This window comes from Sus scrofa, chromosome 14 (assembly GCF_054392235.1).
Source record: "Sus scrofa isolate SSC_HxYL_T2T_F1_AM1 chromosome 14, Sscrofa_HxYL_maternal_Yorkshire_Landrace_v2.0, whole genome shotgun sequence".
Classification (NCBI taxonomy): Eukaryota; Metazoa; Chordata; class Mammalia; order Artiodactyla; family Suidae; genus Sus; species Sus scrofa.
Window position 1 is genome coordinate 147135681 of NC_139396.1, and position 129320 is coordinate 147265000.

The window sequence follows — 129320 nt, forward strand, 5'->3', positions numbered from 1 at the left end:
ACTCCAATGAGATTCACGTCCTTATAAGAAAAGGATATTAGGACACAGAAAGAGAACGCGTATGAGGACGCCCTGTGTGCCTGCTCAGAAAGATGACCGTGTAAAGACATAAGACATAAGAAGGTGACCTGATGAGCAAGCCAGGGAGAGAGACCTCAGGGGAAAAACAAACAAACAAACAAACAAACAAACAAAAAAAACCCTACCAACACCTTGATTTTGGCATCTAGCCTCTGAGGCTGGGAGGGAAAAAAAAAAAAAAAATCTGTTAAGCCACCCTGTCCGTGGTGTTTTGTCACAGCCGCCCTAACTGACTAGCAAAGGCTCAAAGCCATTAAGGGAGAGAATGAACTTCAGTCCACATGCCTCATTTGAAAATTCTTTATCAAATAAAACAATTTACTTAGGGGGGAAAAAAAAAAAAACCCTGCTTCCTGGCTGTTAGTGTGTAATGGGTCTCTGATTTACTTACTGTTTTCTGCGCTGTTTAATTGCCCGAGGGGTTATACACACACAGACACAAATTCCAGTGTTTCTTGCATTTCAGGTGACTTGGAGTTCAATTCGTATTTAGAGCAAAATGTTCGTTTGATCCTAGGCAGCACTGGAAAAGAAGTCAGGGTCCCCACCCTCTATGCCCCCCACAGGAAAGCTAAAACACCCCTCTTTATCTGCCCTGATTTCTCCACTATTCCTATTTAAGCAACACACAGAGAAAGATTCTGAGAAAAATTCAACATCTGCAGGTAGATCTCATTCCAGTTAAAACAGCCCTTGGATCCTGTCTCCTCTGGAGAAAACCCAAGAGCACTGATTGCTCCCTTACTCACACCAAAAGTGACTGGTCACTTGAGGGGACCAACGTTTTAGTTTTTTGCTGTTTTTTCTTTTCTTTTCTTTTTTTTGGCTGCCCTGCCTATGGAGCTCCCGGGCCAGGGATCTGATCCCAGTCACAGTCACAACCTAAACTGCAGCTCCAGCAATGCCAGATCCTTAACCCACCATGCCAGGCCAGGGATTGAACCTGTATCCCAACACTTCCAAGATTCCGCCAATCCCATGCGCCACAGAGGGAGCTCCCAAGGTTTTATTTCTGTCTTAAGGTTTTCTCTGCCTCCAGTTTACTCCTTGGGAGGTTAGAGTAGGGCTTATTTACGTTCGGAAACAAAACCAAAGCTTAGGCGTAAGCAATATTTTGCATTTTACCCCTTTGCTCCCTGCCCCCCAAAGGACGCTCACCAAGTCCCAAGTGGGCCTGAGTTCTCAGGTCTGCCTTCTTGGAGCTGAGAGAAGACGGCCCCTCAGTCCTGAGGACAGCTTTGGAACAGGTGGCCCAGGAGCCAAGCTCTATCCTGGGCAGAGCATGCCCCCTGCTGAAAGGGCGAGAAACACCCTTGTTACCACTGGGAAGTCAGAGGGTTGGGAGGAAGGACCAGCTGCCTTCCCAGCTGGCAGAGATCAGGCATGACCTGGTTAAAAGAGTGACTGCTCCAAGTGACAGCGACATAATCCATGCATGGAGCCACTGCCAGGACGGTCACAATCTGGGTCCTCCGGCCATGCTCAGGCTGAGGACCACCCTGGCTGATTGAGTGCCCTGCCCAAACCTAAATGTTTTGAGAATTTGCATCCCTGCTCGCTAATGTAAGAACTCTCCATTAGAACAGACTTGTGGTTGCCAAGGGGGAGAGGGAAGGCGTGGGAGGGACTGGGAATTTGAGGTTAATAGATGCAAACTATTGTGTCTGGAATGGATAAGCAATGAGATCCTGCTGTATAGCGCTGGGACCTATATCTAGTCATTTATGATGGAGCAGGATAATGTGAGAAAATAATGCATGCATGTATGTGTGACTGGGTCATCTTGCTGTGCAGCAGAAAAATGGACAGAACACTGTAAATCAGCTGTAATGGAAAAAATAAAAATCATTATAAGACAAACAAATGTTTTTAATTTAAAAAATTAAAATTAAAAAATCTCTCCATTAACTAGATTCCTCAACCATATGCCACTGCATTTTCATTATCATCAGCTTTTATGCTTTTTAGGAAGATTATTAGAGTTTTATCAATTTATGCACAACTGGCAAAGACACTAATCATCCCAATAAAGGCCAATCTCGGAGTTCCCGTCGTGGCGCAGTGGTTAACGAATCTGACTAGGAACCATGAGGTTGCAGGTTCGATCCCTGGCCTCGCTCAGTGGGCTAAGCATCCGGCGTTGCTGTGAGCTGTGGTGTAGGTTGCAGATGCCACTTGGATCCTGCGTTGCTGTGACTCTGGCATAGGCCGGCAGCTGAAGCTCCGATTAGACCCATGGCCTGGGAACCTCCATATGCTGCAGAAGTGGCCTTAGAAAAGGCAAAAGATAAAATAAAATAAATAAAATTAAAATTAAAAAATTTTTTAAAAATTTAAAAGGCCAATCTCAATGTCTGTGATCTTCTCACCAAGTGGAAAAGTTGGCATCCCATCCAGACTGTGACATGGGAGTGACATGGGGGCCTGGGAGATGTGACTCTCAGACACATTAGGCTGGAAGTAAGGCAGCTCTTCCCTCTCTCTAGTGGCTTTTGAAATAAAGGCAAATTTAAGCCTGCTGATCCCCAGGCTTCATAAAAGGACGTGCAGGGACCCCGGGACTGTGGGCGATTGTCCCTCTAAATAGCCACCATGAACTAGCAGGATGCACTACTAGTTCCCAAAGCAGCACAACAGGGCCCTTTATTACAGACCTTGTGAAGGAAAACCATATTTTCCCACTCCCCATTCCAGCGAATCTGTAAACTTCTAAATACATCTCAGTATTATCATTACCAGACCTCCAGAAATGTACCCAGCTACTAAAGCAAATATTATCCTACACAAATGGAAATGCCTCCCTGAGAAAAATTCCCTGCATGTCTAGCCTGAAACAATCTAGAACGGGAGGCAGAAATGAAGGCAGTTTTGCCTTCTAGAGAGAAAACCCTTCAAAATGTTCCCAGCGGCAGGGAAGCCTGATCAGCCTCCTCGGGGGCCGCGAGGGACATCAAAGGATGAAAGGGGGCTCTGCACACAGGGACGTGGGGCGATGGCAGGGGCGCTGATGGGGGAGAGGCTGGGGTGCAAGCCGTGGGAAATCCTCAAGCGATGATCTGGGAAGTGAGAGGGGACTGACAGCTGCGGGCAAAGCAAAGTGGCTGGAAGCTCCTAGTGGGAGTGGTTCCCCAGCTCGACCTTCATTCCCAGGGCACATTTCAAAGCCCAGCCTAGACCCCTGGACAAAGAGATGAGATGAGACGGCTCAGAGATGTGGCTCCTCCCCTGTCTTAGGTCTCCAAAGCTTTCCTCTCCACCTCTGTGCTGCCCCTGACTCTGGGCAGGCAGGCTCTGCTCACTGGCCTTCCTTTGGTTCATGGAGGGCTATGATTCCAAGAACCCTTTATAGGAAGCAAGAGGAGCTGAACCTCCTCCTCCCAGCTCGTGTGGGCCTTTAAAGGGGTTCTTTAAAGAAGGAACTGATTGTGTTAACTTAATTTGGAAGCACACCAAATGTCATGTGCCCTTAATTTGAAAGCTGGATTTTCTCTCCCACTTTCTTCCCAAAGCCAAGAGGCAGATCCTTTGCTGGGAAGCTCCACCCCCAGAGGGAGCATATGGCCACTATGGCAATCGCTTGCACAAGTGAGGGCTGGGTGGGTGGGAAATGGGTGGAAAATGCTCTGGCAGCATCTCTGCTCACACCAAAGGCTAGCAGCTCCTCAGCAAGAGAGTACTGCCTATGTCAGAGATGGAGGCTCTGAAGGGATCCCGGACACACAGAGGGCTTTGACTGAGGGTGGCTTAGGGCTCGGTAGGAGGAACTGTACCAGAGGACACACTTTCAGTTGCCACCTCTGAATCCGCCTCCCTGTCACCTTTTCAGACTGTAGAGTCCTTATCCTGTCTCTTAATATGAATCGCACGCCCTGCTATCTTTTCAGCTGTCTGTGTTCTAATCTTCAATCAGCATCCATCGCGTAGAAATCGAGGAGAAATTGATTCTTAAACCACAGACCTTAATTAGCTACCTTTGGTTTTTCCCCAGAAAATGGAGCAATTAATTGGATGGTTTTATATGACAGAGCAAAAGTTTTGTTATTTTTAGAATCTACATTGAATGTAATACAATTTGAAGTCATAAAGCAGAACCTGCTTTATGACTGAAGAACCTGCTTTATGAACCTGCTTTATGAACCTGAAGATTCCTTCTTCACGCGGCAGTGACATGATATTAAAGCAGCTCTTTTTGCAGGAGGGCATTTCTTTTCTGCTTACAATGCTGCTTGATCAATCCCATCCTGAACCCTCTCCAGATAGGATATAGCTGAGCCAGAGCTCAGAAATAAAAAGAGTGATTTCCAGATCAGACTCCAAACCTCATCTGAGAGAGAGAGAAGAAAGAAAGAAAGAAGAACCGCTGATTCACTCAGGTTTAATCCAAATTAACCTCCCAAACTTCACAGTGTTAGAAACTAGGATCAATATCCAAAAGGAATGATTTCTGAGATTAAGAAGTTAAAGACTTAGATAGCAGTGGGGTTGTTTCCCCCTCCTGGGTATAAGCAGGTTGAGAAAAGGATCCACCCACCTGGTGTTCAGAGGAAAGACTGCACGGCACACATTGAGCTCATTCTCTCTAAGAAATGCCTGCAAAGTACCTGCAGGAATGTTGCTTTTCTTCCAAATGTCCAGTTCTAGGAGACCTGAAAATAAAATTTTCAAAGGTTGGGAAGTTTTTGATATTTTCTGCTTAGGGATTTGGGCAACAGTAGAATCACACACTAGGTTAGGCTAGTACCAGCCATCCAAGGTCATGGACTCCTCTGGGGGCTGAGTGTGTGTGGAAAGACAAAGACTAAAAGCCCACATTGCAGGCAAGTTTCCTCTGGATCCTTCAGACAGGGCTCCCACCAGATGATGCACCCTTAACTAGTCTGTGATGATTGGCTGGTTCCATAACATTCCTCTGCCATCTAGTGGCATTTTGAGAGCCTTCTAGGAGTTCCTATGTCAGGGAGGACCAGCTGCAAAACTTTCATGCATTATCTTTATGTTTTACTCAAACGCATTTCAAAACATCCCTCCCGAGGCTCGTGAGAGTTAAGATCAATGGGACCTGACTTCGGGTTTCTGCGGGTGTTTGGGGCAATGACCCAAAACCCCTTCACCATGGACACTTTGCCTGAGAACTTGTAGCAGGTGGCAACTTTTTCCTTCACGATAGTGTTATCCATAGCACAAAAACTAACACACACACACACACACACACAATCCTTGTTCGGGAAAATTCCACCAGGGAGAATTCCACCGTACCTCCCTGCCTCTATTGTTTGTACTGAACTGAGGATTCTTTTATAAGGATAAACCCAAGTCTTTAAGTTGTGCCATTTGCATAGCTGTAGTCTTTTGCCTGGTGCCTGTGTGTGACCTCGCGCTATTCTAAGCCTGGAAGAGCGGTGTTCAAGGCTGGTGTTCCGAACTCTGTACCATGACAACAGCTGACCTTTAGTCGCTGCTCAGCACACAGTGTGGCTCATCATCTCATGTGAATGGTGCCTGTGTGGAAACTGAAACACAAAAAGGTCCAGCGGCTTGATCAAGCGATCAAACTCGGGTGGTCGGACTCCAGAATGTACACTCTTATTTTGCTACAGCTTCCTTCAAGTTCATATCACATCCCTGCTGTTGGACTTTTTGATGACATGACAACTGGACAATCTTTCAAGCTGAACAAATTGCTCATTACTGCACACAAATACAAGGTCTCTCAGCATAAAAGAACCTCAGCCTTAAAACAAAAAACAAACAAACAAAAACAAACACCAAAAAAAAAGAGTTCTCTTGTGGTGCAGTGGGTTAAGGATCCGGCATTGTCACTGCTGTGGCACCGGCCAGGGCTGTGGCAGCGGTTCAGTCCCTCGCCTTGGAATTTCCACATGCCCCGGGGAGGGCCAAAAAAACAAACAGACTCATTAACAACAACAACAACAGCAAATAACCCTCAGCCTTATTCCAGGAGGGGGTGTCATATTGGCATCACATGTCACGTCCTATCAAGGACTTTTTAGCACAAGAGCAGCGGCCTGGAAGTGAATCACACATGAGAAAGACTTGCAGTATACTTCAGACCAACAAATCTCCGTGAAGATTTCGCAGAACCACTCCAGAGAAAGAACTTGTAGATGGTGGAGAGTGAAATGAGCCCAGACCCAAAGTCAGACTCTGAGCCCCTTGCATCCTCTCAAATGAACTTAATTTTAATTGCCAAAAATCGTTCTTTTGACAAAGCTAAGATATAAAACAAATATTGAAATTTACAGTCTTATGCAAAATATGACAGCCTAAAAATAATACTTCAATTTACACGTTTTCAGACAAACATTAGAATGGTATTTCAATGATCTGACATGAACGAAATCATTCTGTTTTGTGCTTTTCAATTCCTAAAGCCACTTGAGGTTTTAAGGCTAGGTGTTGCTATTTCTGTTAAATGTTCTTGTCACCTCACGGTGCTCCTTTAAATCATTCAAATTAGTTTTCATGGAATTCCCATTGTGGCTCAGTGGTAACGAACCTGACCAGTATCCATGAGGATGCAGGTTCAATCCCTGGCCTCGCTCAGTGGGTTGAGAATCCAGCATTGCTGTGAGCTGTGTTATAGCTTGCAGACAAAGCTCAGATCCTGCATTGCTATGGCTGTGGCATAAGCTGGCAGCTGCAGCTCCGATTTTTCCCCAAGCATGGGAGCTTCCATATGCCGCAAGTGTGGCCCCCCAAAGCAAACAAACAAAACAAAACAAAACATAGAATTTGCATCCAGGCCAGATGACTATAGAGCTTATGTTCCCAGTAAGAAAGCCACATTCCCAACCATCAGAATCCTCAGCCCTAGCACAGTCCAACACCTGCACAATCCCCACTTATCAAATAAGTGAACGAATTATAAGTTATTCAAAGTTCCATTAACTGCTATTTAGCTAAGCAGTTGTAAGACCAAATTATACAATGTCAAAGAAAAATTAACACAGGCATATAAACAATAATATCACAATAGACCTCTGCAAGGGTCATTTTCCAGATTAATTTGTGCAGCTCAAGGTACAATTTGCTCTGCAGGTCATTGAAAAAAATATACCATTCTTGGATTATTATAATATACAAAAATGGCACGTATTGCTTGCCAGTGTGGTAGAGTCTTAGGAAAGATTTTTGTTCTCTGCCAGTTTTTTCGCTAGTGGGATATTGGAGAAGACATCAATTTCAGCAAAGACAAAGAACTGTCCAGGCAGTGACTGCCCTTTGGTATCTTGCCATATTTTAGCTGAAAGGAAGCAGAGCTTTCACTGCATTTTTTTTTTTCTTTTTTGGGCGCCAACAGTATATAGAGTTTCTAGGCCAGGGATCAGATCTGAGCCACAGCTGTGTGGAATATACTGCAGCTGCAGCGACACCAGATCCTTAACCCACAGTGCCGGGCTGGGGATCACACCAGGGTCCCAGCGCTGCAGAGACACAGCAAATCCCATTATGCCACAGCAGGAACTTCTTTGTCATTGCATTTTAATTAGTAGAAAACAAAATTGTTTTAGGACCACTTCAAATTATATTTTTTAAAGTCTTATACCTATAAATTTTTATATTTTAAAAATATTTGTTTTCTAGACTGAAAATTTCCCTTGGCAGAAATTTTGCTTTTTTTTTTTTTTTTTTTTTGCATTAACTGCATTGGTTGATTTATCTGCCAACAACCAAGGTAAAAGATCTTTGAGTGTCAACATTTATTAGAGAAGAAAGGGTTAAAACATGTAAAATTCCATCACACATTGTAAAAGATATCTCCCAGATAGACCCAAGATTTCAAGGCCAACTACAGTTAGTTGCCAGTTGCTGACTTATTGACATTTCTTCCCTTTTTTTTTTTTTTTTCTGCTTTTTTTAGAGCTACACCTGAAGCATGGAAGTTCCCAGGCTAGCAGCCTACATCACAGCCACATCAAAAGAGGATCCAAACCATGGCTGTGATATATACCATAGCTCACAGCAATGCATAATCCGTAACCCACTAAGCAAACTCAGGGATTGAACCTGTGTACTCATGGATACTAGTTGGGTTCATTACTGCTGAGCCACAAGGGGAACTCCACTATTTCTTATTCTAATACAACTAATTAGCATGAATCAAATGTCGTTGTAAAGATCAGAGAAGACAGAAGGACTTAAGTAGAGATCTATAGAATTAATCAGATGAGTGTAATCAATTTGAGATTTTCACATAATTATTAAAAAGGAAAGTTGAAAAAAAAAACTTTCAACAATCTCAAATGACATAAGTTTTTCTGGAGTATGATTCTTTAAAATTATTGATTTTGACCATTCTCATTACTCTATCCCCAGCAGAGTATGCTTTCTCTAGATGAAAACAACTTTTTTTTTTCTTTTTAGAGCCGCACCTGCAGCATATGGACATTCCCAGGCTAGGGGTCCAATTGGAGCTGTGGCTGCCATCCACACCACAGTCACAGCAACACCAGACCCAATCTTCCACCTGCACCACAGCTTATGGCAACACCAAATCCTTAACCCACTGAGCCCAGGGATCAAACCTGCATTCTCATGGATACCAGTCAGGTTCATTACCACTGAGCCACAGCGGGCATTCCTACATCCATCTTCTTTAATAGATTATTGGTCTTTTTGTTTAAATATGACTTTAACCCATGCACTGAAGCATTAGAAATTTGGACTTTGGAGAGGCAGTGGAGGAGAGTGAAAGGCACCCCAAACTGGGTTTCAATTCCAGTTCAAATCCCAGCTCTAGCAAAAAGATCCTCCTAATTACTGCACGCCTGTTTCCTACCTCCTATGGTTGTCTGAGCTTCACTCAAAGCACTAATTAGCATTTGTTCCCTGTCCCTGCTGTGATATGTTTGTCCTTTAAATTTAACTGTGCTCCTTATCATTTCAAAGGGAAAACAAGCATTCTTAAAATATAAAAGCAACACAGTACCTTGTATTTATTTCTGACCAGGCAGAATAGGTCCTAAATGCTGCTGTGCTAATACAGCCTGGGGTAACTTCTTAAAACACGAAGGAGCACCTCAAAGGACAAATCATGTCCGTATATGCAGGCACTTTTCTTAGGCTGACAATGTGTCCAGAACCAATCAGAGGGTCTTTTAACGTCACTGTGGTTGGACCATGTGGCCAGCTGTATGAGAAAGTGAGAACCATGGCCCTCTGGCCATGACTGCAGACTTTGCCTTTATTTGAACTTGGCCCTTACCCCACTAAGCGCCCACCCCTCAAACCTGATAAGGTCTCTGCCTCTCATTTCCACAGCCTGCAACACTCGATGCCGCATATTCATGTTAATGAGCATCTAGGGCAGAGGGTTAATCTAGAAAAACATTTCAATATACCCTGAGTAACTTTCCTAGGATTGAATGGCTTATTTTGTTTTTTGTTTCGAAACTTTAATAGAAGTCATCTTTAATTTACATAGTACAGGAGTTCCCAGTGTGGCTCAGTGGGTTATGAACCTAACTAGTATCCATGAGGATGCAGGTTCAATCCCTGGCCTTGCTCAGTGGGTTAAGGATCAGCAGTGCCATGAGCTGTGGTGTAGATTGCAGATGTGGCTTGGGCTCTGGTGTGGCCGTTGCTGTGGTTTAGGCTGGTGGCTGCAGCTCCAATTCAACCCCTAGCCTGGCATCCCCCATGTACCACAGGAGCAGTCCTAAAAAGACAAAAACAAATAACATAGTACATAATATACTCTTTTAAAAACTGAGATGTTTAAACTCCACACAACTCCCTGCTCTCCAACCCCATCCCTCCCCCGACTCGCACAAAGTAACTTCCACTAGGACTTTAGTGTTTAGTTCTCCAAAATCCCCGCCTTTTAAACAAAATAGATACACATGTTAGGCTGGCACATCTCTAGTTAAACTTATAATTACAAAAATGTACAAAGTGACATCAGGAGTCACCAAGGAAGGTCCTCTATAAACAGCCACCTCCCATCAGTCCTGCCTCCTGTGGCAGAGGAGCGTCCATGGCACAGGCCAGCCCATCGGGGATGGACCACTGCCACCATCAAAATAGGAAGTTGACAAGGGATTGGATGTGACAGGGAATCTTGTTGAAGGTTCTTTTCCCTTTCTTCTTTTCCTCACTTGATTGACTTGGTAAATAAAAGCCCATCCAAGCGGGATGTTGAAGGAATCGATAAAGGTTGGAAATGCAGAGACAGCCAAACCAGCTCTGGCGGTTGTTTGGGGTGGGTATATGCTGTGTGTGTGTGTGGTGGCGGGGGGTGGGGGAGAGGCAAAAGGAAAGATTCTCTTCTGCTTTATCCCAAAGTGGGGCTAAAATGGAACTGCACCTTGCCTGTAGGCAAAATGCAACCTTTAAAAACCACCAGCAACATTTGTGCTTCAGAGTATGAGCTTTGCAAACAAGTGATGAGGATTGGCTGCTTAAACCTCAGAACACCTTGACTGTGAAACTGGATCATCCATTTTCTCAGAAGGGCCCTGGGGCCTGAGCCTGTGCAACATCATTCTGCCATGAAGCTATGCTTCCAAGCCACTGCTTGAACTTTTTTTGAAAGTTGGTGCCTTGGAGTTTAGAAGGAATTAAACACATAGAGGTAAAGAAAAAAGGTAATAAATTATAGGCAAGCACATAAAGCCTTTTCAACCCATACATTTTGACTAGACTTAAGGAGTCACTGTTTCAAAATAAGATTTCTGAGAGACTCCGACTAGGAAGCCAGAAACAGACTCTTCTTGGCCTGCTAGTCCCAGGAGGGTCTCCGTCCAATCACTCCAGGATTGCCCCAAACTAACACAAAACTGAAACACAAAATCCAGGAAGCAGTTCAGACCCCAAAGCAACAGCCTCTTTTAGCCTGGACTCCTGAAGACCTGGTTTTCTGGGGGGAGATGGGAATCTATGGGGCTCTGGTTGGGAACAGAGCTCAAAGTGTTCCTCTCACGCAGGTGGGCAAACCTAGATCAAGGGCAGTGGGGGCAGTGGGCATTTGGGGGTGTCTTCCTCGGTTAGAGCTGATAAAGAAGAACCTAAGAAACAAAAGATACTGTGGCAGGTTTAACTGCTGTTTCTTGGGACAAGCAAAGCATAAGGATGCTGAAAGTACAAACACCCAGTTTCTTGCCCCTGGGCCTTTTAATAGTTATCAAAACTACACAGTGAAATGGAAAGCCATTCTAGTACTTAACATAGTTCCCAAGTTTATGTAACCAGAAGTTGATTATCAACCAAAAGTTTATTCCAGTGAATCCTAAACTTTCAACAGAACCCTTCTCGCACTAGATTAAATGGAAGAGATTCTTCTCTTTCTCAGATATATAATTCTCATCCTCTTCTTGGAGTACAATTAGGAGCAGATTTTCTGGCAAGAAGCACCATCTTTGGACAATTAAAAATAAAAGGGCTGAAAATTCCCTTCCACAGAAATACTACTTAAGTGGATGCTTCTTTTAAAAATCAAGTCTCTTAAATGTAACTTAGGAATTAATGGCACATCTCTACAGGGGCAGGAATATCAAGTCTGGTCACACGGTTCTCAGAAAGAATTATTAAAGCATTAGTGCTGGTTACCCAGAGGCATCCTTGCAAGTTGCTGGTCCTGGAGGAGTATGTACTCGTCCCGCCCTCACTGACTGATTGAGGCAGACTTTATTAAGAAAAAGACTTGGATTCAAGTTTGCTGGAGTGTCTTTCATGGCTGTGGGTCACACTGACAGTTAAGGACCATAAAGCAGTATCTCTTTCACTAACGCACCTTTTTTTTATGTATTCCTTTGCCTTGTAAACAAATGTACAAGCTGCCAAAAGCAGATTAGTAAGGATGTCAGGAAGCTTCCTCTATGTATTAATTCTACCCTTATTCCAAGGATCCTGATTTCAGAGGATTCTTTCCAAGAGTGAATTCTTTAAGAAATGTGGCACAATCTGCATATGTGTAACTAAACTGTTAAGAGAAATGGAAAACACATTATGATGTGAAATACCTATCATACATGTTACCTTCGTGAAATTAATGATTTTAATCTTTGTATTGAACTTATTAGATCTTTATTATCAAAGCTAGATAATTAAGTTGCATGCTTTTGTGGAAAATCTGATTACTGGCTTAAATTCAGCGAGAAATTTTCACATAGGCATGTGTAAAAGGCCTCTTAAAAAGGCCAAATTTTGTTATCAATAATTTAAACAAAAATTTAAAATACAGTGTGGTATTCAATTTACTCTGCTTACTACTGTTCACTGACTTTTCATGATAATTGGTAGAATGAAGATAAACATGCATGGAAAACAAAAGTTAAAAAATTCAAGCAATTTGAATCAGCCTTGCCAAGTCTAGAGAATCATTCTGTAAACAAGTGGTGTGTTTAAATAAATAATCAAAAATGCCAGTAGGAGTTCCCATTCTGGCTCAGTGGGTTAAGAATCAGACTAGTATCCACGAGGATGCAGGTTCGACCCCTGGTCCTGATCCGTGGGTTAAGGATCCAGTGTTGCTACAAGCTGTGGTGTAGGTCACAGACACAGCTTGGATCTGGCGTTGCTGTGGTTGCAGCATAGCATGGCAGCTGTAGCTCTGATTCGACCCCTAGCCTGGGAACTTCCAAATGGTGCAGGTGTGGCCCTAAAAAGAAAGAAAAATGCTAGTAAAATACAATTTGGTAAACAGGCATTACCTATTTAATAAGTACAATATATACATAAAATTATCTCAAAAAGCTTCATTTTATACAGAAACATATTTACAAAATGAACAGTGTAATCAAACTAAAGATTATCTGTACAGTGCATACACACACACACACATATATATATATGAACTTTGGAAGATAACAAGTTTCATATAGTCAAAATGGAAAGCCATATGCATTTTAAAAAAGAACTTCATTCCAGAAGAAAAAATACATCTTTAATATACAATTATATTTCTCATTTATTTTACTGAAAATTCTGTTTTGATTCTTTTTTTGATTATCTTCTCCTGTTCAGCCTTGAAAACCTTCACATTTCTAGTGCCACCTACTGGTGTTAAAAATGAACAATCTCAGTGTCCAAAAAGAATTGTTTTAAAAAGGTATTGGAAGATAAACTACTAGAACTAACATTTATAAGGCAAATTAACAATACTGAATAACATGATTGATAAAAATATTTTCACCAAGGTAGCATATATAACATTTACAATATTAATGGTTTCTAATGCTTTTTTCCTTCTACTGGTAAATCTTGGTCTAAAATTCCAGGTAAAAATCTTTAGAAAATAATATACTACAAAACAAAATTTGGAAATATACATGACAAGTTGATTAGATTCATCTTATAGGAGCATCAAGTAGACAATAATAATTTACTAAAATGGCAAAAATCGAATGCCATTTTACGGTCTTTGGATTTTTTCCTTCTTCTTAAAAAACAAACATCAAACTGTGAAAAAAAGTTAGGAACTGTAAAGAACCAGCATGAAAATGGCAATCTGCTCTCAGCCTACCTCAGCAAGGATTCATTTCCCAAAGCTTTAGGCCAGAGTAAGACTTCTGGGTGAACTGCTTCCACGAGTGAACTTTCTTCTGACAGGGTCTGGCAGTGAGCTGCAGAGGCTTAAAGAGCCTCTGCTTCCACTTCCTCTCGGCTGTTTTCACTAGACCATAAGCTCCATGAGGACAGGAACTGCCCTGTCTGGTCTGTCCACAGTATAATGATGATACCTAACTTGTGTGGTACCTGGCAATTACAGGTTTTCAAAAAAAATGTGTTCATTACATGAGTAAGTAAGATGTTGGTAGCCTGATAAAATTTAATTTCAAGATAAATTGCTTTAAATGGTTATGAAGAGTAAGTTTAAAAATAAAACACTGAAGTTTAAATTCATTCTGCCCAAGCCCACCATTTTCAACCCTTAAAACTTAGGCTAAAGTTTGAAGTGGTGTGGGAAAAAGAGTCACAGTAAGTATTCACTTTGAAATTAAAATCTAGTTAGGTGTACACACAAATATATACACACAGAAAAAAAGATTTCCTGCTCAAAGAAACCAAAATAGTGCTGACTAACCAAAAGAGCCTTTGAGGTGTTCAATTAATAATGAACACGTAAAACAAAATTTCCCCCAGACCTCAAGTTTAGCCAGACCATTTTCCTTTTCTAGACACCCCATTTTTCTCTCCATATATTCAATATAGTAATGGGCACTCTAAAAGCTTATATCAGAATCTGCTTGTGAGTCAGTTTAGGGATCTGATAAATTCATATTTTTGTACACACTTTGCTTAGTCCTGATCTATGTACAAAAGGATATAGTAGAAACTAAAGCACAATAGGAAAATAAAGCATTTTCTTCAAGTTTTCTATAGTTCCTTACGTTTATGGGGGGGGTAACAATAAATCAAAGATAGTTTATAACAGCTTTCTTCTAAAATTGTTTTACCAGTAAACTTCTCTAAATGAATGCTGGCACAGATGTTAATATTGAAATGTTTCATTTTCATATATAATATACATATATGAAAAACGTGTGTGTGCACATAGTTTTTTTTTTTAAGTGTATACACACAGAACACTATGGATCTGACCACTATTTGATCTCCATCAATACATTTTGTGTCTTGGAGGAAAAAACAAATATTGTAGTGTATGAATCTAAATCACATAAGAAGCTGTAAAAATTTAGTTATGTTGGCTACTCTAATCTCTGGAAGTATCAACAGTATTGTCAAAAACAACTGGGAAAATATTTCAGATGTGATTGAACTTACCGTATTTCATTTTGATACATTATTACTGATAACAAGATACATTACGGTAAGACTAAAACTTTTTACAGCTATTTTAAGTATGTTTTTGAACTTATATTTCCATTTTGAAGTGAAAAGATTTTGGCCTGGGATGACAACATATCACTCAGTATACAGAAAAATAAGATGTTACATTGAATCATCTAATCCTTAGTAAATGATCTTTTAAAACAACATTGATATTTTAAAAAATGTTAAAACACGTTACAGGGGCATTGCCACTATAAACCCAGCCCAACTTTTAGAACCATACAATTCTTTAAAGGGTTTTAATCCATCATCCCAAAGCTCACTTCTCCTAAGGGGACAAAGAAGGATGCAAAAATCCAAAACAATAATGAGGCTTGCTGCAACATCTGCATAGTGCCAAGGTATCTATAGAAGGTATAGAAATGATCTGAATATACAGAAATGTGAAAAACCACACACAAATTGTAATAGGTGAGAAATTTTAAGAGATGAGAAAAAAATTCAATGATATAGAAATACTGATATTATGACTGGCAAATTTAAGTGCACATCTTAAATAAATATAGTAAAAATCTAACAGTATACATAAATTTGGCTCTGGAATTCCTTTGGTTACAGAGATTTAATTATTTCGTGTTTTAAATAAATATACTGAAACACATTACATCTAGGAACTGTAAGATCACTCCACTATAACACATAATTATACCAACAGTAATGAACGGTGGTGCACAGATGAAATGGTTAACAGTGCCATATGCTGGATTCTCTTGGGAACTGGTTCTTCATAAATGCATTAAATTGATCTTTATATACTTGATATTAGTAAAACTAATGTCTTTCAGTTTCAAAGAATTCATTATTAATCTCTCTGTACTAATGACTAATCCATTTCACATTTTAAAATATAACTCAAGTCCAGAGAAATTTTCTAAATGAGATTATTTAAAATCATATTTTACACAACTGAAGATGTTTAAAAACTCAACTATTAACTCAATCAGAATCTGAAAAAAAAAGTAACTAGCACAAATAAGGAAACCTGACAGAGGCATACAACACCTGATCATTGCTATTTACCGAAAGCTAGCTTTCCTATTAGCTTCCATCAAAACCAAAAGATTTAAGAATTCATTGGGATCCCTAACACACAAGCAAGTGTCATGTCAGAATGTCAAAACAAAAGTTTTTATCACTTTCTTAGTTTTGTGTTGGAGAAATAGCATATTACTGAATGATCAACACCTGTCCTTTCATGCATAATTTTAGAAAGCAAAATCATTTTTGACATTATATATTTTAAAGGGAAGAAATATGGAGAAGGGGTTTTCAAAAGCCCTTGGAGTAAGGTTCAGCACTTCATATGATTATTAGCAAATTAAGTTGTTCTGACTTAAAAACAGGCTGTCACCACACAAAAACAAGTTTCGTCAAAGCTTACACTTTTACAGTATACACAGCAATGCATTTATATTGTAAAAGGTACTTTTTTATACAGAGGAAGCAAAACAGATTTTTTACTGGTTAATACACAAAGCAGGGAAAAGCTTCCAATGATACTAGGCAGTGGCACCTGCTCCTTGTGTGGCTTTCGTCTGTTTTCTGAACAAGAGCTTTGTGTCAGTTCTTCTTTGTCCTCTGCTCCAGTTCATGCTGGTGTTTAACAAGACGTTCTATTTCTGTTCCAAGGGTCTGCAGATTTTCCTTTAAAAATTGGAAAAAGAAGGAAAAGAAACAGAACTACTAAGTATAATAAGTAAAAAGATTCAGTTTGAACTATTTTTGCCTACATTTTCAACTGAAAAGAGTGACGAATATTCTTAAATGCCTTGTGAGATGATCGGGCACACAGCTGTTTTCAGTAAAGTAATCCTGTACATTTCAGTCATATTTAATCATTTTACTGAGGGTACAGCAAATTTTAATGCATAAGATAACAACCAGATTAATAAAATTTTTTAAATCCACTACTAACCATCAAGGCCCAAACAGCACAACTAGAATACTAGGTCAGATAATGGCTACAAAAAATAAAATAAAGCTTTAAAATACACTAGAAAATAAATGTCTCAATCTTAAAAAGAAAGTTTCATAATCAACCAAAATAAATTGTAATATAAAGCCCAGATACCTATGGTCAATTAATCTTCAACAAAGGAGGCAAGAATATAAAATAGGAAAAAGACAGTCTTTTTAGCAAGTGGTGCTGGGAAACCTGGACAGCAGCATGTAAATCAATGAAACTGGAACACACTCTCACACCATGCACAAAAATAAACTCAAAAGGGCTCAAAGCCTTAAATGTAAGACAAGACACCTTCAAGCTCCTAGAAGAGAACACAGGCAAAAATACTCTCTGATATCAACCTTATAAATGTCTCCTCAGGTCAGTCTCCCAAAGCAACAAAAATAAAAGCAAAAATAAACCAATGGGACCTAATCAAATTGACAAGCTTTTGCATAGCAAAGGAAACCTTAAAAAAAAAAAAAAAAAAAAAAAAGACAACTTACAGAATGGGAGAAAAAAGTTTCAAACGATGCAACTGACAAGGGTTTAATCTCTAAAATATACAAACAACTTAAACAACTCAATAGCAAAAAAAGCCAACAACCCAATGGAAAAATGGGCAAAAGACCTGAATAGACATTTCTCCAAAGAAGACATACAGATGGCCAACAAGCACATGAAAAAATGCTCAACATCACTGATTATTAGAGAAACGCAAATCAAAACTATGAGATACCACCTCACACCAGTCAGAATGGCGACAATTAATAGGTCCACAAATAACAAGTGCTGGAGGGGGTGTGGAGAAAAAGGAACCCTCCTACACTGTTGGTGGGAATGTAAGCTGGTACCACCACTATGGAGATACCTTAGAAATCTATACATAGAACTACCATGTGACCCAGCAATCCCACTCTTGAGCACATATCTGGACAAAACTTTCCTTGAAAAAGACACATGCACCCACATGTCCACTGCAGCACTATTCACGATAGCCGAGACAGGGAAACAAACCAAATGTCCATGACAGATGACTGGATTAGGAAGATGTGGTATATATACACAATGGAATACGACTCAGCCATAAATAAGAACAAAATAATGCCGTTTGAAGCAACATGGATGGAACTAGAGACTCTCACACTGAATGAAGTAAGTCAGAAAGGGAAACACAAATACCATATATCACTTATATCTGGAATCTAATATATGGCACAAATGAACCTTTCCATAGAAAAGAAAATCATGGACATGGAGAACAGACTTGTGGTTGCCAAGGGAAAGGGGGAGGGAGTGGGATGGATTCGGAATCTTGGGTTAATAGAGGGAAACTATTGCCTTTGGAATGGATAAGCAATGAGATCCTGCTGTATAGAACTGGGAACTATGTCTAGTCACTTATGATAGAGCATGATAATGTGAGAAAAAAGTATGTATACACTGTATGTGTGACTGGGTCACCTTGCTGTACAGCAGGAAATTGACAGAACACTATAATGGAAAAAATAAAAATTATTTAAAAAACTGTAATATAGGTCAAAGGCAACCCACTGCCAAGTAAACTCATCTTAGCCAATCGGTAAACTGATTTTCTTTGTTATTCCCTTCTTTCCTTGCTAATTTAAAAAACTACTTAGCAAGAACAGAAAAACAAAATTTTATCTATGGGAAAAATGGCTACCTTGCATTACAGAAATAGTCCATCTATGTGCTATATCGAACTATGAAAAAGATACCATTTTTGCCATGTTTATCGGTTGGTAAGTGAATGAGAACTACAAATACCTTCAAAGTAATATTTTTCAGTAATGTATCCTCCAAAACAGCCTGTAACTTTCTGTTGATCTCTAAAGAGAGTTCCAATGTTAATCCACTATCAGCTGGATGGGATGTGTATAAAGAGGCCATGATACCACCTCGTCTACTTAAATGGACTTTATTAAAATCAGATGCTTCTGAAGAAAGTGTGCCTGATTCTTCTCGTAAAATGTAACTCTGAATGATTCTGCAAAATAAAACATTATCAGTTACATACCTACAAAATTAAAAACATTATAATTTGTAAGAGTCAAATAATCAATCATAAGTGAAAAGATGACTAGAATAAAATTATTCCCTATTAGGTTAGTAACAGAATTATAAAAGAAAATAAAGAAATTTTTCTTATACAGATGGTTTCTTTTTTACCCTTTTTTTTTTTAATGCACAGCATATGGAAGTTCCTGGGCCAGGGATCGAGTCCAAGCCATAAATAACTGTAACCTATGCTACTGCTGTGACAATGCCAGATCCTTTAACCCACTGCACTGGGCTGGGGATCAACTCTGTGCCTCTGCAGCAACCTGAACTGCTGCATTTGGATTCTAAATCCACTGTGCCACAGCAGGAACTCCTCGGATGGTTTCGTAAATTATCTCCCCACCCTTTTTGGTCTTTTTAGGGCTATATCTGTGGCATACGGAAGTTCCTGGGCTGGGGTCGAACTGGAGCTGTAGCTGCTGGCCTACTCCATAGCCATAGCAACACCAGATCTGAGCCATGTCTGCAACCTACACCACAGCTCACAGCAACGCTGGATCCTTAACCCACTGACCGGGGCCAGGGGTCGAACCCACATCCCCATGGATGCTAGCTGGGTTTGTTACTGCTGAGCCACAACAGAACTCCAACAATCCCATTTTTGTTCTAACATGGTATTTAGATTAACGATAATATAAACATTGCTTTTCTATTTTTTTCTTTATAACTTTAAATAAAAATATGTGAGCAAAGAGTTGCAGTAGTGGCTCAGCACCAACGAACCTGACTAATGAGGACACAGGTTTGATTCCTGTCCCTTCTCAGTGGATTAAGGATCCAGTATTGTCGTGGCCTTGGTGTAGGTTGCAAACTTTGGATCCTGTGTTGCTGTGGCTGTCTGTAGGCCGGCAGCTACAGCTCCAATTCAACCCCTGGCCTGGGAACTTCCATATGCCATGTCTGCAGCCGTAAAAAGACCAAAAAAAAAAAAAAGTGAGCAATTCCTTTACTGTTCCAGTTTCAGTTTATATTTTCTATCTTCCTGTCATTAAACTTAAAACTGTGTTTTACTCTTTTTCTTTTAAAACTCATGGGCAGATTTTTCTCTAACTCTAAAACTACTTCAAAATAATTTGACCTGAGCCCCAGTAACTAACCTGCCAAATTAGAGAACTCATTCCTTCCCTGAGCAGTTGTAGGACATCAAAACAATGTGAAGTCACAGGCACAGTGGGTTATATTTAGTAAGTACCCACTAACACCTCACCATATCCTACCCAACAGGAGTGATAATACACAATCCCACTATCTCTAAGAACCACTGTCTGGAAATACAGCTAAGTAGAGCTCCATCTATTTTAAGTCCAAAGTGATTTTTATTACCTTAAAAATATTAATATATATTGAACTCTATCACCTTAAAGGAAAGACCTGTATTTTCTTTCATCTCTATATTTGCAAACACTATTAATAAGTGATCAATAAAAGACTGGAAATTGAATGACTATAATTTTAAGAACTATTTTTTGAAAGATAGGCTCCTGATATGATTAATTTTGAACACAGCAACTTTACCATATGTATTTTGAACACAGATTACATTACCACAATAATACATACTTTGTTTTTTTCCTGATTTCTTCCACCAATTGTTTGATGTGATCCTCCATAAATTCTATCTTTTCATTTTTCCGAGCATGTGCCTTTTGCAGCCTCACTATTCTCTCAATCAACATGGCCTTGTCTACTTCTGGAAAGTTATCCACAGCTACTGACGACCCAGTGTTTTCTGGAGATCGATCTTCTGCACTACTTCGAGCATTAAGGGACCCTGAAGACCAAAAACAAAAAAACAAAAAAACAAAAAACAAAAACGTGTTGTACTTAGTCTGGAGTCATCTCTGATCTCATATATTATTTCTATTATCATTTTCAAATACTCAATATGACAGAGCCGGGCACAGAACACAGTCATATCTGACCTGAGTTCTGGTTTCTGAATGCACTGGTGACAGGCACCAGAAGGGTCTACTAAGTCTCTCCAACAGTATGAGGAAGTGGTGGTAATGAGGAAGACAAAGGAGACACTCAAATCAGAAGAACAGGAATGAAGTGAGACTAAAATTAGACTGAGACGGACAGCCAGACAGACAAAAGGAGAGAAGACAGAATAAAGGCAGAGGGTTAAGCTCTCGAGCCAGTCTTCCTACATTCGAATCCTACTGCTCTACTTTCTAGCTATGAGACTTTGGACAAGTTATTTAACTCTCTTGCATCGCAGTCACTTCATCTTATAACGGGCATCACAATATGACTTGCCTCAAAGAAGGAGTATCCTCATTTAAATGAGTTAATACATCTGAAGTGCTTAGAACAGCATATATTATAAGCACTAAGTAAATGCTGGCTATTATTTTTTCCTATCAACAATGGAGGAGAATTTCTAATCCTTTTTACCCGACATGAACACATCTTTTTCCAGTCCCATTTTGTATATTTAAGACAATATATCTTACCCAGGATCGTGCACTAATAAATGGCAGAGCTGGGATCTGATAAATACCTCTGTGTAATCTCAAACCCATGTTCTTGCTACTACCCAGCTCTCCCACTACTGTAGCAGTTGTCGATGTTGTTCCCTTCACACGCGACTCCTGGGAGGCAGCATAATGCAGGGGCATGCAGACTCTAAGGCCTGAGAGGTCTGTCACTGTGGATGTGGGCAAAGTCATGGCTCCACTCTGAGTCTTAAGTCTCTCCAGCTGTAAAACTGGAATTACAGCGCTAACCTCATACAACTGTTCTGTGAGTAAATGATATGTTTAAACCATTTAGCACAGTTCCTGGCATTCCAAAAATGATAAATATGCTGATATTTTGCTAATTATCATTTTTACAATGCTACCATAACTTTATAGGTTATTAATTTTTGCTTTAGGCTACAGGCATATTTACCATGAGAAAAGCAAAAAGATTTAAAAATGCATATATACATATAAAACCTGATATATAATGATGACTATTTCATTAGCTCTGAAGTGTTAATAGTAACGCAAAAGATGGAGCTCCCATTGTGACTCACCAGAAATGAATATGATTAGCATCCATAAGGATGCAGGTTCGATCCCTGGCCTTGCTCAGTGGGTTAAGGATCTGGCATTGCCATGAACTGTAGTGTAGGCTGCAGACATGGCTCAGATTTGGCATTGCTGCGGCTGTGGTGTAGGCTAGCAGCTACAGCTCTGATTCGACCCCTAGCCTGGGAACCTCCATGTACCTCGGGTAAGGCCCTAAAAAGACAAAAAAAAAAAAAAGTACAATAAAAAGACCATAATATACCAAATCCCTCCATACAGGTGGATACAAATCTGAGTTTAAAAAGGGAAGAGGAAATCATTGTACAGGTAAGGAAGAAGGAGAGGGAGAAGATGACAGAGAAACCCATGACAAACTTGAAAACCTGTGTAATGATCAGAACTTGAATATGTGGGGGTCCCGGTCACGGCTCAGCAGAAACGAACCCAACTAGGTTCCATGAGGACACAGTGTCGATCCCTGGCCTCACTCAGTGGATTAAGGATCCGGCGTTACCATGAGCCATGGTGTAAGTAGCAGACGAGACCTGGACCCCAGGTTGCTGTGGCTGTGGTGTAGCTGCAGCTGCAGCTCTGATTCGACCCCTAGCCTGGGAATTTCCATATGCCACAGAATCCCTAAAAAGACAAAAACAAACAAAAAAACATTTAACTGGAAGTATTTTTTACAGTATAATTATGTAACCTACTGCGTTTTATAATCCAAAATTAAAGAAAAGCATGTCAGTACTTTTTAAAACAAAAAAATGCTATTTCCTTTAATAACCAATCACTAAGAAACAACTATACAACACCTTCGTTTTTTTACCTGATGAACTGGAACGACTTCCCATGCTGCTGACTTCTTTGTCATAATTTCCATTCTCAACTTGATCTAACTTTCTTCTTGCTATAGGAAAAAGAAATGGACTGCTTGTGACAATTATCACAACCATCTGCCTCCCTCTCTCATTAACTCTGATTTTAATCACTAAAATCATTTAGGGCAAAATGGCATAAGCAACAAGAGAAATTTCCTAAATAACATCTTCAACAGTAAGACCGTAGGCATCATCCCTGTAAAATGTCTAGACATGTACAGGTCAAACACAAAACATACAGAAATAACGTGACGATAACTGATAGTGGCATCACCTAGGAACAGAGGACTTAACTTCTGGAGTCGTGAAAGATTTAGAAAAGCTCTACAGTACCAGAAATTTCTCTCAAATTTCCCTTCAATTATATCTATTAAAAGAATATTAGAACTTCTATTTGTACTTAAATTTAATATGATGTTTAAATTTGTATTTTTCCTGTTTTTCTAACATGCATAGAGTGACACATTTTACGTTTACAAATAAACAGAAACAATCTGGACAACATCAGTTCCCACGGTGGCTCAGTGGAACGATGTGACTCTTATTCATGAGGATGCAGGTTCAATCCCTGGCCTTGCTCAGTGGGTTAAGGATCTGGCATTGTCATGAGCTGTGGTGTAGGTCACAGAAGCATCTTGGATCTGACATTGCTGTTGCTGTGGCTGTGGTCTAGGCCAGGAGCTACAGCTCCAATTCGACCCCTAGCCTGAGAACCCCCAAATGCCACAAGGGCAGCCCTGAAGGACAAAAAAGAAGACAAACTGGACAGCAAATGCTTATAAATACTTTTTATTGACTGCAGTATGTGATCAACAAAGTCGAGACACTACTGCCACGATAAGGTGTTTTCCCAATTCTTTCATCTTGTGGTACTGTGAATAAATGTCTTTGGCCTAGAACATGCTATAAACTATTCATGGAACTACAAGATGTTCAGCCATTTGGTTTATGAACACTGATACCATTGAAGTAACATACAGGAGTTCCCGCTGGGGTGCAACAGTATCAGTGGCAGTTCTGCAGCCAATGGCAGCACCAGGACACAGGTTCAATCCCTGGTCCGGCACAGTGGATTAAAGGATCTGGCACTGCCACAGCATAGGTCACAACTGAGCCTCAGATCTGACCCCTGGCCCAGGAACCCATATGTTGTGGGGTGGCCAAAAAAAGAACATACATCTCTAATCAATATGGGAGAAACTGATGTTAAAATATTTTTTCTACAAATCCTAAATGATGAAAAGAAACAAAAACATTCAAAGTCTTAACTGTAGAAGAACTGTATACCTTGCTGAAGTTGTTTGGTAAGATCCTTGACACTAGAGGCATGTTTACGTCTTTGAGTTACTAATTCATCTTTTAATTCTTCAACCTGAGTATTCAATGCTTTAACTTCAGTTTGTCTGCAGGTGAGTTCAGCTTGCAGGGTCTGGACTTCCTCTTTTCGCAGATCTTCCTCTTTTAACAATCTACTTTCCTAAATATTAAATAAAACAAAAAATAACAATTTAAATATCTAGTTCCATTACTGCTCACAGTTTGAAACTGTAAAAACATAAGGTCTTTGGTGGCAAATTCTTCTACCAGCACTCCTTACCAGGTTTTGCCTACTGAGCTCCTACAGTTCCTTACAGAGTAATGCAGGAGGAACACTGGCACATCTGCCATTCTACACATGCAAAACAACATGTGATACAGGTCTCTGAAACTTGTGGCCTAGTCTCAAATTATTTTTATGAGTAACTTGACACTCATAACTTAGGATTAAACCATTTTTAAAATATAAAAATATAGACATTTAAAGTCCTTTAAGAAATATATAGTAATTCCACTTAGGAATGACAAAAACCCTGGTTTTCTTACTTCCAAAAGTGAAGCCTTTCTTCATACTGATGTTAGGGAGACATTTCATTATAAATTACATAAGTTGAAAGGAAAAAATGACATTTCTCATAAGCATTTGAAATTGTCAGAAAGTCAGTGCCAACTGAAAAAAAAAAAGAGCTTACTACCACTAGGTTTATGCTTTTAGGGAAGTTTAATTTGTGCTTCCTGCTATGTTGCTTTAAAAGTTCAATGTACATTTACACTTATACTTACCAAATTACTATTGATCTGTTTCATGTGTTCACATTGGCTTTGTAACTGACTTTCACTATAGGAAAGTTTATCAAACTGTGACTGCAAAGAATTGGATTCAGACTGAAGCTGTGCATTCTTACTAGTGAGCTTTTCTGTAAATAGCAGTAGCTCAGATTCTCTTTTTCTACTGCCTTCGATGTCTTTTTGTAGGTCATTAATCAAAGAATTAAGACTTTCCACTTCTTCCTTCAAATTTTCAATTTCTTGTTTACCTCTAAAAAACAAAGTTTATATTTAAGAGAAAAAATAAACTATTAAAAGACATTACAGGAATGGTTTGAGAATTTTCATCAAATGAAATGCTTTATAAAGGTATTTTTATTCATTCATCCAAATATTTATGTGGATTATTATGAATGCCTAATAGCTGCTAAGAACTAAAAGAGCTGGGAATATACATAAGCAAGACTAATATGGCCCCTACTTTCAAAGAGCTCTTAGTCAAGTGGTGTGATGAAACATTTTTGATGATGAAAGCACAGAGTAGGTCAGCTAAGCTAGAGTAAATGACGATGAAACTAGTATTTAAAGGGTTAGCAAACTTGTCCTATGACAGGCTCAGAGAGTCAACAATGTAGGCTTCTGGGCCATCTAGGCTTTGCTGCAGCCGTTAAATTTTGCCACAGAGGTATGGGGGCAGCCATAAACAATATGTAAAGGAATGAGAGAGGCTGTATTCCAAAAAAAAGTTGACTGAAAAAGAGGCAGTGGGCTAGACTGGGCTCCTGGGTCATAATTTGCTAATTCCTGAGCTAAAGGAAAAGTAAGAGTGAGTGGGAGAACAAAATATATTCCAGGCAAAGGAAAGGCTGTGTGCAAAGCTGGGGCGGGAACAGGAGAATGACTTCTTATTGGTGCTACCAAGCAGACGTTCAGTACTGGTGAGGGTACGGACTGTACTATAAATCCTAGCACTTAACACAGGGCTCAGCACACAGGATTCAATCAACATCTGTTAACCAACTATTGCTGAAACAGTGAGAAAGAAGGCAGAGGGAGAAGAGAGGTTACTAATGATCTCCCAAGCCATGTTAAGGCGTCTGAACTCACCAGGCCATCCTTGAGGCAATGGGAAATCATTTAAAGGTCTGAAATTCCCTTTCTAAAAAAGATCATGCTAACCACAGTGTAGGAATGGACTAAAAGAGGATATAAACAAGACAAAACAAAACCCCCAAATCAAAAACAAAACAAAAAAACAGTTTAGAAACTGTGGTACTTTTCCAAATGAGAGCTGATAACAGCTTAGACAATGGCAGCAACAGTGGGGATGTAAAAAGCAAATGAACTTGAAAGATATTAAAACAGCATCAATGATGTTTGTGACTGGTTGGCTGCGTGAGGGAAGGACAGAAGAGCCAAGGATAACACCAGGTTCCCGGGGTGGAAAATCATGTGGCTGTCACACTCAGCACTTCTCTCAGAACATCAGAGAAGCAGATGAGCAAGTACAATCGATGAATCCGTTCTGGACATAAGTTTGAGGTGTCTTTGACACTTGTGCATCTGGAGCTTGGCAAAAAGGGTTGACGATCATAACCTGAAGGTCCTGCAGCATACATACTACAGGAAGAGTTAGGATCACCCAGGGGTATAATAAAGTAAGAACAAAAGACAGCTTTATGACAGAAAGAGAAAGCTGTCAAGGAAACTGAGAAAGAGACTGGCTAAAAAGTGGGGAGAAACACTAGCGGAGCACAATGAAATGAAGCTAAAGGAATGGAGCATGTCCAGAAAGCGGGTTCATACTGAAATTCAAGCAAGGCTTAATCTGGGGAGTATCTATTATATTTAAGGATGCATTAGCAGTTTGTAAAGGAATGGTGGGGAAGCTAGAATAAAATGGAGAGGAACACAAAAACAATGGATAGGATGAGTATAAATGATTCTATACAGATGTCTGGTGGTGAAGGAAAGGAGAAAGGAGATCATAGAAGTTTCAATACTTTTAAGATATAATAATACTCAAATGGAGAAAAAAAAAAACCTACGTAAAAAGAGAGGAGATAAAAGATAAAGGAATAATCAAGGAAGACTCTGAGAAGGCAGAAGAGCATGTGATCCACAGTAGAAGTAAGGACCACAATTTAACTTATAAATAAGAACATTTCTTTCATAGCAACAGAAGGGAAAGAAAAGTGACTGCAGATGCAGGTTAAGTTCATAGGATGGACAGCAATTGAGAGAACTGTCACCTGACAGCTCCAACTTTTTCTGTAAAGTAAGAGGTAACTGCCTGCCAGAGTAAATAGCAAGGTGAGAAAGAAAATCAGAAGTGTGAAGAAAGGTAAGGTTCGGAAGAGATGCTAAGAAGATGGGGAGAAGGCTCTAAGGACATATGGTAGGATCGAAGGTGCATCAGTATTTCCACTTGAGGCTGCTAACCATGAATTTATAGCTGCAACAACTTGATGGCGAGGGTTTCTTTAGCAACGCTCAGTAGCCTGGGTGTTGCCAGGGTAAGAAAAAAGAAGACACTTGGATCCAACATGAACCCAGGCTCAGTCAGGTAATGTCGTTAAGTAGCATTTAGCTAAATGGTTTTATAAAAGCCAAGGAATAATGTCACCTCATGACCTCAAGTTATATAGATACAAAGATATAGACATAGATACCTATCTACATTTTAGAAGGAAAAGTAAACATTGTGTCTAAGTTACGGAATTTGAAAACTAAGGAACAGATAAAAAAAAAAAAAAACTATAATCTATTCTTTCTTACAAATTACCACCGCCAATTTTAAGGAATATAAACTTTGATTTTTAGAAGCCATGACGGGAATGTCAAAAATAACCCAAAATAGTTCAAATGAAGACAGGAATTAAAAATTTTTTATCTAGAAATGTAAAATTATTCAATGCAATAATTGCACTTAAAAAAACAGAAACCTGAGATAGAATCAAAAAGCCTGCTGATTTGCACAAACAGAAGTTGCTCAGTTTATACCTTTGATGCTGCTCCTGTATCTGATCTGCAATTTTCACTTTGTCCAATAAATTCTGAATTTCAGCTTTTTGGCGATTAATAATTTCTTTATATTTCGATAATTCATCCTCTGTTCTTAATCGTTCATCTTCTAGACATTTTACCTATCAAATAAGCATAACCAAGTTAAACTACAAATATTTTGTTCTTTATTAGCTATTTCAGATAATGGTTATATATTAAATAATCTTAGCTGAATTCCAAAGCAGTATGAATTAATGTGAAGAAAATATAACGGGAAGTTAATAGTCCTAAGTTTCAGTCTCAGATTTCTCATGATTTAGTCATGGGAGTTTCAGCATGTCACTTCATTTTTGCCAAATCTCCATTTCCTCACATGAAAAGAGGGTGTACCTTCATTATCCACCCCAAAGAACTGGCATAAAGAACAGACAGAATACATGAAAGACACTTTGAAAATACAGGGATATTATTCTTATAATAAGGAATATAATAAAGGTGTAACACTGGAGAAGATTTGAGAGTGTTAAAAATTAAAACTTAAAAGGACTAGGAAATATACCCAGAAGAAAAGTAAAGTCTTTCTACTGTTTTCTGAAACTCACAGTTCTAAAGTCATATATCTCCCCAATTAATTTGCTAACAAGACTGCTTTCAGATCAGAGGCTCAAGGGTAAGTTACAGATACAGCAAACATGCTATGAAACAAGAATGTCTGGCAAATACTTTAGAAAGAGACTGAATGGGGAGTTCCTATTGTGGCGAAGTGGTTAGTGAATCTGACTAGGAACCATGAGGTTGCGGGTTCGGTCCCTGCCCTTGCTCAGTGGGTTAACAATCCGGCGTTGCCATGAGCTGTGCTGTAGGTCGCAGATGTGGCTCGGATCCCGCGTTGCTGTGGCTCTGGCATAGGCTGGCAGCTACAGCACCGATTAGACCCCTAGCCTGGGAACCTCCCATATGCCGCAGGAGCGGCCCAAGAAATGGCAGAAAAACAAAAAAAAAAAAAAAAAAAAAAAAGAGAGAGACTGAATGGAAGATGTTTTTATTTCTGTAAGAGTCGATTTTGTTACTAGGGAATTGATATGCTACTCCACAAAGTTCTTTGATTTTGGAATATTTTTATATAAATATCCTTTCCCCTTTCCCCAACATTTAAAAATCAGAATGAGTCCAAAATAAAAGATATTTACCCTTTCTGTGGAGTCATGACTAATGACTGAATTACCTTTGTTCTCAGTGTTCGTAGCTCATCCATGCCCTCCTTAAATGTCCTCTTCAGATCTTCTAGTTCCTTTATTTTGGCATGGTGCATCTTTTAAAAAGTGGAAAGAAAAGAAATCATTACATGCTAAGCCAGACCCAAAATTTGTTGCCTGCTCCTTCCAAAAGGTCTCAAGGGTAGATGGGAGTAAGTGCTTGTCCTTTCTCTCCTTCTGTATTACACTACGGTACACAAAACAGAGCTACTCACTTCAAGCTGGTCAGATTTTTCTTGCATTTGTTTTTCAAGTTCTCCTTTTGTGACTCGAAGCTTGGCATCAAGCTCATTTGATTTAATTTCTTCTGACTCCTAATGACAAGGAAATGACAAAAGTATAACAATTTTTAATTTTACACTTTGAAATGTGAAGAAAGCTTTTGCAATTAAGTTTACTAATCATGAAATACATGTCTCATAGGTCTAAAATTGATGACTGAAAGATTGAAATATTTTAAAGATTTTAAATATGTCATTGAAAGCTTGAAAGATTTTAAATATGTCAATTTTGAACCAACTGAAGAGCATACTTTATATAACAAATATAGTTTTTTTTTTTAAAGTTGTACATTTTCTTGTACTCCTCATTCTTTTGAAATTTTGTAGTGTTTTTATTTAGTTAAAAACTTCTCTAATAAGATCTCTATCTAAGCAGCAAGTACTTTAACACAGGAAATAACTGGCATTTAATTTACCTGCCCTACCAAAATTATTACACATTTCAAATATTATAGATACAAAAATTTAATGAAATAAGAGTATTGATATTTAGCATAATTTGCTACTAATTTATTACAAAATCTGGAGTTCCCGTCATGGCTTAGTGGTTAATGAACCTGACTAGCAATCAATGAGGACGTGGGTTTGACCCCTGGCCTCACTCATTGGGTTGAGGATCCAACATTGCTGTGAGTTGTGGTGTAGGTTGCAGACATGGCTCAGGTCACATGTTGCTGTGGTAGGCTGGCAGCTACAGTTCCGATTGGGCCCCTAGCCTGGGAACCTCCATATGCCGCAGGTGAGGCCCTAAAAAAAAAAAAAAAAAGAGAGAGAGAGAGAGAGACAAAGAAAAAATTTAAGCATACCTGATAGGTTTTTATCATATCCTGACAATTTTTCCGAATCTGATCTGCTTCTTCCTTTGCTTGAGTTAATTTTGTTGTTGTCTCTTTGAGTTTATCTTTGGTTTCCTACATTGATAAAAAGGTAATATGAGATAATAGAGAATATAACTTGGTCTCTGCCCCCCATTCCTGGGACAGAGCTCCCAAAACCCTTGTAAAACTTTTCAAGTGATTAAAAAAACACTAGGAGCATCTCCTGTTCTAATACTGTCTTTAACCTCTGTTCTTGACAACAGAGCTCCTGAAACCTACATAACTTCCCAGGTGACAGGAGTATCTTTTGTTCTAATGAAGTGACTCTAGCTGGACTCCTGGATGAGGGCTGGTCTCCAAAAAGATCAAATCATAAAAACAAGCTTGGGATTTTCAACCCTGCCCCTATCCTCTTGAGAGGGAGAAGAGCTAAAAATGGAGTTAATGGTCAATCATGCCTACATGGCAAAGCCTCCACAAAAAACCACAAGTATGAAGTTGAGAGAGCTTCCAGAATGGTGAACACATCCATACCAAGAAGGTAAAACATCCTAACTCCACAGAGACAAAGGAACCCCACCCCCAGACCTCACCCTATGAATCCCTTCATCTAGCTGTTCATCTGATCCTTTATCATAATTATTTAATAAACTGGTGAAGGTGTTTCCCTGAGTTCTGTGTGCCACTGCAGCAAATTTCCAAACCCAAGAAGGGGGGTGTTATCATCTCCAATCTATGGCCAGTTGGTCAGACGTACAGGTGATAACCTGGGCTTGTGACTGGCACCTGAGGTAGGGATGGGGGAGTCTTGCAGGACCACGCCTTTAACCTGTGGGACCTGACAAGATCTCTGGAGGGACTGAGTCAGAATTTAATTGTAGGAGTTCCTGTCATGGCACAGTGGTTAACGAATCTGACTGGGAACCATGAGGGTGCGGGTTTGGTCCCTGGCCTTGCTCAGTGGGTTAAGGATCCGGCATTGCTGTGAGCTGTGGTGTAGGTCTCAGACGCGGCTCGGATCCCCGTTGCTGGGGCTGTGGCGTAGGTCAGCGGCTACAGCTCTGATTAGACCTCTAGCCTGGGAACCTCCATGTGCCATGGGAGCGGCCCTAAAAAAGGCAAAGAATTAAATTGTAGGTCACCCAGCTGGTGTCACAGAGAATTGCTGTCTGTGAGGAAAAGCCTCCACGTATTGATAACCAGAAGTGTCATCAGAAGTGAAGTGCTCTGTGTAAAAGTAAAGGAGATGCACAGGGAAAAGACCCAGAGTAGGGGAGAACTGGATTTTGCCCACACCAGAGGAAAACCGAGTTTTTCATTTATAGGCAGCAACAAGGCTGGCACAGTGATGTGATGAATGGTGAGAACGATGACCAGAGAGCAGGGAAAGTTCTTGTCTTAGCACTGCCACTGGAATTAGATACTATACTAGTAATAACATTTTATGCTTCTCACAAAAGCTAATGTGGCCTGCACAGTTAAAGTTAAATTTGATAGTTGTCAGAAAATCAATAGAAGTTATTAACGTGGTAAGACAAAAGAGTAGAGTGTTTAAGCAGTCCTTTTGTAGACACACATTAAAGAGTTCTCTGGTTTATGGCCATAGTATCTAGTCAAAACTTTTTTACAGATTCATACTTCAATTTGGTTTCTGTTCCTAACCACTCTCCTAAAATAGTAATTCCAGGGACTATTTTCTCATCAATCCAATTGCTTTTTTTCATTTTTTATTCTTGACTTACCTGCTCCAGTTCTCATCACTCCTGATTCTTTGAATAGCCTTCTTCTGTTTCCATTACAAGAAAACATACTTCTGTTTTTTTTCCCCACTTCATCACTGCCTTCTGTCTCCTTGACTGCCTGTGGTGACTGTACAGCCCTGCCCTGGGCTCTTTCTCCAACATTCTCCTTTGGAGTACCCATCCAGCCCCATGATTTGGGCTATCACCTGGATTTCAAATGAGTTTAGGGAAGTTCCTGTCGTGGCATAGTGGAAATGAATCCAAGTAGGAACCATGAGGTTGCAGGTTCGATCCCTGGCCTCTCTCAGTGGGTTAAGGATCTGGCATCACTGTGAGCTGTGGTATAGGTCACAGATGCAGCTCGGATCCCCTGTTGCTGTGGTTGTGGTGTAGGCCGATTAGACCCCTAGCATGGGAACCTCCATATACCCTAAGTGCGGCCGTCAAAAGCAAAAAAAAAAAAAAAAAGTCAAATGAGAGTTTAGGTATCATCTTCTCCTAGTAGCTTCCCTCCAGAGAAGCTGCCATTCCGCCTTCTCACAGACAGAATCCAGGGCATCCCTAGATGATAACAATCCATAGACTGTACCACTCTACCGTAGCTTACATGTTTCCCTCACTGAGGATACAGCTTCTGGATAACACCTGGCTCAGTACGTGCCATATATTAATTTTCTTGTAATATCTGTTGAATTAATGAAGGAACACTGAACATAAACCTTGTGTTCTAGTTAGGTTGCTTTTCCCAAACATCAAATACTCATCTCCCTTTGCTCTTGTTCTTACTCCACTTGGAATGCCTTTCCCTTCATCTCTTGAATTATCTAAACTGTATCTACACCCTGCTTCTTATATGTCATTTTATTTCTGGATAAATCTACTGTACAATTAAGTACCTAGTTATATAGTTTCAGTCGCAGGTCTTTTAATAATACTTTGACATATTAAAACTGTATCACTTTTAAAGTGTAAACATTTGAAGGCTTTTTCAAATATTGGGTTTTTTTTAATACTAGAAAATTCACTCAACAAGAGGAGAGAGAGAGAGAGGAACTTTTTCTGTTTTTCTTTTTCCCCTCCACTTCTATATCATTAACAACAGCCTGGCACATAGTAGATATACTTCATTCATTAAAACAAAGTAACTGAGAGATTCTTATGTGTCAAATACAATTTTAAATAGTTTGTAGCCCTGTGTGAGCTCTAATAATTGTTGCTCCTACTCCATTCTGGCAGTTCTTTCTCTGCCCGTAGTTTCCCTAGACTCATTTGCTGATCAGTAATTAGCTCAGAACTGAGGGAAGCTCACCATTCTCTTACCTTTTTTTGACTACTGTCAACAGACACCTCTCCCTACTCCTTTTGCTGATAATATTACATATGAACATCCAAGAGTTAGCAGTTCTTTCGCCTTAGACTCAGAGGTAACAATGATTATGGTTTTAAACAATATCATTAAGCCTATTTTTGAAAATTTGGAAACTATTATAAATAACATTCCTCTTTTGTTTAAATCGCATTTCAAAGTTTTTTTTTTTTTAATTTCACATTCTATCATCTTCAGATTTTTATTACTGCTTACACCAGCTCAGTTAGTACTTAAAATTATGGTATCAGGTACCAGTCTTTATAGTCACTTATTAATTTTTTAATGATATTCATTATGCACAATAACCATGGAATTATATTCATAATAAACAGGTAAGAAAGCTTTTTATTACATTTATATTTCAATAAGAATTTATATTTCTTGATTATAAGAATTTTATCATCACTAATTTTTTTTTTTTTTTTTACAGCTGCACCTACAGCATATAGAAGTTCCTGGGCTAAGGGCTGAATCAAAGCTGCAGCTTTGTGTACACCACAGCTGCAACAACACCGGATCTGAGCTACATCTATAAGCTATGCCACAGCTTGTGGCAATGCCAGCTCTTTAATCTACTGAGCAAGGCCTGGAATCAAACCTGCAGTCTCACAAAGATGTCAGGTCCTCAACCTGCTGAGCCATAACAGAAACTCATCACCAATTTTTTAAGAAATGTCCAGAGTTTACTTTCAATTTTGATAACCTACATATTCTTCCATTCTCCTTGAACTTCTGACAATGTTTGATACAAAATACAGCTTACCAAAAATGCTTAAAGAAAAGTCAATTTGGGGGTTATAAACAATGAATGATAAAACAACATTCTATCCAATTTAATATGTAAATCATGAAAAGAAATGTTTTTTCACAATCACCAAATATTCAGGCCCAAGCTATTCTACAGGAGTCATTAAAATAAGCTTAATGCCTCATTAATAACTATAACTACACTGCTCTTAAAACTGATTCTAATAATTTTTCTGCTACATTTCAGCACTCACCTTGTGTAAATCCATTTCTGCTTTTAATTTATTTTGTGCCCATTTTACTTTAATGATTTGAGAGTTGATGTCTTCCTTTAATTTGTCTATTTCTCTGATGAGTCTAGTAGTTTCACCTTCCTAAAATAATATCACAAGGTCATATTTTTCATTTAAACAACCAACCAATCATTTGTGCATCTTTTGTATTTTAAGATAATCAATGCAATAACATTAAAATTCAGGGGCTAGCACATTATGGCCTACAAGCCACAAAACTGATTTAAATTTCAAGTCATAAGAAGATAGTAAAATCATAAATCCAATTTAATAGACATAAGACGATGAACATTTACATTTTAATCAACCATTATGTTGTAATAAGCATACCTTTCTGATTCTTCTCAAGTGGCTGACGCTAAGGTGAAATATGAATTAAACTGGTTTTTTTCAGAATTCCTGACAACAATGACAACATTCCTGAACTAAAATTTAAATTGATAATCAACTAGACACAAGACCATGCTATAAGGCTGCTAGTTAACAGCAAGAATAGCTCAGTAATTAAACAGCTCAGTAATTAAATCTCCTTGGAAAGCATTGAAGAACATGTTTTTCTATAAGAAAAATATAAATTCTATTCTATGATGAGTAATGTACACTAAGATTCTGGTGATATCATACTTCTGACTCAAAAACTACTCACATTTTTGACACCATCATGTGTATCTTTTACTAAAATAAAACGTTCCTTTGAAGCACAAAGTCATTTCTTCAACATATAGATTTTTAAGGAAAGTTTTTAAAAAAGAGCTAATAAACAACATGTGTCAGTTTCTCATCTTTCACAGCAAATATTTTTTGCAGGTAGGTAATGGCACTGGAATTACTAAGGCATTCACATTCTTTGAAAGTAAGCTAATAATAACATCTTTATGTTTAACAGTGATTTAACCATGTTATGATTATTTGATTAAATAAAGCAAAGGGGGGGAAGAGAATAAGTTTCAAATAAGATATCAAAAGTTATACCTTTGTTTCATATAGCTGGTGCAACCGTCCTTTCTCCTGAGAAAGCTGCCTAATTTTGTTAGTGTTTTTCTCATTTTCTTTATTTGCATCTCTAAGTTTTTTTTCAAGTATCTCTTTTTCCTTTCGAAGGTCTAAAGATTCCTTCTCGCCTCTTACATACTTCATTACCATTGCTTCTTTTTCCTGGCGTGCCTCTTCACATTTCTTGCTGGCCTTTGAAAAAATATCCAGCATTAATAAAACACACTTTTTACTGGAGTTCCTGCTGTGGCACAACGGGATTGGTAGCATCTCTGCAGCACTAGGACACAGGTTCCATCTCGGTCTGGTACAGTGGGTTAAAAGATCTGGCGTTGATGTAACTGTGGCATAAGCTGCAACTGCCACTTAGATCTAATCCCTGGCCCAGAAACTCCGTATGATGCAGGGTGGTAAAAAACAACAACAAAAAAAAAGCCTATACCTTTTCAAATAAAAAAGAAAAAAATTAAATATTTGCCTATAATATCACCAATGTACATTTTGGTTTTCTCACATCTTCAGGAACTGTGTCATAATATTTTAAAATAGAGAAATAATACAATAAACAAATCAATACCACTAATATTTGCTTCTTCCCTTCCCTATTCCTCTTCCTTTAGCTAACATGGTTGCTATTTTCTGTTTATCCTTTCAAATTCGCTTGTCCACTCCTTCCTAGTCCACTCTGTACTCCAGGAAAATGTCCACCAGGGACCATACCAACAAGTTTCTTTGCCCCATACTTCCAGTTGGATTTGGACAACTGGAAGTGCTAAGCAGAAAATCAAGAGGGTAGGCAGAGAATGAGATGTGGCTCCTCTAGATTCACCACAGGTTGGCTGTTCCTGTTAGGTGCCCTCTCTATACAACTACCTCCTCTGAGTTAGACTAACCTGCACTCTCTCCTTATTCCTTTAGCCCAAATTGTAATAATGGCTCCTCGAGGAGCCCCAGGATCATGCAGGTTCCCTTGTTGGGCTCCCTAAATCTCGCCCATAACTCATTAAGAGTCCTTTTATGAAAGTCTCCCAAATTACCAGTTTCTGTTTTCTGCCAAGACCCTGAGTGTATGGCTGACAATTTCTAATATCTGTAATTTTAGCTTCCTTGCAAAAATGATATTCTAATTAGTGTCACTGATTTCCTGTATATGAAAAGCTTTCTAAAGTACTTTGCATTTTAATAAGAAATACCTAATTGGATTAAGTATGACATCTATATACTCATTTAAAATTCTCTGTAGGCATAAGCTCCGTAGGCAATTTCCACATTCTGAAATTTCATACATGAAAACTTGAAGGATAGCCCTTCATTTAAGTAAGTTTGCAAATAGGATGAAGCACATATTTTATAGAAAATGGATCCATTTTTACACTGGCACTCTTGCTTTTTAAAAAATGAACTACAGTTGATTTACAATATTGTATTAATTTCTGCTATACAGTGATTCAGCTTATATATATATATATATATATGCATTATACATATATATACACACATACATATTTTTTCATATTCTTTTCCATTATGATTTATCACAGAATGCTGAACATAGTTCCATGTACTATACAGCAAGATCATGTGTTTCTTCATTTTATATACATAGCCCTCATCTGCGGAGACCAAACACCCAATCCTTCCCTCCCTCTTGGTAACCACAAGCCTGTTCTCTTATCTGTGAGTCTGTTTTGTAGATACGTCCATTTGCGTCATATTTTAGATCCCACATCTAAGTGACATCATACAGCATTTGTCTCTTTCTGACTCACTTCATTCAGTAACCTAGATAATCTCTAGGTCCATCCATGTTGCTGCAAATTTCATTCTTTTTATGACTGAGTAATATTCCCCTCTGTGTGGTGTGGTGTGTGTGTACACCACATCTTTCACCACTCATCTGCTGATGGTTATTTCAGTTTCCATGTCTTGGCTATTGTGAACAGTGCTGCTATAAACACAAGAGTGCATGTATCTTTCCAAATTATAGTTCTGTCTAGATATATGTGCAAGAGTGGGATTGCTGCATCATATGGTAACTATTTTTATTTTTGAGGAACTCTGGTACTGTTGTGGCTGCACCAATTTACATTCCCACTGCATGTGTAGGAGAGTTCCCTTTCCCCTACACCCCTCCAATATTTGTTCTTTGTAGATTTAATGCTGGCCATTCTGACTGGTGTGAGGTGGTACCTACCTCACTGCAGTTTTGATCTGCATTTCTCTAGTAATTTGCGATTATGAGCAACAGATGAACATTTAAACTTTAAGGATTTTTTTTTTAAGGAATTTATTTTTTTGTTGTTGTCTTTTTATCTTTTTAGGGCCACACCCACAGCATATGGAGGATCCAGCTAGGGGTCCAATCAGAGCTGTAGCCGTCAGCCTATGCCAGAGCCACAGCAATGCAGGATCTGAGCTGTGTCTGCAATCTACACCACGGCTCACAGCAACGCTGGATCCTTAACCCACTGAGCAAGGCCAGGGATTGAACTCATGTCCTCATGGATGCTAGTTGGGTTTGTTAACCGCTGAGCCACAACAGGAGCTCCAAACTTTAAGAATTTTCAATGGCATCTAGTGGTAAACTCCAACTAATAGTATAACAATACAAGTACATACAGTGTTAGGAGAATGTGGAAAAACCTACACTCTGATGAAAAGTGACTGACAAAGTCTCATGAAGTCCTGGTACAGCTGATAAGCACAACTAGTAACCACTCAAAATACTATACATATACATATAAGTACTTTTAAAATCATCCCACTGGGGTTTTTTTCCCCCATTAGTTTTCAAGAAAAATTAAAGAAAACACTGGAATAGAGATGACAGAGATTTCTGAGGACTAAATGTGCTCACAGACTGACAAAACTATAGTGGAACTAAGAAAATTAGCTAGATTTTTAGATAAATGAATAATTCTACTTAGACAAGGTCAACTAATGATAATGTCAACTTAAAAAGAAATCTGGTTTTATGACAACTTTATGCTTATTAGCTTTTAGGAATACAAAAATAAGTCATAGTTCCTACTTTGGAAGAATAACATACAAGTAATATAATACAATATAATTTCTAGTGGATGAATGCACAAGTTCTTTGAAAATACAACAATACTAACACATCCTGGAAAGGGTTGGCATGAAGGGTAAAAGATGCTATCTACACGTGAACTAGGTGCTATACTTGAGGTAGACACTGAAGGTTAAGTAGGATTCAGTAGAATATGAGGAATTAGTCAAGGAGAGGAATTCAAAGTAGAGTGGTTATTATGTCCAAATGCCTAAAGTAGAAGATAGCATGATATATTTGGAGGATACTAAATTACTTCTTAGGGTTTAAATTTGATGTGTTGGTTACAGTGAGGAGGAAATAGTTATAAAAGAGAACAGGTGGCGCTCCCTTGTGGCTCAGTGGGTTATGGATCCAGTGTTGTCACTGCTGCAGCTCAGGCTGCTATTGTGGTATGGGTTCCCTTCCTGGCCCATGAGCTTCCACATGCCTCAGGAACAGCACAAAAAAGGAAAAAAAAAAAAAAAAAAAAAAAAAACACCACACCAAAAAAAGAAAAAAGCAAAACAGGAGGTAGAGAAGATCCTGAAAGAAACAATGATCTGAGATTTTATCCTACAGGAAATAGGAAGCCAAAGGAGGACTTATAAATCAGAATCTTTTATTAAATTGTGTTTTAATAAGATAAGTGGTTCAGCATGGAAACTTCATTAAAGTTGAGAGATAAGAAGCAGAAAAAAGAAAAAAAAAAACAGAAAAAAGATAATTGCAGTAGATAACATAAGTTTCTTGACTATAGCATGGAAGGTGCACCAGAATGTCCTGTGACTCTGTCATCCCTGAATCAGCTGCAAAAGATAACCCAGATGCCAAAAGTTCACATTTCTATATCCCGCTCCAGATAATGGTAGCACCTACTTCACGGAACTATTGGAAGTATTAAATGAGAAAATACAGCAATTTATTTAAGAGTCTATTGAAAATCAGTCCATTCCATCACAGATAAAGGAAGGGGGGCCAGTGAAAGTTTCTGGAATCAGTTTAAGATGATTACCATTGACTCGCATAAAGATAAAGCATGACTTAATCAAGAGGATTCAATAGCCAGCTAAAATTAAGATGAAATGTATAGAAAATTCTACTCCAGGAGTTCCCGTCGTGGCGCAGTGGCGCAGTGGTTAACGAATCCGACTAGGAACCATGAGGTTGCGGGTTCGGTCCCTGCCCTTGCTCAGTGGGTTAACGATCCGGCGTTGCCGTGAGCTGTGGTGTAGGTTGCAGACGCAGCTCGGATCCCGCGTTGCTGTGGCTCTGGCGTAGGTCGGTGGCTACAGCTCCGATTCGACCCCTAGCCTGGGAACCTCCATATGCCGCGGGAGCGGCCCAAGAAATAGCAACAACAACAACAACAACAACAACAAAAAGACAAAAGACAAAAAAAAAAGAAAATTCTACTCCAAATGTGGCAGATAAACCCTCCCTATTCTAAACACCAGAAATTTCACATGAAATATAACAATGACATATATATATATATATTTTTTTAATGCACAACTGAATTCCCAAGAAAGTATAAGAAATCCCCAGGGCCAAAAAAAAAAAAAAAAAAAATCTAAGAGGAAGCAGGAATCCAGAATGCTTTGCTAGGGCTGAAACCTTCACTGACCAATAACAGGTCATGTGGGGATGAGGGAAACTAAATCCCTGAGAATTTATAACTAACTCTACCCTCCTGTAAATTTGAGGTTCAGATTCATTCTACATATCTGTTCTGAGAAATGGAGAAACCTCAAGCTGGAACATTAAACTGAGGAGTAAACACTTATGTGTGCACGAATGTATGCTAGGAAACTATTTCTAAATTAAACTCACCAGGTTTGGTGACTCTAGGTGAAGGCTAGACAAATGTTCACTTTACTATTCTTTTACCTTTTCTACAGGCTTAAAAATTCTCAAATCAAAAAGTTGAGAAGAGGGAGTTCCTGTCGTGGCTCAGTGGTAACAAACTCAACTAGTATCCATGAGGATGGGGGTTCAATCCATCTCGCTCAGTGGGTAAAGTATCTGGCATTGCTATGAGCTGTGGTATAGGTCACAGATGCAGCTTAGATCCTGCACTGCTGTGGCATAGACCTGTAGCTGTGGCTCTGGTTTGACTCCTTCGCCTGGGAATTTTCAAAAGCCATGGGTGTGGCCCTAAAATGCAAAAATAAATAAATAAATAAATAAATTTTCAGAAAAAAAGTTAGGAGAAAAAAGGAATGAGGCCAATCTGTAAATCATTAAATAGAATAATCTCCATAATCCCCATAATATTACCCACCTCCTAGGATTATCATGAATATTAAATAAGTTATTACTTATAAAGCATTTTGTCCAAGGGATGGCATGCAGCTAAAACTTAAAATATCAGCTACTATAATTAATCCCACCTACACTCCTCATCATCAGAGAGGAAACAGACACACAGTAGTAGATGTAGTGTGCTGCCGTTTGTTTAAAAAAGAGGGAGGATGGTAGGAAGAAAAGAAATATATACATGCTTGTTTCACGCAACAAACATTTTGGGAAGGATACACCGGAAACTGGCATCAATGGCTGCCTCTGGGAAGGGAGTGGGGAAATGAGAAAAAAGGTTTGGAAGACATCTTTTAATGTTTGAACTGTTATTGTGCATATTTTACTACCTTTTTAAATTTTTTATTTATTTATTCTTTTGTCCTTCAGGGCCACACCCGCGGCACAGGGAGGTTCCCAAGCTAGGGGTCAAATCGGAGCTGCAGCTGCCAGGTTACACTACAGCCATAGCAATGTGGGATCCAAACCACATCTACGACCTACACCACAGCTCACGGCAACGCCAGATCCTTAACCCACTGGAAGAGGTCAGGGATTGAACCTGTGTTCTTATGGGTGCTAGGCAGATTCATTCCCGCTAAGCCATGATGGGAACTTCTCATTTTTTTTTTTTTTTTTTTAATCTCCAAAGAACACATTCTTTAAAAAGCTCACTAGGTTATTTTAATGAAGTTATTTTATGTTTGGGTCCACTAAAACCAACAACTTCTTAACATCTTATCCTCTATATTTCCCTTCAGTAAGTATGACATGTTTAAGAACTGACATATGTTTCTAATGTTCATCAGGGTAGCATACTGTAAAGAATTAGAGAAATAAAGGTTGAAGTTTTTTTGTAGTTAGCATGCATTTATATACACTGCTTTACCGTTTTTTTAAAAAGGTTAATTTTTATGCAAATAAAATGTCCTATTTCTAATGCACCACTAATGTCCAAAACTGTCCAAAACCGTCTAATAGGATTAGTTTATTTTAATAAACAAAGAATCATCAGAAAGTTAATAATGACTTAAAAAATACCTGCTCCATCCGATGGGCCATCTCTTTGTGCAATTGCTGAATTGCATTTTTAGCTGCAATGTCTTGAGTTACTACTTTATCTTTGGAAGCTTGAACTTCTTTATTAAGTTCCTCTATTCTTAACTCTAACTGTAAAGAAAATTATTCCCAGATTACTTTTATAGCTATAACAAACCACCAATACTTCAAATAAATATAAACAATGTAATAAGCATAAAAGAATGCAATGAATACACTTCAACCATAGAAATTAAAAGTAAATGTTAGCAATGTTCTACTATATCACTAGAATTAAGTCAATACAAATCTGAAGCAGATTCTGGAAAGATGGATGGCAAGCTCTAGAATAATTACCTATGTAATAACTCAAAAAAATAGTGAAAATATAATGAAAAAAACATAAATGTTATATATTCACTTAATGCAAAAAAAGCAGTATATGAGAAATAGGGAAACAAAATAGAAACAAAAGATATACAGAAATACAGACATAGAAAATTTTCAAATGACAGACATAAATCTAACTGTCAATAGTAACATTTAATGAGAGAAGATTAAATAATCATATCAAAAGGCAGAGACCGTCACACTAGAATAAAAACATTATCCAGATTGGAATAAAAACCAAAATGCTATTTACAAAGATACTTTAGATTCACTTCAAAATGACAAAAGGGTCAGAAAGATAGGACAATTATTAATATACATGCACTTAATAACATGGCACCAAAATGCATGAAGCAAAAACTGAGAAATGAAGAAGGAAATGGACAATTCAACAATAATACTTGGAGACTTCAATACCTCACTTTTAATTATGAACACATATAGACAGAAGATTACAAGGAAATAGGAGATTTGAACAAAACTATAAAACAACCTAAATTTAACACATCTATACAGCATTCCACTCAGCAACAGCAAATATACATTCTCATCAAGTGCACATGTAATATTCTTCAGGACAGAATACATGCCAGTCATAAGGCAAATCTTAATGAATTTAAAACACTGCAATCATACAATGTCCATCTTCTTCAACAACCATTAAGGAATGAAATTAGAACTCAATAACACAGAGAGAAATTTAAGACTTCACAAATACATAAAAATTAAACCTCTATATATCCAAGAGAGAAATCACAAGAGAAATTAGAAAATACTAGGTAACAAAAATAAAGATACAACATACTTAAAGGATGTATCTAAAGCAGCGTTTAGAGGGAAATTTGTAGCTATAAACATGAATACTGAAAAATAAGAAAGGTCTCAAATCAGGGAACTAAACTTTTATCCAAAGACATTGGAACTATAACAGCAAATTAAATCTAAAGCCAGCATGAAGAAAGAATCAAGATTAGAGAGGAGATTAAATAGAAAGCAGCAGAGAAAAATCAACAAAACAAAAAATGGTTCTTCAAAATGATCAACAAAATTGACAAGCCTTTAGCTAGACTGACCACAAGAATCAAAATGAAAGAGGGACATACTGACCTTACAGAAATAAAAAGAATTATGAATGAATACCATGAATAATTTAACTTGGATGAAATGCACAATTCCAGAAAGACATGAACTACCAAAAACGGCTCAAGAAGAAATAGAAAATCTGTATAGACCTATACAGGCATACCTCAGAGATATTGCGGGTTCAGTCCAGACCACTGCAATAAAGCAAATATTACAATAAAGCAAGTCACACAAATTTTTTGGTTTTCCAGTGCATATTAAAGTTAGGTATACATTATATTATAGTCTATTAAGTGTGTAATGGCATTATGTCTAAAAGAAGTGTACATACCTTAATTTAAAAATACTTTATTGCTAAAAAATGCTAACCATCATCTGACAACACAGGTTGCCACAAACCTTCAATTTGTAAAAACCGCAATATCTGTGAAGTGCAAGAATATGAAGCACAATTTTTTAAAAAAGGCATGCCTGTAATGAGTAAAGAGATTAAATCAATAAGAGAAAATTTAAAACTACCCACAAAGAAAAATTCAGGTCTAAATAACTACTCAGGTATATTCTACAAAACATTCAAAGATTTAGCACCAATTCTTCACAAATTCTTCCCCCTGTCCCCAGAAAAAGAACACTTTCTAGCTCATTCTATGAGGTCAGTACAACCAGGCACCAAAACCAGACAAAGATCTTAACAAGAAAAGAAGGCTACAAGAGCAACTATCTCTTATGAATATAGACAGAAAAATTCTCAACAAAACACCAGCAAATCAATTCTGAAATATGTAAAAAGAATTATACACCATAACCATCTTCTCTGGTTTAATATCCAGAAATTACTGTAAGATACCATTATCAACAAAACAAAAAACACATGATCATCTCAACAGATGCAAAAAAAAAAAAAAAGCATTAGGTAATATTTCATACTTTTTCATGATTTAAAGAAACTAAACAAATTAGGAATAAAAAGGAATTTCTTCAACCTGACAGCATCTGTGAAAAAACCCATAGCTAATGGTGAAAGGCAAGGCTTCAGAAATCCAAGAAGGATATCCACTCTTGCCACTTCTTCAATAATACTCAGTATTTCAATACTACGCAACATTGTATTGTCCAGCTGGGACAATCAAGCAAGAAATGAAATAAAAGGCACTCAGATGAGAAAGGAAGAAGTAAAACTATTTCCACATGACATGATCTTATAAATGGAAAATCCTAAGAAATTCACCAAAAAATTTTAGAATAACAAGTTCAGCAAAGTTATAGAATATAAGAAAAATCTCTTTATACACTTATAATTAACATACTGAAAATGAAATTAAGACAACAACTCCATTCACAATAGCATTAAAAGAATAAACTTAGGAATAATTTTAATGAAGGAATCACAAAATTTATTCTGAAAACTAGAGAACACTTTAAAGAAAGATCTAAATAAACTGAAAGACATTCCATGTTTGTGAACTGAAAAACTTACTATTGTTAAGATGGCAATATACTCTCCAAATTGAATCTACAGATTCAGTGCAATCCTTAACAAACCCCATTGGTTTCACTGCAGAATAAGTTGATGGTAATATTCAAAAAACTGAGAACGGCCTGACCATCTTGGAAAAGAAGAACAAAATTCAAGAACTCACACTTCCCAACATCAAAACTTACTGCAAAACAACAGAAATCAGAACAGCTTAATGAAAGACAAGTTGATCAATGAAACAGAATTGAGACTCTAGAAATAATTCACATATAAATTGGTCTTCAACAAGAATGTCCTGACTATTCGATAGAGGAAGAACAGTCTTTTCAATAAATAGTTCTGGGACAACTGGACAGCCACAGACAAAAGAATGACTTTGGACCCTTTACATCATACCATATACAAAAATTAATTCGAAATGAATCAAGACCTAAATATAAAAGCCTAAATTATAAAACTCTTGGAGAAAACATAGGGGTAGATCTTCATGATCTTCAATTTGCAATCAGTCTTGCATATGACACCAACTGCACAAGCAACAAAAGAAAAAATAGATAAAACTGGACATTAACAAAATTTAAAACATTTCTTCTTCTAAGCACACCGTCAAGAAAGTGAAAACAAACCCACAGAATGGGAGAAATGCAAATCACATATCTGATAATACAGATATAAAAAGAACTATCACAGAGTTCCTGTTGTGGCTCAGCAAGTTGAAGACCTGATGTTATCTCCCTTAGGATGTGGGTTCAATCCCTGGCCTCACCCAGTAGGTTAAGGATCTCCGTTGCCACATGCTGTGCCATAAGTGGCAGATGTTTCTGTGGCTGTGGCATAGGCCTCAGCTGCATCTCTGATTCAAAACCTACTCCAAGAATTTCCATATGCCACAGGTGTGACCATAAAAAGAAAAAAAAATTAAAAAAACAAAGAAGAACAACTGTCACAACTCAACAATTTAAAAAATTTTTAGGGAGTTCCCATCGTGGCGCAGTGGTTGACGAATCCGACTAGGAACCATGAGGTTGCGGGTTCGGTCCCTGCCCTTGCTCAGTGGGTTGGCGATCCAGCGTTGCCGTGAGCTGTGGTGTAAGTTGCAGACGCGGCTCGGATCCCGCGTTGCTGTGGCTCTGGCGTAGGCCGGTGGCTACAGCTCCAATTCAACCCCTGGCCTGGGAACCTCCATATGCCGCGGGAGCGGCCCAAGAAATAGCAACAACAACAACAACAACAACAAAAGACAAAAAAAAAAAAAAAAAAAGACAAAAAAAAAAATTTTAAACGGGCAAAGGACTTCCCCAGAAATATCTATTAAGATACATAAATGGCCAACAAGCACAGGAAAAGATGTTTAATTTCACTGGTCATTAAGGAAATGCATATCAAAACTACAAGATACTTTATATCCATGAAGATGGCTATAATAAAGAAGTTCAATAATAACAAGTGTTGGCAAGAATATGGAGAAACCGAAACCTTCCAACACTGCCGGAAGGGATATAAAATGGGCAGCCACTTTGGAAAACAGTCTGCCAGCCCCTCAAAAAATTATAATCATTTTGACCCAACAATTCCACTTCTAGGTATACACCCAAAAGAAATGAAAGCATATCTCCACACAAAAACTTGCACATGAATGTTCAAAGCAGCATTATTAATTAATAACAGCCAAACAGTAGAAACAACCCAAATATCCATTAGATGATGAAAGAATAAACAAAATGTTGTATATCTATATAATGGACTCTTACTTGGCCATTAAATTAAGTACTAATATAAGCTACAACTTGACTGAAACCCTGAAAACATTACACCAAGTGAAAGAAGCCAGATATTATATGATTCCATTTACATGAAGGGGAAGGACACATACTATGTAATTCCATCTACATGAAATGTTCAGAATTGGTAAATATATAAACACAGAAAGTAGGTCAGTTGTTCCACAGACTGGGGAGAAATAGATGAGAGGGGCTGGAGGGAAATAATAACCACTAATGAATTCACAGGGATTTTTTGTAATAAAAATTTCCAAAATTGTGATAAACACTGCACAAAAACCACTGAACTATATACTGAAACGAGTGAACTACATGGTATGTGAATTATATCTCAATAAAGCTGCTATAAAAAAACCCTAAATGTTAGCTTATATATATATAGTACTTGTGTACTGATTTCCCTCATGAGATTATCTAGAGCAACACTGTCCAATAGAAATACAAGTCACAATTTTTTAGTAATCAAATTTTAGAAAGCAAAAAGAAATGGGTGAAGCAATGTTTCATTAAACCCTATATATATATGTGTGTGAGTGTGTTTGTATATATATATATATATATATATATACATGAAAAACTGAGCCATCTTACCTTTTTTGTACAGTCTTTGAAATTATGTGTATTTCACATAGCACCTCTCAATTTCAACTGACCACCTTTCATGCGCTCAATAGCTCTATATGGCTAGTGGCTGCCATATAGATCCAGAGATAAAATTAAGAAAGAAATCCCTACTATACTGGAAAGCAAAAGAAAGGTGTATCTAATACACCTTTTAAAAAGGCACAGCCACTAACACAGCTCTGGTTTTGCCTCCATCTAGTCAGTGTGAAGTTTCTGGCCATCAGCAGTGATCTGCCTACCAAAATAAGAATTCGGCCTATTATTGAAGGTCCTTAACACTTTAAAATTTTAAGTTTGATCTACATGTGGTAGCCTTAGACCACAAAAATTTTACAAATACAGTCACCTTCCAACTATGTAAAGGTTCATTAAGTAAACGAAGGTGTAAGTGAAACTTGTTTTAAATTTTATTATTATCAGCTGTTTGCTTTTAAGTTCATGGTATAGTCTTCCGTGAAAGGTGAGACAAAAGGAAAGACTTTCGGAGTTCCTGTCGTAGCTCAGCAGTTAAAGAACCTGACTAGCATCCATGAGGATGAGAGTTCTATCCCTAGCCTCGCTCAATGGGTTAAGGATCCAGCGTTGCTGTGAGGGGCAGCGTAGGCCGCAGATGTGGCTTGGATCCCGCATTGCTGTGGCTGTGGTGTAGGTTCTGATTCAACCTCTAGCCTGGGAACCTCCACATGCCCTGGTTGTGGCCCTAAAAGAGACAAAAAGAAAAAAAAAGAAAGACTCTTTTAAGGCTACACTGTTTCTAATTCTTTCCACAGAAGAAAAGGCAACTCAGCTTTGGTACCAGTCTTGAATATGCACTTTGTTGATTCAAGTATCACAGTACATTTTTTTAAGAAAAAGGAGGGAAGGAAGGGGGGAGAGAGAGGGAGGGAAGAAGGAAGGAAAGAAGGGGGGGACAAAGAAATGAAAAGGTAAAGGAAAGGAATGGCTGGGGAGGCTAGCTAGTCAGATAAAATCTAAAGTAAGACACCAGTCTTCAGGATAGTTTACAAATACTGAAAATGGAACCATATTAAACTACATGCTTAATAACACTGTAATGCCAGATGTAAACTTTTACATATATACTGCTTCTGTTAACTGGTAAAAACAATCTATTTGACTGCCAAACAAATCATCTCTTCTTCTCAGATTTCGATTATATATAGTAGAATACAGTCATACGTATCATATAAAAATACAAATTTACAAAAAACAAAAAAATCAGGCTCTGACTCCTAGTTCATCAAAGAGAACACTTCACATACCAAGCAATCTTATGTATTTAAAGTATGATTTAACTCACAGAACTTCAATTTATATACAAATTTTCAGGAATGTACTTATTTTCTAAGTTGAACAGACTTTAAAGATTTTTGTCTTTTTACCTGTTTAATTGTGTTCATATGCTGCTTCTCTGTTTCTGTTCTTTTTTTTAGTTCTTCTCTTAAATTATCTTTTTCTGAACAAATGTCTAAGATGAGTTCCTGATGCTTCTTATTTTCTTTAATTAACCTAAATATAAAAAGGGCAGTATAAGTGAAACATAATTAAAAATGGCAATGAGATATAATCTGCTTCCAGACTGGGATGCATATACTTAAACAACTCATAAATGAACATTTCTATGCAATCCTTTTGTAATGATATGTTATACTTTACAAAACATTCTCTGGCCAGTCAGGCCACTAATTTTTTCCTAGAAACTGATATATTTCAAATAAAGTGAAATATAATCAGATAAAGAAAACCACACTCTTTTAAGTTTGCATCTTTATTTTCTGGCTGCACCCATGTTGTGTGGAAGTTTCCAGGCCAGGGACTCAACCACTGCTGCAGTTGTGACCTAAACCACAGATGCGGCAATACAGGATCCTTGACCCATTGCACCACAAGGGAACTTCCAAGTTTATGTCTTTAGGCATCTGAATTATGTACTTCATTCCTTCAGCACTGGCATCCTTTCGAATCAATCAGTGTCAACCAGGGGCAATTTTTCCCATTCAGGCCTTTGTCTGGAGATATTTTTGGAAGCCCCTACAATGGTGAGAGTTAGGGTTAGCTACTGGCTTCTCATGGGTAGAGGCAGGGATGCTGCTAAACATGCAGCAACGCATGGAAGAGCTCCACCAACAACAAAGAATGATCTGCCGCCATGTGTCAATAGAGGTTGAGCGATCTTGCTTTAGATTTCAAGAATATTTTAATAATATTCCAATAGTTATAGAAGAGTTAATAACAACGTTTAAGCAGAAATTCTGTTTTGTGTTCCCTACAAAAACATAAATAAAACCTTAAAAATTTCCTGCACAAGTACTCAGCATTATAAAGTATCTAAGAGTTAACAACTAATATTTAAGGATTCTTATAGCAGCAGCTATTACTTAACATTTGATTATACAACTACTATTTACTAAACTTATCTTTAAGTGCATTATTTAATATTCAGATCTATAAATTAATAAGTCTATGAAATTATTATTATTACGTTTTACGAATTTGAAAAAGAAACCAAAACTGAAGCCTAGAACTTATTCCAGGTCACAAAGCTACTAAGTGGGTGAACTAAGATTTGGACCCAGGTCTAATTCTTTGCCATCTTCTACTCTGAAGTTCCCTCATTCATGCAACAAATTCTTATTTACTGTGTACCAATGCTAGTCTGTATGTTGGGGGTACATCAGCAAACTCTCCCTGCTCTACTGATGCTACATTCTAAGAGGGAAATTAAAATGAACATTACGTAGCTATATAATGAAATGCCCAGCTGTGATTAAATTCTATTAAGAAAACTACAGGAGGGCAAGAGGACAGGGAGAGGGATGTGAGCTGTGACTGTACACAAGGTAGGCAGGACAGACCTCTCTGAGGAGCACAGCAACGCAATGAGGAGGAAAGTAATGAAAACGTCTGAGAAAGAGAAAAACATGAAGCATGCAAGTTTCTTCAAGCCTTTTATGGCACAGTGGTTTAACATAGGTTCTTTATGATTAAGGCGTACCCTCGATTTGTTGCCAAAATGACTTGCAACACAAGAATCTTGACTATAGTTCATTAAGCAAATGATTTAGGGAGGGAGAAGTGAAGAGCAGCAAGCCCTGAAATTGTTACTCCTATATGCCAAATGTACATCCTACACAAAAATAACTGTCTTTGGAGTTCCCTGGTAGCCTAGCAGGTTAAGGACCTGGCATTGTCACTGCTGTGGCACAAGTTCAATCCCTGGCCCAGGAACTTTTGTATGCCACAGGAGCAGCCCCCCCCCAAAAAAACCCAAAAAGCCAGAACAAACAAAAAAAACAAATTATTGTCTTTAAGAATTCTGGTTGGGACCTTGGACAATAACAGTGATGTTAGAAAACAGGTAAGAATTCCATTGTGGGTCAGCGGAAATGAATCCTACTAGTATCCACGAGGACGTGAGTTCAATCCATGGACTTGCTCAGTGGGTTAAGATATGGCGTTGCTGTGAGCTGTGGTGTAGGCCACAGACTTGGCTCAGATCTCAAGATGCTGTGGCTGTGGTGTAGGCCAGCAGCTGTAGCTCCAATTCGACCTTTAGCCTGGGAACTTCCATATGCCGCACATGCAGCCCTAAAAAGCTTAAAAAGAAAAAGAAAAAAAAAAAAAATATATATATATATATAGGGAAAGGAGTATATAAACAAAGACATTTGGAAAAAGATGCATTCTTGAAAAATTTAAGCCAAAAAGAACCTGAAAGGTGGTTCTCTTTACAGAAAATTAAATGACAAAAAAAAAAGTTGTTTTAGAGTCACAAAGCATTTTATTTGAAATTTAAAATATTTCATGTATAACAAAAAATTAACTTAGATTTAAAATGATATATTTGGGAGTTCCCATGTGGCTCAACGGGTTAAGAATCCGACTAGCACCAATGAAGATGCAAGTTAGATTCCTGGCTTTGCTCAGTGGGTTAAGGATCTGGCATTGCTGGTGAGCTGTGGTGTAAGTCACAAATGCAGCTTGGATCTGGCGTTGCTGTGGTGTAGTCCTGCAGCTGCCTCTCCGATTCGACCTCCAGCCTAGAAACTTCCATAGGCCACTGGTATAGCCCTAAAAAGCAAAATAATAATAATATTTGACATTTTTATACTGCTTTAATGTCCTCAAAACGATCCCATCAGATAAGTACCATCCCCCTCATAAAGACGAAAAATCTTTGTCTCCGAGAGGTTGATTTAACCAAGGGAACAGCTTGCAAGTGGCACCAGGAATCGTCCAAATCCAGGCTTCTGACCACAACTGCTTACTCCAGTCTATCACACTGCCACTATTCTGACAGGATGGAGTAAAAAGGAGGAATTAATTTTCTACTGTGTTCCTAATACTTCTAGATAAATTTAACAACATGTAACCACATTAAAAGAAAAAAAAATTCAACTGTGGCACAGCGGGTTAAGAATCGGACCATAGCAGCTCTGGTCTCTGGGGGGGGAGCAAGTTTGTTTCCAGCCCGACACAATGGGTTAAAGGATCCGTCACTGCTGCAGCTAAGACTTGGATTCAATCCCTGGCCCAAAAACGTCTAAATGCCACAGCTACAGCCATTCAAAGTAAAAAAAAAAAAAAAAAAGAAGAAAAAATACACTGAAGCCAGACTAATTGCGTTCAGATTTAACTTTTCCATTTACTAGCATGTCATCTTCAGCAAATTAATCTCTCTGTGCTTCGGGTACCTCATCCATAAAGTGAGAATAATAATAGTTCAAGCATACCACACAGGGTTGTTGTGAAAGTTCCATGAATGTGCCAGGCACTTAATTAATAGCATCAAAATGTTCCTGCTATTATTTATTAAATCTATGACATCTTATAATTTACAAGAGAGGCATGACAGTGGTAAGACTCCAAATCCAAGGTAAGCAGGAAGAGGCACCAGGGAAAGTCGAAAAGGTAGGTACAGACAGTAAGAAAATGAAGTAATCCTAAAAAGCAAGAGTGGCGGAAATGCTGATGGCTCACATATGAAATCCTAAGTTTTTTAATAATAGCAGCATCCTGGTAAAGTTCTGGGTAGCAATAGCTGCCATTAGCTTTAAGGCAGTATTAAGAAAGGCCCTGGAGCCTCAAGAGATATTTGTATGCTCATGTTCATAATATTATCCACCATAAGTAAAAGGTAGAAGCAAACCAAATGTCCACTGATGGATGAATGGATAAACAAAATGTGGTATATACTTCCAATGGAACATTATTCAATCCTAACAAGGAAACTGACAACATAATACGACATGAATAAACCTTGAGGACATATGCTAAGTGGAATAAGGCAGTCACGAAAAGGCAAATACCATACAATTTCATTTATATGAAGTATCAAGAGCAGTCTAACACTCAGAAACAAAGTAGAATGTGGTTACCAGGGGCTGGGGCAGGGAGTTGTTTATTGGGAATAGAGCTTCCGATTCGTTAAAATCAAAAAGTTATGGAGACTGGCTGCACAACAATGTGAACATTATACTCAACACTATCAAATTGCACATTTAAAACTGTTAAGATGGTAAATTTTATGTTATATGTATTTTATCAAAATTTAAAGTAAAAGTTAAAAATAGAAAAAAAAGAAGGGCTCTGGATTCTGACATTAAAAATCACCAAATTAAAAAAAAAAAAAAAAAATCACCGAATAAACCAATGAAGAGTCAGTGAGCTGTTTGGGGAAGACTGATCCACTGATAATCTGGAACAGTAGAGACCAGAAAAGCAAGATTCATTAAAAGTCAATCGCATACCAGCACTATTCAGATTACGGTACATTTTCTTTGCCATCCTCCTCTATGTAGATTTCCTCCTCCCCTTCCTCTACCCACACACCTCCCATTCCAGAAAAATTTAAGTATCATTTTTTTTAAAGTCAATCAGTCTGTATTTTAGTGGAAACTAGCAAGTTTTATTTTCCTTGCTTAAAAGTTATGAGTACCTAAACATATGCATCATTTAATATATAAATCTAAAATAAAAACACAGGGTTATATAATACTTTTAGGAAAAGACAAAGTTAAACTGTCATTAATATAGAAATTAACTCTACAAATCCAAGAGAAGTCTAAAAATAACATGTTCTTCTTTACTGAATAATAATAAACCAATTATCCTGGTCTCTAAATTTTAATATTTTAAACCAATGAATTTACAATGGGGATTTTAGGAAAATTTTTCAAATTTTATGACTTATTCTTTTTGAATTTATCTTAGTTCTGACAATATTACGCTCTACATTCTTTCAAAACTGAGAAATCTGAGTTGTATATAAATATTTCTAGATCTTTAATGAACATAAAATATTTCATAAAACATTCTTTTTTCTTTGGCCACACCCACAGCATGTGGAAGTTCCTGGACCAGGGATTGAACCCATGCCGCAGCAGCAACCCAAGCTGCTGCAATGACAACACGGGATCCTTAACCCACTGTGGCACAAGGGAAACTCCAAAACATTCATTCTTTTAAACTTATATATTAAGACTATACATAAAATAGGAATTTTGAATCATATTCAAACCAGACACCTCATATATAGATAACATAGATCTTTACTAATTTCTAAAATAATGAGAATACTACATTCTAAAAAAAATTATAAACTACTAGGCAAACTTGACATTTTTCAATTACTCAACTACTATGTGCATGGCTCTACTGTGGAAGTAAAAGTAGATAAAATGATACCTTCCTTTAAGGAATTCAATCTTTAATCCCTGTGGGAAAAAAACAACCCGAAAGAATAAAAAAACTTACTTCTTTATGGTATGCTCCTGCTGCAAATACTTATCTTGCACACATTTTTCAAACATAACTAATGCATTTTCTCCCTTATTCATTCCATTTGGTACTCGGTGTTCTTTTGCAAACTCAGTAGACAAGAGCTCAGATTCTATTTCTTCTAACAATTCCTCTGATGTTGAAACATTCTTTATTTTTGAAATAAGTTTCTTGGTGCAGTCTGTATCATAAGGACTTTCGGAATAAGTCTTCTGATTAGCTGCTTCTGTTAGTGTAGATGACCTTAATTCCGCCAATATTTGGGTCACTGTTTGTTCTGTTTCATTTGCTTTCAAGACTTGCTTTGTCAAATCTCCACCAGGAAAATTAGCTATTTGTTCAGAATTTTCTGGGCATGTGTCTGTTTTAGCACAAGAATCCTCACCTGCACGATGATCTGGAATAGAATTTTCCTGTGCTTCAGTTTGATGATTGTGTTCCTTAGGCTGCCATAAAGTTTTATCAAAGTTTAATGACAATAGTTTGGACTCATTTCCTAAGCTGCTGTTTTCGTCACCAGAAAACGAGTTGCATGAGTCTTCCTTTATTTCAGGTGTTTTCTCAATATTTTGATCAGAGGAAATGGAGGCTATGTGCTCTGTCTCTGACATGCTGACTGGCAACAATTCACTCTGCATTTCTTCAAATCAGTTCCTGGTCTTCGTTTTACATCTAAAAAAATTAAGACATTAAAAAAAAAAATAAGTTTTTTTTCCACCAAGACCCATATGTATTTCCACACATCCCATGATGTGGAAAAACTAAGACCACACATTTTACCACTAACAATTCTTCGAAAATTCTTTTCTTGGAGCAGGTTAAGGGTCCAGCATTGTCACTGTTGTGGTGTGGGTTTGATCCCTTGCCTGGGAACTTCCACATGCAAAAAAAAAGAAAAAAAAAAAAAAAACTTTCCTTAGGGGAGGAAAAGAAGAAAAGAAAAAAAAGAATATAACAGCCAATCCAAGTGAGCCACAACCAGCTTGGTGCTACAAAGTCTCATTCTGTGGTCTCCTTCAATTCAGTCCTACAACTTCAACTTAACTTTAGTTGCCATTTGGCAATCACCCCCAGAAGTTGCTGGGTATGAAATGAAATAATGGGATGATTAGTGCCAAAGAATTGTTTAGAATTCCTTTGGCTCCACAAGGGGAAAAAGATTATCTAAAGAATTTGTAAGAAACCACCAGAGAAATAAGATAGCAATGAAAACACTAGGCAAGAAATTACAAATCAAGATAATAGAACAATGCACATGAACAATGATAAATATTTATGGAAAAAGAAAACTAAACAATAACAAAACAAAATACAGCTACCTATGATAAAACAGAGACACCTAGAGCTGGGCTGAAAGTCAGGGTGCAAAGGGTCCCTGACAGGAATTCATTTTTAATCCAGGGATGCAGGAAGTACCATGACAATTTCCAAACATTCTCATCCAGAACACACCACTGTCAGCGCAATTCAAATGGACCCCATGTGCACTGCCTAGGTCAGAAAAGAAACACGTACGAAACTAATTTTATAATGTTAGAATGCATTTTTATGCTGTTTATGAGGGTCACTAATCTATTTTCTGAAACTCAGTCAACTTCAAAAATTATCCTGAGACAGATAAATATAAAATATTCCAGTAATCTTAATGAAAAAGAATTGTCAACTTCTTTTGTCAAATATCAACAAAGCATTTACTGGAGTCATATAAGGTTAGATAAAGAAGTGGATACATCAGGGAGTTCCCGTCGTGGCACAGTGGAAATGAATCCGACTAGGAACCATGAGGTTGTGGGTTCCATCCCTAGTCTTGCTCAGTGGGTTAAGGATCTGGCATTGCTGTGAACTGTGGTGTAGGTCGAATATGTGGTTCGGAACCTGCGTTGCTATGACTGTGGTGTAGGCCAGCAGCTGTAGCTCTGATTTGATCCCTAGCCTGGGAATCTCCATATGCTGTGGGTGTGGCCCTAAAAATCTAAAAAAAGAAAGAATCTACTTAAAAGAGAGTAAGTCTATGAAGGCATTGTGACTCTCCAGCACAGTGAGAACAACTGAGAAGAAGCTATCTTTGAAAACCCTTGTCTGTGTGCCATGCTTTGTCAACAGAAAGGCATTAACAATAGTTATCTTCTCATTCAGGTTTCATGTTCCCCAGGGTTCAGTCCTCAACTTTATTTTCCCTCCTAGAATTCTGATAACTTAAAAACCAAAAACTCATAGTTGATGCCCACTCTAATTATTTTCAGTCCTGTGCTACTGAGTTACAGTTAATGAATTATCTTTTTGTCTTCACTTCCTCTATACCTATAATAAAATCTCCACCTGAATACTGGCTCAAACTAAAAATGGCTAAATCCAAACTCATAACTAGAGCTCCTAAAATTGAGTACCCTCAGATAATCTCTGTTATTTGTCAGTGGCATCACTTTCTTAGTCAAAATTCATTTCTTTCCTTTCCCTTCTTTTCCTAATTTCATGTCCCCTACAATTACGCCCTCCTTTCTACTGTCACTGTCCCTACCTGCAACCCAGCCCAGGTCTGATACCTTCTGACCCGAACACCTGAATTGTTAGTTTCTCAGACTCACTCCATTCCTCCCTCCTGTTCTCCTTCCTGCAACTTCAAGTGAAAAAACAAGGCGGCTAATGAAAGAGAGGGTGACTTGAGACAGCACCAGGGCAAGTGCCGCCCCAACCCAGAGAAGGGGTTGAAGAGTATACTACACTATCTCTGCCAGAGGGGAACAGGACCTGCCCTATGAAGTGGGTCCTCAATGGCACAGTGGACCAGGGAGCTACAACACGACCCTAAAGAATCCACACACACCGCCTCCACAGAAACACCAGCAAATGCAACCAAATATACCAGAGTAAGGCCAGAGCAATCACTTCCCTCTTTAAAGTTTCAGACAGTGAGGACTCTGCCTCCACTGGCTGGTCTTCTTCCCCCCACTCCAAAAGGGCTAGATAGAGAAAGGAGAGGGAACATGTTTCAGAGTCAGATTATACTTCTTTCTTAATCAAAGCATCTGGGAACTAACAGCTACAACTTTTCTTGAGGAAAAGTTGCTTTTGTTTTGTAAATGACTGAAATCTGTCTTAATTTCTGGAATAAATTTTCCCTAGTAATCAAAAGTGGCAGAACAGTTATGACATCAAAGTAAGACATTATTGGAGTTCCTGTTGTGGCGCAGCAGAAATGAATCCCACTAGGAACCATGAGGTTGCGGGTTTGATCCCTGGCCTTGCTCAGTGGGTTAAGGATCTGGTGTTGCCGTGAGCTATGGTATAAGTCGAAGACACGGCTTGGATCCTGTGTTGCTATGGCTGTGGTGTAGGCCAGCAGCTGTAGCTCTGATTGGACCCCTAGCCTGGGAATCTCCTTATGCCTCGGTTGAGACCCTAAAAAGCCAAAAAAAAAAAAAAAAAAAAAAAAAACCAAAAAAACAAAGAAAAACACAAGACATTGTTAAAGGACTGCACCTGAGAGGGAAGTGGAGGGGACGCGAGCATTTCATTCTTATACCTCAGAGTTGCAATTCCTCAATAAACCAGTTACACTACTTTCCCAATCTTATCTCAACACACTCCCCAAATCCTAGTACTTCACTCCAGTACTTTGGCAGTCCCTGATACGTCTCCTGAAGATTCCTCTAAACAATGTGCACAGTGACATTCCCATGGCTTTACCTTCATTTAGAATGTCCTTCCCTTCAGTCTAAACAGAGCCTAATTATATTTAAAGGATGGGTTCTAACACCACATCTTCCTCCAAATTTTCCCTTATTGAAAGCACAAAAGTAATTTCTCATATAAATGAAAACAGAATGCATTTATACTCATCAAGGACATAGTCGCTCCTTTTTTTCCCTTTTTTTTAGGGCCGCACCCTCAGCATACGGAGGTGTCCAGGCTAGGGGTCAAATCTGAGCTGCATCTGCAACCTACACCACAGCTTATGGCAACACCAGATCCTTAACCCACTGAGCAAGGCCAGGGATGGAACCTGCGTCCTCATGGATACTGGTCGGATTCATTTCCATTTCACCACCACAGGAACTCCTAGTCATTCCTGTTAAGGCTGTTCAGTGGTTCTCACTAAAAGTGGAACCCACTGGGTTTACACAGAGCTGTGGGGCTGAAGAATTAGTTACAGGGTAAGAACAAGGTTGTAGAAGGACCTACAATGTGCAGGATGGTAGGGAACAACAAAAGCATCCTATTCTTTCAGAAATTTCAACCAGGTTTTTTTGTTTTGTTTTGTTTTTAAAAAGGGAGTTCCCATTGTGGTGCAGCAGAAACGAATCTGACTAGTATCCATGAAACTGCAGGTTCCATCCCTGGCCCCTGCTCGGTGGGTTAAGGATCCAACGTTGCTGTGAGCTGTGGTATAGGCTGCAGACACGGCTCAGATCTGGCGATGCTGTAGCTGTGGTGTAGGCGGGCAGCTCTAGTTGATTCAACTCCTAGCCTGGGAACTTCCATATGCCCTGGGTGCAACCCTAAAAAAGCAAAAAGAAAGAAAAACAGAAACCCTATCTCAACTTAAGATTCTGTTTTCCCATATGATCCTCCTATAAATTAAAGAAGGCTTGGTTTAGCTTCGAAAGACGCACTTTCTATACACTGAGCATATCATGCTCGGTGATATGCCCATGATCTTTGAAAAGTCCTCATATAAACAGGCATCTGATAACCACTTAGCCTACAAACTTAGTTTTCAGATGCTCAAATGATTACTGATTGGAGGCAAAGGAAAAGAAGTGGAGTTAAAGATCTATGTGTGGTATGTAAAAAGCCATCACCAAAGAGTAAATAACTGAAGAACGGTGGGGGGAGGGGAGTGGTGACGAGTCTGATTATGGACATGATTAACCAGGCAAAAAAAAAGTCAGCAGGGTCCTCTCGCAGGCTTCCAGTTGGTAATGCTGATGTAGGCCAACGTGGGTGCTGTCCAGGTTTTTTCTTGGGGGTGAGGGTAAAGGCAGTAGTTGTCACTGAAGCTACTGAGGATGGAATAGCTTAGGAGTAGATTAAAGGGGTAGGATGTCAATCTAGACATATGTTTACAAGACTTTTAATTCAAAGTGCTTGTACAAAACAAATTCACACCCATGTATGTATACAGATACAATGACTCCAACTAGAGATTACAGTATCTGTTCCCTGAGGTAAGAAGTAACACAGGTTATTTGACTTTTTACCAACTCTTACTCATTAAAATACTGTATTTAAACAGCACAGCCACAACATTCCTCTTAATTCAAGCATTTTTTCCCCCCCGAGTTGTTTCTGACCCAGTACTACAGGACCAATTCACACTTCAAAACTGTTCCAAAGGAGTGAGAAGTGGTTTCACTCTTACTGGAGCTCATCAGCTGTAGGCAACTGGTCAAGAAACATTTTTTATTTGCCTTAAAACCAACCATTATCCATGCTGGATTTTATTTCTTAACCAAAGAACTCACAATTGTACAAACAGATTTTCGTATAAGAGCCTTATAAATGAAAACACTATCTTTAATAGATTTTAGTGCTATTTCTTGCTTCCTAGTAATTAGCAGTACAAATAACAAAAGAACTTAAGCTTATTAAATAAACGCAAATAAAAATGAATCGAATCCACAGATATTTGGTAACAAATTATCAAACATAGAAGCCTCATACAAAAGCACCAAGTCAGAAAACATTTCTAAACTAGATATTGACTCATTCACCAAATATGTATTGAGCATGCCTTATGTTCAGGCACTGTTCTATGTGTTGGGAACATGGCAGTGTTTACATTCTAGTGTCATGGGCCAATATATATAATCTATGCTAAATATTTATTTCACTCTTTATGTTTACAGTATTTCAAAATTTTGAAAATTAAAATACTGTCAGTGTTCCATCAGAAGCTATATAAGATATGCATGAGTGTTTAAATCCAACAGAAACATCTGACTCAGTTCAGTATAAATGTTATTTACAACAAATTACAAGGTTTAAACTTGCAAATTATACCATTTGAGTCTCAAATAATACTAGCTGTAGCTACTTAAATAATGTCCACTAAGACAAGCAATTAGAGCCTGTGAAGGCTCTCCTGTTCCTCAACGTAATGGCTGCCCTTAAAGGGAAATCAAGTGCACGCAAAGGTCTTTTACACATTCCCCAAATACACCTTGAAAACAGCATAAACAAAATAACTATCCTTCTGACCAGTTCTAACAAGGTTCCAATATGGCAATTAAAATCAGAAGCAACAGGAGTTCCCTGGTGGTGAAGCAGGTTAAGGATCCTGAGTTGTCACTGCTGTGGCAGGAATTCAATCTCATTTAAAAGATTAAAAACTGAGCTGGCGGAGTTCCCGTCGTGGCGCAGTGGTTAACGAATCCGACTAGGAACCATGAGGTTGCGGGTTCGGTCCCTGCCCTTGCTCAGTGGGTTAACGATCCGGCGTTTGCCGTGAGCTGTGGTGTAGGTTGCAGACGCGGCTCGGATCCCGCGTTGCTGTGGCTCTGGCGTAGGCCGGTGGCTACAGCTCCGATTCAACCCCTAGCCTGGGAACCTCCATATGCCGCGGGAGCAGCCCAAGAAATAGCAACAACAACAAAAGACAAAAAGACAAAAGACAAAAAAAAAAAAAAACTGAGCTGGTTATTTCAAAGAACTCTAGATGAGTTCTATCAAAAGGAAGACATTTGTAAAGTGGTCAGATTTTAACTAAGCTTTTGGGTAAATTTTAACTCTAATATATGAGGATCCTTTATGTGAAACATCACTAGCTCTTAAAGTTGTCTTAAGTCCACTGGTTTAAAAAGTATACTACTGGAGGCCAAGGTCAATTACCCCTCTAGGGATGTGTTTAGCTTTGCCCAAGGGTCAGGGCTTTGTAAATTTTACAGTATGTATATTACATCGCACATTAAAAAAAAGATGCTGAAAAAACTCACAGAAATAGATGCAGTAGGACCCCCCACTCCCAAAAAGTACCCAATCCTGTGACACGATAATAAGAAAAATGACCCCATAAAGATTCAAGGAAAAAGAGGGTAGGTGGCCATATCACATATCACATTATCAAGTTATGTCATATTACCAGTATTAAGTATTGTAGATCCAATTTTATATATCTCTAAAGTTTTGTGGGGGGTGTTTTGGCCATGCCCACAGCATGCAGAGGTTCCAGGGTTAGGGATCAAACCCATACCACAGCAGTGACAACGTTTGAGAATCCTTAACCCACTGAGCCACAAGGGAACTCCTAAAATAAGGTTTTTTTAATGTTTTGCTTTTAAGGGCCATCGGTGCAACACATGAAAGTTCCCAAGCTAGGGATCAGAGTGAGAGCTGCTGGCCTACCCTCACCCACATCTGAGCATCATTTGTGACCTATATATACCACAGCCTACAGCAACTCCAGATCCTTAACCCAATGAGCAAGACCAGAAATCCAACCGAAACCCTCATGGATACTAATCAGGTTTGTTTCCAGAGCCACAACCTGAACTCATAAAATAAATTTAAAGTAGAAAAATTACTAATAAACAAATCTCATTTTGAAGCTACTTACATAGAGCTCACCAAATTAATTTTAACAAGTCTAAGAAAACATGGAAATATTTTCAGCCAGTTTCTCCCAAAATTGGAAAATTTTAAAACAAAGTGGGGGGGGGGGGCTGACCCCTTTCAAAAACGAAGGCTAGTAACTTTTAAAAATTAAGCTAAGGTGAATTCTGCCTTATATTAAGACGTTCTAAGGGTTTTTTTGTTTTTTGTTTTTTTGCTTTAAAGGCCACACCTGAGGAATATGGAAGTTGGAAGTTCACAGGCTAGGGGTCAAACTGGAGCTGCAGCTGCCAGCCTATACACCATAGCTACAGCAATGCCAGATGCTTAACCCACTAAGCAAGGCCAAGGGTTGAACCCACATCCTCATAGATACTAGTCAGGTTTGTAACCACTGAGCCACAATGGGAACTCCCAAGAAGTTCTGGTTAATGTTTACATTTTGAAGCCACCTTTGGCCTGGGCTTGGTTAATTTGGAATGATGTAGTTTACCAAAAAACTAAATTATTCATTAGCTACTACATAATCATCCCTACAGTAGACTTCACATTTCATGTCTTAATGATGGACAACTACACACAATCTAATCAATACTTTCCTTTGCTGGGTTTGATTTCCACTTTGTATCTACTGCCCTTTCACGCCAACACTTTTTGTTTCCTTCACAGCCCAAGTAGATTTTTAAAATCTCAGTAGCTAAGAAATAAGGTTCAAAGGTGATGTTTGAAATAATATAAGATGAGAGGGTTATTTGCAAATTTAAATTATATGCTCCCAAGGTTGTCCTGAAATGATACTAAACATGCCCAACACTGTAGGCCCAAAGACATGCTTATGACAAATTCGAGAATCAGCCTTAATTATTTAAAGCTAGAGATAAAGGGTAAAAGACAAATCCAAATTTTATTGGGAAAAAAAAAAAGAAACAACTTTAGGCATGGAGACTTACTTTAACATGAAACTGTTAAATGAATTTTAAAAACTAGCAGTTAGTCATTCTTCACAGGAAAGATGATTTTTCTAAACAAGGCTGCTTCAACAGACCTATTATCTCTTCCTTTTAAAAAGCATACTTCACTGTTTTACCTTCAGATCTGGATGTCAGCATGTAGCTGTAAATAGATAGCTTTAAACTGAATATACTATGCAAACATTATCAGCTATACTGTCATTGTATGATATCAAAGAACAACTTCTTAGTTTACAGGTGAAGGAACTAAAAGGTTAAAGAGTAGTTACTGTGCTACAACACTCCTTTCCTGTTAGCAATGATTAAGACTCTGAAATACCGAAGTTCCAGTTCTGGCACAGTGGAAACAATCCAACTAGGAACCATGTGGTTGCGGGTTCAATCCCTGGCCTTGCTCAGTGGGTTGAGGATCCGGTGTTGCTGTGAGCTGTGGTGTATGCTACATATGCGGCTTGGATCTGGCATTGCTGTGGCTGTGGTGTAGGCCAGCGACAACAGCTTCAATTAGACCCCTAGCCTGGGAACCTCCATATGCAGTGGGTGTGGCCCTCGAAAAAGACAGAAGACCAAAAAAAAAAAGACTCTGAAATACCAATGATACTCTATGGAATCTCCATTGCTTAAAGGAACCTCTGAGTTTATATGCAGGTGTTCTGAATTAGACAAGGTCTTAAAAAGAATAAAACCAACATAAACACATGCCAGGGACTTCTCTTCGTGGCTCAGTGGTAAAGAACTCAACTAGTATCCCTAAGGACACCGTACAATCCCTGGTCTTGCTCAGTAGGTTAAGGATCCAGCGTTGCCATGAGCTGTGGTATAGGTCACGAAGCAGCTCGCTGCATTGCTGTGGCTGTGGGGAGGCAGGCAGCTGTAGCTCAGATTGAACCCCTTTCCCTGGAACGTCCATATGCCCCAGGGCCACAAAAAGCAAAAAAAAAAAAACCATGGATTTCCAGGTAGAATCTTCAGTAATTATACAGTCTTGCCTATTACAATGAATAAGGAGTTTTAATTCTTTACACTTCAAGATTTGTGAGTCACTCTATACCATCACTGTGCTTAAAATAACAGGAAAAATGAAAAAAACTATGCCAATCATCACTGTTTTCTGCTTGTGGATAAAGTACTAGAAAATAGCTGTATAGAGAACAGTATACTTTATACAAAGACACTCTAGTTTTACTATCAGTATCTCCAGAACCTTAATCTTTCCCACAAGATCAACACTACAAATATGAAGGCGTAAGTAGTAGTTGGGAAAGCTACACCCACAACTAGCATATCTGAACACCTAACAGATTTTTTTTTTTTTTTTGAATGACTATCAGTACTTTTCTGGAACACTTCCACTGATTTACCGCACATTTTCCTTAGAAAAACTCTCAATCTATCATTTTGGAAGAAATAAGAAAAATGGGTGTCAAAGGTACATCACACACACACAGAAAACTGCCAACTGTCTGGGTCTGCATAGCATTACTAACTATATAATTCCTCTAAGTTAACAAGATTATCAAATCAAAAATAGTCTAAATGTTCCAACTCCAAATCCAGGCCTCTTCCCTCTGAACAAAATCAGGATATAAATATTAGCTGAAGTTTTTAAGTTGTCAAAAGTCAAGCAATACTTGTAACTGCACTGTTCCCCAAAGTTGCTACTAGGGGACGTGTAGAAGGGCTTTTACCATTTTACAAGTTTGACAAAGACCCTAATTTGAAATATGATCCTTACCAACCAAGTTTATCAAATGCCTTCATGTCCTTGATCGAAAGGCAACATAAACAGCAAGAACAATTTCTCTCCTATCCACAATCCCAAAGAATCGTATCTAAATCACAATAATGGAAGTATTTGGAAAAAGGGTAAAAAGTCGCCAACAGTAAACATAAAACAAGAACACAGTCAACTTGGAGACGAAAAGAGAATTACAAGATTGAGTCTAGGACCGAGCAGGTGGGGCTCAGCTGCAATAGGCACTGGGAGACCAGGAATCCGCCCAAATTCCGCCGCGCTCTAGGTGTAGCTCCAGAGCCCCGGCCCCCATGAGCCCCCGCGACCCCACGGCCGCCTCCTCCTTTGGCGGCCGGGGAGTAAGGGAGGGGGGCAGAGAGGAGGGGATTCCGAACTCCGTACCCCAGCCCTCGCTTCGCTCCCTCGAGAAATGAGGTGGGGAGCCGGCCCCAGAACCTGCAGGACCGCGGGAGAGGTGAGCGGTCGGCCGCACGCCACCGCGACTCCCCGGTCCGCCCCAAGCGCCCCCCGAGGCACTTACCCCACTTCTCCGAGCTTCAGGCCACACCCCTAACAAGACTGCTGGAGCTCCGGCTCTGGGACCAACTTCTCCATAGCGGGGTCCCGCAGACCAGGAAGTGGGGGGGGCGACAGGGGTGGGGACAGAGCCGAGACCACGTTACCTCTGCCGCGCCTTCCCCAAGCCCCCGCGGAGCTGACACATCAACAAAGATGGCGGCGACGCCGAAGCCGGCCTGGCTACTGCTGAGGGGGCGGGGCCTCCTGAAGAAGCCAATCAGCGCTGCGTGGGAGGTGTGACGCGACGCACCTTGGGGCCGGGGTAACCTGTCTGCAGTGGGCGGGGCCGGCAAAGCCGTCTCCCGCCCCCTGAGCGCCCAGCCCTGCCCTTAGACTTGCTGGATACCCCCGCCCTGGCTGACCCGGCGAGCTCTCCCTCCTGCCTCTGGCTACAGCTCTGCGTATCAAGCCCCGCCCCGGCCCAAAGGGGTTATCGCTTCCTGTAGGACGCGCCCCTTGGAGATAATTCCTCTTCACCCTTTGGCCCTTACTCATTTTAGGGGCATAAAATAATAAAAGAGAATTCAATATCCATGTAGAGCACTCAAGCAAGTTCTGAAACCGCTTCGTATCTGCTTTGTACTGTTGATGCCTTCCTGGTATCGTATGTACCCCCAAATTCTGCATAGACCATTTCGTGTAATGGTAAGTGTAAAACAAATGTTAAAGGAAGATTTTTATTAAGAATCAGAATGTTTATTCATCATGTTGTTACAATTTAACATTTATTTGTGGTTTTGTGATTTGGTTAATCTATAAAAATTGTAGGTAGAAAGGTTTATATTTCATCTTCTTTTGATGTTGTAAACGTGCTTTTTAAAGAATGGATTATTTGAATGTTTATGGCACCTGACTTGTTAAAAAAAAAACTACAAAAAAATTAGAATTGTTAAATTGTGTCCGTGTTAACAAAATAACAAACAAACAACAAAAAAAAGAGAGAATTCAAAATTGTGACTTCCCAGTTCTGATGCACCTGACATGGGCGGAATCAGCAGGAGCAGCCTCCCTGCCCACCTGACAACTAGTCTCTGGGAGAGGCTCCAGGGGTTTCCATAACACCGCGTTTGTATCCACCGCGTAGCACCGACTGCCATTGTTTAATAATAAACAGTTGATCAGTTCGTGTCCAGTACTGGACTGTGAGCTCCTTGACGGCACACAGCATGGGGTTTGACACGCAGCTGCTCAATAATTAGCAAAAATAATAATAATAACAATTGTATGGGGGGGAGTGTATTAAATACCCTTGCCTAATCGCAATCAGAGGTGAGCTGTTTCAGTCTGTGGAGGTTTTGCAAACCAACTCTGTCCAGTGAAGTGCTGTTCTTTGATTTAATACTTCTAAAGCTCAAGTCGAGTAAATATAGTTAATCTTAACAAGTCATCAATTCGAGTTGATAAAGCAAAACTTTTTCCTGTTCTGTTAAGCTTCTTTGATACTAACTAATGGCAAAAGCCACCCCCAAACAACCCCCCAAATAAAAATAAAAAACCCCATATTAAAAAAAGAAATCAATATTGTGTAACTCTGTTCCTCTTTTCAACAGGAAATGGCACCTTCCTTCTTAAAGGAAGATACTGACAAGATGGAGGATAACGTGAGGAAAAAGAATATGATATATACAACTGGGTCACTTTGCTGTACAGAAGAAATTGACAGAACATTGTAAATCAACTATAGTAGAAAAAATAAAAATATTTAAAAAACATGCAGTTAAAATGTGACAATAAAGAAATGATTTGACTTTAAAACAACAAATTGACCGCACAGTACTATTGAGATGTCATTTCCAGGGGAAACATTTAAAAAGAAACTCTAAGCTTTTTAATATGCATATTGTCGGTAATAACATTTATACTGTCATTTCTGAAATATATTAGTATAAAGCATATACATAATCTTTGGGAACCAAGATTTTCAGTATTAAAAAAAAGAAAATGTAAAGATTAAAAAATCAGGGAGTTCCCGTCATGACTCAGTGGTTAATAAATCCGACTAGGAACCATGAGGTTGCTGGTTCCATCCCTTTGCTCAGTGGGTTAAGGATCCAGCATTGCCGTGAGCTGTGGTGTAGGTCGCAGATGCAGCTTGGAACCTGCGTGGCTGTGTCTGTGGTGTAGACTGGCAGCTACAGTTCCGATTAGACCCCTAGCCTGGGAACCTCCATATGCCTCAGGTGCGGCCCTAGAAAAGGCAAAAAAGACAAAGGAAAAAAAAAAAAGATTGTTAAAATCAAAGAAATTAAGTAAAAACACTGCAATCCTAAGTTTGATTTTAGAAACATCAGTGTGAACTACTAAATTTGAATTTAGAAATATTAGCATAAACTCATGGTGCATTTTTTTTTCCCGTTAAAAGAAATCTGTGCACTGAAAAGGCCTACAGCAATGATCAACTCAATGCATAACCCTATTTTCCTATAATCTCTAAATATAATTCCCCACTAAAAATCACCTGGGCTCCTCTTGGAGCTCAAGGCCTGAATCTATATTTGGGGCAAGAAATGTGTAAGAAAGCTTAGGATATACTGGTTATATCAGAATGCAAAGAAGAGAGTTCCCACTGCGGCGTAACAGAAACGAATCCCACTAGTATCCATTAGGATGCAGGTTCAATTCCTGGCCTTGCTCGGTGGGTTAAGGATCTGGCATTGCCTGCCGTGAGCTGTGGTGTAGGTCACGAACGCACTGGGATCCTGCGTTGCTGTGGCTGCGGCTATGGCCAGCAGCTAAAGCTCCAATTCAACCCCTAGCCTGGGAACTTCCGTATGCTGCAGGTGTGTGCCCCCCCCCCAAAAAAAGAATGCAAAGAAAACAAAAATAGGAGTGTGTCAAAAAGACTCAGGAGCCAGGAGCCAAAGGTGTTCAAAGGTGTTCCCACTGGTCAAAGATGGGAAAATTTCAGGGTTCAAAAATAGTAGCAATTGAGACACATCTACTAGGTTAAAAATCAATGAGTATGTTGATTTTTTAAAATGTCGTTGGTTACCTTTCAAGGATGCCAAGGAATCATCACATTCTGAAAACTGATGAAAGAATCAAGCATCCTACCTTTTCTGCTGCAAACTGTATCTCAGCCAAACAGTTAATGTGGGAAAGTTCTTTTTTTTTTTTTTTTCTTTTTTGCTTTTTATATAGGGCATATGGAAGTTCCCAGGCTTGGATCCAATTGGAGCTGTAGCTGCTGGTCTACACCACGGCCACAGCAAAGCTGGATCAGAGCTGCAGCTGTGAACTACACCACAGCACATGTCAACTCCAGGTCCTTAATCCACTGAGTGAGGCCAGGGATGGAACCTGTGTCCTTATGGATACTAGTTGGGTTTGTTCCTGCTGAGCCACAACAGGAATTCCCAGGAAAGTTCTTTTTTTAATAGAATTTCAGGTAATAAATGCAAAGGAAAAGGTAGACCATCACCATTTTGGAAATTCTAATGAAATAATGTATTTAGGTAGTGGTCATCAAGTGAATCCAGAATCATTAGATGAAAAGCTGATGGGAAACTTTACAGTGCATGGGTGGGGCTGACAACACTAGAACTTGTTAATATCCCCCAAAGAGAAACTGATTAGATGTTAAGTGGTTTCTGATGTGGAGCAATAGAAGCACACACCACCTGTGAAATATCAGCGTGAATGTAAGCAACAAAATCGTGAGAAAAACTGCAGTTACTTCAATATATAAGAAAAATGAGAAGATTAAAAGAGAAATTTCTTTTTAAAATATACCACTCAATGCAAAGGTAGAATCTTATGTGACCATACCAACTATAAAAAAACATTTGAGACTATCTGGAAATTTTAAATACTAACTTTATGATATTAAGAAATTATTTTTCAAGATGGGATAAATTTCAGTGGTGTCTTTAAAAAGTCATAATCTTTTAAAGATACCTTTTTAAATATATATGATGAAAAGATACAATACCCCAGAAAGTAACAACGTGTCCCCCCCCAAAATAAAAACAGCCCCACATTGATGTGAGTACATCAAAGAAGAACAAAAAGAAATGAAAGCGCTCCCAGTGGCCAAAGTTGGGAAAGTTTGAGCAAGGAAATAAAGTAGTGATGAATTATAACCCAAAGTAAAAAATATAAATCCTTGCTGGTTTTATTTTTATTTATTTATTTATTTATTTTTGTCTATTGCCTTTTTGGGGCTGCACCCATGGCATATGGAGGTTTCCAGGCTAGGAGCCTAATCAGAGCTGTAGCTCCTGGCCTGTGCCAGAGCCACTGCAATGCCAGATACCAGCCACGTCTGTGACCTACATCACAGCTCACAGCAATGCCGGATCTTCATCCCACTGAGTCAGTCCAGGGATGGAACCTGCAGTCTCATGGTTCCTAGTCAGATTCGTTTGCACTGTGCCACGATGGTAACTCCATTTTTTAAATGTTTTTTTCTTTTTTTAAAATTAAATTTTTAAATTTTATATACAGAGAGATGATTAAATATATTAATAAATAGGAGAGACAAATCTGCCATGCAAAAGAATTCAAAATAATTTCTGTAGGTACTCTGCCCTTGAGGAGAAGCATATAGCTCTCTTCCTTAGGGACAGACTGAGCAGAATGACTTCTTACAAAGTGCATAGCATGTAAGGGGAGGGGGAAAAAAAGTAACTTTGTTGTAGAGAAACCTAACAAGTGTTAGCCAGGTAATCTTGGAAAAAACATCAGCTGTCATAAATCATGTTCACAGAATGAACATTTGATATGATGCAATAGAAGTGGAACATTATAGTCTTCCTTCTAATAACTCACAACTACAGTCTTACTAGGAGAAAAACATCAAACTGCACCAATGGGCGTCCTACAAAAAATGCCTCACCAGTATTCCTAATGTATCAATATTAGTTCCTTAATTGTAACAAATGTATCCTACTATGTAATGTTAATAATAGTGGAAATTGGATATGGCTTATATGGGAACTCTCCATATTGTCCTCTCAATCTGTAGTTCCAAAATTGTTCTAAAAATAAAATCCATTAAAAAGAAAAAAATACATAAGATAATTTGCTTCAAAGAAATGGGAGGAGAATATGTGGAGTACACATGCAGACAAGATTGACCGAAAATTTATACTGTTGAAACTGGGAGATGGGTATATAAGGGTACTGTTTTTCCACTGATTTTTTAAAGGCCACTGTTTTTTAAAAATTTGTTTTTCTTTGAGCAACATCGACCTATAACTACGGGCTCTCAGGAGGAAAAAAAGGCGATCACGTGTACTTAGTTTCCGCTAGCCCACAGACGCAGAGGATTAATGTCAAAAGCTTCCTATAACTTTAAGTGGTTAACGTCACCCAAATAACCTTTGCCAAGACAAGATCTGCACCTTTGCCTTTGGAGTTCCCAGGAAATCCTTTCTAGAAGACACCAGAACAGTAGCTATCTTAAGTTTTCATAGAGGTCCTTTCTGGGCCGGCAGCTTTGCAATCAGCTCTGGAGCACAGAGTTGCGCCATTGGCGCCAGAGCAGGGCTTCCTGCGCACGCGGCAGGTGCACGTGGGCGCTGACTGCGCAGGCGCTACGCTGGCGCGGGAGGACGGGCTGGGCTCTTGGGAGCGAGGTGAGCACAGGGTGCTCATCTGGGCGGCAGGGCTTCCACGCAAAGGCAGAAGTCACCCAGGCCAGGCTTCAGAGACAGGTCGGGGTCGGAGGCCCTTTTGCCTTTTTTCCTGGTCGGGGTTCCCAGGCTCACGCACGGCGGTGTGAAAGGGACTACATATGAGAGGGCTGCGGGGCTTGGGTCGTTGGGGCCGGACGTTGGGCGCTGGACGTTGAGGTCAGGCGTTAAAGTCGGGCGTTGAGCGGGTACCAGGGGCCTTGGAAGTGGAGAGAATTTGGAAGGTTGGAGAAGCCCTGGGAGACTTGGTTGGGAAGGGCAGGTCTGGGGGTGGGGGGTTTTGGTGGGTGAGGATGCTGTACTGGGGGGAGGGGAGAGAAACGTGGGAGTTGAGCTTTGGACCCGCCGAGAGCCCTGCAGTAGTTTTGGAAGATAGTCTGTGGATTCAGTGATTTCATTTAACTCAAAAATATAGTGCAAACAGTTGTAATACTTTCTAGACTTTGCCCCCTACTTCCCACCTCCTGTAAAAAGGAAGATGCACCGCAGCATTTGGTTAAATAGGGTAAGGCAACACTGGTTGATTTAACACGTGTATTTAGTGTGTCTGCTGTGTGCCAGTCACTTTTCTTGGCACTGCTATAAATATGCTTGCGTTGCTGGCCTCGGAAATTAGGGAACATGCCTCTAGTTCCGTTATTGAGCCATCAGGTTATTGAACGCACAATTGCATGGTTTAGGATTGTGACCTGGATTTTCATCTCAGCTCTGTAAGGGCGCTGGTTCTTGTCGGTGAGGCAGGTTACTTCTCATTCTCAGGTCTCCCTTTCTTTTTGTAGGAATAAAGAAATAGGAATATTTTAATCCTCAAATTATTTCCATGTGCAGTGCGCTAAGTAGTTCCACATGAGTAGAAGAAATTCTTTGCCTGCGAGAGTGGTACAGAGGTGGAACTAATAGCTGCTTTTTAAGGAGTTAATAAGGACCTGCCCCTGTGCTTGGTAGCTTACATGTATTCTCACCTTTAATCCTCATGATTAGATGTTATGAGGAAGTTACTACTGCTGGCCACGTTTTAGTCTCAGAATCCTAGAAAGATGAAGTGATTTGCCTGAGCTAGCAAAGCTAAATGAGGAAGATGACACTGCTCAGGCTTGGGCCTCATTGGCTTTAAAGCCATGTTCTGCAGATCATTGAGTGTCATAGCTTTGAAACTGTTTCCTTTGAATAGCGGTTCGGTTCTCTTTGAATGCGTGCAGAAAGACAAAGGCAAACAGAAAAAAAAACCTGCAATTAAAATGCACACACTTTTTGGAGTTCTCATCATGGCTCAGTGGTTAATGAATCCAACTAGGAACCATGAGGTTGCAGGTCCAATCCCTGGCCTCGCTCAGTGGGTTAAGGATCCGTCGTTGCCGTGAGCTGTGGTGTAGGCTGGCAGCTGTAGCTCTGATTGGACCCCTAGCCTGGGAACCTCCACATACCTCGGGAGTGGCCCTAGAAAAGTCAAAAAGACCAAAAAATGCACGAACTTTTGATATTAAAGGAATTAACTCACTGTGGGTTTACCCTAGCCTCTAGGCTGTGGTCTCTTGGAACGAAAGAGGCCTTATGGAGCTGTCACTGTTTACAGTGTATCCTGGGCTGCTCCAGGCTTCAGAGGAGAGGGGTAGTGAGATTCTGAGGGAGTCAAAGGAAAGTTCTGCCCTTGAGGAGCGTGAGGTCTTACTGGAGCCAGTTCATGAACCACAAGACAAAAGACTGTACAAAAACCAAGGCTTTATTTTTGCCTGTAGAACTGCAGAAGTAAGTTGACTTTATTCCACTGCTCTTTTGCTCTATCGATGATTCCTTAAATAAATTTGGGAATTCTTCTAATTAACCTCTTGTATTGGCTAAGGAAACAACACTAATTACTGTGGATTTGAGTGTGATTATATATACATTTTACCCCATCACCAGTAGCATGTAAAAAAGTGGATTGTATATAGAGGAACTGCTTGTTGTAAAACTGGATGAGGTTAGCTTATGAGGTATCATGACCCCCTAAAGCAGTATCTGTCACACCTCTGTACTTGTATATATACCAGACTCAAATATGCCCCAGTGATTGAGCCAGGGTGAAGCCAAATAAGGAAAAATACAAATTCTTAGTATTTTTTAATATTGAAATGCAGGGAGTTCCTGTCATGGCACAGTGGAAACGAATCCAACTAGGAACCATGAGGTCCATTCGATCCCTGGCCTCATTCAGTGTTGCTGTGGCTGTGGCATAGACTGGCAGCTACAGCTCGGATCCATTTGACCCCTAGCCTGGGAACCTCCATCTGCTGTGGGTGCAGCCCTAAAAAGACAAAAAAAAAAAAAAAAAAAAAAAAAAAAAATCAGCTTTGGAAGCCTGTTCTGTATCCCATTTGTGGTGGTTACATAAAGCTATACATGTGTTAAAATTCATAGAACTGTGACTCAAAGGAAAAAAGACGATTGTATGGTATAGTAATTACACATTTAAAAAGTTAAATTCCAAAACCTGTAAGATATCTGCAAGTCATATGTGTACCATGGGAGTCCCAGCTTCCCTCCAAAAGCTAGTGCATAGTTGGAAGTGGTTTTCAGAGCCAGGGGTAGTGTGATTCTCCTCTTGATTATTTGTTGGCCCCAGGCAGGAACCCTGTGCTCAGTTAGGGTTTCTGAAGAACTAGAGAAAGGGCTGATTTGTGAGAAGTCTAGAAAGTGTTACATCAGCTGGTGAAGGGCCTGGAGGAAAGGGGATGTGGTGGCTACTTCACATCTTTGAAAGATTGTGGTCACAGGGCAGCAGTGGGAAGAAAACCACTTTATAAAAAAAGTGTGTAGTACAATTAGCTTTCCAAAATTAAACAAGTTTCTAGTTACCGGACAGGTCTGGACGTCTCTTTGCCCTGGGCATGGTAATGAAAATTCCTGAATAGGGTGTGGCACGTTGAGGTAATTTAAATTCTAACCTAAATATTCCACCATAGGTGGAGCTTCTTTTAAGCTTAAGTCCTTTTAATTTGCTGCTTCCACTTTACCTTGGGTCTAAGACTGATTCTGATATTGTTGCTAAAGTCAAATACATTTATTAACGTGTGGACTTTGGAACAGTTGAGGTAAGACATGAAGTATTACTGTTAAATTTCTGTAAACCTCACGGCATGATGGATTTCTCCACTTAAGTCTGCCAGATGAACTTTCAGACCGTGAATTCACCTTGTCCAGGTTGTCGGAAGACAGTGCAGTAGTGCATTTTAAATCGTTTTATCTCGCGAGTATCTTTTTTTTTTTTTTGCTTTGTAGGGCTGCACCTGTGGCATATGGAAATTCTCCAGCTAGGAGTTGAATCAGAGCTGCAGCTGCTGACCTTCACCATAGCCACAGCAGCACAGGATCCGAGCCACATCTGTGACCTACACCCCAACTCAAGGCAGTGCTGGATCTCTGACCCACTGATCGAGGCTAGGGGTCGAACCTGCATCCTGTGATACTAGTTGGATTCGTTTCTTCTGCAAGGGGAACTCTCTCGTGATTATCTTTTGAATGCCCCATTGTACCAAACACCATGGTAGATGCTGTGGGAAATAATTAAATTTTATTAATTTATTTTAGTATGACATGGTTCCTGCACTCAAGCAACTTAAAATAACTGTCTGTAGGGAACTGTAATACAGTGGGTTGACTATCAGCTTTACTAAATAAGGATGAAGTTGGGAGGCTATTTCAGGTGTAGCTCTGTATTGAGGGTCCCAATGGTATCTTGAGAAGGTGTCTGTACCGTAGTTTTGTAGTTTGAATATTACTGTGATCTTTTATTTAGTTTAAAATTAACCACACTTTAGGGGGAAAAAGTTTAATTGAATATGCAATGAGAGTTTAATCTTTAAAATGCTTTCTTCTTATTAAAGTATTTTATTCTTGGAGTTACCATTGCAGCTCAGCGGTAACTAACCCAACTAGTATACATGAGGATATGGGTTCAATCCCTGGCCCTGCTCAGGCTCAGTGGGTTAAGGATCTGGCGTTACCATGAGCTATGGTGTAGGTCGCAGACTCAGCTTGGATCTGGTGTTGCTGTGGCTGTGGTGTAGGCCAGCAGCTGCAGCTCCGATTCGACCCCTGGCCTAGGAACTTCTATATGCTGCAGGTGCGGCCCTTAAAAATAAAAAAGTAATTCATTCTTAAATGTAATTTGGAAAATGAAAGAGAATGAAGATTTCATCATCAGCCTACCTACACCAGATCACTGTTATTTAAAATTTAGTGAGTTTCAGTCATCTTTCCTTACATGGAATTCTGTTTTTTCTTTTACAATGACTATATTGAGTATATAGTGTTTTTCTGACTTTTCATTTGCTGTTCTAATAGACATTTTACAACATTTTTGAAAACTAGTATTCTAAATGTAGTGTGGTGTTTTATCTAGTAGAGGCATCCGTTAACTTTCTCATTTTTTCCCTTTTTTTCCTATTTTAGATGAATATTTATGCAGGCCATATTTTTCGATATTTAGTATTATGTCAGTGGGATGATTTCTAGAAGTAGATTTGCCTAGCCTAGCAAGTGGCTAGGAACATTTTTAAGAATACATATTATAAATGTGTGTATATATATATATATATAAATCTCTAAGTTATTTCTTACAGCATATTAAATGATACTCCTTTCAGTAATGAGTATCCTTTTTACTTCCACCTGTGCTGTGTAGAAAACAATATATTGTTATTTCAACTTGAATTTTTTTGGTTACAAACGAGGTTAAATGTTTTCCGCCTTATGTTCATCAACTAATCTTCATCCTCTATGTAGTCTTTTTGTTTGTTTTATTAATAGCTGTATTCACTGGGCTGCACATAACAGAAAACTCAAAGATTTATTTGCCACAGTAAATCTATGCATAGGCAGATCAGGACTGGCATGCTGGGCCAAGGGATCTGCCAGGGACACCAAACTCCGTATTTTCTGCTTCGCTGTCCTGAGGGTCTGTTTTCTTTCTTATGCTTATTGCTTCCTGATTGCAATGTGGGGGATAGGTCTTCAGGCCTCAGGTTGTCGTCGTCAGAAGAAAGGAGTAAAGACCCTGCTAGCCAGATCTGTCCCTGTTCATCAGCAGAGAACAGAGCTTTCTGAGAAGCTCCGCTCAGGAGAATTCTGGGCAATGTTGTCTCTAGCTCAAGCTGGCAAATCCGAGGTGGAAGGTGGTGTTTGGGTGGGTAGCACATCAGGTCTGCTACAGTATCTCAATGTCTTTACTATTTATCACACTTTTTAAAAGGTATCAAATCTGTCATCTTTGTGTCAATACTTCCTGATCTCTGTACTATTTTTTGTAGGTTTTTAATTGTCCATGTGGTCATGTTTGCTCTCATTTCCTCTGTGATATTTTGTCATTTCTAAATGAAAACACAAACAAACCCCTTCACCCTCCAGTGTGTTCGTTTCCGGATGATTCTCTGGGGAGCAGAATCTGAGATATGGAGGTTTGTGTAGTGTGATGAGGGAACGTAGCCTGTTTGGTACAAGGTTTTCCTTGAAGTTAGTTGAAGTGGACTCTGTAGTCCATTATGTCTCAGAGTTGGAAAAACGACTCTTCTTGGTTGTATTGGTCCCTATTAGATCAGGTTTATTGTGGTAGTAAAGTGTTTCTTATCACTGGCTGTTTTCTGTCTGTTGACTAGTATGTAAAGCAGGTGTGTCCTTACAGTGACTGAATTTCTCCTTCAATTTTCACTTTATATGCCGCTCAATGAGCTGTCGTTGTTAGTCTGAGATTCTTGGCTGCTCCTTCTTCTGGGAGGGTTTATTTTATCAATGTAAAATATCTTTCTCTGTCCCAACATTTTCTACCTCGAGTTCTACTTTTTTTTTTTTTTTTTTTTTTTTAGTTTTATGGCCGCACCTGTGGCATTTGGAAGTTCCCAGGGCCAGAGATTGAATCTGAGCCTTCCCTGCGACTTGAGATCCTTTAGCTCACTGCGCCAGGCTAGGGGGGTCAAGCCCCTCCACAGCTACCTAAGCTGCTGCAGTCGGATTCTTAACCCACTGAGCTGCAGCAGGAACTCCCCTTGAGTTCTATTTTATCTGCTACTAATATTAGCATTCTACCTCTATTTTTGTTATCTGTGTAGCACATGTTTTAGTCCTGTTATTTTCAGACTTATCATATGTTTTGTTTGATGCATGGCATCTAGCTGGATTTTCTTTCTCCCTTGGTCTTGCTCTCTTTTAATTGAGAGTGATTATTTGATACATAGATTACTTGGGCTTGGTTCTGTCACCTTATTTGATGTTTTGTTTTATTTACCACACTTGAATTTTTTTTTTTCCTATTGGATTGTGATTTTTAAAATTAGACATTGTTTCTATTCTTGGGGTGGTTACCCTAATATTTTAAATGCATGTTGTTTATATTTCTTGTACAGAGTCTATAGAGTTACTTAGTATTCATATGCCCCCAGGGTTCCTGCTGGAAGTTACTTTCTTTTTGTAATTTCACAGTATTTCTTTTCTGTAATCTTCCATCTCCGCCTTCAATTGAGATGTGCCGATGGCTGCAGGTGTGCATTCCCTCCAGTAGCTGCCCATCTGCAGGCCTTCCTTTAGGGATCTTCCCAGGATCTGGTCCCCTGAGAGCCCTCCATCTTTAGGTCTGCTTGTGCGTTTCTTTATTAGTATTATTATTATTTTGGATTGTCATTGAATTAGGCTAGGGCTAGTTTAAAGCACACAAAAAAAATGAAAGTTTTAGGAAGAATTTTTCTGCTGTTTATCTTCTATTTAAAACAATGTTAGGAGTTCTCGTCGTGGCTCAGTGGGAACCCGACCAGATCCATGAGGACACGGGTTTGATCCCTGGCCTCGCTTAGTGGGTTAAGGATCCGGTGTTGCCGTGAGCTGTGGTGTAGGTCCCAGATGCGGCTCGGATCCTGCGTTGCAGTGGCTGTGGTGTAGGCCGGTAGCTGTAGCTCTGATTAGGCCCCTAGCCTGGGAACCTCTGTATGCTGCAGGTGCAGCCCTTAAAAGACAAAAAAAAAAAAAAACCCTTAAACAATGTTAAATAACATTTAGCTCTTATCCAGTTCCAACTCTGGTGCTCTGTGGCTTTTTTTTTTTTTTTGGTCCTCTGAGCCCTTTGGGGAAGATAGGCAGGAATTTTGCCTGTAGGTTAAAGACAAAGTTACAGGTCACTACTTCAAAAATAAGAGTTGTTTGTCCACTGTTACCCCTCTGCCTGGGCAGAACACTTAGTATTCTCCAAGAGTAATAGGAAAACAACAAGCCAGCATAATGTCTGGAGAGAGGTTTCTCAGAGGCATTTTGCAACAATATGTGTACTTGTTTTCAGAGAAAGGCACACAGATAAGCCCATAAAAGCAGTAGATACAGGTTACAATTTATGGAAGCTCAGCTGGAGAAGATGGAACAGGGCACTTGGGGAAAAGAGGCAGAAGAGGCATCCGCTGAAGCCAGTCTGACAAGGAGGGAAAGTGACTAGGCCGAGGAGAGAGCTGGGGCCTTCTGGGCCCTGGGTTCGAAGTATCCAGGGGGTCACAGAGCATAAAGATGAGGAGAAGGCAGAGGTTTTCTGAGAGGCGAGAAGGTGGGTGATGACCCGATTTAAACTCCCCCCCCATCTCACCATTAAGTTGTTGGCTCCACGTCAGAAATCGTTCTTTTAAAACATGATGGCCCTTTTCTATTCCTGTTGTTTGCAGAGCTTTTTGAAGTAAGGAATGGTGTCCTCCAACTCTGAGGGAGCTCTTTTGATGCCTCTTGAATTAGTCTTTTGTTGTCCGTGGTCGCGTTCTGTTCAAGTTGGCGCCGGTTCTCACCGGTAGAGAATCGTTCTCTTCTCGGGCCCGTAGGACAGGTTTTGGTGTCGTGGTTACTGCGGTTACATCTGCTTTGGAGTCGCTCCCGAGGACTCTCTGTTGTGTCAAAAGAAATGGCCTGGGCCTGCAGTGCTTCTCCTTTTGTAATTAAACCTTGCCTTTTAAATGCATTTCTTCCCTTAGACATCTGTGAATGTTGCATTGCCGCTTAATAGGATGTCAAGAAATAACTTGGAGGCATCTGCCTGTAAAATGACAGAGCCATTTAATTTTGAGAAGAATGACAGCACGCTTCCGCCACATGATGCTTTACGAAGTCCTGGAGGACATCCTAACCATCCTAATTTCAGGTTGAAAAGCCCAGAGACTGGAAATAAGAAGAACAATTTTTTGCTTTGTGAGCAAACCAAACAGTATTTGGTTAGTCAGGAAGACAGTTCAGTATCTTCCAACCCTAATGGCGTCAGTGGAGAAGCGGCTGGATCCAGAGGAGACAGGAAGATGTTGCCAACAGGTAAGTGAAAACTACAGGCTTAATACTGCTTGGTTCTGATGGTTTCTCCGACTTACTGAAAGTTTGTATAACTTTGCAGACCAGTAGGTTATTAACAGAACCACCAAAGAGCTAACTTACAGTATTTGCATGGGAATGTTAATTTAGAAGGAAAAACCAGATGCCAGGTAGCTCTTGGCCCCATTAATCACAGAAAGGATTCCTGAGCAGAAAATGTCCAGAGATGAGCTTCCCTCTACTGAGCACACACAAAATCAGAGATGTACTGGGAACGTAGAGAGGAGAGACTTTGGCTTTTTTTCTGGTATTCTTAAGATTGGCCATATTCTAAAAAGACTGTGCAAATTCCGTGCATATAATTGCTCACAAAAATGTCGAAGACATTCACTTGTTTCATTTGATTTGAAAAAATCATTCCTTGGGCCTCTGGGGTCGAAACTGTTTTCCTAATAAAACATTCAAACATCATTTGCTCTTTTTCACTGTACTGATTTTATGCTGCTCGTCCAAAAGCAAAAGTGAGTAAACTCTAGCCCCTCATTAGCGCACCGTTAGCAGGGGTACCAGCCTGGGCTAGTGGTTGTTGTTTTTCATTGTCACGCCCTTGTAGTTAAGACAGAACAAGCCAGAAATGTCCATTTTACTTAAAAATGTCCTTGATAGAGTTCCCACCATGGCTCAGCGGTTACAGACTCAATTGGTATCCGTGAGAATGCGGGTTTGATCTCTGGCCTTGCTCAGTGGGTTAAGGATCTGACATTGCTGTGGCTGTGGGTGGTGTAAGCCAGTGGCTACGGCTCAGATCCAACCCCTAGCCTGGGAACTTCCATATGTCGCAGGTGCATCACTTAAAAAAAAAAAAAAAAAAAAAAAAAATCAGAGTTCCCGTTGTGGCGCAGTGGTTAACGAATCCGACTAGGAACCATGAGGTTGCGGGTTCGGTCCCTGCCCTTGCTCAGTGGGTTAACGATCCGGCATTGCTGTGAGCTGTGGTGTAGGTCGCAGACGCGGCTCGGATCCCTCGTTGCTGTGGCCCTGGTGTAGGCTGGTAGGTACAGCTCCGATTAGACCCCTAGCCTAGGAACCTCCATATGCCGCAGGAGCGGCCCAAGAAATGGCAAAAAGACAAAAAAAAAAAAAAAAAAAGCCCCAAAAAAACCAACAACAACAAAAAAATCAAAAGAATGTCCTTGATAAAACAGTGCAAATTATTAATAAATCTTGACCCTTGTGTACAGGTATTTTTAGTATTTTGTGTAACAGAATGGGAATTACTCCTAACTTGCTGTGCACTGATGTATGAAAAGCATGTGTGTGATTGTTGTGAGTCGGAAACCTTTTTTATTGGAACATCATTTTTTTACTTGAAAAGAATGGCAAACCCTGGTTATTCAGACTTAGATATCTGGCAGTCGGTTTCTCAAAGATGAACAAAGTGAGCCTGTCACTTCAAATAAAACAGCTGACAGTATTTTGTTGGTAGTGATACAATGCAAGTTTTCAAGCAAAAAAGAATTTCAGGAGATTGACAGCTTCCCAGTACTTAAAGGTTTTTCTGGTGAGATGCATGGTGATATTAACACACCAGATTTTTTTTTTATATCATCTGATGAAACATGTCAAGATTTAGAAGATCTCCATAACTCAGGAGTTTCTCAATCTTTTCCAAAAGACCAATGCATGATGTTTTATAGTCATGCATGGGTAAAAATCCATTCAAAGTGCGAGATAAATCAATGGGTTCTGGTGTAACAGTGTGAAAACTTTTTTGATATGGTTTTAGATTCCACATTGCAACTAACCTTTACACCACCACTTGAGTTTTGGTGTGAATTAAAGAAAAATATCCACAATTATCTGAGAAGACCATTAAATAAAACACCTATTTGCAACCACATATGTATGTGGGGCCAGATTTACTTCAGATACTTCTGTTAAGCAAAATATTGTAACAGATTGGATGTCAAAGTAGATAAGAGAATCCAACTATCATCGCTAAGCCGCACATTAACACGATGTGCAAACATGTAAAGCAGAGCCACTCTTCACAAATTTTTTTTCTTTTGCTTTGGAAAATGTAGGGTTTTATTTATTTATTTATTTATTTTTAAGCAATGTCATCATGTAATGCATTTATTATTTTTAAATGCTTTTTTTTTTTTGTCTTTTTTTAGGGCATGGCATATGGAGGTTCCCAGGCTAGAGGTTGAATCAGAGCGTAGCTAAGCCTCTGCCACAGCAACGCCAGATCCAAGCCACATCTGTGACCTACAACCACAGCTCACAGCAACGCCGGATCCTTGACCCACTGAGCAAGGCCAGAGATTGAACCTGCATCCCCATGGTTACTAGTCAGGTGCATTTCTGCTGAGCCATTGTGGGAACTCCTATTTTTAAATGCTTTTAAATATTTGGTTTTAATTTCTGATAGTATTAGACATTTTTAATGCTTAGTTTTTTTCTTTTTTTCTTTTTTTTTTTGCCACCCCTGTGGCATGCAGAAGTCTTCAGGCCAGGGATCAAATCCATATCACAGAAGTGATAGTGCCAGATCCTTAACTGTTAAGCCACCAGGGAACTCCTGTAATACTTAGTTTTAATTTCTAATAATGCCAATTTCTAATGATACAAGCCATTGTAAACAAAACCTCCTCGGTAATTTCTAAGGGTGTAGTTGAGTCTGGAGTTGAGAAAGCCCAATACTTTGTGAATGGAAAAGAGTTCACAGTGAGGGGGTATAGTAGTCAAGGAAATTTTGGACCAACCTTTATTTTTCTTTAGGAAAAGTAGGATGTTGCTTATTTATAGTGTAGTGTTAAGGCTATGATGGTATAGCTTTATCACTTGAATAGTATGTGTACATTTTCAGAAATGAAGTTATATTTGACTCATTAGACATATGTGTTACATTCCTAGGTAATCCTGTGTCACCATTAAATATTGGAAATAATTCACCACCCAAAGAAATAAATAGTGTAAGTTACTTTTTTTTTCTATTTTTTGTTTTTGCATAAAATATTCTAAACATTTTTGTGTTGTATTAATAAAAGAAAACTCAATTTGTAGGTACTATTCAAGGTCAGATTGCCTTATCTTTAGCCTAGTACCTTTAAAAAAAGATTCAGCCTTTTTTTTTTTAATTTTTTAATTTTTTTAATTTTTTTCCCACTGTACAGCAAGGGGGTCAGGTTATCCTTACATGTATACATTACAATTACATTTTTCCCCCAGCCTTTCTTCTGTTGCAACATGAGTATCTAGGCAAAGTTCTCAATGCTACTCAGCAGGATCTCCTTGTAAATCTATTCTAGGTTGTGTCTGATAAGCCCAAGCTCCCGATCCCTCCCACTCCCTCCCCCTCCCATCAGGCAGCCACAAGTCTCTTCTCCAAGTCCATGATTTTCTTTTCTGAGGAGATGTTCATTTGTGCTGGATATTAAATTCCAGTTATAAGTGATATCATATGGTATTTGTCTTTGTCTTTCTGGCTCATTTCACTCAGGATGAGATTCTCTAGCTCCATCCATGTTGCTGCAAATGGCATTATGTCATTCTTTTTTTATGGCTGAGTAGTATTCCCTTGTGTATATATACCACAGCTTCCTAATCCAGTCATCTGTCGATGGACATTTGGGTTGTTTCCATGTCCTGGCTATTGTGAATAGTGCTGCAATGAACATGCGGGTGCACGTGTCTCTTTTAAGTAGAGTTTTGTCCGGATAGATGCCCAAGAGCGGGATTGCGGGGTCATATGGAAGTTCTATGTATAGATTTCTCAGGTATCTCCAAACTGTTCTCCATAGTGGCTGTACCAGTTTACATTCCCACCAACAGTGCAGGAGGGTTCCCTTTTCTCCACAGCCCCTCCAGCACTTGTTATTTGTGGATTTATTAATGATGGCCATTCTGACTGGTGTGAGGTGATATCTCATGGTAGTTTTGATTTGCATTTCTCTTATAATCAGCGATGTTGAGCATTTTTTCATGTGTTTGTTGGCCATCTGTATATCTTCTTTGGAGAAATGTCTGTTCAGGCCTTTTGCCCATTTTTCCATTGATTGATTGGTTTTTTTGCTGTTGGGTTGTATAAGTTGTTTATATATTCTAGAGATTAAGCCCTTGTCGGTTGCATCATTTGAAACTATTTTCTCCCATTCTGTAAGTTGTCTTTTTGTTTTCTTTTTGGTTTCCCAGCCTTTTCTTTTAAGGTAAATGGAGATTGACATACAGTTGTAAGAAATAATGGAGATCCTTTGTAGACTTGACCCAGTTTCTCCCTTTGGTAACATGCTGTAAAGCTGTAGTGTCATAATATCACAAGCAGGATATGGACACTGGTACAGTCAAGATACAGAACATTTTCCATCACTTCAGGGATCCCTTCTGCACCTTTTTATGGCCACATCCATTTCCCTCCTGCCTCTGCCCCCTTCTTAACCCTTGGCAACTACTAATCTAATCCATTTTCCAAAATATCATTTCAAGGATGTTACAGCAATAGAATCATACAGTATATAACTTTTGGGATTGGATTTTTTTTTTTCAGTCAGCATAATTCTCTGGAGATTCATCTAGATTGTTGTATATATCAGTAGTTTGATGCTTTTTGTTGCTAACTGGTATTCTGTGGCTTATGTAAACATTCACTTATTGAAATACATCTGGATTGGCCCCAGTTTCTGGCTAGCATAACTAAAACTGCTGTAAACACTCATGTGCAGGGTTTTATATGAACGTGAGCTTTTTGTTTTTGTTTTGCTCTAGGATAAATGCCCAGGAGTGCAATTTCTGGGTCATTTGGTAATTGCATGTTTAGTTTTTTTTTTTTAAAGCTGCAGTGGTGTTTTCCAGAATAGTTTATACCATTTTACAGTCCCATTGAGAATGTATGAGTGACCCAGTTTCTCTGCTTCCAGCATCCTCAACAGCATTTGATGGTGGTAGTATGTTTAGTTTCCCTGTTTTCATAGGTGCATAGTGATACCTCATTGTGGTTTCGTGTTTCTCTAATTGCTAATGATAAACATCTTTTCATGTGGCTATTTGCCATATGTGTATCCTTTTTGGTGAAATGTTCATCATAACTTTTGCCCATTTTCTAACTTGGATTGTTTATTTTTTTAATTTAAAAAAATTTTATTTTTTGTCTCATCTGCAACATGTGGAAGTTCTTGGGCCAGGGATCAAATGGGCTCTATAGCAGTGACCCAAGCTGCTGCAGTGATCCCCAACCCACCACAAGGGGACTCTGGATTGGTTTTGTTTGCTTTTTGTCTTTTTTTTGTCTTCTTTTTTCTTCTTTTATGGCTGCACCTGCAGCATATGAAGTTCCCAGTCTGGGGGTCAAATTGGAGCTGCAGCTGGGGCCTTTGCCCCACCCATGGCAAAACCAGATCTAATCCTTAACCCACTGAGGTCAGGGATTAAACCTGCATCCTCATAGAGGTGACAGGTCCTTAACCCTCTGAGCCACAGTGGGGAACTCCTGGAATTTTATTTTACTTTCTTTTTACTGATAAGTGTCGAAAGTCCTTTTGTAGTCCAGATTCTATCCTTTGTCAGAAATTTGACTACTAAATATATTTTTTTCCTAGTCTCTAACTTTATATATATATATATGTATAATGATTTTTATTTTTTTTCCATTAGAGCTGGTTTACTTTTTTAATTATTATTATTTTTTTAATTTTATTTTATTCTGGCTTGCTTTTTCACTCTCTTAACAGGGTATTTGGCAGAACAAAAATTTTTAATAAAATCCTAATCAATATTTCCATTTATGGATTACACTTTTGGTGTCAAGTCTGAGAACTCTTTGCTACTTTAGATCTAGAAAGTTTGGGGATTCCCCCCCCCCACGAATGTTTTATAGCTCTACATTTAAGTTTGTGGTCCATTTGGAGCTAATCTTAAATTGTGAGACTTAGGTTGAGATTAATTTTTTGGGGCTAGAGATATACAATTGTTCTAGCACCATTTGTTGAAAATGTCTTTCCTCCACTGAATTGCTTTTACGCTTTTGTCAGAAATTAGCTGGGCAATCCTGTGTGGGTCTCTTCTGAAGTCTCTGCTCCTTTCCCTTGATCTCTGGGTCCTTCCCTCCATCAATACCACACAATATTAGAGCTATGATAGTCTTGAAATTGGGTACAGTGATTCCTCCCACCTTCTTTTTCTTTTTTCATAATCATTTTATTTAATCTAGTTTCCTTTCTTTCCAAACTACATTTTAGAATTATCTTGTTTGTATCTACAAAAAAATCTTGCTGGAATTTTGATAGGCATTGCATTAAACCTGTATATCACATTAGGACTGTGGACATCTTTGCTGTGTTGTCTTTGAATTAACACACTCTGTCTCCCAGTTTATTTAGATATATTTCTTTTGCGTTGCAGTTTTCAGCTTACAGGCTGGGAATGTTTCGTTAGATTTATACCTAAGTATTTCCCTTTTTTTTTTGAATGATTGTAAATGTTTGTTATATTTTTTTTATTTCCATGTGTCCTCACCTTCATTGCTAATGTATAAAAATATGGGGTTGTTTTTGTTTTTAGCTGTGCTTGTAACATGCACAAGTTTTTGGGCCAAGGATCAAACCTGACCATAGTCTTTTGAACTTCCTGGACTCACTTATTCTAGGAACTTTTTTGTAGATTTCTTGGAACTTTCTGCAAATAAAAGACAGTTTTTGTTTTGTTTTTTGTTTTTTTTTAAGATATGCTTTTCGTTTCCTTTTCTTTTCTTACCTTATCGCACTGACTAGAACTTATAGCATTGTGTTTTACATAGAAGGCCAGGGTTTTTAGTTGTACTTAATGGAAGGAATAAGAAGTACATCTGCTTTGTCTTCTCAGAAGAACTCCCAAATCTAATACTTAACAAACCAAACAAAACATCATTGCCAAGTTTTAACATTGCTATTTTCTTTTCTTAATAGAAGCCTAGCAATAATGTGCCTCCTGCAAAGTCAAAAAAAGGAGACAAGTTGGTTGAGAATTCCTTGTCCATAAACAACCCAGCGCTCTTCAGCTCCTTGGGACCTCCTCTTAGGTCGACCACTTGCCATCGCTGTGGCCTGTTTGGTAAGCAAGCTGCGCGCAGACGTCTGCCGGATTATCCCTCCGCACGTTTGGAGAGCATTTGCATTATGTAAAACATTAAACGTACACAGCAGAGTGTATGTACCCCATGTGCCCATTTCTTGGCTTCCATAGCCGCCAGCAGCCTACCATTCTTGTCATCATATCTTTCTACTCTTACTGCTTCTTTACTTATTTTTTATACTGTTCTTTGAGATAGAACTTAACATGAATTGGAATGCCCAAACTCATACCCCGTCAAGATAAAGACTATTTCCTTCTTAGAAAGTTCCCTCCATCCTGTCACAGTCACGATACCCCCCCAGAGGTAACCCCTGTTGTGTTTTCACCATAAATTAACTTTGCCAGTTACGGAGTTTCTTGTGAATGAAATCGTACTGTGTGCACTCTTTCTGATGCAGCCTTTTCTGTTTAGAAAATATTTCTGAGTTTAATCCGTGCTGCGCATGTACATGAAGTTTTAGTTTGTTGTTGAGTCAAAAGATAAGTGTATGTTTAACTTTATGAGAAAAAGCCAGGAGCTCCCATTGTGGCACAGCAGAAATGAATCCGACTAGGAACCAGGAGGTTGCGGGTTCGATCCCTGGCCTTGCTCAGTGGGTTAAGGATCTGGCGTTGTCGTGAGCTGTGGTGTAGATCGCAGATGGATCTGGTGTTGCTGTGGCTCTGGTGTAGGCCAGCAGCAACAAGCTCTGATTAGACCCCCAGCCTGGGAATCTCCATATGCCGAGGGTTGCATCCCGAAAAAGACAAAAAGGCAAAAGAAAAAAAAAAGAAAAAAGAAAAGAAAAAGCCAAACCATTTTAAGTAGCTGTCCCATTGTATTCCTATTGGTAATGAGTTCTGATTGCTCTACATCTTCAACATTTGGTGTTTTCAGTCCTTTTAATTTTAGCCCTTCTAGTGAGTGTGTAGTGGCATCTCTCTGTGGTTCTAATTTGCGTTTCCCTCATCATCAGTGGTCTAGAGTAGTTTTCCTGCGCTTCCTGGCTATTTGGATATTAAGCTACTTTTTTCTGTTTCTTTTAGAGTGGAGGCATTAGAGACCAGCCTGGTTTTGTTGTTTCTTTTCTTTTCTTTCTTTTCTTTTTTTTTTTTTTTAAGATGACTTGTTTTCTTCTGCCTGTATACTTATAGGATTTATCTGTTATTTATTTTTTAATGGTCACAGCATGGCCTGTGGAAGTTCTCAGGCCAGAGTTTGAATCCGAGCCACAGCTGTAAATGCAGCTGTAGCAGTGCTGGATCCTTAACCCACTGCATCACAGGAGGAACTGCTGATAGGATTTTTTTAAAAAACTTTATTTCAGAAACATCCTGGGTTTTTATAAGTGTGATTTTCTTCACTGGCTTTTGTGTTGTACTTTGTCAGTGGCACACAGTGAGCTGTGCCAGGGTCTGCTTGCACACACATCTGTTTTCACCACCGTAGATTTTCTGTCTCCCTTGATATAACATGTGCTCCAGGCTGTGCATGAGGGAAGTCAGTTGTGTTTCCAGTCTGTCCTTCCTCTTGTTTTCATTTCGTTTTGGCACTCCTCCTTTTCTCTGCATTTTGAGAGAGCTTTAAAAATGTAATCTTAATACCTAATCATAAAAAGCATAATCCTCTTCAAATAATCTCCTTGATATGATTAATAGAATGGCATTTAATATGTCTTGGTTTTGAAAGTGTCTTACTTTGGCAACAAATGTTTGGAATAAAACACTGGTGATATCCTGGCTGTGTTCTGTAGGGTCACTGAGATGCTCACAGTGCAAACAGACGTACTACTGCTCCACAGCGTGTCAGAGAAGGGACTGGTCGGCCCACAGCATCGTGTGCAAACCTGTTCAGCAAAAGTAGGTGTGACTTTTTTTTTTAAAATTCATTAGAGAATATTTTAAAAGACTTTTTTTTTTTTTTTTTTGTAGCATAAGGGTCAAATCAGGTAAGCAGGCCGTCACTATGGAAAAGTTGCCAGTTTTTACTTATTTATTGAGGTATAACATAAAGTGAACAGCTCTACAATTTCTGATCCTCAAAACTGTTGTAGGTAATGTAGCGATTCCCTCCACTTTGAGGCTCGGAGGTTGTTGGCTCTCTTCTTCTCATTAGGTGGGTTTCGGAAGCAGCACTTCGGTGCACCGGGGGGCCATTGCATAGCCAGCATGGGGTTGTTTTGCTCGTGTGATTCTTTCTAGAGGAGGCTGTTCTGCTCTTTCTGGATGCTGCTGATTGAGAATTTAACATAATTGTGACCCCCAACTCTTAAATGGTTCTGTGCTATATGTGTTATAATCAGCTGCTTTATTTCAGTTTCCGCAAACTTGAAGATAATAAATCACCTTTTGAAACAAAGAACTTGGAAGTGAAAAATGAGGTATGATGTACTCTTTCTTTGCTTTTAAGTTTTTAATGATTCCCTTTATTTTGAAGTAAGAGGGCTTAAGCTCAGTTAAATGTTTATGACTTATTTCTGCATTTGCCAGTGTTTGTTATTCCTGTTGAAAACATCTGTATACCTTTGATCAGTTTTTTTTTTTTTTTTTTTTTTTTTTTTTTTTTGTCTTTACGCTATTTCTTGGGCTGCTCCCTCGGCATATGGAGGTTCCCAGGCCAGGGGTCGAATCGGAGCTGTAGCCGCCAGCCTATGCCAGAGTCACAGCAACGTGGGATCCGAGCCGTGTCTGCAACCTACACCACAGCTCACAGCAACGCCGGATTGTTAACCCACTGAGCAAGGGCAGGAACCGAACCCGCAACCTCATGGTTCCTAGTCGGATTCGTTAACCACTGCACCACGACAGGAACTCCCCTTTGATCAGTTTGATGACTGTTGGGGTCTAGGAGAATTGTTTATGCCCAGGCTTTTTTCGAAAAAGGACTTGAGGTGAGGATGTGGAGGGACTGGGAGAGTCCTTTCGTTACGGTCCCTGCACACCTGTCCTCTAGCTCTGAGTATTGGGTTCTAATAAGGCCCTGTTATCTCAGGAACATTTTTTTCTATTAATATCTTTCTTCCGTTTAGATAATGATATGGGCTAAATCATTCGTAATCTGAAAAATAGGAGTTGTGTGCAAATCACATTTAGAGATAAATTTGAGCCTTCTCTAGTCGGTCCTATAAAAGAAATCCATTCCTATAAAAATGTTTACAAGTGCAGTCTTAAAACACTACCCCCCCCCTTTAAAAAAAATAAACTCAACGTTGTCATCAACATGGCCTGATTCTTGGGTGATCCCACTGCTTCAGTCCACCTGTGGACGGTAGGTTTTAGTGGCTCGTGAAGATTTACGTTATTTCTCTACACTCTTAGGCAAACTTGAGAGTCAGGCTGTTCTGACCTTGATTCTAGTGAATGGTGGCCATGGTATCATTTAAACATGTGCTTGTAACTCACTTGTATGTTTTTTCAAACCAGAGTGACTATCCTCTTGGAGTTACTAAAGAAATAGCCGTTTGTGCTGGTAAAATAATGTTTTCTGATTTGAGAAGCCTACAACTCAGGAAAACCATGGAAATAAAGGTATTTGTTGTTTAATTTCCATAGACAGAGAGCCAGAGAACTGTATAGATTTTTATTTCCTTGATTCCTGTGTTTAATTTGAGTTTATGAGATAGCTATAAAATATAACTAAATTGGTAAAGATTGCAAAAACTGTCTATAACACTTTTTTATTATGTTTATTTTTTTGTCTTTTGTCTTTCCAATATTTTATTTATTTAATTATTTTTAGGGCCATGCTTGTGGCATATGGAAGTTCCCAGGCTAGGGGTCGAGTAGGAGTTACAGCTGCCAGCCTGTGCCATAGCCACAGCAACCCTGGATCCGAACCGCATCTGTGGCCTACACCACAGCTCATGGCAACGCCGGCTCCTTAACCCACTGAGCGGGGCCAGGGATCGCACCTGCGTTCTTGTGGATACCAGTTGGATTGATTACTCCTGAGCCACGACAGGAACTCCCAGTATCATGTTATAAAGCCTTAAGAAATTCACATTTACTGTGTTCTCAGCAAATTATTACAACTTTTCTGTTTTGAAAGGGTACAGTTACTGAATTCAAACACCCAAGCGACTTTTATGTGCAGTTATATTCTTCAGAAGTTTCAGAATACATGAACCAACTCTCTTCGAGCTTAAAGGAAACATATGCAAATAAGGCGCATGAAGAGGATTATATTCCTGTGAAGGGAGAAGTTTGTGTTGCCAAGTACACTGTGGACCAGGTAACTCCTAATGAAGCGAATTATTTAATAAGATGCTTTAATTCACTTTGGTCTTGTCAACTTGACACCAGAGCTTTTAATAATGCATTAGATGGCTTGAGGTGAGACTCTGGTCACACCCCCGTTTCTCTTCCTCAATCGGAAACCAGATCTGTTTGCTTATTCCCCCGCTTCCTGAGGCCTCTCCAGCTGTCTGTAGGCTCCTTTTTGGGGACAGCCCGATTGCTCGTCCTAGAGCTTGTGTTTATTTGTGTAGCTGAAGCATTAGTGTGTCGCCGAGGGTGCTGGGCTAGAGTAGCCTGAGAAGAGTGGTGCATAGTAAAGCATCTTAAAATAGACAAATTTAGGGATTTCTCAGCCAGATTCTTTGGAAATTAAGTTACCTTGTTAATTGAGTATCTCAGAACAGGACAGTAGCTCTTCCTTTGCATGTTCTATTGATCGGGTGAGAGGTTTGAAACCTAGGATTGTGTGTTGAAGCGGAATGCCACCCTATTTTACTTTCAGACCTGGAACAGAGTACTGATACAAGACCTCGATGTGCTGCAGAAGAAGGCCCAAGTCTTGTATATTGATTATGGAAATGAAGAAAGAATTCCAGTAAACAGGATTCACAAGCTGAGCAGAAACATTGACTTGTTTCCTCCTTGTGTGAGTCCTCTCTTACTTTGTAAATTCAAAAGAGTGTCCCAAAGGAGCTGTTTTAATGTTTTCACAGACAGAGTATTTGCACGGTCTCACGGTTGCCATGGTTAATGTGAAATGGTACCTAGTGGTATATCTTCTACTATGTGGTAAAACACTCGCGGGCTTTATTAGCCTCATTTTTTTAGGCCTTATTTACCTAAGCCCTGCCTCAGGGGAGAAACTTGGCATTTTTAGGGACATCTTATCAATCTCCTCTTTAAAAACAATCATTTCTGAATTACATTATTTAGAAGCCACTTGAATTTATGTGTAATTAAGGGATAATTACTCTCCTTTCATGAATTTCTCAAGTGTCAAATCCCAAAAGGAAAAGCAGGGTGGATAGTGTATCAATAGAGAGAAATAATTATTCCTAAAATTATTTACCTGGTTGCTACTTGACGATTTTTGATACATGTTCAGCATAAAATACATTGTCTTAAAAAAAAAAACTTTAATTAGAAAAAAAGTTGTTTTCAAATACTGATTTTTTTTTTAGTAACTTCTGTAAACTCTTTCAGGCCATAAAGTGCTTCGTGGCCAGTGTTATCCCAGCAGAGGGGAATTGGAGCAGTGATTGTGTCCGAAGTATCAAGTCGCTGTTGCTGGAGCAGTGCTGCTCTGTGAAGATTGTGGACATCTTAGAAGAGGAGGTGGTTACCTTTGCTGTGGATGTGATGCTGACGAGTTCGGGTAAGATCTGAATCTTTTTTTACTTTTGTTTTTAACTTTTAATTTTTTTTTTTAGGGCCACACATGTGGAGCTTCCCAGGCTAGGGGTCCACTTGGAACTGCAGCCACCAGCCTACACCACAGCCACAGCAACGTGGGATCCGAGTGCCGTCTGCAACGTACACCACGGCTCACGGCAACGCCGAATCCCCAACCTCGTGGATACTAGCCGGGTTCTTACTGCTGAGCCACGACGGGAACTCCATAAATCTTTGTTTTTAAATGGAGCACTTCATGTGTTACTTAGTCTCCACCTGTTTCTCAGAGAAGAAATAGGAACCTGAGACTGAGTAAGCCCCGTTCTGGAGTCACTCAGATTGTGGTGGAAACTAGGGCCTTGGCTCTGCTTTTTTTTTTTTTTTTTAAAGAGTTGAGTTTTATTTGGGGTGAAATTAGGACTTAAGCCCAGGAGACAGCATCTCACATCGTCCGGAGAAACTGCTCTTGGCTCTGCTTTTGAAGTCAGCAGTTTGTCAAAGACAAGGCACAAGTCTGTAGGACAGGATGGATTAAAAGGCAAGATCTGGACTTAGTGTGGGGAAGCCGTTATGCTCTCGACTGACCCCGTTCTCTTCTCATTTATTGGAGGAAAGTCAAGAATTTCTCTGTGAATTTGTCCATCCTTATTATCAGTGCTTTTTCTTTGAACAACCTTCCTGGAACTGCATTTTGGTTGAAGTTACTTTAGAAGACCATAAGCACATAGTATTTAAGTTGTGGAAATGGAAACAGTTTGGAATCCTGTTTTTCCGTTACGGCTTTGTATGTATTTGAAAACTGACTTCTCAGAGTGTGCTTAAAATTGCCTCTTAGTTTCCAAGGTATTCTTACTCTTGTACTGTTTGAGACCTATTGTCGGTTGGTGACTTGATAGAAAGTTCAGTTAATCCTGTTGTGAAATTAAGTATAAAATTGTTTTGTTTCTTTGCTATATATGTTCCATGTTATGGCTTGAGCTTTTGTATGCTATTTGAGGGAACTTAAAGTTTATGTAAGGACACTGACTAAGCCTTGTTTTCAGCCATGCTTCATATATGAGATAAAGCAGTCTTGTGTTTTAAATTTATTTCTGGTTGTAAATGATGGTCAGTCTAAGAATGCCAGTGATGCCAGTGATGTGGTAACTAAATCTTTTATATTATTCAAAATTTCTTTTTTCTTCTTCTTTTTTTTTTTGTCTTAGGGCCTCACCCGTGGCACATGGAAGTTCCCAGGCTAGGGGTCAAATCAGAGCTATAGCCATCGGCCCACACCAGAGCCACAGCAACACCAGATCTGAGCCATGTCTGCAACCTACACCACAGCTCTGGGCAACGCTGGATCCCCAACCCACTGAGCAAGGCCAGGGATGAAAACCCTCAACCTCATGGTTCCTGGTCAGATTCGTCAACCACTGAGCCACAATGGGAACTCCTGTTCAGAATTTGTAAGTGAAATATTTTGATATTAATATTTCAAGTGATGATGGGAAATTTGCCTCAGTTTTTAAAGCTGAGTGTTAATAAACTATATTTTGTACATAGAAACTGAGCTAGTAAGAAATATGCCAGTGCTCTAATAGCTATAATTTTTAAATCTTGTTATTATGACCCATTTATTTTGTATTTAAGCTTAAACTTGATATATCAATGGAAATATGTTGTCTTAATCATTTTTAGGAAAACTCTTAGACCATGTGCTCATTGAAATGGGATATGGTTTGAAACCCAAGGGACAAAATTCTAAGAAGCAAAGCGCAGATTCAGGTGCGTATGCAGATGAATACTGAATGGGATACTGATTTCAGTTATTGAAGGATATATTCTCTATTTAATGAAAAGGGAACAGCTATCATACTGTCAGATTTAATGGAAATGATAACCATTTTGTAAACATGATATAAGAAAGTTGATACTTTTAAATTTAGTAATATATTAATTTCTTTTTCTGACTGCACCTGCAGCATCTGGAAGTTCCCAGATTAGGAGTCAAATCGGAGCTGCAGCTGCTGGCCCACGCCACAACCAGGGCAACACCAGATCTGAGCTGCATCTGTGATCTGCTCACGCAGCTCGTGGCAACGTTGGGTCCTTAACCCTCTAAGTGAGGCCAGGGATCGAGACTGCATCCTCATGGACACTGTCAGGTTCTTAACCCACTGAGCCACAATGGGAACTCTCAAGTAGTATGTTTTTTCTAATTTGTCTTCCTTGCTTGTGTTCCTTCCCAGTCTTCTGATTGATCCTGGACTTGATAATTATCAGCTTATAAAATACTAAATATCACGACACTTGGGGTTGAGGGATTTTGACCTCACATTTCCTTAGTTGGCTTTGTTTTCTTCTCCTTCCTTTGTATTCCAGCAGTAATTAGAACTGAAACACTCTGTTCTGGTAGGATGGTATTTCTTCTTAAATGACTTACTTAATTGGGTAGTTTTCCGTCTAAAAAGAAACCGAGAAGTTTTGCTCTCTGCTTTGTATTTTTTCTTTGTGTAGTCTTGTGTGGAGTTTTTTGTAGTCTGCTTTCTCCTTTACTTTGCTCTAATAGCAGTTACAGTAGGCGTAGACACCCTTCATTGTCTCGTGCTCCTTCATTCACAGGTGATGCCAGATTAACGGTGCTGTGATCGGACACATCCTGTCACACAAGCAAACCTGAGTCCTCCTTTAATCTACCGTATCCCTCAGCTCCCATCCCTTACCCTAGTTGGTCGCCAGGCCTTTATTGATTCTTCTCCCTAAATAGTATTTTACAAGTTATATGTTTCTATTTTTTCCTTTTTTTGCTTTTTAGGGCCATACCTGGGCAGCATATGGAGGTTCCCAGGCTAGGGGTCTAATAGATAGGCGCTACAGCTGCTGGCCTACACCACAGCCACAGCAACATCAGATCTGTGCTGTGTCTTTGACCTACACCAGACTTCACAGCAACGCCGGATCCTTAACCCACTGGGTGAGGCCAGGAATCAAACCCGCAACCTCATGGTTCCTAGTCAGATTCCTTTCCACTGTGCCACGATGGGATCGCCTTTTTTTGTTTGTTTTTTGTTTTTGTTTTTTTTGGTCTTTTTGCCTTTTCTAGGGCCGCTCCTGTGGCATATAGAGGTTCCCAGGCTAGGGGTTGAATCGGAGCTACAGCTGCCGGCCTACGCCAGAGCCACAGCAACGAGGGATCCGAGCCGCATCTGCAACCTACGCCACAGCTCACTGCAAAGCCAGATCCTTAACCCACTGAGCAAGGCCATGGATTGAACCTGCAACCTCATGGTTCCTGGTCAGATTCGTTAACCACTGCGCCACGATGGGAACTCCTCCCCTTCTTTTTTTAAAATCTTTTTTTCTCTCCTACCATTTTTCTGGGTCAGAAATCCTTATCATTCGGATAACTGCACAAGTTTGCAATTTATATCTCCTGCTTGTATTCCTGTAGTCCTGCCTATATGAAATCCCTAAAGCTTAAATTTTGGTGGGACAGCACTGTTGAAAAGCCTCCAGTAGTTTTTGCCATCTGGAGGAGAAAACCCAGTACTCACTGGTCGAAGAGTAGTCATGGTTGAGATTGTAAGTGATGGTGGTGTGTTAGGGTGTGAAGTGGGGGAGGTGAACCTGGGCCTGCATTCAATACCAGTGAGAAGCTGTGGTGGGCGAGGTGGAAAGAGAGTGAGGAAAATGTTGCCAGAATAACAGAAAAGTGAATGTTCTGGGAAAGAGTCATCAGTGGTAGCAGCTGCTGCAAAGGGGTCCAGCGGAAGAAACAAAATCCCCCCACAGTAGTGCTTTCCTAGGGCCCTGTGCAGGTGCCTTCATGGAGGGTGTCCTGTGGGCAGTACAGACACATAGAGAACAGATTATAAGACAGTAGCAGAGGGAGTTCTTGTTATGGCGCAACAGAAACGAATCTGGCCAGTATCCATGAGAACGCAGGTTCAATCCCTGACTTGCTCAGTGGGTCAGGGATTTGGCATTGCCATGAGCTCTGGTGTGGGTTGAAGACGTGGCTCTATCCTGCATTGCTGTGGTGTAGGCCAGCAGCTGGAACTCTGATTTGACCCCTAGCCTGGGAAATTCCGTATGCCAAGAGTGCAGCTCTAAAAAGCAAAACCAGCAAACCAAAACAAACAAAAATAAAATGGTAGCAGAAGTGCCGAGTGCAGTGGGGGCCCTGGGAAGGGTCCCTGACTCAGATTTGGACAGAAGCCTTTCATGGTGACACCATCCTGAGCAGGAGATACTCAGGTCATTGAGGAATTTGGGAGTGTGTTTTGGGAAAAAGCCCAGCATGTAATAAGGTCTAGAGGTGTGAAAGAGGGCAGGGAGGCCTGAAAAACTGGAAAATTGGATTAATGAAGTCAAAATGGCTAATTTTTCTGTTTTCTGATAAGGTGATCTTGACGATGTTGGAAAAATGACAGCTGAAAACAAAATTGTGGTAGACAGAAGTGATCTCATCCCCAAAGTGCTGACTTTGAATGTAGGTGATGAGTTTCGTGGCGTGGTCGCCCACATTCAGACTCCAGAGGACTTCTTTTGTCAACAGCTGCAAAGTGGGCGTAAGGAAATCTTGATTTGTGCTATCGGGATAACATACTTCAAGAGACTCAGCACGCAGATAACATTTAGATTCTTTTGCATTTCTTTTGTTGACGCTGTGATCTCTGTCTTCAGATAAGCTTGCTGAACTTCAGGCGTCCCTTAGCCAGTATTGCAGCCAGGTGCCGCCACGCTCGGATTTTTACCCAGCCATTGGTGATATCTGCTGCGCTCAGTTCTCCGGTAAGAAAAGAGAGTGTTATTGAATTTTTTTTTTTTTTTTTTTTACTTACAATTAAATAACAGCAAATGAAACAGAATCTTCAGTTGACATTGAATGTCTGTGTTTGAAATTTGAATATTAAGTGTGCTAATTATGATTTTAAATATCCAGTTAAACTTAAAGTGTTGTAAGGGAATGCCTGTGACTGTTGGGGGTGTGGTGGTAAAGTTGGTTCTTAACTTCTCAGCCTTTTAGGTTTGAAGACTGACACAGGTACTTGCTGATGTCAGTAGGTGGATGTGGAGCCTCCCGGGGTCATGGCTTGGCCAGGGTTCTTTGGAACAGCGAGAGGGCCTGGCGGTGTGGAGTTGTCAGGGCTGACCCTTGTGAGGACAGCTTCAGTTCTCTTCCGAAGAGAGGGCCAGTGGCCTCCCAGAAGGGGAGGTGCAAGTAGGCCTCCAATAAATCGATTGCTTGGTCGGTGGTGGAGTCTGGTTGACTCTCAGTGCCAGGTTCTCTAAAACTGATCAGGACCTCGTGGATTCACTCACGTGACCAGGACATGTTCCTTGTCTTAATGAGTTACTCTCTACTGGGGGACCAAGCAAGGAAATAAATAATGTCAGCACACCACATGCATTGTATAGTGAGGGATGAATAAAGATGACTTTTTGAAGTTCCCTTGTGGCTCAGTGGGTTAAGGATCTGGTGTTGTGACAGCTGTGGTGCAGGGAGCAACTGTGGTGCGGGTTCAGTTCCTGGACAGGGAACTTCCACATGCTGTGGGTGTGTCCTCCCCACCCCACCCCCAGCCAAAAAAAAAAAAAAAAAATAAGTGACATTTTAGGAGCTGAAGGCTTCCGATAAACGAAAGTCGCAATGTTGAATAAGCACATGTTGTTTAGTAAAGCTTGATGTTACATGAAAATAGGATCTACAAATGACCAGCTCACTTGGGGAGGAAAAGTTTCTGTTTATATCTACATTGGAAAATCATTTGATATTGAATCTCTCTTATCTTTAGAGGATGCCCAGTGGTACCGGGCCTCCGTTTTGGCCTATGCGTCTGAGGACTCTGTGTTGGTTGGCTATGTAGACTATGGAAACTTTGAAATCCTTAGTTTGACGAGACTTTGTCCCATAACTCCAAAGCTGTTGGAGTTACCGATGCAAGCTATCAAGTGTGTGCTGGCAGGTATGTAATTTTTATGGTTCCTGTATTCTGAAAACATTGAAACCTAAAGTAGAAGCATTAGAATTGAAGTTAAACTGGTGAGTAGATGAAGGAATTTATTTAGATACACCTTACCTTAGTGCAAAAGCAATCTTTAATAAAACATTTAGCATAGGTGACTGTTTTGCTATCTGTAATAAAATAAAATCGGGAGTTCTCGTCATGGTTCAGTGAAAACTAATCCGACTAGGAACCATGAGGTTGTGGGTTCAATCCCTGGCTTTGCTCAGTGGGTTAAGGATCCAGCATTGCCACGAGCTGTGGTGTAGGTTGCAGATGTGGCTCGGATCTGGCATTGCTGTGGCTCTGGTGTAGGCCGACGGCTATAGTTCTGATTCGCCCTCCTTGCCTGGCAACCTCCATGTGCCGCTGGTGCGGCCCTAAAAAAAAGCTAAATAAATAAATAAACAAAACTGAATGTACCTGTATTTATGGAATAGAGCATTCTTTTTTGTTCTTTTTAGACCCTTCATTATCAATACAGATCAGAGAAACCTGTCAGTTGCGTGAAGTTGGGGGAAACCTGCATTTGAAAACAGTGAGAACATTATCACATCCTTGGAAACGACTGCATATGTAATGCTCTCCACTGGGAGCAGGAGTGTTGTTCCATCTTGGCTTTTACAACTTTCATTCAAATGCACAATAATTTAACTAGTGTATAATTATCAGAAGGACATTTCCAATTTTTTTGCTACTAGCAATGTTCTTTTAACTACATTTGCAGCCTATCCAAGATCATTTCCTTAGAAAGAGGTACAAACTTCTATGTGTAAAAAGAAGCTATAAGGATACATAGTACAGTACAGGGAATGTAGCCAATATTTTATAATATTTTTTTTTTTTCTTTTTAGGGCCTCACCTGCACATAGGGAAGCTCCCGGGCCAGGTGTCACATTGGAGCTGCAGCTGCTGGTCTACCCCACAGCCACAGCAACATGGGATCCGAGCCACACCTTTGACCTATACCAAAGCTCATGGAAACGCTGGATCTTTAACCCACTGACTGAGGCCAGGGATCGAACCCGCATCCTCCTGGATACTAATCAGGTTCTTAACCTGCTGAGCCATCATGAGAACTCCTCTTATAATAAGTTTAAGTGAACTGTAATCTATAAAAATATTGAATCACTGTGTTGTATACCTGAAACTAATGTAATATTGTAAATCAAATGTGCTTCAATAAAAAATGAAAAAATCGTTTCTGTAGGATAGGTTGCAAAACGTCATTATATTGCAGAATACTTAGATGGAAGGGAGGTGTCAGTGGGCAGACTTCTTTTTGTGTCTGTGATAATGTATCACGATTGTTCTCTAGAAAGGGTAGAACTAGTTTAAATAGCTACACAAACATACAGGAGGGAGTCAGTTCCTTCACGTGTTGGTACACCAAATAGATATTTCTGTGTTATTTCATCTCGGCCAATTTTGACAAGCTAAAACGAAATCATTTTAATTTCCCTCATTACCAAGGAGAATTGGACATTTCTTCCTAAGTTTCTTGGCTCTTCTGAATTGTATGACATGACTAGGCCTAGCTTTGGGGTTATCAGTTTGTAAGGGCTCTTTCAGTAAATGCTACAGATGTTTCACACTGGTTTCAAACTGGTGTTTTTTCCTGGATTGTGTTTTACTTTCGTTTATGATTTTCCTAAACAAACTTAAGTGAGATGTAATTTATGTACCGTAAATACCAACTGTTTTGGGGGTATACGTTAGTGATTTTTAGTGGAGTTTCTGGGTTGTACAGCCCTCATCATAATCCAGTCTGGGAACATTCCCATTGCCCCCTGAGCTCCCTTGTGCCCATTCGAGTTAATCCTAGCTTCCCAGGCAAGCGCTAATCTCCTTTCTGTCTTACAGCGTTGCTTCTCTGGACATTTCATACCCATAGATTTATGATGGTTTGTTTACATAGAAGTAGAGAAGCTTTTTACAGACTTTTTTTTTGAAATTGTGTCTTCATTTTCGTGTTTAGTTAATCCTCCTCAGATGAGACTTTGGGGTGCCAGTGTTTGTCATAGATTCCTTCAGTTTAACTTTGCGGAAATTAGGAGCTAAATCTCTAAATGCTTGTGATAAGACATGTTTTCATGTTCTTTTCAAAAATGCTTTGTTAGGAGTAAAGCCATCATTAGGAATTTGGACTCCAGAAGCTATTTGTCTGATGAAAAAAATTGTGCAGAACAAAATGATCACTGTGAGAGTGGCGGACAAATTGGAAAACAGTTCCCTGGTGGAGCTTACAGATAGATCTGTGACGCCCCACATCAGTGTCACCCAAGTGCTCATCGATGCAGGCTTTGCCGAGGGGGACAAGGGGGTCGTGCCAGATAAGCCCAGTGACTTGAAAGAAGCCAGTGGTGGTAAGTAAATTGTACACTAGTAATGTCCATGCTGTAATTTTGATGGCTTTGTGAATATGTGTGTTCTCCTATTTTTCAGGAAAAATGTTGAGTACCTTTTTTCTTTTTTAGGGTTGTATCTGCAGCATATGGAAGTTCCTGGGCTAGGGATCACATCAGAGCTGCAGCTGCAGGTCTACACCATAGCCACAGCAGCATGGGATCCGAGCCTGTGACCTGTGTCACAGCTTGTGGCAGTGCCAGCTCCTTAACCCACTGAGCAAGGCCAGGGATTGAACCTGCATCCTCATGGATACTACTTGGGTTCTTAAACCGCCGAGCCACAACAAGAACTCCAATGACTAGTCCTTACTTTTTTTTCCCCCCATACAATGGCATGTGGAGGTTCCTGGGGCAGGGATTGAACCTGTGCCATAGCAGTGACCTGAGCCACTGTGGCGACAATGCCAGATCCTTAACTCACTGTGCCACAGGAGAACTCCCCTTTTGTCTTTTTAAATCAAACATCACCTAAAGAGTGTGTTTGGATCATTGGCAACTGAAGACCCATCAGCAATGTGAATTTGAAATTTGAAATTCAGTGAGGTGTAGTAATGGTTAATTCTTAAGACTTTCCTGTAAAGTCCCTAAGTCATTGGAAATTCAGTTCTTTGAAAGCAGATTATTCAGCAACACCACATCTCACCACCCACTCTGGCTCTTTGTTTTGCAAAATGTCCATTTATTTTCACAGTTCCCTTGGGTTTAGAAGCAAAAGTCAGTCGATTGGAGTGGACATGGGTTGAACTTGCTGTTGATCAAACAGTAGATGTTGTGGTCTGTATGATATATAGCCCTGGAGAATTTTACTGCCATGTGCTTAAAGAGGATGGTAAGTTGACTCTTAATTTGTTTTCACAAATACATTGGCAAAGATACTAAGTCAAGATGCGTTTGTTTGGTGGAAGTACTCTCTTTCCGTAAAGACCAAGTGCATATTTGTACATCCAAGAAAGCTGTTATTATACTTGGTTGCCTTTTAATCAGTTACAAGCCATTATTTCCGTTTTCAATAGTCTATTTTTAAACTAGTTGAGATTTCACAGAATGTCTCCTAAATTCATTTTTGAAAAATTTTAGTTGTTGATTTTATTGAAGGATAACATACATACAGATAAATGCACAAATAAGAGTGCAACATAAATTATCACAGTCTAAACACTTGTGTAACCAACCTCTGGGTCAAGAAATAAAACATTACCCGTAACCCAGAAGTTTCTTTCACGTCTCCTGCAATTACTTCCGTCTGTTTCTTTCCAAAGTAAATACTATCCTACCTTTTAATAATAGCATAGATTAATTTTTTCCATTTGTGAACTTTATACAAACAGGCATCATGCCATATGTCCTCTTCTGGCCTTGTTGCTTTTTTTCATGTTGTCTGTGCGTTTGGTCCTTCATCTTCACGTGTGGCTGTAGCACATTTTTTGTTGCTGCCATTGTGTGCATGCTGCAATTCTTGTTCCACATTTGGGTTATTTCTAGTTCTGAGCTATAAAATGATGTTGGTATGAACTTGCTTGTACAGGTTAGTGCACATGCTCATGCCTGTCCACTGGACATGGACCTAGGAACGAAATTACTGGCCAAGTCTTAAAAGGGTAGGTGTATTTTCAGCTTTGATCAGTGAATGCCAGAAAGCTTCCAGTGGGAGCATGGCACTTGTCAGTTTGACAGTTGGAGTTGCCCCACATCCTCACAGATAGTCTGTGTTTTCCACCTTTTTCCCTTGAGCCATTCTGCTGAGCCTCATTGATTTTAACTTTTCTGAATGTGGTGTGTTTTCTCTACCAGATGAGGACATTAAACTAGATAACTAAGTTCCCGTGTGGCTCCCAGTTTGTGAGATTTGTTCATCCCTTCATTCAGAATCATCTAGTAGATAGGCTACTACTTCATAAAGGATAAAATTTTAAATAGTGAAGTTCCTTTTTTATTTTTCGTAAGTGATTGTACAAGCATATGGTACCAGATTTTAAAGCTGCGAATGAGTATATAGTGGAAAGTTCCCCAGTTCCTCTTTCAAATTTCTGAACATTCTTCCAGTTCCTTTTCTCAGTATTCTTAATATCTTTTCAAAAGTACTCTATACATATGCTTGTATGAATATATATTCCTTTAATAGAGGCATAAATGATAAACTACTGCAAATAATATTTGCACTTTGTTTTTTTAGATCTCAGATAGCAGTTCACATTCTTTTTCAATACACTTTTAATTTTGGAATAATTTTAGATTTACAGGAGGTTGCCAAGATAGTACAGAGAGTTCCTAGCTTCCTCTGTAGTTATTGTCTTATGCAATTGAGGTATACTTGCTACAACTCAGAGACCAACACGGGTAAATTTCTGTGAGTGCACTTCCAGACTTTATTTGGATTCTGTTAGATGTCCTTTTCCAGTTCTGGTACTGTCCTTTTTCTCTTCCAGGATCCATTCCAGAATACCACATAACTGTTTTGTGTCCCTCTTTTTCATGGTTATGTGGTATTCCACTATGTGGATTATCCTAATTTAATTAATTTAGGTGTGGATGCTAAAGAATTAGTGTTTCCAGGTGTTTATTACTTAATCCTTGTGCTGTCTCCTTGGGACAAATTCCTAAAATTATAATTGCTACCTCAAAGGGTATGCATGCTTGTGCTTGAGAGAGTGCCCTCAGGAGGTTGGCTGAGTGGGTTCCTACCAACAGGGTGTGAAAGTGCCCTTTCCCACATCATTTCCAAGAGTATGTCCTTAGATTTTTTTTTTTTTGACTAATCTGAAAGGTGGCAGTTTTAACTAGATATAATTTAATTTCCATTTCTGTGAAAGGCCCTTTGCCGCCTATTTGAAAGATATTTTTCTTTCATTTCTGTAGTGTTCAGGTCCCTTTACTTGGCTATTTATTTATTTATTTATTATTTTGCTTTTTAGGGCCATACCTGAGGCATAAGGAAGTTCCCAGGCTAGGGGTCGAATCAGAGCTGCAGCTGCCAGCCTGCACCAAAGCCACAGCAGTGCGGGATCCGAGCCGAGTCTGCGACCTACACCACAGCACATGGCAACGCTGGATCCTTAAGCCAGGGATCCAGCCCGCATCCTCATGGATAGTAGTTGGATTCATAACCCGCTAGCAGGAAATCCTACTTTGGCATTTTAAATCTCTCCATGTGCTGTGTCTTTCCAAGCACGTCTCTGGTGTTTTTCTTCGGTGGTTTGCTTTTCTATTCCGCTGCTAAACTGCTCCCACCAAGTGTTTTTTGGCTGCCTAATTTGATATTTTGCCACAGAGCCATTTCTTTTCTTAGAATACCCTCTGCTTTTCTAGCAAACAAGTTGTATTTCAGATTTCTCTGTGAAACCTTTAGCACACAGAGCTCACCTCTCTGGACTTCCTTAGCAGACACTGTCTGTGCCGTTCGTTTAGTAATTGCATACGCTCCTCAGGACAGCATGTGTGTAACTTTCTTTCTTTGCAGGCTTGTACACTGTGTCCTAGTCTGTGATCATGCTCTAGCATACTGGTGACAGTGCTATTATCATCAGGTCACTGTGCCCAGTTCATTATCGCTATGGGTTTACTGAGAATATTAACTAAATAATGACTTATTGCCAAATTAATTTTTTAATAAGGAAAATAAAAAGGCATTTGGTGTCCTTTATAGTTGTTTGGCGATATACCTGAGTTTTTATGATCAAAACATTTTCCAGCTTTAACGGAAAATCTATTATTCTGTATGTTTTTTAAATACTAAATTCTGTGTATGTATTGTGTTTTCAGCTCTAAAGAAACTCAATGACTTGAACAAATCACTAGCAGAATATTGCCAGCAGAAGTTGCCTAACGATTTTAAGGCAGAAATAGGGCAACCTTGTTGTGCTTTTTTTGTAGGTAAGTTGCAGTTGGTGTAGTCTTGACTATATTAAAACCTTTTATTTCTTGACATTCAGCCCTCATTTTTATTTATTTATTTGTTTGTTTGTTTATTTATTTATTTATGCTTTTTAGGGCTGTACCTGTGGCATATGGAGGATCCCAGGGTAGGGGTGAATCGGAGCTATAGCTTCAGGTCTGTGCCACAGCCACAGCAAGGCAGGAATGAAGCCACATCTCCGACCTACACTACAGCTCACAGCAACACCAGATCCTTAACCTGCTGAGCGAGGCCATCGAACCCGCAACTCCATGGTTCCTAGTCAGATTCATTTCTCCTGCGCCACGATGGGAACTCCAAGCCCTCATTTTTAGTATATATTTTCTTCCTGATGTTTAAGCAGGTATTTTTCATAATCAAAATTAAGTGAATGATGGAGTTCCCGTTGTGGCTCAGTGGTTAACTAATCTGACTAGGAAACATGGGGTTGTGGGTTCGATCCCTGGCCTTGCTCAGTGGGTTAAGGATCTGGCATTGCTGTGGCTCTGGTGTAGTCTGTCAGCTGTAGCTCTGATTAGACCCCTAGCCTGGGAACCTCCATATGCCAAGGGAACGGCCCTAGAAAAGGCAAAAAGACAAAAAATAAAATAAAATAAAATGAATGCTTAAGATTCTATGGGGTTTTTTTTGTTTTCTCTTTAGAAGAACCTCCAAATGATACTTTCTTACCTAAACTTTGTCAAATCCTTTTTTCCTTTCCATAATTTCTTTTTTTTTTCTTTTTTTCTTTGTTTTTCCTTTTTAGGGCTATACCCATGGCATAGGGAGGTTCCCAGGCTAGGGGTCCTGTCGGAGATACAGCTGCCAGTCTGTGCCACAGACACAGCAACACCAGATCTGAGCCACGTCTGTGACCTACACCACAGCCCATAGTAACGCTGGATCCTTAACCCACTGAGGGAAGCCAGGAATCCACCCCGCAACCTCATGGTTCCTGGTCAGGTTCATTTCCGCTGTGCCACAACAGGAACTCCTCCAGAATTTCTGATAATATAAAAGCTAGAGAATAGGAGACCTGTTCACTGCAGTTTCCTTGTTTCTTCTGGTCACCCTGTGCATGTTTATTTTGCAAATATATTTGATGACCTTCATTTCATTGCATGTTTTTCTGTTTATTTTTTATATTGCTTACCAGTAACAAATGAAAGTTCATTAGTGGGGAGAGTGTTATAGATCTTCCAGTTTGAAAAATATATTCAAGTTTACTAAGTCTTTTTCTTTCCTTCATATTTTGCTTATTGGATAGATTATGAATGATATCCTTAATTTACAGTAGATATGAATGTGTGATGCCGTGAAAACTTTGAATTTTGAGAATTCTTGGGATTTCTGAATGAAAAACTAAAGGTGTCATCTGGGAAGAGAGCAAATTTATTAGCTGCTTTAGGCAAAGGATTTTTTTTTTTTTTAAGAGATAAAAATTTTAAATCTTAATAAAAGGGAAATATTTCCTGTTAACAAATTGTGCGTTAAATCCAGGTGATGGTAATTGGTATCGAGCTTTAGTTAAGGAAATCTCACCACATGGAAACGTTAAAGTACAGTTTGTGGATTATGGAAACATTGAAGAAGTGATTGCCGACGAACTCCAAATGATCCCATCAAAATTTCTAAAACTTCCATTTCAAGGGCTGCACTGCTGGCTAGTAGGTATGGTGCAGAATAAAAATCTTCTCACCTGTCTTCTAATACTTAGGGTACATAAACTTCTCAGTATTAAGTCTATAGTTTTAATATTTTGTCTAAGGTAGAAGATCCTGTTGTACATTATAAAGATATTGGCTAAAATGGTCCGTGTTGATGTCAAAGCAAGGAAGCAGCTGCTTTTCTGTTCTTGGGATGGGAGTGACAACCGATGCCTTCTCTTGAAGGCATTTTGCAGGCCTCCTTAATGAGTCTCAGATAGCCCTTCCTTTTTGTCTTAGCAACTTTTTTTTTTTTTTTTTTGGTCTCTTTAGGGCTGCACCCACAGCATGTGGAGGTTCCTAGGCTAGGCGTCCACAGCCACACCAGATCTGAGCCATGTCTGCGACCTACACCACAGCTCATGGCAATGCCAGATCCTTAGCCCACTGAGAGAGGCCAGAGACGCAGCCTGCATCCTCGTGGATACTAATTGGATTTGTTTCCACTAAGGCATGATGGGAACTCCTGTCTTGGCAATTTTACTTCTAATAATTCATCCCAAAGAAATAACCTTGTGATTTCACAAAAGCATCCACATGGAATTCATTACACTGCTGTTAATCATAGCAAAACAACCTAAATGGCCAATAGTAGAAGTTTGATTCAATGAGGTTCCCTACGTAGTGGTAATCCCTATTTCGTAGGGTTCTTGTGAGGATTAAATGAATGCTTAGGTCAGGGCTTGGCACTCAGAAAGTTCTGTTAAGTGTTTGCTCTTATTACACAGTCATTAAAATGTTAAATATGTTATGGATTTGAAAAATGGTTCATGATTTAGGTGCAGGAAGCTAGTTATAAAAGAGATGCAGGATGGCATTGTGGTTAAGAGGACTGATGGGGACCAGCTCTGCTGCCTGCCACCTGTGACATCTTGGGTAACTGTTTGCAGTCTTTCTGTTTCCTTTTCTTCATCTGGAAAGAAATGGTATTTTTCTCAAAAAGGCATTAAGAATAAAAGAGATAGGGAGTTTCCATTGTGGTTCAGAAGGCTAAAAACCAACTGGTGGCCATGAGGATTCGGGTTCAATCCCTGACCTCACTCGGTTGGGTTAAGGATCTGGCGTTACCGTGAGCTGTGGTGTAGGTTGCAGATGTGCCTTAGGTGCCACGTTGCTATGGCTGTGATACAGGCTGCAGTTCTGATTTGACCCCTAGCCTGGGAACTTCCGTATGCCTCAGGTGTGGCCCTAAAAAGAAAAAAAAAAAAAAAAAAAGGAAGAAGCTATAAAGCACGTAGTAGTGCCTAGCATTATACCTGTTTTTATTATTATAAAAATTCTTTATAAAAGAATTATGAGTGTGTGCATGTGTGCATTTCCATTTGCACATGAAGATTGTGGAGGGTTGGATACCCGAATGTTTATCATGGTCATGTCTGGAAGCATTAGATGCTTTTTATTTTTCCTTTTGCCTGTTTTCTTTCTACTTACTTTATACTAAGTATGTTTTGAATTATTTTTAATGACTATGTTTTATGTCAGTGCTTTTTTTTTCTTTTTCTTTTTTTTGTCTTTCTTTAGGGCCTCACGCACAGCACATGGAGGTTCCCAGGCTAGGGGTCGAATTGGAGCTATAGCTGCTGGCCTACACCACAGCCACAGCAACACCAGATCCGAGCCACTTCTGCCATCTACACCACAGCTCATGGCAACGCCGGATCCTTGACCCACTGAGCAAGGCCAGGGATCGAATGCACAACCACATGGTTCCTAGTCGGATTCATTTCTGCTGTGCCACAATGGGAACTCTCGATAGTGCTTCTTAAAATGTGGCCTCTCCCAACCAGACTTCTAAAAGAAATAATTCTGTTTTTGCCTTTTGAGAAAAATGCCCAGTGTGAAGGAACATTACTGAGAAAAGTAAGGATGCATCCTGAACCTCCTAAAACCCTCTTGGGATATTTACAGAGGCATTATTTGTAACTCAGGCATAGGCACAGTAATATATAATTGATTATTGAAAAAAGACACTCAGAAATCACTGACTTGAACGGTAACCTTGGCAAGGGTCCAGTCCTGAATACTGGCAGAAATGTAGCTTTGGGGCACAGAATTCTTTCTAATGCTTTTCTTACTTGTCAGATATACAGCCTAGAAACAAACATTGGACTAAAGACGCCATAGCAAGATTTCAGACATGTGTCTCAGGGAAAAAACTCCAAGCCCGAGTGGTTGAAATCTCTGAAAATGGAGTGGGAATTGAACTCACCGATCTTTCCAGTTCTTACCCCAGAATAATTAGTGATATTCTGATTGATGAACATCTGGTTTTAAAAGTCAGTTCACCATGTAAAGTCTTAGTAAAAAACAGACCTGTTAACAAACACGATCTTCAAACTGATGCCTCAGGACTTCAAGGTAACAGTTTTTTAACCACTTGTTGTTTAAATTTGTTATCCTTTGCTTGTATAGGCTCTGAAAAATTTTCTGTGACATAATTTTCCTATAGAAATATGCCTTGTGGAAATAGATTAGTAATAGGTAATTAAAATTAGTTTAGCATTTATTGGAACATGGTTTTATTAAGCAAACACTGTCGTCATCTTTAATGTGGTTATCAGGTAAATGTGCATCACACAGCTCTGTATCTCTTAAAGTGTGAATAAATTGTTAATAATCAGTAGAATACTAAACTTTATCTTTTTCATGAGAGACCTGTGTTTCGTATGTTTTCAGCCATTTCTTCAACTGAGCAGTGGAAGACAGTAGAATTGCCAGTTAATAAAACTGTACATGCAAGCGTATTGGAAATCATAAGCCCAAACTTGTTTTATGCTCTTCCAAATGAAATACCAGGTAAGAAACCAAGCCAAGTTTGAGACCTGTTGATGCGGGTCTCTTGAACTGTACAGTGAATTTACCTGAACTCCTTAAGAAGTGAGAGGGAGGGGGGGGTGGTGATTTCTGTTTCACTCAATGTTTTAATTGATCATAACATTTAAGGAAATGTTTATTATAGAAACACAAATGTGAATGTGTGGAGCATGCCCTGAATGCAGCACCTGCTCCGCCTGGTCTTGATCATCTGCAGCTCTTTAGAACAGAGCAGCATCCTTGGTCACTGTATAGGTTCTCGTTTAAAAGTAGGTACTGGAAGTTCCCATTGTGGCTCAGTGGAAATGAGCTCGACTAGCATCCATGAGGATACAGGTTCGATCCCTGACCTTGCTCAGTGGGTTAAGGATCTGACGTTACCATGAGCTGTGGTGTAGGTCACAGACGTGGCTTGGATCTGGCGTGGCTGTGGCGCAGGCCAGCTGCTGTAGCTCTGATTCGACCCCTAGCCTGGGAACTTACATATGCTGCAGGTGTGGTCCTTAAAAAAAAAAAAAAAAGAAAGAAAAAAATAGGTACTTTCTCTATTGAATTGTATTTACTAAGCTGACCTTCTACGGCCATTAAGAGAATTTGAACCAAAACTCTCTTAGTTATGTGGAGAGCATACTTTGTGATCAGTCTATAAAATCACAGTGTTAGTGTGTCTTAGAAACTTAGGGAAATATTTTACGGTGGACCTAGTCATGAAGAAAAGTGGCATATAAATGTTGACTCTAATTTTCCTTTTTTGTTTCATGAACGTTAAAACATCTCTTCAGTGTACTTGAGCTTTTCCTTGTAGTGTCAGAAGTTGAGTTAGTGTAAGTTGGCTATTCAAAATAATTTGCATGTACTTGAAGGCTGGAAAAAGAATGACCTTTTTTTTTTCTTTTTTTTTTTTTTTTCAAATGGTGATACCAATGACTGCATTTAAATTTATCCGGCAGTATTACAGATGGTCATCTTTAATCTGTAGAGCAGAAGGCAGGGGCTTAGGGATTTGCTTTCCTGACAGCAACACATGATATGATGAGTCAGAAGTACTCTGTTCCATTTTATTAACCATAACACACTTACTGAAAAGTATACTGAACAATTGTACAGCTGTAACTTAATAAGTTTTTGTAGAGTGAGCACACTCGTGTCTCCACCCTGAGAGAGAAGTTAGCCCATCGGTGGCTTCCTTCTTGCCCCTTCCCCACAAGGTAACCAGTAGTGGTTTTATCTATCTTTAACATATAAATTTGTATTTTCATATCTGTAGGGTCTTTTTGAGTGAGTAGATTAGACATTCCTGTTTATATACCTTTATGAATAGTAGCAATGAAAATTATTTTTACAAAAGATTGCTTTTTATATATTTTAGAAGATCAGGAAAGACTGTGTGCATTGACGGCTGAGTTGGTAGAATATTGCAATTCTCAGAAAAGTCCATTGGCCTATAGACCGAAAACTGGAGATGCATGCTGTGCCAAATACACAGGTAAGATTCCTTTAGGTAAAGTATTAAAGGGAAAGGACCTGGTTCTCTCTTAGGTGAGATTATGTGGATTTTGTTGTTTTAGGTCTATATTTCCTTTGGATAGATGGAGAAATTAAGAAAGGCAGGGTCATTGGTTTTATTTGCATGTTGGAGTCATTTATCTTTTCTCTTCCATAGTCCTAGAGTATATTTACACAAGGATGTTGGTGAGTAGCTATAAATCTGTCAGTACTTCTAGATAACTATGTGGTAGATCAGTAACATTATATAAAGGCAGTTAGCAAATAATTTAGAGAACCTCAAATATACTAAAAAAAAAAAAAAAATTAAGTGCCTTAGGCCAATTCATTGAATTGGATAGTCTTTAGCCATTCTCAATCTGTTTAATACTTCATGTTAACAAATTTCTTTTACTAGCATAAATAGCATTTGTAGTGAATATTCTTGGGCAGAAATTTTGGTAGCTGTTTAATACTTCAGGATGAATTTTTAGGGTGGAAATTCCTGAGTCAAAGGAGGTAACCTGTCCTGTAAGTGCGGGAAGAATATTGCTCTCTGGGCATCTCCGAGAAATGTCCACGTGTGGCAGAATCTTGTGAGTGAGCCGGTTTCATCATCCCCTCACTAACAGTGGAGTTTAAATATTTTTAGTCTATTGCCCAAACAGTGTTCATTTTTACATTTAGATTTACAGTTAAAAACATGCTTATTTTTATTTTGTATGACAACTGGATCGACAGTATCTCTCTCTTCCCTACAGAAATGTGTCATAATTTTTGGTTCAGTAAGCATTCTGTATTATGGTATTAGGATTTCACAGCCTAGTCATGTAGTTACTTTAATCACATTTTTCTCTTGCAGCCTTTTTTGTTGTTAGTGTTGTACGTACTTACAGTAATAGCCTCCAGTTCTCTGCCGTGGTGTAAATTCTCTCCATGCACCTCATCACCTTTCGTCATAGCCTTCTGTTCCCCTCCTGCCTAGACTGCTTGCCCTCCAGCCCTGAACTGTTGTCCTGGAACTTTCCTTTCACCGTCTTGCTGGGGATTGTTTCAGCGCCAGCCCCTTTTGTTTGTTGACTTTCTCTCCCACCTCACCTTGTTGGCTAGACTTCTCCCTCCCTCATCTCACCTTGTTTTCTGAATCCTTTACTCTTTTTTTTTTTTGTCTTTTGTCTTTTGTCTTTATAGGGCTGCACCCAGGTCCTATGGAGGTTCCCAGGCTAGGGGTCTAATCAGAGCTGTAGCCGCCGGCCTGCGCCGCAACCACAGCAACACTGGATCCAAGCCACGTCTGGGACCTACACCACAGCTAATGGCCACGCCAGATCCTTAACCCACTGAGCGAGGCCAGGGATCGAACCCAAAACCTTATGGTTCCTAGTCGAATTCGTTAACCACTGAGCCACGCCGGGAACTCTGAAAATTTTGAATTTTGACATGACTTAGTATTAGCGTTCTTCTCACTGTCGTACTGAGTACTCAGTAGATAGGCCGTTTAGTCTAGAAATTCATGAGCTTCAGTTTTGAGAAATTTTCCTGAATTATTTTATTCCCTTCTTTCGTTCTCTACCCTGTTATGGACTCCAGATATTCTAATGTTGGACTTAAACTCATCTGAATTGCCTTTGTGCTTCATCTTTCTTCGTTTTGTTTTGTTTTGTTTTGTTTTTTTGTCTTTTTGCCTTTTCTTGGGCTGCTCCCACGGCATATGGAGGTTCCCAGGCTAGGGGTCCAATCGGAGCTGTAGCTGCTGGCCTACACCAGAGCCGCAGCAACGCAGGATCCGAGCCGAGTCTGTAACCCACACCACAGCTTAAGGCAATGCCGGATCCTTAACCCACAGAGCAAGGCCAGGGATCGAACCCGCAACCTCATGGTTCCTAGTTGGATTCGTTAACCACTGCACCACGACGGGAACTCCTCGTTCTGTTTTTTAAGAGAGCATCTCAATTTTATCTTCTAGCTTTTTTTATTTCATTTTTAATACCACATTTTTTGTTTCAGTAGCTTTCTTGTTAGTTGAGGTTTTAATACTGTCTTGTACTTGTCTCAAGGATGGAAGGTCATTTCTCCAGGATCATTCTTTTAATTTTCATGATCTTCTCTGTCCTTGGTCTGGGTTTCCCTGAGTTCCTGTTTGTTGGTTTTGGTCTTTTCTTTCACATCAGAGACTTTCTTCTACTACCTGGTCATCTTTGCTGTTCACTTTTGTAAGATGAGGCACTAAGAAACGAATTGGAAGCTTCTTTGTGCATGGGCAGAGCTTGTCTGCTTGGTGGGTATCACTGTAGGGTGACCTGGCTCTGCCGTTTCACTGGGAACTCCTGACATTTGTGTCTCGAAGTGCTTTTGCTTGAGATGCTTGTCTCCTGCCTGGCATGTGTGGTTTGCCTGACAGTGTCCTTGTAAACTTCCTCCCCTGCTCTGCCTTGTGTCCCCCAGTCTGTGGTCTCTCTCGAGAAGAAACTAGTCTTCTGCCCATGGGTAGGAGCAGTTGCTTGGAAAGGGGGAGTTTTCTAAGTGCTATAGAAGCACATATAAACATAAAACTGATCATTGTCTTTAGCAGCTTTAAAAATAGATATGTGTAAATGTGTTTATAAACTAAAGTTTATCACATGTCTTGGGAAAGTAACTCTGCTCCTCTTATCCTGTCCTCGTGTCAGCTTCATCTTGTGAATGAGGAGCAGGACTTCCTGAGCCTTGGTTGCTCGGGGTTTTAAGATGCAAAGCAGGATGCTTGTGTTGAGCTCTGTTAAATCACTTCCATTCGTGCCTTTGCTTTCCAGCTTCCGATATTACATTGTCTTTTCTCTTGTCCTCTCTCCTTGTGGTTTTAGGCCTTTTTCTGTTTAATCCTGTAACTGTCTTTTCAGTAGAATCTGCGAGGAGTCGAGGTGATGCTCGACGATTTAGCATGAAATCAGAAATCTGGGTACGAATTTCTAAGGGATGTAAATGTAACTGTGAATTACCGTCTTTAGGGAGGAGGACATCATTGACCAGTGTAACTTCTTACTGAAGATTCCATTATGTTTTCAGATGATGATCTCTGGTACCGCGCTGTTGTTCTGGGGACCTCAGATGCTGATGTGAGAGTGCTCTATGCAGACTATGGAAACATTGAAACTCTGCCTCCTTGCAGAGTGCAGCCAATCTCTGCTAACCACCTGGAGCCCCCTTTCCAGATTATTAAATGTTCCCTTGAAGGTAGACAATGAAGTCACTTTCTAATTTTAGTGTCTGTGGGTTTTTTTTTTTTTTAAGCTCTGAGTCTGAAACAAATGGGTATTTTTGTTTGTTTGTTTTATTTATTTATTTTTTTTTTGTTTTTTGTTTTTTTGTCTTTTTGCTATTTCTTGGGCCGCTCCCTCGGCATGTGGAAGTTTCCAGGCTAGGGGTCTAATTGGAGCTGTAGCCACAGGCCTACGCCAGAGCCACAGCAACGCGGGATCCGAGCCACGTCTGCAACCTACACCACAGCTCACGGCAACGCCGGATCGCCAACCCACTGAGCAAGGGCAGGGACCGAACCCGCAACCTCATGGTTCCTAGTCGGATTCGTTAACCACTGCACCACGACGGGAACTCCCCAAATGGGTATTTTAAGCAGCTGCCCAGACTTCTGAAGATCAAGCAAAGTTTACCCCCCAAAAATCTCATCTTTCATTCTTTGATTCTCACAGAAATTATATACATTTGGTTCCATCTTTGTTTTACTGATTAGTTTCAGAGAGTCGAGTCTCAGAGATTCTGGTTTGCCCCAGGTTGCATGGCTAGTAAGTGGCAGGGCCAGGATGAACTGCGGTCAGTCATTTGACCTCCCACGTGGGGTTTTTCTGCTTTGTCTCAGGGACTGGAGACATTCAAATGACACCATTTGGAGCTACTTTATTATTAACATTATATCTGCATATTTATTTAGTTCTTCAGTTGTAATTTGAATAAAAGGAACTAAAATGCTACAATGGCTTTTTTTTTTTTTTTTTTTTTTTGTCTTTTTGGCATTTCTTGGGCCGCTCGCACGGCATATGGAGGTTCCCGGGCTAGGGGTCGAATCAGAGCTGTAGCCTCCAGCCTATGCCAGAGCCATAGCAATGCAGGATCCGAGCCGCGTCTGTGACCTACACCACAGCTCACGGCAACGCCGGAACCTTGACCCACTGAGCAAGGGCAGGGATCGAACCCGCAACCTCATAGTTCCTAGTCGGATTCGTTAAAACCACTGCGCCACGACGGGAACTCCTACAATGGCTTTTTATCCTTACTCCTGATTTCTTTACCCAGAGGTCCCAGTGGATAATAATACACTGATTTGCCTCACAGTTCACTTTGGTTTTGACTCAGAGTCGGAAAGTTACCTTTATTCTTGTTTGCTTCTCCCATTAGAATGTAAGTCCACAAAGGCAGACATTTGTCTGTTTTGTGGCTTCTTGATCTAAATTAGCACTTGACAAACAGTGGGGATTTAGGAATATTTATTAAGTTTTTTTTTTTTTTCTTGCTTTTTTAGGGCCACACCCATAGCATATGGAGCTTCTCAGGCTAGTGATCCGATCAAAGATGAAGCTGCTGGCCTATGCACAGCCACAGCAATGCCAGATCTGAGCCGCGTCTATGACCTACACCACAGCTCATGGCAACACCCGATTCTTAACCCACTGAGCAAGGCCAGGAATCGAACCCGCAACCTCATGGTTCCTAGTCGAATTTTTTTCCACTGCACCACGCTGGGAACTCCTAAGTTTGATTTTTTTTTAATGCAACAGTAAAAGTACCTGAAAACATACCTAAACCTAGCTCAACTCAGTGAGCCTGTTGCTTGTTATCTTTTGATAACAAGTAATTTATCTAAATATTCTCTTTGAGAGACTCAAAGATTATCACTCTGTTTCTGTTTCCAGGGATAATAGAATTGAATGGAAGCTGTTCTCAACTACTGCTAGAACTACTGAAAAATTTCATGTTGAATCAGAATGTAATGCTTTCTGTAAAAGGAGTGACCAAGAATGTCCACGCCGTGTCTGTTGAGAAGTGTTCTGAGAATGGTACCGTTAGTATAGCTGATAAGCTGGTGACATACGGTCTGGCAAAACACATCACGTCTAAGAAGCAAAGTGCTTCACAGAAAGGTATTTTTTTTCATGTTGAGTTCACAGCAGACGTAAGTGTAACCAAGAACAGATGTAACCTGTTCAGTTGACTGGCTCTTGCCTTATCCTCCGGGGTCGCATTCCCTCTGTCGTCCTCCTCCATACACCCAGGGCCTGGGGGTTGACTCCTGTGGCCACCTCAGAGGAACTGCCTGGGAGGAAGCAGGCTGCCAGTCCAGATTTTTCTTAGATCAGGCTCAGCCACACAGTTGATAGCATTGATGCTGAGAGCTCTAGATTTATCAAGAGTGACTTCCAACTTTCTCTTGATCCTGATCAAAGTGAAAAGAACTCATGTTTTTGAGAGTGGGTCTTCCTAGTTTTTTCATAAGATAAAAGCTTATGGCACGCTTGCCCTCAACTGAAAGGAGACATGCCCTGTATGATAGGCAGAAGACTTTGGAGGTGAGGGCACTCACTCGGTAAAACCCAGGGCATGGTAGTAGATAACATTAAAGCCCAAATTATAAGTTAACAGATCAAGGAGTTCCCTGGTGGCTCAGTGCATTAAGCATCCAACATTGTCACTGCTGTGGCACAGGTTTGTTCCCTGACCCAGGGCATGGCCAAAAAAAATGAAATAAAAATACTGGGAGTTCCCATTGTGGCTCAGTGGTAATGAACCCAGCTAGTATCCATGAGGACGCAGGTTCGATCCCTGGTCTTGCTCAGTGGGTTAAGGATCCAGCATTGCCAAGAGCTCTGGTGTAGGTCGCAGACATAGCTCAGATCCCACGTTCCTGTGGCTGTTGTGTAGGCCAGCAGCGACAGCTCTTGTTTGGACCCCTGTCCTGGGAACTTCCATATGCCGTGGGTCTGGCCCCTAAAAAGACAATTCAAACAAATGAAATACCTATGGAAAAAGGTTAACCAATCGAGTCCTTTGTAGTCAGAAAACATCTGTCCTGATGGGCAAATCTGTATATGTTGAGACTCCAGGTTTGTTTGTTTGTTCTTCCTGTTATGTGTAGATTATCTAATGGCTTTTTGCATTTGCCTTTAGAAAAGACAAACAGGATGAATTGCTGCTGTACAGCATTACAGAAACAAGTGGGTAAAATTTCCTTTAAGTGAAATCACATTTGGCGCATGTTTAGGAATGAAATAACACTCTTTCTTTTCTCACCCTCAGGTTGAAAAACATGAACAGATTCTTCTTTTCCTCCTAAACAATCCAACCAATCAGAATAAATTTATCGAAATGAAAAAATTGTTAAAAAGTTAAGTAAGTTGTATTTGATGTTTTTGCCCCTCTGTAACCACCAGCAGGACGTCTCCAGCCGTGCTGTCAGGGCAGGGCTGGGCTAGGGGGTGAAACGCATTTTGCGGCTATACTTTATTTTGTGGTCTAAAGCTCTTCGGTCCGGCTGTGATGTTTTTGCTGCCTTCCTAGGTTTTGTTGGGTGACCTCCCTTTGATTCTGCTGGTGGGACTGATGGCGGTCCAGGTTGCAACTTCCTTTCCTTCCTGTGGTTTGACGTAGAGAAAGCTCTTGATGCTATGTGCAGGGACTTGTGAAAATTGTTGTGAGGTCAAGCTTACCCTGAAATTCTTTTGTGTCCAGAGTGAAATTACCTCTACCTTGCATGTACTTCTATAAAAACATTTAGCACTTCTTGTGAAGAGGGGCCAAGAAGGGAAAGTGGGCTGCAGTGGTAGTGTATTTCATTTCAAAACAGAGCATACCCTTCCTCTTTGGCTGCGGTGACTCTGGTTAAAGAGGATATTGGTGAGGTTTGAATAGTGGCCCCCCAGCTTTTTTACTGCCTGGGATCCTTTGTTCTAAGAAGGCCCTCAGAAATTACTTGGTGATCAGTAGCCAATTAGAACCTTTGCTCAAAATGAAATTGCCCTGGCCATTTTGAGGTGGTCGAATTCCAGCCGAAAGCAAAGGAACTTTGACTTCATACTTGCATTCTTGTGGGCCAGAGTGCAGTGTGTATCTGACCGTTTGCAAAATCCCAAGGTCATACTGCTCTGTGGGGCTCTGTGTGTGTAGCAGATCTCAAGGAGACACCTACCGGGGTCAGGCGTATGCTCCATGTGTGACGGATGGTTGTTTTGTTTGTTTCTAAAAAAGTACGGCTAAGTTCTAAGGTAAATGTCATTCATGCATGATCAACAGTTTGATTCTCCTGATTTATCTTGTGATGATTTATTGATTTTAGTTCACAAGTTTTGGTTTATTTTTAATAAATTCAGACTTATAATTGCAATTACAATTTTCAGTCCTTTCTAATGCATCGTTTTAATGCTGACTGCTGTTTCATGTACTTGAGTTTAAAATCTTAAATTTAGTGATAATTTAAATGTCATAGATTGAGGAACATGCAATGACAAGAATTTCTGGAATTTAGTCCTAGTGCCACATTATCATATTTTTAATCAAGTTGATTAACTTGTGTATGTTTTTATCTCTGTATCTGTGCAGTAAGCTTTTTTTCCGTAAGAGTATTGGGAGTGCTTGAGTACACAACTTCAAATGAAACCTGTATTTTCTGTTGTTTCTAAGTAGATTGAAGATGTTACTTAAAAGCAACAAAACAACCAAACAAAATGCTTGATTTAAAACATAGTAGTTGAATTGGCTTTTCCCCTTTTGTGGGAATCAATATGTATTTTGTCTACCTTCGAATACAGTATAATACCATCTATTTGGGTAGTGCCTTATTTAAAAAGCACTTTTACATCTGGTCACATAAGCTTCATAATATCCTGAAGATTAGTAAAAGAAGGTAGACCTCATTTTATAGATGAGAAAATGAAGGCTCAAGGAGATTAAACGGCTGCCTCCAAATCACACACACAGACTGGAAAGTGGATCTTAGTACTCACCAAAGCTGCGTTCTCTGTACTGCCCTTTGCTGCTTACCCCTGTGTGCTGTGCCACAGTAGATTGGCTCTGAAGGGCATGGAACTAAGGGGTTATATTATTGGCGAAAATTACATACATGGTTCCTTAAGCATTCTTCCTTTATTGTGTTGAAAATATGGTTGAACGTTTAGTTGTTTAAATCATTCTTCCTTGAGATAGAGAAAATGTGCTTCAAGTTTCAGTGTCTCATTATCTCTGGAGAAGTTTAATTTGTTAGTAATTGTAAGATTGCTGAGCTAGGAGTGAAGCGAGATTAGAGAACATAAAAGTCTCTTATTACTCAAAAGTGATCAGTATTTCAACATGCAAGTTAATATAAAATATTTTTATATTTCAAAGGAAGCTATATTTTATATATGTGAAAAGGAATACAAACAGCTATACTGAACATAAGGCGCTATTATGGTCATGGTGAATTTTTTTAATTGGCAGATCTTATTCATTTTTTACTTCATTTATTTGCTTTTTAGGGCCACACCTGCGGCATATGGAAGTTCCCAGGCTAGGAGTCAAGTCAGAGCTGCTGCTGCTGACCTGTACCACAGCCACAGCAATGCTGGATCCTTAACCCATTGAGCAAGGCCAGGGATCGAACCTGGGTCCACATAGATACTAGTCAGGTTCGTTACTGCTGAGCCACAACGGGAACTCCTGGCAGATCTTATTTAAATGTGTAATTTCTGTTAAAAGTGAATATTTGGTTTGCTTGTACTTAAGATAGAAGTTAAGAACCATAGTGATTGAGTTTTTATATAAGGCATAATGATAGCCGATTTTTCTCTTGCAGAAACAGTCTCTGTTGGAGATAAACACTTATGAGAAAGGAAACAGCGAAGGCTAGACTTAGGAGAGAAAGTACAGCGTCCTGTGTTTTGTTTATTGGAAACTTTTTCTTTAATGACCTTTTGTGCCTTCACTTTTGTCTGCTTACCTTTCTCTTCTTGAAGCTGGGTAGTTTTATTTTTTCCCAAGTTCTTCTTTCCAAATTAAGCCTTGCAGAAAAGATTTCTGCCAAATGCATGGGAATATTGGGAAGGGGATATATAGGGGCTTTCTAGTGTACATACAGTCTTTATTACTTAAAGGTGCTGAAGAAACTGTGGCTCCAGGTTAATGCTGGATAAACCTGGTTGATGGATACACGAGTTTTATTTTTTGGACTTTTCTATATGTTTGATGTATTTCATAATAAATGCCCTGCTCTTCCTGTCATAATCTGCTTCTAACACATAATAAATGTTCTTTGGTTTGTTGTTGCTCCAGTCTCTGTCCTTCTTTCCCTGTCCACTCTGAGGGCATCGGCTTCTTTCTCTTCGTCCCTTGAGCACAGAGTCTGCCCTTGGACTCTCAGTCACCCAGACCGGGGGAGGCACTTTCTCTTTCTGCTCCTGCCATCCGTGTATACCTTTCCAAATCTATAGGCATTTAGGTTTTTAGTGTAGATAGAATTTACATTTTCTGAAGCACAAATACAAGTAATAATTTAATAAGTTAAAAGGCTTAACTTAGAGTATATATTTTCCTTAAAGCACACAAAGTCATCTTAAACTCTGAATTCACATGTGCAGAATTCTGGGCCAGCTGATTTTCCTGCCAGCCCATGAAAGTTTACATTTGCATGATTCGAGACTATGACAACCTAAGATGTTGTCACCAACTCAAAGAAGAAACTTGACTTTTTTTTTTTTTTTTTTACTTCTACTGGTATTGTGTGTCAGCTAGATTAAGTGGAGTGTTTTATTTATGTATAAAGTTCAAACATTGATATGCTTCTGTTAATAAAAATTTAAGGAATTCTGCGCAATAAAATCCTTTTACTTCAAAGCCAGATTTCCCTTGGGTTCTTATTGCCAGTAGCATTTTGCCAACTTCCTTTGCTTACTGGCACACATACCCCGAGCCCTGGATGCTTAGTGTTTGTTTGTTTGTTCTTTTTTTTTATGGCCACTCCTGCAGCATATGAAAGTTTCCAGGCCAGGAGACTTTGAATTCAAGCTGCAGCTGGACCTATGCCGCAGCTGCTGCAGTGCCGGATCCTTCAACCCACTGCACCAGGCCAGGGAGTAAACCTGCACCTCTGCAGCGACCCAAGCCGCTGCACTCGGATTATTAACCCACTGCCCTACAGTGGGAACTCTGATGCTTAGTGTTTTTATACTCTGTTCAATTCCAGCCACAGTGAAAATACACATGAAAACTGTACAATCCCGGTATTGGAGGGAAGCAAATGAAAGGACGTGTTAAAAATTTAAGTCAAGGTTCATCAGATTCCAAGGTTTTATCACATGGTGCTTGCTAGACATTTGAATCAAACTGGTTTAAATGGAGTTTTACATTATTTGGTGGTTTGGCTATTTGCCTCATTCCCAAAGAGACGCTAAGATGATTGGTAGCGCTCATCTCACAAGTGGAGAGAGGGGTGGGTTAAATGTCTCCTGGGTTAACTTGATGTGTTCTCATACTGAACGACATCTTTTTGGGTGGAGTAGATTAAAGAAGTTTCCTACTTTCACATTAACTCACGTGGTTACTGAGCTCCAGCTGTGTGCCTCCCCCTGGGGTAATGCTGTGTTTATTTATAGTTCAGTAGGGCCATGGATGGCCCATCACATCTGCCAGTCCCAGTGTTGAGGTTCCCTCAAAACGCCTAGTCCAGATCCAGAGATTCTTACCACGGATTAAGTGGGAAGAAGTGGGGGGAGATGACCTTTGATGTGACTTCCCTTTTGGTAGAATTTTCTTTTAATTAATTTTTTTTTTCCCTAGGGCTGCTAGAAATGTAAAAGGTTCAAAATCGAGAATGAGGGTGATGAATAGTCTGAACTCACTTTTGCTAGGCAGTAAATGCTCCAGAAAACCAATGTGTGAGGACCCTTGTCCGCAGGGGCCCAAACTGCCCAGTTCTAGGGGAGGAATAAAGTCATTGTGAGGCCTGCTACTCTGAGGCTGCCAGCCCCAAGCATAGACCAGGAGTGTCACCAGTGGGTTCATCACCAGTACAGCTGTGGCCTGGTTTTTTGGCAAGGTGAGCTCTTCCGGGGCAAGCCCAAGCCTGGCACCTGGGCTTCTCCCTCACCAGGGCAGGTGGTTTTGTCACCAGACTTGTGCCCAAGCAGTGCTTCCCCATTAAACACAGAAGACTCAAGGATGCTTTTTGTTTACTTTGTGTTCCCAGATGAAGGGAATTGGAGGGCAGCCTGTGGCTCCAAACATGCAGTTAGGAGTTGCAGGATGGTTTACTTGCTGGAATCAAAGGGAGGTTCAGATACAGTCAGACTTCTGCCCTTCTGCATGAGGTGAGCATTGTGGACAGCTCACCCGGAGAGCTGCTGACAGTTTTTCTGTGCCTGAATATTTTGTTCAGGTTACCTTTTAGGCACTTTAGTCTAACTTCCCTAGGAAGGTTCTTGAATATTGACACTAGCTTTCAGATAACCTCAAATTGGTTTTATTTAAGACTTTATAGCTGCCCAGTCTCAGCCACTTTCCTATCTTACCTTCAGAGGTGATGCCGTTTTTAAGGCTTGTCATTGGTAACATCTTGAGGAGGAGGTGCCTACCTCCTCTGGTAGGGGCCCTCCAGGAAGTGGAATGGACTGTGAGGTTGACTGTAAGTCAGGCAGAGCCTGCTCTGTCACCTCCAAGGGTGCATCCAGATTCCTCTCAAAATGCTTTCAACAAATGCTTATGTTAAGGTGTGCACAAATATATGAAAACTAAAGACAGAAAATTTGGAAGTATTGAGTTTGAAGTAGAGTGCTTATGTGGTCTTGGGTGTTGATGGACTAAATGTTACCCAAGGCTTTGCCTTTGTAGACATTCCGTGTTGACTTGATGCTGCCTCAGAAAGCATCACATTTCCCGAAAGCAAATCCATTAGAACCTTGTGTGTAATTCTTCTCACTGTGGTAAGGAGTTGTGATGCTTTACCCTTCAGATTTGGGGCAAGAACCGATTGTTCTAAGGGTCTTTAGCTTTGAGATGGCAGTTGTTTCTCTTCCTCATGTCTCCCTGCTCCGCCTTTGTTCTCGCTCACTGCCCTCAGCTCCACAGTTTTTGCTCTGGCTTAATTTGCCGCCTGTGGAGTACTTCAGAATCAGCCCTCTTGTTTTCTCTGGATTGGTTTCTTTGCCATTTAATATGCATTGTTTTCCTGTTCTTTCATTTCTCAACAAGAGGGTTCTGGTTAGTAGCCACTGCTCTACTGCTCTGGAGTTCTGGGAAATCCACAACTTTTGCAGCTCTAATCACCCTCCTTTTTAAATTTTTAAATTTTGTATTTTTTTAAGGGCTGCACCTGAGGCACATGAAAGTTCCCAGGCTAGGGGTTCAATTGGAGTTGCAGCTGCAGGCCTTCAACCTACAGCAATGCCGGAACCTTAACCCGCTGAGCAGGGCCAGGGATGGAACCCACGTCCTTATGGATACTTGTCAGGTTCGTTACCACTGAGCCACAACACAAGGGGAACTCCAGCCTTTTTACTTCTTAATCATTTCGTGAGGATCTGAAGTACCTCCAGCTAAAGATGTAAAACTGTTAGGAACATCCAGACTTGAAATGTGGCTTCTCTAAGGTAAACTTGCTTAGGCGAAGATGTGCTGGTAAATGTTAACCAATCAAAACAGGTCGGGGAGACAGGCGTCAGCTGTGAAATTACCGCTTTTGCCAGGACTTGGTCTGCTCTTCTTAAAACCCCTGCTCTGCCTAGAGTGTCACAGGCCACTCAGGACTTGTGGCTGTTGAACACTTGAAATGTGGTTAGTCTAAAAGGAGATGAGCTATACATGTAAAAATAACAATTTTGAAGACGTAGCTTAAAATGTACTGATTACGTGTGGAGATAACATTTGGGATCTCCTGGCTTAGTAAGTTCACCTGTTCCTTTTCCCACTTTAATTCAGCTACTGGAACATTTAAAATCACCTATGTGGCTGGCATGGCATTGCATTTCTGTGACACATTGCTCCTCTAGAGGCAGAGACCACCCCTCTCCACCGAGCATTTAGACCTGCAGGACCGCCTGCCTGCACAGGCCCTTGTGCATTTCTTATGCTGCTCTGGTTGGCTGCTGAGCACACTTTGGGTGCTCAGTAAATGTCATTGGGAGAAATGAATGAGGGGAAAAAAATGAGGCCTCTTTTCCCCTCTTCAGTAAAGTTTGCAACGTTTGCATTACCGGGGCCACTTTCACTGGAAGCTGTCAATATTGAGAGGGTTGGAAACCGAGAACCACAGAGGGCAGTTTTTAGCATTTTTTGAAAAGGAAAGATGTGAAAACAAAATTGTTAATAGTCTTAGCAGATTGACATTTACAAGAGTGATGGGGGAGGGTCGAGAAAAAAATGATCAGATTGCCCTCCAGTCACTTTTCCTGGAGGGCAATTTGCTAACGCATCGAAAGCTTTAAATTGTACATATACCCCTATAGCCTACAAATTTACCTTCTTGCCATTTATTCCAAGGAAGTAATTGGGCAAAACACAAATATTTAATTGCATGATTGAAATTAATAGTGGACAGGTTAAGCTCCCTAAAACATTAAGTAGCAGCTAAAAGCCACAAAGACGTTAAAAATGGGACAGTGAAAGGCTGGTTATGATACAGTATGCATGGAATGAGATGAAAATAAAAGAATGATACTTGAAGAAGGAACACGGTAATGTTAACAGTAGTTATTTCTAGTGGGTAACTAGGTCTGGTTTGCTTATCAGTGTTTTTTGTTTGTTTTTTGGTTTTTGGTAATGGGCATCCATTATGCAGTGACACTTTGAGGAAGTGTAAAAACTATGGATCAGACAATTATGTTTCTTGAGTGCTTGCTGTGCACAAGGCATTGGGCCAGGCATTGGGCTATTTTGCTTTGTTGGTGTTTGAGTTTAAAAAAAGAAATCAAGGCACCTTCTGCACTTAAAGGAAGATCCTGGCAAAAAGGCCTGTTTACTACCGCACAACTGCGATAACAGCACAGACAAGTAAACAGGGCAATTGCCATGACAAATAGAAACGATGCCAAAGTCAACATTTTCGCACGGGTCGGGGCAATAAATCCTGCAGAGTCTACAGCTGCTGGCACTGTACTCCCCGGTGCACCGCCCAGGGGATGGGCGACCTGAGCAGAGGTAAGGACCTTGTTTATCTGCCAGCCCGGGCCAATGCGTGGTTTGAAAACGCGAGAGGAGCCGCAGGCGGGTTCCCAGAAACACTGCACCTCTCTTGGAAGAGCGACCCTAGCGGTCGGAACACAGGATCCGAGGTTGGTCCCTCGGTGAGGAACACAGGTGTCCCACGTGGCTCCCACCCGGGCGCCCCTCCCACGGGCCTGCAGCGCCCCCTGCCCGAGTCCCGCCGCGCGCTCCTCTGCCGCGCCGCCCCGATAGGGACGGCCCGCAGCAGTCATCTCCGCGCCGCAGGAGCCCGCGCGCCCCGCGCCGCTAGCGGCCTCGGAGGGCGCCCCTTGCTTCCTCGAGCTCGCGGGACAGAAGACGACCGGTCCCCAGGCGCCCCTGCCCTGGGTGCCGAGACTTGCAGCGTCCGCATATAGGACACGGCGTCGGCGCGGCGGGGTTCTGCATTGTCCGCGCTGTGTTTGACCGCGGCCGCGAGGCCGGCGTGCCTTTCAGGCAAGCCGGGGTCCCGGGCAGAGCGCACCTGGCGTGCGCTTCCCCCGCGTGCAACCACCTTTGGCTTTCGAGCAGCCGGTGCGAGCCCGGGTGCGGCCCCTCCTGTGGTTCCCAGCACGAGCGCCGAGCGGAGGGCCGCGGACTGCAGGTAAGAAGAGGGCAGCGGCTCGGTGGCTGTGGGTGGAGGAGGGGGCCACGTATCACACCTGATCTGCTTGGCAAGGTCGCCAAGCAGCCCCCAAACCTGGGTGGGATTTTGAATAAAGGCTGTGGAGGCAAGCTTAAGCCTCCTCCTCCCACTCTACGGAGCATATGCAGGTGTTAAGGTCACTCCTATGCGGTTTTCCCCAGCGCGGTCTCTGCAAAGCACAGCCTTAGAGGGGCCCACTGCCCTCAGAGACTTGCCCTTGACCTGTGGTAAGTCCAAGAGATTTATCCTCCAGGGTGATGGCACTTACTGGAACCCTCCAACCCCCAAGTCTGGCCAGCTGGCCCAGCCCTGCCTCCTGCACTTTTCCAGTTCAAGGTGGGCCCTTCTGCTGCCTTCTGAAACAGGAAAGGAAAGGGGAGAGTCTAATGGCACTTGAGAAACTTGCCCAGGGGGCATGGATTTAAAAATATGGTGGCCACACAGGCAGAAGAGAAGGGAGGAGAGCACCTCGCTGCCCTTGCCTTGTGGAATCAGTGGCCCCTCGCACCCAAAGGGATGCTGTGCAGTGTATTTGTTGGTGTCTTGGAACTGAATAGAATCTATAACTTTCAGATTACACAGACCTTTAATTTAAAAACAAAACTTCTTGAAGCTCTAAGTTTTATGAATTGAGGTGTGAAAAGTCATGGTCTGTTTTGCTTCCCCTGTGACATGTTAACAAATGTGCATTTATTGAGAAAGTCGGAAAGAAAACTCAGGTACTGAGTTGGCAAAGGCCTCTCGGGAGTTAATTTGTAAAGGCTGCTGGCTTTCAGCCGCCTGCAGCTGTTCTTTCCTATGGCCGATGGGGTACAGAGCTCCCCGAGGCGGTTCTGGGATATGCCCCATACTCATCTTTCGTAGAAATCCGGTTCAGAGCCATCTTTTAATGCGTAAGAATTTCCTAGGCTGTGTAAGCTCCCCCCCCCCCGCCTCTCCCCCCCCCCCGACAAATCTCAGAGGGCCACACCTGTCTGTTTGACTGAAAACCATCAGTGACATATTTTTCTTTAAATCTGGTTTTGGGTCTGTCATCCAGTGCTTAGACTTGCTGTTTCCCCTCCCCTTCAATAGGCTTAGGTTCCTGGAATGAATTATAGTCCGATGCCCATGTTTTTACAGATGAGAAAACTGAGACCCAGAGAAGGTTGAAGACGACTGGAGGGAGGATGGGAGCGCCTGCCAGGAACACTGACGCCTGGGTTTTTAATGAGCTTCCTAAAGAGCACAGGCATTAATTGGGAGGTGATGACATTGAGGATAAACTACTGGCGAAAACGTGAAAGCCTTTTGTTAAGAGTGTGCCCACCAGGTGCGCATCTTATGGAGCAGTTTCACTGCATCCCCAACACCTGGGAGGGTGCTGGGCACAGGGCAGGTGTTTAATAGCTTTTATTGAATAAGGTAAATTTCATATAATGATCAGTGGAAGAGTCAGCAGCACTATGAGGTGTTTTAGAACAGTGGCCCTCACACTTTGGTACTTCACAGATCAGTAAAAAAAGAAAGCTGTTTTAATTAGGACTGTAACAGAATTACTATTTTTTTTTTTTTTTTTTAATGTTTGGCTGCGCCTGTGGCATATGGAGGTTCCCAGGCCAGGGATCTAATCTGCACCACAGCAGTGACCCAAGCCACTGCAGTGATAACATTGCATCTTTAATCTGCTGTGCCACAGGGGAACTCCCAGAATTCCTCATTTTTCATTTCATCCCACAAGGATATTTTTTAATGAATTTTTATGAAAGTCATAGTTGATTACAGTGTGCCAATTTCTGCTGTACGGCACAGTGATTCAGTTATACACATGCACACACATCCTTTTTTGTATTCTTTTCCATCGCAGTCTATCCCAGGAGATTGGCTGTAGTTCCCTGCGCTACACCGTAGGACCTTATTATTTATCCATTCTAAATGTAATAGTTTGTATCTACCTACCCCAAACTCCCAGTCCATCCCTTTCCCTCCCCCCTCCCATTTGACAACCACAAATCTTCTGTTTTATATATAGGTTCATTTGTGCCATATTTTAGATTTCATATGTAAATGATATCATATGGTACTTGTCTTTCTTTTTCTTTTTCTTTTTTTTTTTTTTTTTTGTCTTTTCTAGGGCCACATCTGCAGCATATGGAGGTTCCTAGGCTAGGGGTTTAATCGGAGCTGTAGCCGCCGGCCTACACCACAGCCACAGCAACATGGGATCCGAGCCACATCTTCGACCTACACCACAGCTCACAGCAACGCCGGATCCTTGACCCACTGAGCGAGGCCAGGGATTGAACCCACAACCCCGTGGTTCCTAGTTGGATTCGTTAACCAGTTAGCCATGACGGGAACTCCCTGTCTTTATTTTTCTAACTTCACCTGGTACGATAATCTCTAGTTGCATCCATGTTGCTGTGAATGGCATTACTTCGTTCTTTTGAACAGCTGAGTCGTATTCCATTGTGTATATGTACCACATCTTCTTCATGCATTCCTCTGTGGATGGACGCTTAGGTCGTGTCCATGTCCTGGCTACTGTGAGTAGTGTTGTTCTGAACATAGGAGTGCATGCATCTTTTTGAATTGTAGTTTCCCACAGGGATATTTAGAAAAAACTAAAACAAATCCCTCCCATCATCTACAAGGCTATTTATTGGAGGTCTTTGAGGACCCTGCACAAGGGAGGCTCTAACCCATACGACGCCTCTGCTTTAGCCGCTCCCAGAGCCAGCAGGCCAGGACAGCTGAAGACCCTTGAAGTTCCTCCCTTTAGATCACTCTTTCCACTTCTAAACAGCTCCCGCCTGCTTCCTCTTCCCCTTCCGCCCTCAAAACTGCCTGCCCGGCTTCACTAAACCTGACGGCCATCCTCATCCCTCACTTCCTTTCCTGACCCCGAGTCCCCCCTCTCAACTGGATTTCTCTGATCTCTGTTTCGGCAGCTTTGCCCTGGCCCCGAGGAATTCTGCACTCACTGTAGTCTCTCGATCCCTGTCAGCAACCTTTCCAGGTAAGTAGGACAGGTAAAGTCACCCCTGTTCCTGAAAGGAGAAAATCGAGTGACCAAGTGAAGGAATTTACCTGAGGGGTTCACGCTGACTCCCGACATCAGATTGGTGCTGTTTGCACCCCAACTCTGTACCATAAGCTGCTCATCATGTCTGTCCTGGTCACGGCAGAGGACCCGGGCCCGACTCCAAACTTGTGATTGACCAGATCTTTGACCTTGGGCTCCAAATTCTCTAAGACCATTTTGTCACATGTAAAAGTGGTCCTGATCATGTCTGCCCTGTGGGGTCTGAGTGTAGTCCAGTGACATGAGTATGTTAAATGCAGTGGTCATCTTTTAACACCATGCACTTAGTCTTTTACCATTGGGGGGAGACTTTCACACACTGTTTCCCTGGATCTTTACAACACTGTCAGTTTGTGAGATGGGTGAATGCACTGAGGCAGGAGCAGCGTTGCTGCTTGCAGCGTCTCCGCCTCTGCCCTGCCCTGGTTAGAAGGGGGCCAGTCTGGAATTCTTGGCCAGGACTTCCAGTCCTGTGTGTGCGCGTTCCAGAGTCCCATGGCAGTGAATTTGGGTCCTGTACAATTTTAATAAAGGATTTTTAAATAGCATCGAAATAAACATCAAAATCTCTTTTGGCTAAAAGTGCTTTTTAGCAGGTATGGCAGGTTTGGGAAGCCTGAGATTTATGCCCCATCTCCCACCTTTCTCCCCAACCATCCGGGGTCTAAAGAACACGTTCTTTGTCCCCCGGTGCTGATTTATGGTTGCCAGACTGTTGAGTTCTGAAACTTGGTGATTCTGTGAGAAGGAGCATGACTTGCCCAGAGCAACGTTTAAAGCACTCTTCGTGCCTCCTCAGGCGAGAACCGTGCCATCTACTTCCCTTGACTCCCTGGGTCTGAGCCAGGGTTTTGCCAGGTGGCCAAAGGACGGCAAAAGACTGCAGGCTTCCTGGCTGGAGACTTTTACCTCCAGTTTTAAAGTCTTCCTGCTCAGGTGTTGACTGTTCTTGTAAAGGGTTCAGCTTTCCATCCTGCTGATGGGAGAGGAGGCTGCCAAGGGCTCATCTGATAGTCAGGGTTGGAATTGCGTTTTGTAAGGAGGTGGACGTGGCCTCTTTTTGCAGCCTGCCTTCATTTCATTTCCAGTCCTAGAAGGGAGGGTGGGAATGGTCCTGCAAAACTGCCTTCAACTATGGTAGCCTTGTTTGTCCTGCCTTTCTTCCTTTCTCACGGGAAACATAATCCCCAGGTGATTCGGAGTGCACTGTTTTGCGGCACCAGGCAGAAAGCCTCACTCACCTGCTGTCCCGGTGCTGCCAGTGCCGTGCGGAACCAGAATTCTAAGGCAACCATCAGATAAGACTTAGAGCTGAGGGGCATCTAGGGCCATGTGTGAGAACCCCCAGAAGCCAGGAACAATGTGTGGGGTTCGCATGAGTAATGGAACAGAAAGGAACAAGTGGGATGTGCCAAGCCTTGTGTAATGGAAGAGGCTAGACCAGGTGTACCTGGGAACGGAGGATCTGTTTCTCCCCCAGGATTGCAGATCACTCCCAACTGCTTTGAACAAGAACACAGAACATTCTGGAAACCTCAGGGTTTGTGCTCAAGTGTGGGAGTTGCTGACAGATGTTAGTGGATGGAAGACTGGCAACAGGTGGGATACAAGGTAGATTTTTTTTTTCTTTTTGGTCTTTTTAGGGCCATACCCATAGCATATGGAAGTTTCCAGGCTCAAGGTCGAATTGGAGCTGTAGCTGCCAGCC

General features: G+C 40.2%; 3 protein-coding genes and 1 long non-coding RNA gene across 61 annotated transcripts in view; 3 read left to right on the forward strand and 1 right to left on the reverse strand.

The window, feature by feature from the left end:
* Positions 1-12733: 12733 nt before the first annotated feature.
* On the reverse strand, positions 12734-64912 carry CCDC186 (coiled-coil domain containing 186). The gene is made up of 16 exons (XM_001927027.8): positions 64726-64912; positions 53904-54599; positions 48530-48656; positions 41796-41924; positions 35387-35599; positions 34376-34495; positions 30252-30356; positions 29380-29478; positions 29134-29220; positions 27906-28048; positions 24918-25173; positions 24105-24294; positions 22766-22846; positions 20483-20693; positions 18629-18848; positions 12734-16539 (listed from the first exon to the last, which is right to left on the reverse strand). The coding sequence occupies exons 2-16, from the start codon at positions 54563-54565 to the stop codon at positions 16456-16458; spliced, it is 2727 nt and encodes a 908-aa protein (XP_001927062.7). The 5' UTR covers positions 54566-54599; positions 64726-64912; the 3' UTR covers positions 12734-16455.
* Positions 64913-65088: 176 nt separating this feature from the next.
* On the forward strand, positions 65089-66525 carry LOC146397067 (uncharacterized). Its single transcript, XR_014826260.1, has 2 exons — positions 65089-65408; positions 66314-66525. It is a non-coding gene; the product is annotated as an uncharacterized LOC146397067 (long non-coding RNA).
* A 3789-nt stretch (positions 66526-70314) lies between these two features.
* TDRD1 (tudor domain containing 1) lies at positions 70315-118993 on the forward strand. Of its 16 annotated transcripts, none has more exons than XM_084994382.1 (26): positions 70315-70558; positions 78370-78700; positions 81617-81675; positions 85639-85783; positions 87538-87643; positions 88101-88164; positions 89207-89311; positions 89832-90014; positions 90522-90665; positions 91223-91394; positions 93092-93178; positions 95797-95964; positions 96080-96187; positions 97192-97362; positions 99522-99767; positions 100501-100638; positions 103569-103679; positions 105202-105372; positions 107490-107765; positions 108084-108203; positions 109591-109707; positions 112752-112919; positions 114614-114841; positions 115866-115912; positions 115995-116087; positions 118525-118993. In XM_084994382.1, exons 2-25 carry the CDS (start codon positions 78403-78405, stop codon positions 116085-116087), a joined length of 3525 nt encoding a protein of 1174 aa, XP_084850508.1. In that variant the 5' UTR covers positions 70315-70558; positions 78370-78402; the 3' UTR covers positions 118525-118993. The 16 variants fall into 16 exon arrangements, with proteins under 16 accessions (XP_084850508.1, XP_084850502.1, XP_084850503.1 ...); XM_084994376.1 differs by having other exon boundaries at positions 115995-116082; XM_084994377.1 differs by having other exon boundaries at positions 70315-70420.
* Positions 118994-124075: 5082 nt separating this feature from the next.
* Positions 124076-129320, forward strand: part of VWA2 (von Willebrand factor A domain containing 2) — a 56049-nt gene continuing 50804 nt past the window's right edge. For 36 of the 43 annotated variants that reach the window (XM_084994451.1, XM_084994450.1, XM_084994430.1 and 33 more), the window contains exons 1-2: positions 124076-124506; positions 127479-127546. The gene's annotated coding sequence lies outside the window, so the exon portion shown is untranslated. Of the gene's footprint in view, positions 124507-125670; positions 125861-127478; positions 127547-129320 lie in introns of all 43 variants that reach the window. The other 7 variants (XM_084994437.1, XM_084994426.1, XM_084994433.1 and 4 more) reach the window with 2 other exon arrangements.

Bases quoted from the DNA above. Each gene is read 5' to 3' on its own strand.
- CCDC186 (XM_001927027.8), bottom strand. From the start codon at position 54,565: ATGCAGAGTGAATTGTTGCCAGTCAGCATGTCAGAGACAGAGCACATA. The intron at 41,925-48,529 runs GTAAAAAGACAA...TTTTCTTTACAG, and splicing joins ATATGAACACAATTAAACAG to TTAGAGTTAAGAATAGAGGA. The intron at 24,295-24,917 runs GTAAGTATAAGT...TTTAATATTTAG, and splicing joins AACAGATCAATAGTAATTTG to GAAAGTAGATTGTTAAAAGA.
- TDRD1 (XM_084994372.1), top strand. From the start codon at position 71,951: ATGGAGCTGTCACTGTTTACAGTGTATCCTGGGCTGCTCCAGGCTTCA. The intron at 96,188-97,191 runs GTAAGAAAAGAG...TCTTATCTTTAG, and splicing joins CTGCTGCGCTCAGTTCTCCG to AGGATGCCCAGTGGTACCGG. The intron at 115,913-115,994 runs GTGGGTAAAATT...TCTCACCCTCAG, and splicing joins GTACAGCATTACAGAAACAA to GTTGAAAAACATGAACAGAT.